We start from the raw sequence: 144,179 nt of genomic DNA on the forward strand, positions 1-144,179 counted from the left end.
CGGGAATACACTCCCTCCACCTGGCTCTCTTCGCCAATTCTCCAGGAACCCCACCAACTCAACGGGAACTCCAAAGTAGGGGTCACCCCCCCCAAGGCAGCAGGATCCGCCCTAATCCCAGAGCCGCCCTATTCCCCAGCAGGGTCACCTTTCAACCAGTCCCTATAGCAAAATGCCCGGTGTCGTTCTGACTAAACTGTGGCTCTCAATGCGGCTCCGTCTGTAGACCAGTCTTCCCCATATCACCAAATTGTCTTACTTGAGAAAAATAAAAATAGAAATCAGCAAAATCCTGGCAGGTCTCCCTCTGAAGTATGTCTAGAACTCACCACCACTTTATTTCTTTACCTCACCACTGCTACCACTCTGGGCACTCTTCTGGGTGATGGGTCTGTGAGCTAAGAGTCCCGGCTTTTCAGAGAAACAGTGAACAAAGCCACGCGTAGACCATTGGACAGTGTGAATTGCTACGGAGAAAAGCATCCCTGGGTGGGGAGGGAGACATCCCTGTCTTCTCTCTCCCTCTCCCTTTTTCCTTCTCTTTCTCCTGGTCCTAGGAATCAAAGGGGGGGGTCCTCCTGCCTGCCTGGCAGGTGCTCTACTCCTGAGCTACGCCCCCTCCCCTCCCCTCCCCCACCAGCTAGCCATCTAGATTATCTCAGTGTCCTCTAACTAGTGTCCCTGCTGAAACCCTCAGGCCTTTCAGTCTTGTCTTCACACCACAGTGACCCTTCTAAAATGTCATACCAAGTCCCTTCTCTGCTCAACACCTCCACATGGCTTCCTGTCTCCTGTAAATACCACAGTCCGCACTTGGGTCAACAGGGCCCACTCTCTCCCCCTCTCCTAACTTCCTGCCATCCCTTGGCTCAGCAGCACGTGCCCTCCTCAGGCCCTGGGTCCTCCTGCTCCTGCTCAGGGGCCTTCAGGCCCTTGCTGTCTTTATGGAGCTAGCTGCACAACAGCAGCCCCTCCTCACCCAGGGCTGTTCCTCCCCAGCAATTCACACTGTTCAATGGTCTACGTGTTGCTTTGTGTACTGTTTCTCCTCAAAGCCGGGACTCTTTAGCTCACAGACCCACCACCTAGAATAGTGCCCAGTACACATCAGGCACTCGCAAATCTTCTTTGATTACAAGTTAAAAATACAGAAACAAATACACATAAATCTTTTTTTTTTTTTTTAACTACCAGACTCTGTCATCAGTCTTTTGTAAAACAGTATCCTATTTATCGGCGTGAACCTATGGCAGGTACTACTATTATTACACTTTTGTCTTTCTTTTTCTTTCTTTCTTTTTTTTTTTTTTGTACCATGAGGAAACAGCCATTCACAGCGGCTAAGGAGGCTGAGCCACGAGGATCACAAGTTCGAGGCCAGTCTCAGAAACTTAGCGAAATCCTAAAATATAAAAAAGGGTTGGGGGCTGGGGATGTGGCTCAAGCCGTAGCGCGCTCGCCTGGCATGGGTGCGGCCCAGGTTCGATTCTCAGCACCACATACCAACAAAGATGTTGTGTCCGCCGAGAACTAAAAAATAAATAAATATTAAAAAAAAAAAAGAAAACCTCTACTTTAAAAAAAAAATAAATAAAAATAAAAATAAAAAAGGGTTGGGATGTAGTTCAGTGGTAAAACATCCTTAGGTTCGTGGTGGAACTGGGTTTAAATCCAGGCTGAATCCTACATCCTACCACTTTCTATACTGTTAGGGATGCTAAAATGAAGTCATCCGTTTCTTACAAGCAAAAAAGAAGCTGTGCACTAAGTCGGCTCCAGGCCTTTCACAGAATTAAAGCTTTAAGAGTCGAGGAAGTGTCGCTGAAGGTAGGCGTGTAGTCCTCCAGGAAGAGTGCTAAGACGCTGGGCAGGAGCTGAGCACCAGCCAGTAAGGGGCAGAAGGAAGAGGAACTCGCTCTGGGCTTCTGCTTTTTTCTGCACGCCCTCTACTCGAGTCTCGCGCGATGTGGCTGTTCTGAGTCCGCCCGATCGCCCAGGGGCGCCAGAGGCAGAAGGGGGCGTTGCGGCGCTACCCGACGTCGCGCCCTCGGCGGCTGCGCAGTGCGCACGTCAAAGCCGGGCTCTGGCCGGGAGCGGGGCGCGGAGCGCCGGGAGCGGCGCGGCCTGAGAGACTGAGCTTTCAGGAGCTGGGCGGAGGCGAAGGCAAAGGCGGCGTCGATCCCCTCAGCAGCAGCCGCATCCCGAGCGAGCGCAGCAGCGCGGCGGCCACCGCGAGAACCTCTGGGCCGCCGTCCGCCCGCGCAGTCGCCGCCGCCGCCGCGGGAGCCCGTCGCCGGGAGTAGCAGCGGGCGGAAGACAACGGAGGGGCCGAGCGCCCGAGCCGCGCCGCGGGGACCGAGCGAGCAGCCCGAGGCGGCGGCGGCGGCCGAGGACGGGGACGGCGACGACGCGGAGGCGGAGAGGGAGCCACCCGGCCCGGCCGAGCCCCGTGAGTGACCCCAGGCCAGGCCCTTCTCGGCGCTGACGCCGGGCCCGGCCGCCTCCATTTTCTCGGGTGGCGGCAGCGGCGGGAGCGGCCGGGCCCGGCCCTTCTCGGAGCCTTCCCGCTGCCCTCGCCGGCGCCGGGCACCCGGAGCCTCGGCCGGGCTCCGGGAGCCGCGGGTCCGCTGCCGTCACCTCGGCCGCCCTCCTGCGGGCTGGCGGCGTGGGGCGACCGCGGCCAGTGTCGGGAGGGCAGGGAAGTGCGGACCGGGCCAACTGTCACTCCCACTGCGCCCGGCTCCGGCCCCGCGGTCCGGCCCCGCGCAGGTTTCTGTTCCCGGGAGCAGATGGCATCTTTGTGGCCGTATTTCGGGAAAATGCCTAACTGATTGCTGGTTAGGAATCGTGCGGTGGACGCGTTCCTGAGTTCGGTTGAAGCCACCCGAGCGCTGACTGCGAGCGGGCGCCGTAGTCGGTCCCAGCCCGAGGGACTCGGAGGTGAACCGGGTCCCGCGCCGCCTCCCCCGAGGAGCTTACGCTCTGGTGTGGGAGATAAGAGCAGTCCACAAATAACCACGATACCAGGAAGGAGGCGATAAGTCCTGTGAAAGGACCAGACTCGGGGCTAGAAAGGTGCCCGGGGAAGACCGCACCGGCCGATCGCTTCCGCCTTAGCATAAATTAGGAGGGCTTCCTGGGCGAGGCGGCGCCCAACACGGTCCTGAGGGCCTGGGAGGGATTTGGAGGCGGTTGGGGAGGGTTGCCGAAGAGATGTATGTGCAGGGCCAGCAAAGCTAGAGGACAAAGGTACAAAGGCGTAGTTTTAGAAATCGTAGATAATTCGAGTTTGTTGTGTTGAGGTGGGGTGGGGTGGGGCGGGCTAAAGAGGTATTTTGGGGGCAAATCCTTGAATGCTGTGGAGTTGCTGTTAGAGCGACGTTCTAAGGGAAACTTAGAGCTCATTTCTCAGTGACTCATGAGCCCGGAAATGTAGGCTAGGGCATATTAAAGGCGCTCTTGTGAAAGAAAGGAGTGGAGGAGGCCCAGGCAGGAGTTGACATTCTGTCCATTGAATATAATGCAATTTGAGATCGATTTTTGACAGCTTCCCGGATGGATATTTAAGTAAATCCGCATCCAGGCCAAGCACAGTACCTCTTAGTCTCTTAAGAGGTAATGGAAAGATGTCTGTTAAAATAAGCTCATCTGCACAATAGGTGATTTTGTTGTCGAGTTCCCTAAAATGCATCAAAACTCCTTGCACTGTATAATAGGTGTCTACAGTGAGCTAAACCTGAATTGCTTCTTTAAGAGGGCATTTGTGAAAAGTCAGTGTTAACCAATGTTGTGGGATTGAAAGTTAAACATAGACCTTTTTCTAGAAAGGTAAAAATTTCTCTGTTTTTAGTTATGAAAAAACTTTATAGTATAGGAGAGCCAGAGTGATTTTTTTTTTTTTAGCTCTGTTTTAAGGGGTTTTTTTTTGGGGGGGGGTGGTTAATTACTGGCAAATAATTAGCTGTCTTTGAAGTCTGTAATATAGAAGTAGCTTCTAGGTTTTGTAAGCACTTATTTGTGTGTGTGACAAATAAATGCCAACTTTTTCAGTTTTAAAATTTTGCTTATCAAAGTAAAACATGATCTTTGTAAAAAGTTTGTGAAATGCAGAAATACTTAATTTAAAAAAAATCTTCTTAATTTTACCACTTAAATCTGGCTACTGTAAACTTTTTTGCTTATTTTCTTTCCAGTCTTTTTCTTTGTACAAAGGAGTATATTGTGTATTTATGCACCTATGTTTTATTAAATATTCCTTTGTCAGTAAAATTTTCATAAATATTTTTTAAAGATTTTTTTTCCAAAAAAACAAGGGAAGTGTTTTTAAATTTTCTCTTTCCTGACAAGGTTCTATCATGAAATGCAGTAGTCATGCTATGTAACTGCTACTGTGAACTGAACTTTTTCTAAAGGCTTCTTGTTTGAAGTATGTTTATTAACATCTCTTTAATTTTTGGATCCTATTGCTTACTGAATAAACTTTGGGAGGCATGTGATTATGAAGTATGGAAGAGATTGTGCAGGTCTTTGCCATATGAGCAGATGTACTTCTAGAAGGGTACTATGGAAAGATGACTCTCAAGGCTGGTACACTGTCTCCCATACACTGTGGTGCAGTGACTCTTTTCATCTCCACTCATTCCTCTGAGACAGTCTCTATAGGTTAACACTTTTTGATAATGACACCACAAAGACCGGACTAGATGCATTTTTTTTCTATTGGCATTTCTTTAATAAAATGCCAATTTTATTAAAGAATTTGTTATGAAATGAATTTCTATAGTTACACAGCTTTTTTTTTTTTTTTTTTTTAAGGCCAGCTCACTTAGGTTCTTCAGCATTTTAGACTGCAGGTCCTTGTATTAAAACAGTTTTATTATATCTTTTTTTATAGCATTACTTTGGAGTATTTACTAAAGGTTATTCTTTCAATTAACTTTTGTGAGATTATAGATTTATGTAGTTACTTCCATACTCTCCCAAGAGCCTTTTTTCCAGATTGATCTCTGACAATTAATTCACAACTTTCTATCTGCCATAAAAAGGCATACACACTTCCAACTACACTCCTCTGCCACAAAAAAATAAAATCCAATCGTAGGACAGAACTTCAATGTAGGTAGTGTCTTTTGGATACCTTTTTTTGGTGTTTCTTTTTCAACTCTATTTTTAAAATCCATTTGCCTCTTTTCCATGGCTCATGTTTATTAGGAGTTTGATTTTAAGGCTGTCCTTGGGTGTTATACACAGAGGAATGTGATCACTTGATTAATATGGGTAATGACAAAAACTTTGGTTGGTAAAACTTTGATTGGTAAAACTTTGGTTTTTACAAACAAAAAGTGAAATGTACAAAATGTGATAAAATTGAAGGGAAGTAGACAAAGTCTGTGAAACTCTGGGCTAAATTGCTTGTGACTTGCATTGTTATTTAATTATTGAGGAGTAAAGATCTTGAATCTGTATGAATGCAGATCAAGCCAAATAGCCTAAGAATTGCACAAGGATGTAGTCATCAGTCTCTTTTGGCTTTGATCGAGAGAAGACTGGTAGTGGAATCCTCTTTAAAGAAGGGATTGGACTGTGTGAGCTTTTTTATTTTGTGTGTGCTTATGGAACTGGACCCCAGCCGTTTACCTGTCTGGAATATGAGGGGAGAGGAAAAATGGATGAATATTCTCTCCACTATCATTTGTAGAGTAGATTAGTTTGGGAATAAAATGATAGATGTTTTGCTTCTGTTTCTCAGGCCCTCCAAGGATTGTGAGAGGAATTATTGAGGTACTGGGTAGCAGAACAGAGGTTGCAAGTTAACAACTTGTCACCATCAGCATTTTAGTGTGTGTGTGTGTGTGTGTGTGTGTGTGTGTGTGTGTGTGTGTGTGCAGTCCTCCATTGTGCCATTTCTGTCTCACAGAGCTTCATAGACTGATTGTGCTTTTAACTTTTCTCTTGAAATGAAAGGGATGAGGGGAGGACAGAATTGTGGTTTATAGCAGCTGTGAAGTTAAGCTGGCAGAGAAAGGGAGAATGGCATGCAGAGAATTAGAAAAGGTCAGTCAGGTGTGAAGTGGCCCCAGAGAAGGGAGGTAAAGCTTGCCCTGGCCATTTATGTTGATCATGTCTGCCACATAGCTATGTATATAATCCTGAATAGATTGTGACTGGCTTCAGATTTTGGTACAGAGATTCTACATGGTGTTTTAACTTGTAGTTTTATATTTTCTTGTTTTTGTGTATGTAAGCATTTTCACATACATGTTACAAAGGCAGAAAGCCTAGTGTATATCATGGCAGTCTCCTTGGGATCATTATCCATCAGATAAATTGTTGAGGACCAGGAAATAAGATAATGTTAAAACATCACAATACTTTGATGAATTTTGATAAAATGTTTGTTTGAGAAACAAAAAATACATTTTGAGAAACAAAAAATAGCTTGATCTTAATTAAGTTGATACTTTATAATGTTTTCTAATGAACTGTAGCTTGCTCTTTTACAGGTACTGTTAACATATTGGTCCCTATTCTCTCCCTGCACAGATTACACATCAGCTGTAATTAGGCACACAGAAGAAATAGCATGAACAGGTTTTTGTTCATTTATCTATAAGGCCCGCTCTTGGATTCATAGAATTTGGAGGTGCAGTATTAACTCTGGTGTTGAAACCATAGGTGCAGGCTGGTTCACTGGATTTGAACCCTCACCCCTCCTTCTGAGTTCTATAATGTTAGACAAATTCCTTAACATCTCTCTAATAATTTCCTTGGATGAGAAAAATAATAGACCACATCTAAAAGAGTTGTAAGAAGATTAAATGAGTTACTACATCTAATGTACTTAGAGCAGGGTCTGGCATATATCAAATGCCCAGACATCCAAAGTTTTGTGATGCTAATAATGGACTGTTCCAGGTGGAAGAAACTTTAGTACCTCAGAAACTAACTGGAATGGTTCTTTCTGCAGGTGGGAATACTGAGACCCACTGTAACTAGAAAAATGTTCAATTAATTTTGTAGAAGTTTTTACAAAGTGAAGTCACTTGCCACAGGACTGGATCTTTTTTTTTTTTTTTTTTTTTTTTTTAGAGAATTTTAATATTTATTTTTTAGTATTTGGCGGACACAACATCTTTGTTTGTATGTGGTGCTGAGGATCGAACCCGGGCCGCACGCATGCCAGGCAAGCGCGCTACCGCTTGAGCCACATCTCCAGCCCCCAGGACTGGATCTTGAGCCAGATCTACTTTTCATGCAGTTTTCATGAAAGAAATTTTTATTCTTTGTGCAATAATGTCTTCGAACGTTTCCATTCACATGTACAAAGATTGTATTCACAATATGTTAAATGCTCTTTGGCACATGATTTTTTTAATGGTTTAATACACTGATACTCACAATTGTGATGAAGTTGGCAAGTTTTAGGGGCAGCTGTATGAGGTTAAGAGTTGAAATGGACAAAGGATCAAGGAGATGAAAAAAAAAAATCCTAGGTAAATTGTATTCTGCCCAGCATCATTACAGATGGGAAACCAAAGTGTGGGACCTTCCACAAATATTGTATCGTTGAGCTAGGATTGGAACTCAGATCTCCCTCATTTCAAAATGTGTGCTCCCTGCAATAGGGCGTGACTTTCTTATCTGAAATAGTTTTATTTTCCTTCATAGGGTCTTGGTTTCTTGCTGAGCATTTTTGATTTAGCATGAGGGTTATAAATAGAGTCTATTGAAGATTTCAATAGGTTCCCAAACAGTACCCACACATTATAATCCTAAACGAGATGATGTATTTTAAATGTTTTAGAGTCATAATTTGATTAGTGGTTTATAGTTTATTTAGACCATAAGGTAGTGTTTATTTTTCATGTTAGTCTTGTAGTGAGAATAGGAGGCCTATGTTATAGTGGGAAGGGCAGAAACCTGGGAATTAACCGGGCTGGGTCCTGACTCAATGACTAATCATGTTGTCACCCTAGACAAGTAATTCTACTTCTCTGGGCTTCAGTATTCCCATTATTATACAAAGGTTCAATACCCCTCAAATCTTTCTTGCTCTTATTTTCCATGATCATGTGTGTAGGCTTAAGACCTGCCCTTTTCTCCTGTACTAGGTAATCTCTGGTTTTGCTGTGGTCTTGAAGTCTGTTTCTCTATGAGAACTTTATGTCATGTGACCACGCTTTAACATTTTTTTCTCTCCGTTGGTCAAATGCCTGGAGTTATTTCACAGCACTGAAGTTCTTTGCTTGGGGTAGATGTGAACAACGTCAAAATGTGTATTTTCCAGTTTTCTACCTTTGTATTTATGAAATACGGAGTTAAGAATTAAATGTTATATGGTTGTAAAGTGCAAATTTAGTCAGGTAATGATTAACAAATCCTCAAGCCTCACATGAGTTTCATTGTCACAATTGTATAGTGAAGTTGTATGAGCTGTTTGTTTTGGGAAAAGGAAAAACATTAACTGTGGGAATGAGAGTGGAAAAGAAAGGACTAAATATGTACAATCAAATTGGAGATGTAAAGAATAGTCCTAAGGCAGTATCTTTGACTATAATTGCTATTTGGCGGGGGTACCCTGGATTGCATTTATGTGCATTCAACCATGGAGCCACATCCCCAGCCCTATTTTGTATTTTATTTAGAGACAGGGTCTCGCTGAGTTGCTTATCGCCTCACTTTTTGCTGAGGCTGGCTTTGAACTCACAATCCTTCTGTCTCATCCTCCCTAGCTGCTGGGATTGCAGGCTTGTGCCACCATGCCTGGCTGTAATTGCTATTGATCCTTTACCTTTGTAAAGGTGGAATGCTAGCTTAGATGTCAAGTCTTTGCTAGCCTTGGGTACTATAACCTATAAGAAATGAGGGTGATACTTAGTACCATGAGTATTCATAGCTCCTGAAATAACTATTAATTAGCTTGGTCCACACACAGTTGGGGTTTTTGTTTTGCAGGTTATTATTCTAAGTGTCTGGCCTCAGGGAGTTCTTAGTCTGTCTAAACAACTCTTTCCTGCTTTGATGGCATAGTATGGACCAGTTAATTTACTTCTGGACTCTCCCAACATGGAGACAGGAACTCAGGTTACTATCATGAGCCTATATAAATCATCTTTTGGCTCCAGTTCTTTTACTTACATTTTTTCCCCTCTGTTCAGTCTTCATATGCGAGTTATAATGCTGTGTTTCAGGGTTTAATACATTGTTTCTGTAACTGTTAAGAGATATATCCATGTGATGGTATGATAAAACTTCTCTTTTAGTCAGCAGAGATGAATATTAAACAAAATCCAGTTTTGGTTTATTTATCTCTGCTCTATTTATGCTTTTTTTTGAAAGTGATCTATGCATTATAATCGATAATGACTGATGCTTAGGATTCCCCATTTCCCAGGTAAGTTCCATATAACACAGTGTTTTCCATTAATTGCTGGTAGAAGTAGTTCCAGGGTAAAATTTAGCTTGAGGAAACACTGGATTAAATACAGTTAATTACATTTTTATTTTGGTTTTTATTTTTGTCATTGAGATGAGTTCTTGCTGGGTTGCCCAGGCTGACCTTGAATTCCTGAACTCAAGTAATCCTGCCTCAGGTTCCAAAGTAGCTAGGACTACAGGACTACCAATGCACACCACCATGTCCAGCTCAGATTATTTTGTATTTATGTGTGTGGGTGTGTTACTGGAGTCTAGTTTGGGACCTCACGCATGCAAGGTAAGCACTCGACCACTGAGCTACATCCCCAGCTCCAGTTATATTTTTGATGATATTTGTGTTACTGTGTTTCTGCAGAGCTTATCAGAATTTTTAATAGTATGCTTATGAGTATTTGCAAAGGAAACAGTGCAGTGTTTCCCAGTTTGCCAAGTTTATTTAGTCAGGACACCCCTTTCACTAGGAAATACAAACATCTTGAAGAAGGATTCTAGTCTAACAGATTTTGGAAAATGCTTTTATTTGTACTCTTAGTAGTATGACATTCAGAACATTTATTTTTTCATTGGGTTGATGACTTTTATAAGAATTGTAATTCAAGTAAGGTTGGAATAATTTATTTTCAGTTAAGGAAAAGAGTAAACACTTTAGCTCGTGGCTTTTCAAGTACATTTTTCTTTTTTTAAACTTCAACCCATAGTAAGAAGTTACATTTTTTTTATCAGTGGGCCTAATACATTCACACACACTCTCAAAACTGATAGAAATTTCATGAAACAATTTTTAGGCCTTACTATGTCTATTTTATTTGATAATGTTTGTTATGAGCTCCTGAAAAAAACTATGCAATTTGAGGAACAATGCGAATTTACATGAATTTACAAACTCACAAGATGGTTCAATGAAAATATATCATAGAGACTGTTTTATAAGAGAAAAAATCTAAAGCTCAATGTTGATAAGACAAAAAGAGACTTTGACCTTAAGGATTCTGGATTTAAATCCTAACTGTGCATTGCTGGGCAGGATATTCAGTACTCATTTTTCCTTAGCTTTTTCCTCTGTACAGTAGAAAGTATAAAACAAACGTGCATAGTTTTGAGATTCAGCAAGAAAAGCTCTGCATTGTGTCTGATGTGCTCTGTACACCTAGTACACATTAGCTTTTATGAAGATTAAAGTTCTCAAAATTTCTGCTGTACTATAAGTATTTCCAAAAATATTTTTATAACTTTAAAAAGTTGCCAGCAAGTGAATCTGGACTTTTGATGTGTATTGGGCTGTTAACAGTTTGATGTGATTATCAGCCCTAAGTTTTAAAATAGCAAAAAGGGCCCACTTTAAGTTGTTTTGCCTCATAGTAACTGAACTTTATGCTGTATTATTACATACGTTTTTAAATTATTCTTTTTTTTTTTTTTTCCTTTTTTTGACAGTGCTGAGGATTGAACCCAGGGCCTTGTGCATGCAAGGCAAGCACTCTACCAACTGAGCTATATCCCCAGCCCTAAAATTATTCTTTTTTTAACAATATCTTAAATTTAAAGTAATTAAATATAAATATGTATATATTTATATCAGTGATTAATTTAGCATGTTTGTAGTTTTAATTCACTAAAAAGTGAGGTAAAAGTTGATATTTCCTGTTTTATCTCCATTTCTACAGGTTTGGTTTTTTGTTTTGTTTTGTAGTTTCCCATCCTTGATATTTTCTACTGTTACTGGGGGTTAATTTTGTGACCTGACATAGGAAAAGAGATATTTAGAGGAGAATAACAATGCTGGGGGGCAAATCTCCTCTTGTCTTAACTATAGCTGCTGCTTTATATATTTCTGTCATCTGCTGGGGTATTTGAGTTTACTAGGCCTGGATTAAATGTTTCTTGGGTTAGTTATTTGTTTGTTTTATTACCTATTTGTATTCAGTAACTGAAGGGGCTGAAATAAGAGATTCTAATCAGTATCATTGACATATGCCAATTGAGTATGAAAATAGCCTAAAGATTCTCTAGTAGTGCTAGCAGGAAAAATGAGGCAAAAAGAATAAAATAATTGCCAGCATACACATATATTTCAGCTGCTGGTATGTTGTTTAAGGCCTCTATAGATATTTACCTCATTTAAGTCTATAAGAATTCTATTTGTTTCTCTGTATTTTCAGATACAAGTAACTGAGAAAAAGAAGCTAAGTAATTGGTCTGAAGTTATGCACCTAGGAAGAGGCCCTAGATTTGAAACCCTCATTGCAGAGCTTGAATTTGTAACCTACCCAACTTTGCTGTCTCTACCACAAGCTAGTGGAATGTAGAATCATCCTGGAACAGAAAATTTCTGGTACAAAAATGACTCAAGTCTCTGGTCACCAATATGTTATATCTCAGGATACTGAGAGAACTTTCATATCACCGAGTTATTATCAGTGATCTTTTAGGAGCTGAGAAGAAAAGGAGACTTACAGGAAGATTAGAGAAGTTAAGGTATTCCTTTTTCAAACAAGGAAAAGATAGAATACATAAATCATGGAGACTGAATTCAGTATTGATTTTTTGAACAGTCCTTGGCTAAGTGTTGGTGTCCAGAAGTTCCCATCATTTATTAGCTATTTTCTTTCCTGATAGGATTCTGTTAATTGAGATTATCTAAAAATAAAAATAAAAAAAATTTAAATCATACAATTTAATTTGGAATATCTTCTAGAACTGAAAAGTTATTTTGATGTTTGTACAAGATCATTCTATTTACATTCATGTTGTCAGAATATAACTGGCTAATACACTTTTCCCAAGAGGTATGTGGCAGATTAGCCACAGTTAGGGTGACCTTCATTCTTGTACACTATCTTCACAAGTAAGCGAGAAGGAACAAGGAACTGGTAACATCTTCCTGTATGTGCACACAGCAAAGTAAATATTTCCTAGTTTTATATTGTTAAAATCATTCTTCCCTGTTCTTTGAGATTATTCATAACCCATTTGTTTACACAAGAGCTGGTCTTGGTCTTATTCACATAGAATGAGTAATTGGATGCTGAAATGATGGAAAGTGGACTTCTTCCTCACAGAAGCCTTAGAGGGATGGGGAATATTTTTCTTTTATTTATTAGAAGCTCCTCCACTCTTTAAGTTAAATGTAGTAGAAAGAAGACCAAAGAGGTATTTGTGTGCTTAGCCTGGGATATGTGTGTAGACACCCATAAGTGTTTAAAAAGGTCAAGACTATCTTTACAGAGGTTTTTGTTATGTTTGTAGAGAAGAGGAAAGAAGAAATAAAGAGGGAAAAGGAACAAGACAAGATCTTATGATGGAGGTAGAACTGGTAGCTTTTCAGAATTGTCTTAAGAAGTAGAGCACATAGATAGATTGTTAACCATGGAATGCTTATCTCAAAGATCACAGCCTCCAAACCAAAATGGGATCTCCCAACCCAGACAGTATAGATATTACATGTTCTTTTTAAAAATTGAAAATCTTAAAACTATCCTATGTATTCCAGATTCTGGAAAAACAACCCAGAATAACAAATTGGTGTTACGAAACTAGCAGTCTCCTGAACAGGGGAATGCAATTTTACAGTTTCAAAATCAGTCTTACACACTTGGGTTTTAGGAGATACCTTCCACTTTATTTTCTATTTAAAACTCATATGTGCACACAAATACTTTGTGCACTCCTGATTTTCATTTAGTGTCTCACATGGTTGAGAGCACATGAAATGTCCCATGCTCTCTAAGGTATGCATGAAAATGTAGTTACAAAATTTTCAAATAGAAGGTGCATAAGCCAGGGTAAAATTATAACTCAAAAGATTTGGGGGAGGAGGAAGAGCTCAAAGAAAGACACTGGGCTTTGGGAGAAATTTGATGTGCTAAATCAGTCTATTCTGATTCTTTAGCAGTGAGAGCAGGGTGAAATGAATCATGATAATAATGAAGTGTGTGCCTGTAGGGGAAATATCAACTAGTTGAAACCACCTGGCCATGATCAGCATGCTTAGCTGGAGATTGAAGAGTTATTTCATGACACAGCTGAATTCTTCCTTAAGATTGGTAAATTATAAGTGTTGACTGATTTGGAATATCAAATTGCTGGGAGAGACTTCTTTTCAGCATCCCTAACAAGAGTTTATGTAAAGGTGACCCTGCTAGGCCCTGCTCTAAGTGGGGAATGCTTTGTTCTTGTTAGATTGGGACATTAATATGAACATAATTGAAAAGTCGGCTTCTACTCAAGATAGTGACAGTGTAGTAAGGGTAAACAAATGTTATAATTTGCCAGGGAAAGTACACATTTATGTCTGTTGTCCTGAACATAACTATTCATTTTTCTCTCACATTGCGTAAGTTTGGAGGATATATTGTAATTTTATCATTTAGCAGTCCCAAAACTAGTTGTCATGACCCCCTTTGGCTCTTTTGTTATTGTTGTTGTTTACTACTAATATACATGGCTGTCCATCAGGTCCTCAGGTGTCTCTCCCTAGGATAGCTTGATTTTGGAGCACTAATTCTAGAACCAGAGGGTTTATAGAGGACTCTTCATTTTTCTCTGAGTGAGAGCTATGATATTATAATATGTCAAACTTTAAAATGTTTTACTTCAGGTCAGAAACTTGAGAGATTCTCAATATAAACAAATTCTTCCTCTGACACATAAAAGCTTCTGATAACTACTGAAAGCAAAGTTGGGGAGTTCAGTTTTAAATGGTGGATGCTCTTGCCATGTATCACTTGGAAGGGCTGTTAAAGGAGGGTAATGTGCCAGTATTCATATACCTGTATATTTAATTTTTTGTTGATTTTTTTTTTTTCATAAGCCTTCCAAGTTCGTGAGCCCACATATCCAAGGGAAAGAGTTTCACAAGATTATCTTGAGTTCAGTTTATCATTGTTGGGGAGGGGGGCTGCATTTAATTTGCATTTCCTTATGTAATCTTGAACTGTATTCTCACTGAATAAACAGATGTTTTCACACTTTTATTGCTTCATGTTTTTCCTTTTTTTCTGTTCTTTAATGACATATTTTAGCTATCCAGCCTCAAAAGTTAGGTATGCAGAATATGTGGAGTCAAAAACAGCGCCACTCTCCTTTTTTCCAGTGGGCCAGTTTGGCTCTCTGAAGGTTAAGAGGAAAAATACCTGAGCCTTGCTCTTAGAGCTTCCCACTCCTTCAGAGTACTGAGGAGTAAGGCCTAGGAAATGGCCCTGTGTTAATTGGAATCCTTTGTTTCTTCCAACAAAGTGGGGACTTAGAGGCAGAGATGAACCTGGATCCCACAAATGCCTGGAACCAATAACAAATATTGCAGTGATCCATTTCTTACTGTATTTCTCTGCCCATTCACCCTGTCCTCTCTGTATAGACCAGATTTCTTCACCTGTTAGAAAACCTGGCCACCTACATTTCAGTGTGTTCTGTCATGGAACTGTAGTGTCTGGATAGAGACTGACCTAGGTTAAATGTCTAGCTCCTCTTCAGTTTACTTTTCTGGGGCCAGCAGGGGATTAGCTCATAAAGACTGTAGCACCACCCACAGGAGCTATGTGAATGCTACATGATGGACTGGGGTATTGGTGGAGGGGTATTGGTAAATATAGAGTGACCCCATGATCTTTCCAGGAAAGAATTACTGGGGTTATCTTAACCTGTTATCCAGTTTGTTTAGGTGTCCAGGATAAAATTTTAATGGAATTCTTTGGTCATTTGCCCCAGGCCACATATTTGTTCCTACTCTTATTTTGTTCTTTATCTCAAATATTAGCCTCTGGTCACAGATATCCTTCTGGTCTCAGGGGCATTTTCAAAGGACTAGACCATGTGATCTTAAAGGCATTCTACTCCTGCCTAAAAAGCCACTTCATTTATATTCGTTCACACTCCACCCCAGAATATAGAAAGGACTGAAATGTTGGCTATCCCAGGGTGGGACATTGTTCAGCATTGTTGATCTTTTGGTTTAAACCACTGATATTTGTTGATTTTTGATACATTTTGACATTATACACAACTGATTTTTCATTTACTATGTGCTCTTTGCCTGTCCCTTTTCCTGTCATCTTCATCTCCATTTGTATTATTGCTTTCCTAAGTTTCCCTGGAGAGATGAGAATAGGCTATGGAATAGTGGTTTGCAAGTTCAGCCCAGCCATTATTTTAATTTATTAATGGGATTTTTTTCTTACCATAGTTGAGTAGAATATATTTTGCATACCTGGTAATAACATAATTTTCTATAAAGGGAGCATTTAAACCTTAATGTCTGTAATGCCTCATATACAGTAATGGCTTGAACAATATGTTGAATAGACTTGGAAATAATTTTAATTTTTCTTATTTATCAGAAAAGAGAATGATGGGAACTCAACAGGCATTGCACACTGCAATAGAGATTCTTTTAGTGATGGAGAAACTTGGATAACCTTGGACATCTCAAAGTACAAAGAAGCCTAGACCACTGTTACGGATAGAAATCAATGGGCTCTTAAGAAAAATTATCAAAGTCCCCTTATTTTGCTGTGGACCATACATGTTGATTGCTTTAATGTGCTTTCCCTGGATGATGAAATTAGAGCCCCTCTACACCCAGACAGGATGTTCCTTTAGCATTGTTACCAATATCCACCTCAACAAGAAAATGGAAGAATTGACAACAGATCTTTCAGTATTTAACAAAATTATCATGGTGGAAAACTATACCCTCATGCTCAAATTAGATTTTTCTTTTTTTCCCCCTTCTGTGGTTTGAATTTGATGTGTTTCCCCAAATGCCCATGGGTTGGAGGTGATGTTGAGTTGGTGAGACCTTTAAGAATGGGGTGTTTGGGGAGCTCCTTAGGTCATTGGAAGCATGTCCCTTAACAAATTATGGTAGTTCTCATGAAAGGAGACCCTATCCATTTCTCTCTGGCTTCCTGTTTAAGATAAATCACTTGTTCCTGCAATTGTTCCTACCATTGCTATTTACCATAATGTAACACAGCCAAGGGGGCCTCATCAGGTCAGAGTTGCTATAGCCATGCCCTTTGAGCCTCCCAAACTGTGAGCTAAAGAAACATTTTTTTCTTCATAGTTAGCTTGTCTCAAGTATTTTGTTATAGTGACAAAAAGCTAATACACTTAGCTACCATTTTAAGGAACTGGAGGAAATTGGGAATGTTTTTTCTTCTTTTACTCTATATCCCCCTTCTGTCTGTCCTCCTCCTCCTCACCCCAAATACTTGGATAAGGATCAATAAATAAAATGATTCCTGGGCAGAGTTAGTATCCAAACAAATGCATGTCTTTTACACTAGCTAGATGGAACCCATATATTTGGCTTTAAATTTGCGTAGCTAGAACAAAGAAGGAAACAAGATCAGTTCTGGTACTGTTAGATTAAAAGTCAAAACTGGGGGCTGGGGATGTGGCTCAAGCGGTAGCGCGCCATGCCTGGCATGCGTGCAGCCCGGGTTCGATCCTCAGCACCACATACCAACAAAGATGTTGTGTCCGCCGAGAACTAAAAAATAAATATTAAAAATTCTCTCTCTCTCTCTCTCTCTCTCCTCTCTCACTCTCTCTTTAAAAAAAAAAAAATAAAAATAAAAGTCAAAACTGACCATTTAAGAGAAGCATAATTCTTCCAGGCAGTGAGACTCTGTGGATCTTTTATTAATATGGGCTCCAGATCCTTAGTATACTTCTCTCAAATCTCTATAGTATCTGTAAAAATGAAGTACCTGAGTTAAAGTTTAAGGTATCTTAACATAAGACATAAAAGATAGTATTGATCTGGAGTGTGGCCCTGTAGGCCAGTGAACTTTTTATTAAAATTGGTTATCTAGAGAGGACCAAGGTTATAATCTGGTCACTGCTCTGGCTTCCTGTATTAGTGCTGATGGCAGCACTAATAGCTACCTTTAAAAATCAAGGAGCTTAACCTGGACTTGATTTCAAATCTAGTTATGTGTGTTGACTTGGAGGCCAGGTCGTTGTTTTCCTCCGATAATAATGTCCATGACACAGGCATATTCAGTGGATGTTGTTTCCTGTCATAAAATGGTGGTGGTTAAATATTTGTTAAATCTGTGGTATAAAAGCCTAATATATAAAACTGATAGAAGTGAGGTATTTGGGCTGGAAAAGAAGTAAACCCTTCCCTGCTCCAGACCTTAGCTAGAACAAGATTTAAAAGCTGCTGTCAGAACGACTAATGCCATTTTAGTTTGGAAAAATTTCAGAGCCTGCATCACCAGTTTCCCACTGTTATGGAACACGCTCACCCTATTCACCTCCTTCCCAGAAACCTAATTTTAATCAGTATAACTTCTGTTAAAACTTCTGTGATTCTGACAAGTTGAGGGTATGGTTAATAAATAACCCCAACATTTGAGAGAAATTTAAAAATCAAGAAGGTAGATTTTTTTGGTCTGTACAGGATGATAATTTGTTTGGGCTGTTTGGTATTTGTAGATAACAGAGCTTTCACAAATATTGAGTCATCACAATCACTTATGGTTGATAGCATTCCTTGGCTAGAATTCACTAAAGATGAAACCCTGTGTTCAAAATTTGTAGAGGGAAATAAGTTTTAATGTAAATAAATTTATCCATTCTGTTTGGGGACCTCCCACTAGAATTTAACTTTTTATGCTCCCTTGGATATAAGATGCTTTTATTGTGCATTTTAGATACAGCTTTAAGATTTAAAAGCAAACTTTCCAGTTTGACTATATTATGATGTCAACACTTACCTGCAAAGCACTACTCCATAAAGAGTGGAATGTTCTGTGAGCAATAAAAGAAGGCATGTGGTTATTCTGTAAACAGCACTTGGGCTTACAGTGAGTTTTTCACCTTCTGCCTTCCTTGTCACTTGATACTTTATTGCCCACCAGAGCTTGACAAAATTACAAAATAATTGTCATTTTCTTATCATAGTTCAGATGGTTGCAGAAAGCTCTACAGTCAATTGTAATACATTTTCTGGCTCTTATCCAAAGTTTTCAGTCTCTAAGAGGCAGTGCAGGAAGCATCTCCTCTGTTGGTGTCTGTGACCTTCAGCACACAGTGTGTGTCTACAATCTGAACTTGCTACTCATCACTTTTTTCGTGCAGTCTGGTAAATGGGGTGTGTATTAGTGTTGCATAGATTTTAAGTGCTCTGTGGGTACCTGTATCCTCACTAGGCTTGTGTCATTAAGTTCTCTTTTGGTCCATGAGCTGAGTTTTGGTTGTATGATTGAGCTTTTGGAGGAAAAAAATTCCCAAACAAGAGCTTTTGTATTTGATTCTGGTACTCAGTTGACAACTGAGGTACGGTTACTTCCTCTGAAGTTAAGTGGGGGTTTTTTGTTTTTTTTTTTTTTTTTTTGCCTCATTATTTCATTGGAAATTCTTTTCTCAACCTAGGATCAAGACTTCAGATGTCAGTTGGTGCATTGCTTGGAGGGTGGGCAGCATATATGACAGGTTACGAGAACTCTCAAAGAAATTATCCTTGGTAGAATGTTCTACATAATTCTCTAAAAAGCCCATGTAATAGTGCATTCTGTGACTCTGGATACTAATGCTGGACAGTCTATGTACACTAAATACCACTATACAGCAACCTTTGAGCAGTTCAAAAAGAAAACAAACCTTCAGATCTCCAACTATGGTGATTTAGCTCTGGCTGGTTTTGTGACATGTTTGTGCTTTTGTGGGCATTTGGCCAGAACAGAAATAGTAATGCTTGGACCTTGGAGGAGAGTGATTTTTTTCCAGGATTATATCTGATCCTATAGAAGTAAGTTTAAGGTTATAAATTTTAAAAAGAATTTTTTTTCTCAAAATACACTTTATTGGAATGACTAAAAGCAAAAAATAAAAATTGTTTTACCACTCTTTGTTGAATATAACTTTTTAGAATCATAGTATTCTTAATATACTTTAATTCTTTGACCCAAAAATAACTTTTGAAGGGCGTTATTTTTTTACCATATTTGAAGCTTGTTTCAAAGTTTTCATTTGTTTACAATTCATGTTTTGAATTAAGCATCATTTTTAAGGAATTACCTTTTTTAAAGGGCAAGATTGGCTATTTGCTTTTCTTATTTGCAAAAATATGGGTAAGACCCATGATGTTTGCCCTTGATCATATGGACTATGTTTGCACAAGTCTGTGGCAAAGCAGGTAATAAATTTAGCCAGAATTGAAATAGATTATAATTCTATCCTTGAAGATTGACTGTTTTAAAAATGTGGACATTAACCATTAAATACAGATTTGTCTAAAAGAGTTGGGAGTTCACATTTTCTGAAACTAATTCTTAAAAAATGGTAATGTAATTCTTAACTCTTTTGACTGTGAATGAATCATGAAGATAAAACAAAGATAGCAGATCTATATTGATAAAAGATCATAAAAACTAGTCAGTCATGGGTTAAAAATGATGGTGGAATGTGATGGACATTATTATCCAAAGTACATGTGTAAAGACACAAACTGGTATGAATATACTTTGTATACAACCAGAGATATGAAAAATTGTGCTCTATATGTGTAAGAAGAATTGTAATGCATTCTGTTTCATATATAAATAAAAGATTAATTTAAAAAACTAGTCAGTCATATAGTTACAGACATTTCTAAATGTTTTGTGATATGTGGCTATAACTTCAAGTCTTTAATTGTGAAAAAAAATCTTTGTTTTATGACAATTTGAGAATTTTGACATTATGAATAAAGTAGCTGTCATTAGTAAAAGAGCTACTAAGGTTTTTTTTGTTTTGTTTTGTTTTTTTTTTGGTACTAGGGATTGAAATCAGGGGCATGTGACCACTGAGTCACATCCCCAGCCCTATTTTGTCTTTTATTTAGAGACAAGGTCTTACTCAGTTGCTTAGCACCTTGCTTTTTGCTGAGGCTAACTTGGAACTCGTGATCCTCCTGCCTCAGTCTCCTGAGCTACTGGGATTACAGGCATGCGACACCGTGCCCCAGCTACCTAAGGTTGATTTTTAAACCTTTTACTAACTTAAGGTTTCATCCCATCAAAATTTCATCCTGTCAATTTTATAACCTATAATTCAATAGGTTATAAAATCAAATTAGTTGATTATGATCAGTATTTAAAAGGAGGCTAGAGAGTGGGAGACTAGGATGGAACAAAATAGGCTAGAATGAAGAATATTAGTATAGGGCTGGGGATGTGGCTCAAGCGGTAGCGCGCTCACCTGGCATGCGTGCAGCCCGGGTTCGATCCTCAGCACCACATACAAAACAAAGATGTTATGTCCGCCGATAACTAAAACAAAATAAATAATTTAAAAAATTCTCTCTCTCTCTTTAAAAAAAAAAAAAGAATGTTAGTATAATTTTACCTAGTAAAAGATAATAAAGATAAGTGCTGTCTGACAATACTTGTTTTTTATTGTGTGAATGTATATCTTGAGGTCAAAGAAATCTGTAAGTCACCATTGATAGTGATAATATAGTTAGGTGGCCTTGTGGTTGTTGAAATAATTGTACACAAAAGAAACCGATGACAGGCTTTAATTGGAAGGTTCTAGCACTCTGTCTTCCTTGATCTATTTGTACTTTTTTTAAAAAATAATGTTTATATAGTTTTTTTATATATATTTTTAAAAATTATTTATTTATTTTATGTGGGGCTGAGGATCAAACCCAAGGCCTCTCACGCGTGCTAGGCAAGCGCTCTACTGCTGAGCCACAATCCCAGCCCATCTATTTGTACTTTTTAAAGGGAGTAAAGGAAGACCTATATGACTTGCTGACTAGATTTATGATTGACAGAAGTAAGGAAAGTTAATAATACACTAGTTAACAGAATTGAGAGCCAATAAAAATTTTTAAATGTTGTATACTGAATCAAAATCAGAAGAAATTTAACAGGAATAATTGTACAAGCATGTCCCAAAATGCAGTAATAAACCATGAATGACAGTGTGGCTTCCCACAGAGCAAGTACCAGAGACCAAAATCAGTTAAATTGCTTACTGGAAAAGTTTTTAGCTGTGTAGTGTGACTGTTAAAAACTACTAATGGACCAAACTTAGTGGCATACACCAATCCCTGCAGCTTGGGAGGCCAAGGCAGGAGGATCACAAGTTCAAGGCTAGCCTTAACAAATTATCAAAACTCTAGTGAGATCCTGTCTCAAAACAAAAAATAAAAAGGATTGGGGATGTAGCTCAGGATAAAGCGCCTCTAGGTTCAATTCCCAGTCCCCGCTGCCCCCCCCCCAAAAAAAAGGAGGAGGAAGAAAAAAAATAGTGGAGAAAAAAAATAACGGTTGATGGAGTTTAGGATCATATTTGATGGAGTTTAGGATCATATGAAATAGATGGATAAGTAATATTGGCTGGTCAGATCCCATACTCCACATGGAATCTTTGGAATGTCACATTCTTTGAAAGAAACAGTGACACACTGTCACTGCCTAGAGAGTAAGTGAGGGGTTCCCTGAGTGAGTCAGCTCCCTCAAGGTTCATCATTTTCATCTGTAACAAACCTGAGCTGGATAAACTTTGTAAGAATTTGGTTGCCAACACTGCTAAATGTCATCAGATTGAATGTGACTATATGGTTCTTGCCCCCAGACACTTCACAGGCTAGTGTGCACTTGGTAATGCATTTAGTAATGTGTCTGATTTGACTGTTCAAAATGATTTTCTTTCTTTCTTCATGACACCTCTTTCAGTTTATCCCAGTCCTGGATGCCTTTATGCTTAGGATGTGAGGATATAGGCCTACCTCAAAATAGTCCTACCTAATACCCACCAAATGGCTGCTCAGGTTTAATGGTATATTTTGGCACCTTCTAATTCCAGTATTTACCCTTGGCTTGGACTGGGATGAGGTCTAGGACTAGGAATTCTGTCACATAAATAGTTGGAATTCATTTCTGAAAGGCATGTCTGTTTTTAAAATATTCTCAAATCAGACCTATAATTTTGAAAAATACAAATTTAAGTTTATTTAACATCTTTCTTATTTAACATCTATTTAAATATAGTCATCACGTATAAAGAAAATACTGTGCATCCCCAAAATAACTTAATTAGTTGTTGGTTAACCGGAGAAAACTCATGAATTATTGTGTCATAATGGATTTCTTGATTAACTTTTTGCCTACAGCTAAGCAGTATTTTAAAATATTTTTCAATATTTTTTTGTAGTTGTAGTTGGACCCAATACCTTTATTTTTTATGTATTTTTAAGTGATGCTGAGGATTGAACCCAGGGCCCCGCACATGTGAGGTGAGCACTCTACCACTGAGCCATAACCCCAGCCCCCAACTATACAGTATTTTAAAGAAAGCAACTACTCTTCAAACTATAGTGAGGTTTGATAAATGAGATTAAGCTAGAATGGCTTATTTCTGAAAAAGTTGTCATTCTTACACAGTTGGCTGTGCAAACTGGCTTCAGCTTTTGGTGTGAGTTAAAAAATGACCTGAGTCACTCTCGTATAGTCTTCCTTGGCTTCATTTTACTCTGGTATCTGGTATATAGAACTTGCACAGAACATTGGTCTTTGTGTAGCCAGAGTGGCCCTTTGTTTAGTCTTTCCTTATGAATACTTTTGTTCCAAAAATTATTTAGGACAGCTTGAAATATTTTTTGTACTTAATTATCATAACTTTAGAAATCCATAATGACTGCATTTACACTGAAATTATCACAGTAAAACTTGGCAATAGAAGTATGATTCTTTCAGAAAGTATTTGAGGTTTAACGTGAAGTTCCTATTTGTAAAGTTAACACATAGCTTTTTTGGGTTGTGGGGCGTGCCAGGAATTGAACTCGGGGGGCACTCAACCACTGAGCCACATCCCCAGCCCAATTTTTGTATTTCATTAGAGACAGGGTCTCACTGAGTTACTTAGTGCCTCACTATTGCCGAGGCAGGCTTTGAACTTGCGATCCTCCTGTCTCAGCCTCCTGAGCTGCTGGGATTATAGGCGTGCACCACCGTGCCCAGCCAACACATGGCTTTTTATGAGCACTGTTGCTTTTTAAAATTTGTTAAATGGGTCTTTCTCTAAAAATCAGGTATTACTGCAAAGACTTGTCCCACTGATAAGTAGGCAGATCCTACTTTCTAAGTAAAAAAAACATCAAGGATTAACAATTCAACCACTTGTGGGAATACTACTAAAGATAGGTTAGCATAAGAATTTAGTACTTTAGTTTACAAAACTGGAATTAAAACTGGTCCATGTGACTTTGTAATCAGAAAATGTTCAGTTCACAATGGTTTGCTCTCACCTCTAAATTCTGAAAAGGTTAGAAATATTTTAACTCTTTGAAAATCTCTTTTAAAAATGTTCTGGAAAAATGTAGGCATACTGCTAATGAAACTTTGTATTGGTTAAGATAGGATTTTCCTAAATGAGTGTATGGAGAAACTGATATCCACTCAGACCTATGCAAATGCTCCAGAGATTTGGTTGGGAACAAAAAGTAGTGTACAATATGGATTGCCTAGTTCTCTATGCAGTACAGAGGTGAGACAGATTCTCTTGAAAGATCTAAAGCTGAGATATGGGCCAAACTTTAAAAAAAAAAAAAATGTGATGTTTTTTGAAAGGCAGAGGGCTTTTCCAGGAAGGTTATCTGTTCCTGTGCTCTGCTTTTTGGAAGGGTGATGCTGAAGTATATTAAAGCAAAATCCAGATCATTCATATTTCATAATTTGATGTGTCTGACTGATGACGTTTTTCATGTATCGGTTATACTCCATTGAAATACCTAACAAAACTAACAACAATTGCTCATACCCAGTGAATAATTTTTCTGGTTACCAACATATCTTTTCTTCAGTTGGTTTATTCAAATTAGGGTCCAGAGAAGATCCGGGAATCTCTCTTACCTATGTAACAGTCTCCACTGCCTTCTTTTCCCCCTCTCATGTTGTTTGACTTATTGGAGAACCCATTATTTGTCCTGTTACATGTACCAGGTTCTGGGTTTGACTAACTGCTTTTGTGGTGGTGTTTTGGTTTATTCATCTGTTTCCCATAAGTTGGTAGGTAGATCTGGAAGCTTGATTGGATTTTGATTTGTATTTTGGGGGATAAAAAGGGTCAGATCTTTTTATAGGTGATGCTTTTACTCCCTGTTATGTGGTATCATGAGACGCTGGGTCTGGTTGTCCAGCTTTTAGTCATAAGTCAGTGTGTTCCCTGTTATTAGTGTGTGTACCACTGTGAAATTGTCTATCTACTATTCAGCTGTAGTTAGTAGTTTTAATGCCATTGATTATTGTTGCTAGATCATGATTTCATCAAGGATTGTATAACTTTATGATTTTTCTTTCAATGTGCATTGGCTATGGATCTTTAAGAACTTTCCTTTGTCATTCTTCAGTTACCCTGAGAAACAGGGTACAGAAAAAAGGTAGTCTAAAGTGTTCTATTCCTTCCTTTTATTTACCAATTTTTAGAGTGTTGAATTGTTGCTTTCACAACCTTCAGGGTGACCAATAAATATATTAGAGTTTTTAATGGATTTTTATGGTTTACTAATATTGCTTTTAAATGTATAATACTTTTTATATGCATATTGCTTAATTTGCATGACAGTACATTATAATCTTTTCCCTTTAATGCTTAAATTATACCATCAAAGGCCTATGGGTACTTTTTCAGTTTGACTCCTCTCTTTTTTGCCATGATCTCATTAATATTTGCTTTCTGGAGTAAGGTGTCCCAGGCTCATCTTGCATATTTCCTACTCTTTTCATGGAGCTCTCATTCCTTTTAGTGGAAAATAATCTTGAATTAATTTTTTAAAATAATGTTTGTATAATCAGAAAAAATGTTGCATGTATTTTGTAAATACTTACCCATAAGAAAAACATAAATATACAAGTCTCATTTTCATTACCCATTATTAACCTTTGATATTTTTTCTCTTAGCAAATACATAAAGATCACAGGTGAGACTGTAATATATATGCAACTTCATACATAAAGTGTTTTCATTTAAAAGAAATTGCAGGCTTTTATAGCAGTAGAAATATTCAGAATAATTCATTTTAAATTACTTTGCAGCCCTCAGCTATAGTTTCTGAAGTTTCAGTTTTTTCTTTTTCTGCTATTTTACAGAACTGTTTAGCCTTCTTTGTACATAAATCTTAGAGAAGCAATTATTAGGATACATTTGTAGAAGTGGGATTGAAGGTTTAAGAGAAGGACATTTTTAAGGCTATTGATACATAATGAATGTATTCATTGTTATGTGAAAGGTACTGGATAACCTGATAAACACTGTATAAAAGTTAGTTTAAACCTTGTTTTAAGTCCCTGTTCTTCTATTAAATACCTTTTTAATATTTGAATACATTACCATCATTTTGGCCTTATTTTATTCATCTACAGAGCAGAAATAATAGAACTTCTCTTAGGAATGAAGGGACAAAAGAATCCCACCTTGTTCTTTTGAAGATTAAATAGTCATTTATTATAAATATCCTTTAAGTATATGCCACACAGTTTTCAGTGAAGAAATGACATTGATAAAGTCCTTGTTTTCATGTGATTTAATAGAGAAGAGAGAAATTTATGTCAGGTTGTGGTAGTAAGTACTGGATGAAAATGAATTAGGATAAGAAGATGAAAATGGGGAAGAGATGACATTAGAGAAACAATGGTCAAGGAAGGCCTTACTGACTGGGTGTCATTTCAGCAGAAGTGTGAATGAAAGTGAGGGGAGAGCTATGGTGATTTGGGCTAAGTGCTCCCTATGAACAATATGGGGAATATACTTAGACCTGGTTCAGAAATGCCAAAGCACAAAATGTAGCCAAAACCTAGAATGAGGGAGATGAGAAAGGGAGGGATAGATCCATCAGGTTTGTTGTAGATTTGGTCAGGAGTGAAGTAGGGATGGGGATCGAAATTGAATAGAGAAGTTGGTAATGCTCACAAACTGTGAGAGATCTTACATTATTTTAAATATTGCTGGTATCATTGCCATCACTATCACTTACTGCCTAGGCTATAAAATAATTTTCTATATGGTTTCTTTTGTGTATCATTGACCCCCGAAAGTCTGGTTACAATCTTTTAATCACAAAACACATTCTAGTGCCGTGTATGTTCTTGAGCACTTGATTTTGGTTTTGACATGGTTGATTTAGACTTATGTATTTGGTAGCTTTTTAATTAACCAAAGATCCACCAGCTTCTTAAAGATGCCCTTGGTTTATTTTAATGGAGCTGAATCATCACATCTTATTTGCAGCTAAGAAGGGCAAACCTCCCATCCATCCAAAAGCTGACTCAGGACTTCTAAGTGCACACTTAAAAAGAAGGATAAGATCACTCATTTTAATGCTTTGTATGGTGCTGTATAGTCTATGTGATAAAAATTGTATCTACCCACTTTAATTCGGGAAATAATAGGAATCAGATTTTAGAGAGAAGGTAGGGAAAAAACTATCCCCTACTCCTGTTTATTTAAATTTTACTGTATGTGAATGATGTGCTAAATACTTTAAACATGTGTAATTTAATTCCAATTAATTGTGAGGTAGCTATTGTGTTTTGCATTTTCACATATGAGGTGAGAGGGCTTAGAAAAGTCTTAAATCAGTTAAGACCTTGAGAAGTCAAGATTTGAACCCAGGCTATCTTTAAAGCCCATGTAATTAATTACTGTGCTTTCTATAATTGCACTACTGGATAGGTATTCTAGCACCTAACACAGTATCTGTACATATTCAGTAATTGTGTGAATTAAGTAACATTAACCTGAAAGCAAGATTAGGTTTTAGAGCTAATTTACAACTGCCTATTAGGTTCCTTAATAGTTCCTGTATGCAAGTCTTATGGGAGGGAGGACTTTGTGTTTGTTTGCACTTTTTTGCTTTTGACCACCAAGTTTATGAGTCAAGCCTAACAAATATGTTCATGTAGAGTCTTATGAACTCAGCTGTCTAGGAATGTGTTGTCATTCAACAGCTTTTCATTATTCTCTCTAAACATGTACACCCACATCCATACACAGCAGAATGTTGTCTTGAGAACAGATACTCAATGCTTTAACTTTATGGTATATAGTGAATGCACTGTTAGTATTTGAATAAATTAATGTATCATGGTGACTGGCTTATGGGCCATTTGACTACCCTTCAGTATTCATCGGTACACTGGTGAATAAGAATGTGGAAACAGTCACATTGCCAAAGATGGGCAGTACCTAACAGTCCTAACTTTAATGGTGTGGACTTTCCCCAGTGGCTCTTCTGTATATTCTCCAGCACTTTCTTGAGGAGCTTTCTGCTAAACTTTCAGCTATTAGGAATATCGGTGGAATAGAATAGTGATTTGAAGTTTTCATTCTTTGTAAACTAGAAGTCATCATATCTAGTGTCATCAAGTCTCCATGTTGGAGACGAGAGTAGACTTCCAGTGCAAAAAGCTACACATATAAAGGAAGAAATTAAAAGGACATTATGCTAATCCATTAATAATGGCTGTCTATAGGCTTTGCAGGTGATTTTCACTTTCTTCCTTATGTAATAATCCTTTAATGTTTGAATCTTGCTGAACAAGCAGTGTAACCGTTAAAAAAAAAAAGCTATAAATTTAACTTACAAGTTTTGGATTCTAATCTAAGGGCAGAGAAAAATTATTGAAGAAGGGCCTTATTCAGTGGGTTCTTATTATTTCCTAAAATCCCTTCAGTTTCTTACTTAAGGAAATAATGATGAGGAAAAAGGATAAATGAGAAAAGCAGTCAGAAACAAAGACTGGTGCCTATGTGTTTCACATGTTTCTAGGTCTCAAAGCACTCTGAACAATACTCCTGGCATGATAGACCAGGCTTTTTGGAAGGCTTTGTCTCCACTGAATGGAGAAAGCAGTACTGATGAGAGTCCCTCTAGAGAAGTGTGCCTTTGCTATATAATTTGAGCATCTTCTGAAGGTGATGTGTTGTTCTGTGCAAGAATTGCTAAAATTTCTTGTGAGTATAGATAACAGTAAAAAGATTGAAGCAAGAATTAAAACACGGAGTCTATTTGGTTCCATATCTTCCTGTTCCTCTTTATTATCACTAAAACCAATTGGTAATTCATGAAATTGTTTAGTCACCTGTGTATTTTTTTTAATTTGTTCTAATTAGTTATATAACACCCTTGTAAGTAGAATTGAATAAAATAGAAAATGTCTGCACTTAGATTAATATAGTAACCTGAACATGTTTGTGGCTTGTTAAGTAAGTTTCAAGTACTAAGGATGGATTGTTTATCCATTTTCTGTAAGTTTAGGCTTTCTGTTTATCAGTGATAATATGTTTATCAGTAATTAAAGGAGTCTCAAATAGTTACAAAAAAGGTACCTAAAAAAAAAACCAGATTCTCACCCTTTTCTTGCCCCCCAGAGGTAACACTTTCAACTCTTTTGACTGATTGTTTTATCATCCATGATTTCACTGTGTTGCTTTTGAGACAGATATTTCTGCTTCAGTAGCTGCTTTGGCTTTCTTTTATTATACTCATTGCAAAATTAGCAACACAAAATCAATACACAGTACTGGGCATGTTAATCTAACATGCTTAAGAACTTTTTTTCTCATTTTTTCCTCTCTTTTCCCCCACTGTATCAGCACCACCACCCACCTTTTTAATTTTTTTTTTTTTTAGTTGTAGTTGGACACAATACCTTTATTTTATTTATTTATTTTTATGTGGTGCTGAGGATCAGACCCAGCGCTGTGCACATGCTAGGTGAGCGCTCTACCACTGAGCCACAACCCCAGCCCCCCTCCTGCCCCTTTTTAATTATTATTTTGAGAAAGGGTCTTGCTGTGTTGCCCAAGCTGACCTCAAACTGGAGCTCTACCTGCCTCAGCCTCCCAAGCAGTTGGGATTACAGGTGGGTGCCACTATGCCTGGCAAGATCTTTTATTTCTTAAAGCATTGCTTTTCTTACCTGCTGTTAGCAATGTTCTAGGCACATGAATTATCTGTCTACTTGATCATCCCATGTGGGTATTCTTAAATTTGAAGTTTTTTCATATTTTGACTTTTAGTAGGACTTTTTAAAACTCCTTTACCCTGGAAAATCACCTCTTCCACCATTGAACCAGGGTTCTAAATACTTCCTGCAAAATATTCCAGTAAACAGTCCTACTCTCCACCAGCATTGACATATATAAGGCATCACTGCTGTGATTTACACAATCACAAATAGGAAAGATAATATTTTCAGAGAATTTGAGTGTGAACTACTATATTTATGTAGAAGCAACCTGCATGCCCCCCTTCCCCGCCATTTTTTAAAAAAATGATTTGGGAAAGAAAAATCCAGAATTTGTCTGCCTTGTAGCCAGATAATCAGAGATAATTTAACAGCTGTTGGGGAGTGATTCTCCTGTAGTCCATCCAGACTTCTTAGAGAAAGATACTTAGAAATGGACTTAAGCTTATCTTTGAATTTTAAGAAGCATGTTAGGCTATGTCTCTTTGGTTAATGAAGATGAGTTTTTAATTTGATCAAAAAAGGATTTATAAGCTGACAGAAGCTGAGATAGGTGATATTTTGGGACAGATTGGTTAGAACACATCATATCAAAACCTTTGAGAAATAGCATACTATTTATTTAACTATAGTCTTAATATTAGCATTCATTTACATGGTTTTCCCCTAAGTCTTTGTTCTTTGTAAACAGATATGTATGTTTTCGTGTCTTAAACTTGAGGGGGGCAAATATTCAATATCCAATAAAGTTGTAGGGAGAGCTCAAAAGAAGTGTGATGCTGTGTGACAGAGATACTGAGTTTACATGTAGGCGGGGACAGAGTAGGGTTGGAGGATTTAGGACCTATGTTTTCTTACGTTGGTTCGGGGGTAGGAAGTATGGAGACACCTGGAGCAGTTAAATATAAAGTTGGAATTCACAGTTTGAAACCATGAAGTGATTCCGTAGTTTAACTTCTTTTTAGTTATTTAATAAAAAACGAAATCGTAACTTCTAATATGTTCTCAAGCACTTCCATTTTTTGTTCTGTTAACCTTTTTTCACCATGACTTCTTGGAGTAGTTGTATGTCCTCCTTTGGATAATGTAATATCCAAAATATTAAAAACTTTCATAAGTTCAATATCTCTAGGGTTTTATCAAGTGAGTTCTTTCACATCCATTCCTAAAGGGTATATGTTGAAAGTGTCACATGAGAGCTTTGAAGATCTGTTGGGAGATTTGTCCAAGGTTCTTTCATCTCTGAGACACTGCGATTGACTGAATAGAAGGGTAGCCATGTTGAGGAAGTATGCACATGTCCAGTGAAGCCTACCAGGAACATTGGGAGAGACCTAGATAAAAGACCTGTTTTGCTGGTGCCTAGTGACTAAAGCTTCCTCTGGCTTTTTGCCTCACTCATGACTTTAGAATAGAGAACTATTAATTGGAGGTATAATGTAGTGATTAAGGATACTGGTTAAGACAGACCTGAGTGCTTTTTTTAACCACTTAGTACCTTGAGCCATATTCTCAACCTTGCTAAACTTTACCTGTAAATGATAATACTGTAGGATTCTGTTAGATGATGAATTAAATGCTTAGCATTGGGTTTGACAGTAGATGTTGCCCTGTGAGTGATACCAGTAACTGTACCTACCTATATCAGTAGCATCGGCAGGTTCTTTCTTGGCTGGGTGGTTAGGAGAACTGAGGATTTGAAAAGAAAGAAAATTTTGAAAAGTACAATGTTCTATAATTCCAAGGCATCTCTGTTATCATTTTTCCAAATATTAGTGAGTCTCCCAATTTCTATTGATTATGAAAGTCATGACTTTCTTAAGCACTGATTTCCTCCCTATTTGGTTAGAATGTCTTCTGTTGACCCCATGTTTTCTCACCTGAGCTTTGTGCTTGTTGCAGGTCAAGCAGGCAGAGTGCGTCGGAGGCCTCTGTTGTTGCCGTCATGCCGTTCCCATTTGGGAAGTCTCACAAATCTCCAGCAGACATCGTGAAGAACCTGAAGGAGAGCATGGCTGTTCTGGAAAAGCAGGACATTTCTGACAAAAAAGCAGAGAAGGTATGGATATGGGTGATTTGGGGGTTTTGTTTTTGTTTTTTTAATATATTTAGTTGTCAATGCATCTTTATTTATTTATATATGGTTCTGAGAATCGAACCCTGTGCCTCACACATGCTAGGTAAGCACTCTACCCCTGATTGGGGGGTTTTAGATCTAGTCCTAATATGGCATTTGCTTGCTGCTGCTGAAACAAGTTTTCTGCTATGCATCTATCTCACAGACATTCTCACCTTTTTGTTTCTTCTTCTGTTGAAATTTCCAAGTTTATTTACAAAGTGTTTATTTCATTCTTGAAATGTTTTCTCTGATTCTTGAAAGCAGTGTTTCCACAAACAAAATCTTCCTGGGAGGATACTGCTTCTGGTTTTCTTTCCATGTTCTCAATGTCCATACTCTATGTCTCTTCCATTCGACATAGCCCAAACCTGACTCCATCCCAGTCATGTCTTGCCACCTGATTCCTGAAACAGCATTTCCACTAAATATTGTATATTCTGTTTCATAAAGGTTTATGAATAGAATCTGAGTCGTATTTCTGCTTGAAGAAGAACCTCATAATCTTTCTTTTGGATCTTAGTAGTTACCTTCTTACTGTCCTTCCTAAAATATGCTCTATGCTTTAAATGTTCAGTACAGACACACAAGACCCTTTATGATATGCTCTCTTCTGTAGGTGAATTTTAATTTCTTTCTCCCTTATTCTGTAGGCTCCAGCAACCTACACCAAGTCAGATAATTAAATGCACTGTTTTTAATGCCTTTGTCTTTCTGTGCTGCCCGAAATCATGTTCCCTATTGCTGGATTTCCACCAAAGCCCCCACTTATCATTCAAAACTACCCTTACAACTTTTTGTTGTTGTTGTTGTTGTACTGGGGATTGAACTCAGGGGCACCTTACCACTGAGCCACATCCCCAGCCCTATTTTGTATAGAGATAGGATCTTACTAAGTTATTTAACGCCTCACTTTTGCTGAGGCTGGCTTTGACTGATGATCCTCCTGCCTTTGCCTACTGAGTTGCTGGAATTACAGGCATGCACCACCATGCCCCGCCTTTTTTTTTTTTTTTCCTAGATTGCTTACCAAAATACTTCCTCTCTCCTATCTCAACCCTGCCCACTAAAACAAATCCCCACCATGTAGGCACCTATCTAGGAAATGTCAGAAGTGCCACCATTTTCAGCCTAATTATGTTTGTGTTGTATTTTTGTCTTCCTTACTTGAATGCAAACTCCTTGATCGGTATGACATTTATGGACTACTTGTGTCCTCCACAGTACCTGATTCCCCTGAACTAGGTGCTGTTATTTCTAATGCCCTTTGGACTGGGAAGCCAGGCTAATTGAAATAGTTAAAATATATAGAGAGAGAAAGAGATTCTGAGAGAACTTCTGGGTAAGGTAAGTGTATGAAACAGAATTCAAGAACTCTTCCCATCTTACTGAAGATAATCAGTTAGGATATAAAAATATGAAAAGTCTAGTTCCAGAAACTAGAAACATTGTGTCCTCAGGAAAGTAGAGGAGACATTTGGCAGAATCACAGCAATATCTCTACCTCAGGGTAAGAGTACATAACCTGGCTTTCCTTTCACTGCTGGACATCTACTGCAACACCCAGCAGTCCTAGTAGTCTACAGGTTTGCATGGGTAGAGGAAGCCACACCAGCAAGTATCAGGGGTGACACCCATATGTGGTACCTGGGATCACAGCAGAGCTAAAGAGGCAGTGTGAGGGAGAGGAAAACCCACAGAAGCAGACACACTGCCTGTCTGCTGGAACTGCCCACAATGGCTGCTCCTTCATCCTTATCCTGAAACTGCTAATTGTTGACAGAATAATGTGTCCATTCCATGAATTTAAAATGATTCATCATCTTTTGCAGTGCCTAAATGTGCTGTCCACTCTCTTAAATATATTCTGTTCACCAAACTAATATTGCATGTGCTTGTTTTTATTTTTATGATGCTGGGGATTGAACCCAGGTCTCATTCATCCTGAGCAAATACTGTACCACTAAACTACACCCCAGCTCTCATCAGACTATATTGAATACCTGTCTAATGCTGGGTGTCATTTAAAGCACTGGGGATAATAGTCCTCAATACTGCTCTTTTAGAACTCTCCACTTGAAGAAAACGATAGAACCTAATTTAGAGGCATGGAAGAATACTTGATCTGTTAACAGATAGAAATATGGAAAATAGTTAAGATGCCATTTCTTTCCAAATTAATTTTTTAAGCTGAAAGCAATTCCATTCAGATCACAGCAAGATATTTTGGAATTCGACCAATAGAAATTCACTCTATTTTGAATCAAAACATACTTCAAAATCTATTCTATTCACAGTCTCCACAATTGTGGTATACAAAATTCTATCTAGTTTTTCAAGCCAAAAAGGCATCCATGACTCCTTTCTGACTCCTCAAATTCATCTATGTTATGTGAAGAAGAAATTAAATAAAAATACAGAATTTAATCACCTCTTCTCATTTTCATTGTTACTACCCTGGCCTGAACTATCATTATCTCTGCTTTGTATTACTGTGTTGGCCTCTTAACTAGTCTCCCTTGCCTCTCTACAGCCACAATGTAGAAACATTCACTCAAAACAGAGTCAAATAATAATTTCCTTGGAATAAGAGTCAAAGTCCTTACTTACATGGGTCTAATAAGAGTCAAAGTAATTTCTTACATGGGTCTAATGTACATTCTGCAACCAAATCATGCCTAGGCCTATTTTTGTACCGCTCATGAGCTGAGAAATGGGTTTTACATTTTTTAAATGGTTTAAAAAGCAAAGAATTATGTGATAGAGACCTTATGTGGCCTACAAATACTAAAATACTTACTCTCTGCCCATTTACAGAAAAGCAAATGCTAACTACTGGCCTAGATAATCAGGCCCATGATCTTTTTTTTTTTTTTTTTTTTAATATTTATTTTTTAGTTCTCGGCGGACACAACATCTTTGTTGGTATGTGGTGCTAAGGATCAAACCCGGGCCGCACGCATGCCAGACGAGTGCGCTACTGCTTGAGCCACATCCCCAGCCCCAGGCCCATGATCTTAATGGTATCTTTTAGTACTCTTTCACACATTGGCCATCTTTCCTTGTGTGCTTCAGTCACACTCTGGTCTGTAGGCCTTTGCATTTGGCTGTTCCCTTTGCCTCAAATGTTCTTTACCAGCTGTCTCCTTTACTTACTCCCTTTTTTCAAGTCTTTGCTCAAATGCCATTTTTTAACCAGCCCCCTATTGAAAATGCAGCCCTACCCTATTGCACTCCAATTCCCTTAGACCTTTTTCTCTTTTTCTGTGTAATATACTCAGTGATGTTTGCTTGCCCCTGTTGAAAATAAGCCTTCTAAAAGACATAGCTCAATAAATATTTGTATTGGTTGAAAGTGGAATAGAAAGCAGAGTTAACATGAACCACTGTCATATTATTCTCTTCTGAACTCTTTATGACTGCTAAAGACAAAAATTAAAGAACTTGGGCTGGGGATGTGGCTCAAGCGGTAGCGCGCTCGTCTGGCATGCGTGCGGCCCGGGTTCGATCCTCAGCACCACATACCAACAAAGATGTTGTGTCCGCCGAGAACTAAAAAATAAAAATAAAAATATTAAAAATTCTCTCTGTCTCTCTCTCTCTCTCTCTCTCCTCTCTCACTCTCTCTTTAAAAAATAAATAAATAAATAAATTTCATTAAAAATGGTTTAAAAAAAATTAAAGAACTTAATATTGTAAGTGACAAAAATTGGAGGAGGATAGGAAAATCATGTGAGTGACTGAATCAGGCTCCAAAGAATAGTTAATTATCTGGTGGTGGTGTATAATCTTAACTTATAAAATGTAATATGGATAAAAGTATGGCTCCTTGCTTAATCTTAGGGAAAAAAAAAAAAAACAACAAAGACTAAATTCCAGCAAAGAAAAATAGAAGTACACAATCATTGGAAATGCATGATAAATCTAAAAGAAGACCAAAAAAAGGGAAGAGATTAAATAACAGATGGGACAAATAAGATGGTGGAGTCCAGTGTGTGTATAAATAATAACATTAAATATAAATGATCTAAACACTTGTTTAAAGACAGAGATCGTCTGGATGAAAAAAATCCCAACTATATGCTGCCTATATAAGAAATATACAGGTAACAATACAAATAGATTAAAAAGATGGGCAAATGTACACTTAACTCTTGTCAAAAGAAAACTGACATGCCTCTGTTAAAAGCAGACAAATAGATTTCAGAGCAAAGAAAATTTCCAAGGAAAAATAAGCCATTTCATGATAAAGTATAGGGATCATTTAATCCATGGATATAACAATCCTGAATGTTTACATTCCTAAAAATCAGAGCTTCAAAATAACCAAAAATATTAAAACTGAAAGAACTAACCAAATCCACAGTTATAATTAATAATATAATCTGGTACTTCACTTTCATTAATATAATGAAGGGATTTTCTTATAGACCAAAATGATGCTATCAACCAACTTGATCTGAATAAATTATAGAACACTCCACTCAATAATAGCAGAACCAACCTACACATTCATTTGAAGTACAGGTGGAACATTTACCAACATGGACCATATTTTGGGCCATAAAAATAAGTCTTAGTACATTTTGAAGGATGAAATTATATACAATATGTTCCATGATGTTCTGGAATTAAATATCAGTAATATATCCTTGGAAATCCAAAATATTTAGAAATTAACTCATGAATCAAAGAGGTATTAGAAAGTGGTTTGAAGTTGGGCATGGTGACTGAGGCAGAAGGATGTGAGTTCAAAGCCAGCCTCAGCAATTTAGAGAAGCTCTGAGGAATTTAGCAAGACCCTGTCTCAATGTAAAACATAAAAGGACTGGGGATGTGAATCGGTGGTTAAACATCCCTGGGCTCAATCCCCAGTACCCACCCCCACCCCACCCCACCCCCGCCCCCCCAAAAAAAAGTGGTTTGAATGGAGTAAAAGTGAAAACAACAGAATTAGTGGAATACTGCTAAACCATTACTTACGGAACTTATAACACTGAATGTTAGAAAGGAAGGACAGTCTGAGCTTCCACTTTAAGAAGGCAGAAAAAGAAGAGTGAATTATATATAAAATAGGCAAAAGGAAATAACTATCAAAACTGAAATCAGCTAATTTTTAGAGCAGAAAAAATGTAAGGATTCAAAAATCTATAAACTTCTGGCTAAGATTGGTCAGGAAAGAAAAAACAGACGTTACTAATATTTAGAATGAGAAAGTTAACATCACTTCAGATTCTACAGATCTTGAAAGGATAATAGTATTATAAACAATCTCATGCCATAAATTTGATAGCTTTAGATGAAATGGACAAATTCCCTGAAAGCCACAAATTGCCCAGGCTCACTCTGGAAGAAGCAGATAACCTGAATCTATGTCAAAATAGTTGAAAATTTAACTAATAATGGTACAATCAAGAAAACTCTGGGCCTAGAGGATTTCACTTGAAATTGCCAAATGTTTAAGGACAACATAATAGAATTGCTAACTTTTCCAAAAATTTAAGTAGAAAGAATTGCTCTTAACCCTTATCAGGTCAGCATTATTATCCAGATACCAAAACCAGACAAAGATGTTAAAAGAAAATTACAAATTAATATCACTCATGATGGTGGGTACAAAAAAATACTAAATTTTAGCAAATCAAATCTAAATACCAAGTAGGGTTTATTTCTAGAATGCAAGGCTAGTTCAACATTCAAAATCAATATAATTCACTATTGCCAAACAGTATATCAGTAGATGAAAAGGGGAAAAAAGCATTCATTTCTGATTTAAAACAAACAACAAAACAGGCAAGAAGAAATGAAAGTAAATCGGTTACACATCCACGTTTTTACATACTGCCATAATAGTGTCTGTTGTATTCTGCTGCCCTTCCTATCCTCTACTATCCCCCCTTCCCTCCCATCTTCTCTCTCTACCCCATCTACTGTAATTCATTTCTCTCTCTTGTTTTTTTTCTCTTTCCCCTCACTTCCTCTTATATGTAATTTTGTATAACGATGAGGGTCTCCTTCCATTTCCATGAAATTTCCCTTCTCTCTCCCATTCCCTCCCACCTCTCGTCCCTGTTTAATGGTAATCTTCCTCTCATGCTCTTCCTCCCTGCTCTATTCTTAGTTGCCCTCCTTATATCAAAGAAGACATTTGGCATTTGTTTTTTAGGGATTGGCTAGCTTCACTTAGCATAATCTGCTCTAATGCCATCCATTTCCCTGCAAATGCCATGATTTTGTCATTTTTTAGGGCTGAGTAATACTCCCTTGTGTATAAATGCCACATTTTTTTTATCCATTCATCTATTGAAGGGCATCTAGGTTTGTTCCACAGTCTAGCTATTGTGAATTGTGCTGCTATGAACATCTATGTAGCTGTATCCCTATAGTACGCTCTTTTAAGGTCTTTGGGGAATAGTCCGAGAAGGGGAATAGCTGGGTCAAATGGGAATCTCCATACTACTTTCCAAATTGGCCACACCAATTTGCATTCCCACCAGCAGTGTACAAGTGTACCCTTTTCCCCACATCCTCGCCAGCACTTGTTGTTTGACTTCATAATGGCTGCCATTCTTACTGGAGTGAGATGGTATCTTAGGGTGGTTTTAATTTGCATTTCTCTGACTGCTAGAGATGGTGAGCATTTTTTCCGTGTACTTGTTGATTAATTGTATGTCCTCCTCTGAGAAGTGTCTGTTCAGGTCCTTGGCCCATTTGTTGATTGGGTTATTTGTTTTCTTATTGTTTAATTTTTTGAGTTCTTTGTATACTCTGGATATTAGGGCTCTATCTGAAGTGTGAGGAGTAAAAATTTGTTCCCAGGATGTAGGCTCCCTATTTACCTCTCTTATTGTTTCTCTTGCTGAGAAAAAACTTTTTAGTTTGAGTAAGTCCCATTTGTTGATTCTTGTTTTTAACTCTTGTGCTATGGGTGTCCTATTAAGGAATTTGGAGCCCTACCCCACAATATGTAGATTAGAGCCAATTTTTTCTTCTATCAGACGCAGAGTCTCTGTTTTAATATCAAGCTCCTTGATTCATTTTGAGTTAACTTTTTTTGTGCATGGCGAGAGAAAGGGATTCTGATTCATTTTGTTGCATATGGATTTCCATTTTCCCAGCACCATTTGTGGAAGATGCTATTCTTTCACCATTGCATGCTTTTAGCACCTTTGTCAAATATAAGATAGTTGTAATTTTGTGGATTGGTCTCTGTGTCCTCTGTTCTGTACCATTGGTCCACCCGCCTGTTTTGGTACCAGTACCATGCTGTTTTTGTTATTAAAAGATTTGAATATACACTTCACCAAATAAGGTATACAAATGGCAGACAAACACTTGAAAAGATGTTAATCATTAAGAGAATGTAGAGTAAAACCATGATGAAATACGATTGATTGCCTAGCTTAGAATGGTTAAAATTGAAAATACTGTACGAAATGTTAACAGTGTTGGATTTGCTGGCAAGAATATGAGATAGTACAAACACTTCGGAAAACAGGCAATTTCTTTTCTTTTTTTTTTTTTTTAAAGAGAGAGTGAGAGAGGAGAGAGAGAGAGAATTTTTAATATTTATTTTTTAGTTCTCGGCGGACACAACATCTTTGTTGGTATGTGGTGCTGAGGATCGAACCCGGGCCGCACGCATGCCAGGCGAGCGCGCTACGCTTGAGCCACATCCCCAGCCCAACAGGCAATTTCTTAAAAGGCTAAATTTAAATCTACCATAAGATCTAGCTATTCAACTCTTAAGATAACTTAAAATAACTAGATGTGTAGGTCCATTGGAAAGCTGAGGCAGGAGGATCTCAAAATTAAAAAATAAAGGACTGGGGATATAGCTCAGCAATAAAGAGCTAGTTCAATCCCTAGTACCAAAAAAAGAAAAGAAAGAAAGAAATATAGGTCCACACAAAGACTTGTCTGTAAACATTCATAGCAGCTTTATTTGTAATAGCCCCAAACATGAAATAGCCAGGTATGTGAATAAGCTAGTTAGGATACACTCATAATGATACACTGCTCAGCAATAAAAAAGAATGAATTATTGCTATACATAACAATATTAATGAATCTCAAAATAATTAGGTCAAGTGAAAGAAGCCAAAATTATAAACAGTACATTATATATGTTTCTATTTGTATAAAACTCTAAAAAACAAAACTAATCCATAATTACAAAATGTAGGTCAGTGATTGCTTGGGGATTGGCTGGGACCTATGGGATAGAGTGGGTCATTGGAGGGGAAGGGACTATAAAGAGGCATAAGGGAATTTTTGGTGGTAGGCAGGTTCACCATCTTGATAATTCAAAACTCAATCAAGTATGCATTTGAATTATGTGCCCACTATAACCCAATAGATAATAAGATGGTCCATGTAACAGCTGGGACAGATGTGGCTTAGAAACCACAAATGACTGTCCTGAAAATAGATAATATAATAAAACATCCTGAAAAAGCTTTTGGAAGACTAGGTCACAATAATAAAAATGAACTATTTAAATTCTCTGTGTGGGCAGATGCTCACTCAAATATGTAAAAAAAAAAAACTGTACTGTATTGAGGGAGACATAATTAGACTGGCAATGAAACTCAAAACTTTGCCATAAGGAACAGTTGAATGAATCAGAGACTTCATGTGAAAAGAACAAGATTTGAGCAGAGGGACTTTGAAGGATGGAGAAAATCATTATAGCTCCTAGTAAAATATTGGAGGGGGGAACTATCTACTGTAAGGCAAGGGTTAGATCTGTTTCAGACCTGAGTGGAAGTATAACTGGGAGTAAATTTTGTCTTGATATTGGGGAAAATGATAAGTGGAAGGAAGGTGGCTTCCTCAAAATCTGTATTGACATAGGCTACATGACCATTTGGTTATATGAGAAATTCTATCTTTGCATCATTGGCACATCCTTACATTGATATAGCAACATCCTTTGCAAGATGCTTTGTAGTGAAATCTTCATCTTGTTTTGAGGTACAATGGTTTCCTGTTGTTATTCTCATGGTCCAGCTATAGAAAACTATTATTTCCTAGGTAACCCATTATATTAAGAGTCATACCTATGCCAAACCCATGGCAAAATTATGTTTCTGGCATTTTCCCATTTGTTTCTTATGATCCTTGGACAAAATGATGAATATATTTGAATGTTTATTCCTTTATTTGTAATATACTATTATTTTTACACGGTACACAGTTATATTAAGAATTGTATGTGATGCAAATACTGGTACCTTAGTAACTTTGCCATAGCTTCTTAAAGAATTTGTACAAAACTAATTTCCTTATGCCTTTTTTCTAAAAAGGTTGATTTCACCATCCCTATTTTTAGGTAACTGGCAAATGGGGTTGGGATGGGACTTGGTCTTTCACTGCCAAGAGCCAAAAATATGTGGTATATGTAATGACTGTTTACACACTTTGTCCACTACATGCTATGTAAAGAAGGTATGGCTGCTTTGCTTAGCTAATACTTGGTTCCCTTCCTCACCATGAATGTGTGTGTTCACTGGGTTAAATAGCTATATTCACTCATTACACAAGAGGAATGGGTTTGCTGGCAAATATAAGAGATGGGGGAGGTAGTAGCCTTTTCATAGCATGGCCATTTAACAGTGACTCATGGTTACTAAACTTGCTTAGAGTAATCCTTGACACCACAAGTTTATTAATAGGTTTTTCTAAGTCCATGATCTTTCCTTAGAATACCAGTATTTTAAGTAACACCTTAAGTAAAGAGCTTGAGGCACTGGGATTTTAAAAAGCATTTAGCATAGGAATTAATATCATAATGGACTTTTTCTCATAATCAAATATTTGGCCCCAAATATTTGTCATTTTACTTGTAGACTTCATCTAACATCTTTGTCTTCATATGAACTTTGATATAAGACTCTTCTTTTTCATTGAGGTCGTTTAATCCCTTTTTTGAGAATGAATTGTTATTTAAGGAAGTAAATATAGGTTGGTATATACTTAGAAGATTTTTATTTAAAATGATTTTTTTGTAAAGAGTGAGTTTTTAAAATCTCAAAAAAAAAATGTTAAACAAAAACACCAGAGCAGCACTGTTCAGTGTGGTTTTATAGGGATGGAGATAGAGTGGAATGGTGGGAGTTAAGTCTAGAGATATAAATTTTGGTAGATTGAAAAGGTCTTATAGCTGGGCACAGTGATGCATGCCTGTAATCCTAGCGAGTTGGGATTGCAAGTTTGAGGCTTCCTCAGCAATTTAGCAAGACCCTCAGCAACTCAGGGAGACCTGTCTCAAAAAAGCTAGGGGGTTGTTGGGGATGTCGCTCAGTGAAAAAGCACCCCTGGGCTCAATCCCCAGTATCAAAATATTGGGGGGAGGGAATTTTATATACAACATAAGGATAATACTAAGGAAGCTAAAGAGGTCTTTTGTTATTTTGCTTTAAAAGTGCTTACTTTGATTCATAATAATTAAATTACTTCATAGTAAGTTGTAAAAATGCACACAGTGAGATCCCATGTGCCCTTCCGCTACTTTCCCCCAATGGTTACATCTCACATAACTATATTAAATATTAAAACCAGGAAATTGGCATTGGTGCAGTTTACAGGCCTTATTCAGAGCTCACCATCTTTACAACCTTTATGGGTGTAGTTCTGTGCAGTTTTATCACATGTGCAGCCATGTGATTATTCTATAACCATCACTACATTTGTAATACATATCTCCATCATCATAGCCCTCTCTTGCTACACTAGAATAGCCACCTCCATTTCTCTCCCACCCCTAATTTCTACCAGCAGTCGATAATCTGTTCTGCTAATCTATAAATTGTCATTTGAAGAATGTTATATAGATTCATACAATATGTAACCTTTTTTTTTTCACTCATCATTATTCCCATTAGATCCATGTCCGTGGTTTTATCAGTAGTTCATTGCTTTTGATTACTGAGTTTTTTCCATTCTGTGGATGTGTACCATGCTGTGTTTAACCATTGGCCTGTGGAAGGACATCTGGGCTGTTTTCAGTTTCTAGCTAGTAAAACTGTTATACATATTTCAGTAGGTGAATATATGTTGTTATTCCTTTGGGATAAATGCTCAAGAGTCCAGTTCCTGAGTCGTGTGGTAATCACATATTCAATTTTATAAGAAACTGCCAAGACTTCTTCTAAAGTTACTAGGCCTGAGCAATGTTTCAGAGTCAAAGATGAGGTGAGATTGAATGTGTGTTCAGTAAGATAGATATAATTGCAGAAGACACTGTTGGTAAGGGAATTCTGGTGAAAAGGAAAAATTTGGGGTAAAGATAGGAAATGAAACCAGAGTTTCTGAGAGTTTACTGATTATCTACTCTCAACTTCAGATTCACATACCCTTTACCCATCATCTTATACTCCCCAAATATTTTCCAGAGCCCAAGTAACCAAACTACAGCCCCAGTTGCTCACTACCTGGTTTTCTAAATCAAGCCACATTGGTGCACAGCCAGGTCCATTCATCTGCATGTGGTCTTTGGATTCTGTCCTGCTCAGCAGCAGAGTTGTGACAGAAATCGCACAAACCACAAAAAATTTGCCACCTACTTACCTAGAGAAACTTGATGCTTCTGAGGAGATAGATATAGCAGGAATTCTGATTTTGGTTAGAAATTGGGGCAAAGGGAAAGGAGAGCTTGTGTTTCCTGTGTGTACTTATTTTGCTTTTAAACTTGGTGTTCCACATATGTGCCGAGGGTGCTCAGGAGAAGCAGGCTAGCTGTGGCTTCAGGTGCTTTTTCTCCCTTCATCTACTTTTACTCTATTCTAATCTGAACATTGGGAGCCTACATAAGATGATTATTTTGAAAAATGGCAGTACCCAAGAGTAGAAAATAGGGCATCAGTGGCCCCCAAAAGATCTGAAGTCTGCTAATTGAGGTGGCTTCTGATGTTTCCATCAACACTTAAGATGCTGCCATTTGCACTGCATCACTTCACACTGAACGTGTTCAACTTGAAATTCATTTTCTCCTTCCCAGAACTGGGCTTTCTTCCTGACTGCTCTAAGAAATGTATCCTGGGCCCAAAACCTTAGGGGCATCAGATTCTTTCTCCTTACTTAAGCTTCTGTTCTCCAAAGTCCTGTTCATCTTAAATCACTGGTGGAGGAGTGGGTCACAAGTTTACAATTTCTCCCTTGTTTTCTTTTCGTAAGCAATGTGTGTGTGGGAGAAATCTGTTGCCTTCATTAAGCCTAAGAGTTTTAATTCATTTCTATATTTATATTGTTTATCTATACAAAGCAATAAGTTCTTATTTTAAAAAATTAAGAAAATACCAGAGATTATGAAGAAAAACTGAAGTTCATTCATAATTCACAATTTTGAATTGATTGTCATTAACATGGGGAGGGGCGCATCCTTACAGATTCTTTTTAATAGTTCTAGTACTCTCCCCCTCTGGGGCAGATAAGATCAGGTAAGTTATGCTCTTCTGTAACCTGGTTTGTTTTTTAATTTTAACGTTAATATCTTTCATGTCAACATAGATCTCAGGTTTTTTTTAATAACTATTAAAAATTGGAAGCAAGGGGGAGGATGTATAAAATCCCAGAGCCCTATTCTTGTATCCCAATAGACACAACCTTGCCTCTTCAATTGTGAGTAGTTACCTTGTCTTCTTTCTTTCTTGCTATGAGGCCAGTTTGGGTCTATCAAGTAGCTGGTTCCAGAGGAGGGATGGTAAAGTACTTCAGGGATATGGTCTGGAAGCACTAATGGGTATCTTCTCTAGTATCTAAAAATGCATTTTTACCTCACTACTTTGTATCTGCCTGGGCCCCAAATAGGATCACACTACCACATCTGGCTCACCTTTTTTTTTTTTTTTTTTTTTTTTTTTTTTTAATGGGAAAACAGGCAATGGAAAGTCTCACAGTCTCATGCTATTTGGGGAGGTTATGATGGGCTGCTTCTGAAAAACATGGTGGGAAAGAAGTTTAGTTCTGATACTGTTAATTGTAAAGTAAGCATTGGATATGGATCCTGAGATACTGGTTAATGCTTAAGTTGATCCTGAAGATAGGTTAAGTTATTAGTTTTCCTAGTTTGGGATTAAACTGCCTAGCCCCCAAGAGACTTAGGAACTACACTTCATAACTCAGAACTTTGATTCTAAGAAGCTCTGCTAAGCCTCAGACTCTCCTCTGCAGTTCTGGCCATCATGGGTGTCTCCAGACTCAATTCCATGTAGCTGCTTTGTAGAGTGATGCAGGGTAAATCACTTCTCAAGAACCCTACTGACAAGTAAAGAACTTAAACAAATTTCTGTCCTCACCTAAAAAGGTGAGCAGATAAAAGACAAACCACATCTTTTTCCAGTCAAGTGAGTGGACTTGTCACAAGGGGTACTGTTCTTTCACATGTGTCTCTTCTTGACCATGTATTTATGAAATAGTTGGCTGCTGTTAATAAAGCAGCAGTCTGCCTGTGAAACTGAATATGAGTCTCCTTGTCCCATACAAGAGTAGCATCTGTGTCTCGGGACACCATGTCCAGCTGACAGATACTTGCAGACAGTTCAGTCAGTTAACAAAATCATGAGGTCATTCCATGTGTAAATTGTCATTTTAGACATTGGAATGAGCATGGAGTGTTATAAAGAGTGTAAATCAGCCCTTTCCAGCTCTTGCCAGTGCTAGAAATGGAAGGTCCATAGGAGAAATTAAGAGTACTATAAGGTCAGCTGTCTCAGGCCTCGGAGGTGATGGGCAGTATGAGGGGCATAGGCCAGGAGTGGAGCAGAGGAGTGTGAGCATCAGGGCTTTCAGTTAGAACAGAGAGAGATGTCCAGGGCGAGAAAGTAAAGGTGGATGACAGTGAAGAACTGAAGGCCTTTATTTGGAATTTGAGATCTTAAGAAATGGAAAATTTTTAAATGGTTGCAAAAAGAATAGTCTTCATCCAGCTTCCCCAGATGTTAATGACCATAGTACAATGATCAAAATCAGGAAAGTAACATTGATGTAGTACTATTAAATTAATACACATTTTTCAAATTTTATCAGTTGTTTTACTAATTACCTTTTTCTGGACCAGCATCCGATACAGAATCACACATTACATTTAGTTGTTTTCCTTAATCTGCTTTAATCTGGAACAGTTCCTCAATCTTTACCTTTTTTGCTCTGGACACTTGAAAATTTTGCAGAATTTTTCTTGGGTTTGGATAGCTGTTTCCTCAAGATTTGATATTGGTTATACATTTTGGGTAGGAGTACCACAGAATGATGATGTACCTTCTTCAAGCCGTCCTAGCAGGAGACACTTATCAGTAGTCTCATTACTGGTGATGTTGACTTTGATCACTTGTTTGAGGTGGTATCTCCTCTATAAAGTTACTACCTTTATTTTTTTTTGTCATTAATAAATATCTCAGGGGATTGGTCGTTTTTTTTCTGGAAGTTCTCTAAGTGATTCTAAGTGTGTTGCCAAGGTTATGCCAGAGGATGGCAGAAATACATCAAGATAGAGCTAGGAAGATGAAGAAAGAGTGTTTTAATTAAAAAGTCTTATCATAGTAGAGAAGGAGCAAAGCTAGATGTTCAGTTATGAAGTAGAGAAAGAAATTCCTTTCCCTGGAGGAAAGTGGAATATGAACTTGTACATATTTTGAAATATGTAGCAGTAGGAGTTACTGGTTGGAAATCAAGCTAATTGAAAACAGTATTTCCAAGCTGAATTGAAGGCAGTTAAACAGCATGAATTATTAGTGAACTATACCATTTCCATCAGTTTTTCTACAAATCTTGGGGAGCTGAGGTAGAGAATCATGTAAAGCATGTCCCAGACTCTAAGAGAGCCAGAGACTGAGCTCATAGCACAGGCAGAACTGAAACTAGCAGAACAGATAAGATGGTCATTAAGGAGTCACTGGAGTATGTGACACTTGGTGATTTTAGCAGCTTGTAAAGGGCACAGTGTTTGGAGGTGTTCTGAGTGTGAATAGCTTACTCAGTAGGTGTGAGGAGACGGGGAAGTGCAGACAAGGAGAATGTGGTTAGAGAGGGAGAGAACATATTGACATCTGCGGACATGCCAGAGGTGGGGGACTGAGCATGATCACTAACAAACACTGATGAAGGGAACCAAGTCATATCTAAACAAGAACAACCAAATTTGTTCTGTGTTTGGCATCTTCAGTCAGCAAATGCTTGCTGAATTGCCTTTTCTTGTGTGATAATTCTTAAGCTTTTCTGATAATCTTTTACTAATTGGTAATATTTGACATTTTTGTTGTTTTTTTGTTTAATCAGCTGATGATTGTCTGTGTAATGGGAAACAGAAACCACACAAATAGCTGAAATACACACATATACACAATTACATATACATATAATTAAAATTTATTAAATATATATTATTAAATATATTAATATTTATCTGTTAAACTATGAACAAACATTTCACCAGAATTGCTAATAAATAATAAGGTTGATTAATTTTAGATTTTCTCTGATGTCATGTTGCTGATTAGCCTGTGTAGATGGTAACTGGCCATGGAAATGCCCAATTTTGGAAGTCTTATATTCCAAAATATGCTTATCTTTTTCTGGATAGTTGAACACTTTCTCTTAAATCCAATTCTAATATTTAGGTTTATATTTGTCATTGTGACACTGTTTTTCAAAAATAGTTGGTAGACCTACTTACATATGTAAACCTACATTCATAGTTATTTTTTAGAAATAAATCTTAAAAAATTGGGAGACTATCTTATGGGGATGATGTAAAAGGAGAAGTAGAAGAAATAAGAAAATAAACCAGTTAGTACCAGCATAATGAACATTTCGACCTATTTATCTATATATCTGTCTGTCCCCTTTATCATTTTGCTCTTTAAAAAGTAAAATGTGAGCCAGTACAGTAGTGCACACCTGTAGTCCCAGTGACCCAGGAGGATAAGGCAGAAAGAACATAAATTCAAGACCAGCCTCACAATTTAGTGAGACCCTGTCTCAAAAAATAAATAAATAAAAAGAGCTGGGGGTATAGCACAATGGAGGAGAGAGCCCTTAGGTTCAATCCCCAGTGCCAGGGGAAATGTGAATTTTAAAACATTCAAACAAGTCTGAAGTAGAGCAAGTAAAAAGTAAAAGTTTTCCTCCTTCACCCTCTGCCCCCAAAAGCTGGACTTCACTCAGTTTGTATATTCTTTTTTTTTCTTTTCTTTTCTTTTTTTTTTTTTTTTTGTAGATGGACACAATGTCTTTATTTTATTTATTTTTATGTGGTGCTAAGGATCAAACCCAGTTCCTCACGCATACAAGATACAAGGCAAGCATTCCATCACTGAGCCACAAACCCAGCCCTGGTGTGTATTCTTCCAGAGTGTTTTCCGTGATATATAAGGAGTTAGCTACAAATTGAGCACAAGGCAGATTACAACTAAATTTACCTTTGAACTTACCACTTGCCCATACAGAAACTTTACAATTGTGGGTGTGCTGTGATTCAAGATTTCTAACACAGCAGGTATTTTTTCCAACATTCAAACAGACTACTCTTTCTTCAGTTGAGAACCAGATGCAGGAGTTGGCTTTCATTAAGCTCAGCTTTGGAAGATGTCCACATCTTCCAAACCTAATAATCATTTCATCTCTATACTTTCTTGCATTATCTCACAAGCATTTGGGGGACACCTCATATCTAAACTATAACAGCTCCCTTCCTCTGTACTACAGTTATTTTTTTTCACATTTAAGGAGATTTGTTTCTTTGCCCATTCCTAGAAGAAAGTCTCTTCTTGTCTACTACTAGACAGAGTTTTGATTTCTAATGCTAATATTTTTTTTCCTTTATCAATAGCTAAAAGATTAATGATTGTAATCTTGCTTTGCTTGTTCAGTGATCCAGCAGACCTGGGGAAGGTTAAGAAGTAGGAGTCTACCTTGGGTGAATTTCTTACCTACATGTTTTGTTTCTAGGAGTAAACCAGCTATGCTGTCCCATATCCCCCCACCCCCACCACCACTAGAATTAAGTGTTTTGCACAATGTCTGCTTGGTGTAACAGTGTCTTTTGGGAGGTTCTGCTAAGTACCGTGCACTGTTCCCTTTCTTGGTGAGATATTGCTAGATCATCCTTCCTACTTTATAGTGTGACAGCACCACATTTCCATACACTTAGTTTTAATTTGGCTTTATATCAGGCATTCTGATGTTCAACTATTCGTTGAGCATGTGTAGAGCACCTGTAGGCATTGAGCTCTTAATGGAGCAGAAGGAAACAGTAATTTGAAATCATAATGAAAAGTAAAATTTCATACAACCATGAGAAACAATATGAAGAAAGATGGGGGGTAGTAGGAGAGTATATGATAGAATTTACCTAGAAAGACTTGTGAGGAAGTGACCATTAAGCTGAGTAATGAAGGAAGAATGGGACTTGACCAGGAGGCAGAATGCAAAGAGCGTTTCAGGCTTAGGAAACCACACATGCAAAGACTGAACAAAGTCCAGTGTAGCCAGAGCATTGGTGAATAGGTAGTCAGGGAGAAATTGTAGTACAGGGTTAGGTTAAGTGTAAGGCCAGACCTTGCAGGGCTTTATATTTTATAGGCCATGCTGAGAAAGCATTTGAGAAAGTATTTTGTTCCAGTGGCGGGTAGCCACTGGAACATTTTAAGCAGAGGAAAATGTCTAAATTATTTGTGCTATGAAAACTCTGATTTAGGTGGCAATTAGAAGCAGGGCATAGATGGAAAAATTGGGGGAGCACTGGTAATGATTTTGCTTTGGGAGCAAGATGAAGAAGGAAGAGTTGAGAGTGGCCCTTAAGTTTTTGGCATGAAAAATAGCATCAGTAGTGTTTCTGTTAACCTGAAATAAAGGAACAAGGGGAGAGTACCAGGCACTGGGACAAGATCACGAGTTGTTTTGGATGCATTAGGTGTGAAGTACCATGAAACATACAAGTAGAGAGTAGACTGCTGAGTGTATGGGTAAGGCCTAGAGAAAAGAATTAGAGTAGGAATCTGAGGCCTTTGCATTAGGGAGTTAATTAAAGCAGTAGGTGTGGATGAGCTTAAAGAGAAACCACAGAATGAGAAAAGGAGAGCCAGTACCGTGCCTTGAGAAATGCTTACTATTAAAATGGCCTACCCAAGGAGGATGAGCCAAAAAGGAGCAACTAGAGAAATAGGAAGGAAAATTAGGGTGATGATAAGTCACAGAGGACAAGGGAGAAACTGTTTTAAAAGGAGGGTGTAATCAACAGCTCAAATGCTGTGGGAAACTCAGGCATAACGAAGAGGGAAAATTGCATATAGTAGCATATAAGTCACTGGTGACTCCCAGACCTGTAAAGTACTAGATATAGAAGCCATGTGGAGTTGGGCTGAGGAGTGAACAAGGAAAGAGGACTAGACTGTGATATATGTTTTGAGAGATTTAATTATGAGTGGGTGGGGGCTGGGAGGAGGGTTATGGAGTCCAAGGAGAGCTTATTTGATTTTGTAAACGGGAGTCTTGATCATGTTTATAAACTGATAGGGAAAAATCAGGAAAATTGGTGGTATGAGGAGATAAGAGAGGTGGGTTCCTGAACAGTCAGGAAGCGGGGGGCAGAATCTGAAAACAGGTGAGCAGTGTAATATAGGTAGGTGAATGAGTATAATTGTATTTAGCATTTCTTCCCCAGGTGTCAGTGCCATCTTCTGAAAAGGAAGGAGGCTTTATATGTGAGTCCAGGTTGCCATTTAACTCGGAAGTGTAATAAATAGTTTTCTAATTATATCCTTACCTCTTTCCTCCCTATCTTATAAACAGCTTTATTGAAATATAATTCACATACCATAGTTGCCCCATTTAAAGTTTACGATTCAGTGTCTTACCTATTAATTGTCAGATTTTTTCCTGTCAGAAAAAATCATGTGAAGAATAGAAATTAATGAAATTATTTTGAAAAAGCAGCATATGTGAGTAGATTATAAGAGAACATGTTACCAAATGATTTCCTCTTGACTCCGAAAATTCTATTTTAAGTTATTAAAAATATGCATATGGGGGCTGGGGATGTGGCTCAAGCAGTAGCGTGCTCGCCTGGCATGCGTGCGGCCCGAGTTCGATCCTCAGCACCACATACCAACAAAGATGTTGTGTCTGCCAAAAACTAAAATAAATAAATAAATAAATATTAAAATTCTCTCTGTCTCTCTCAAAAAAATGCATATGGGATGATGAACTTCTGTCAGAAATCTCCGAGGTGTTATAGAGAATATAGTAATCTCGGAGGTGTATAGAGAATATAGTAACAGTGGACTCTGCTTAAAATCAATACTGAATAAGATTTCATAATGTGATTACTGAAGGATGATTTATAAGCATTTAGAAAAGAAAATTGCAGAAATCAGTATAGCCTTAGTGAAAAGGTCAACCAATGAACTTGATTTCAATTTGTTACATTCAGGAAGCATAGAAGAAATAGCATGTTTTCGTTTTATCAAAAATTTAACAAAAAACTTAAAAAAAAAAAGTTGTAAGTGAACAGCAGTGTACCTTTGTTTTATTTGTTTGTTTTTATGTGGTGCTAAGGATTGAACCCAGTGCCTCACACATGTGAGACAAGTGCTCTGCCACTAAGCTACGGCCCCAGCCCTAACAAATACCTTATATATAATCAGGGATATGATAAATTATGGTATAATGGTGTATTAAGAATTGTAATACAAAAATAAATAAATAAATTTTAAAAGCTTTTTGAATATGATTTGGAAATAGGTACATATAGAGTGGCTGAGCAATCAAACCCAAAAATTATTAGAACATTACTGAAGAAAGCATGATGAGCCAGAGACAACATGGTGGGCTCCACTTGAGATGTTTCAGATGATAGAAAGGTGAGATGTCTTTCATAATACAGAAATCCCCACAGTCTTGAGTGATTGACTGGTACTGGGATTAAATAGTGAGAAGATTTAAATCATTCATTATGGGATCATTTGCTTCAGTTTAAGAACAACATTTGCAAAGGTCTAGCTTAAGCAGCAGTCCCTGTGAAAGCCAGAGAGGTTAGTTCACTCAGAGTTCTCTGATATAATTGCCAAAATTCTTAGATACTGGGCTGTGTTACCATTTGTGATGGGGAATTGGTGATCTGATGTCTTCTGTATCCTTCCTTTTGAGCTAGAATTAGAATACTAGTTCTCCCTTTCTTAGAAGACTATTTAGGAAAGACAGGCAGGCTCCCTTCAAATAGGAGCCTTTGTGTGGAAGAGAAATTAGAATACTGCCAGATTTGCAGGGCAGACTCAGAGCCAGCAGACAGTGTGGTGAGACAATGTTTGTCTCCTTATAAAATTGTCTAATAGCTATCTAATTCTGAGATCTGCCAATGCTGCATTACTGGACACTGGAAATATTCAAGGTGAGGCAACATAATCATTTGGTGAGAAGACCAGGACGTTGTAAAGGGAGTACCATGGGACTAGATGATTCTTTAAGGACTGTTACATGCTGATGTTCTGTGCATTTAAGTTACTTCTCTTAAGGTATATTTCTGGTCATAAATGATTCATTTTGTTTATTTGTTTGTTTGTTTGTTTGTTAGTTTGTACTGAGGATTGAACCCAGGGGCACTTTACCAAGATCCACATCCCAGGCCGTTTTGTTTTTATTTTGAGGCTGAGGCTGGTCTTTAATTTACGCAATCCTCCTGCCTCAGCCTTCAGAGCTGCTGGGATTATAGGCATGAACCAATGTGCCTGGCTAAATGCTTCATTTTAAATAGATTTTTACAGCCATTGTGCTTTTCATTTATCTTATTTTACCCAAATCTCCTTTGTTGGTTTATTACCTATAACTTTTTTCAAGTGTTTTGTGTGGGGGTTTTTAATAAGCTTTAGGGCTTATAACATACACTGCTAATTTATCACAGTCTAGTCACATAAACTGTTACACTGATTTAGTTATTATAAGACCCTTGCAACACTATATTTTCATTCCTCCCTTTTAGCTATTATCACCATACATTCTTTTTTCTGCATGTGTCATAATCCCAGAATACATTGTTATTTTTTGCTTTAAACAGCCAATTCTCTTTTGGAGACCTTGTTTTAAATAAAATCTTTTACATTTGCTCACATACCAGTGTTCTTCCTTCTTTTGTGTATACCTAGTACAAGTCTACTACTAATGAAGTCTTTCAGCTTCTATATGTCTCAAAAGCTCTTATTTCATAGCCTTTGTTTTTTAAAAGATATTTTTACTGAGTGTGAGATTCTAGGGTGGCATTTTGGTTGCATATATTTTTCAGCACTTGTTACAGTGTTCCTCCCCTATGTTTTGATTTTCATCATTTCTGTCAAGAAGTCTGTTATTCTTTGGTTCTTTATCCACATGTGTTTTGTTTTTGTTTTTTTGTTGTTTTTGTTTTGCCTCTGAGACTTTTTTTTAAAATCACTGAATTCAAGAAATTTGATTGTTCTATTCCTCATTATAATATTCTTCTTGTTTCTTGCACTTGATTTTTCAGTATTTTAAGGGTATTATAGTTCTTATCAAATTCAGAAATTTTATTTGCATTTTCCCACATATTTTGTCTGTCCTTCCCACTGCTTTGAGGACTGCAGCTACATATATATATTTAATTGCTTAAAGTCATCCCATAGCTCACAGATTTGATGTCTCCCCCAGCCCTGTATTTCATTTTGAAGAATTTTCACTGTTGTTTTTAATTTTTCTTCTGTAGTGTCTAATCTGCTTTAATCCCACCCATTGTAATTTTTATCTCAGACATTGTAGTTTCAATTCCTTGAGTGTTTTTGTGTCTTCTCTTCCTCTATTTAATGTACTCAATTTTTCTTGAACATATTGAATAAGTTGTAATAACTGCTTTAACATTCTTTTTTATTCTGCCATCTGTGTCATTTCCAGGGTTGTTTCTTTTAGTTGGACTCCTCATTGATTGTGTTTTCCAGTTATAATCCTCTCTAGGCTAGTTGTTAACTTTGCTGAATGGGACCAGAGCAGAGGTTAGGGCTAATTTTGTGCAAATACTGAGGCAAAATCATCTTGCATTCTTCTTGATACCCTGTAACTATGGGGTTTTCTATTCAGGCCAATGGGATTAAGAACTCTTTTCAACCTCAAGTGAGCTCTGTGGTTCTCTTCCCTGGCCATGGTGACTTACCTTATCAGCTCAGCTAAAGATGCCAGTAGGTTTCAGCAGACCTCTAATTCACTCTTTCTGTGCCTGCTCTCCTTCCTGGTATTCTTCCCTGCAAACTCTAAGTCTTCTTGGCCTCCTTCCCAGCTGGCCTCCTCAACTCAACGGAGATGGCTTCCCAACCCTGTGCTGTGGCCTGGCAGTAAGCTAGCGTGATTGTAAGGTGCTCTTTGCTTGTTTTCTTTCTCCAAGGATCACTGTCCCATGCTGCCTGAAGTCCAGTATTTAAAAAGCATTGTTTCAAGCCTGGTGCTCTGGAGGGTGAAACAGGAGGGTTGCAAGTTCAAAGTCAGGCTCAGCAAAAGCCAGGTGCTAAGCAACTCAGTGAGACTTTGTCTCCAAATAAAAATACAAAATAGGGCTGGGATGTGGCTCAGTGGTTGAGTGCCCCTGCATTCAATCCCCAGGACCCCCCCCCAAATAAATAAATAAATGGCATTGTTTCGTATGTCTTATTTTATTTGCTAGTCTTCATTGTGGGGGTAGACAAATCTGACCCTGTCCGTGGCCAGAAGTAGAAGCTCATAAGTGACTTTTTATTTTCCTCTAACACCTTACCTTTGCATTTAGTCTTTTTCAGCTTCATTTTTTGTCCTTTACTTTCCTCACATCTTTCCTCTCACAGGCCCTATAGTTTTCTCTCTCCCTCATCCCTGTCTCATGCTGCTTCTGTTCCCTAACACTTGTTTTTCAGAGTTTTCTCAAACTCAGGGTCAGTTCAGGTGCCTCTTCCCTGATATTTCTTCAACTTGAGGAGAAACTAAACCTTTTCTTTTATCTTTGTTCTGTTTCTACCATATATGAACTGGATTTTCATTGTTCAAGTATATATGTATTGTACACATGCTGACCTTCCTGAGGAATGTGCATTTTGGTACCTGGATAACACCTGTACATAGGGTTCAGCTCAGCTCCTAGGGGCAGGGATGGAGCTCACACTTAGAAGTCTGAGTGTCTTTGATACAGAGAGGAGGCATTTAACAAACAGCTGTGTTGCATTTTGGTAAAATGAATTGTTTTTCTCCTCTTCAACTTCTCCCCCAAAATTAGGCCACAGAAGAAGTTTCCAAAAATCTGGTTGCCATGAAAGAAATTCTGTATGGCACAAATGAAAAAGAGCCTCAGACAGAAGCAGTGGCCCAACTTGCTCAAGAACTATATAATAGCGGGCTCCTTAGCACCCTGGTGGCTGATCTGCAGCTCATTGACTTTGAGGTAAGAAATCAGTTTCTTTTATTTTCAAAATCAGTCCTTTTCCATATGTTCTGTACTTTGGAACATCATAAGATCCCCACTGGGCTCTTGGCACAGGGGTTCCTGACCTCTATAAGTAAGCCCAGGCTGCCTGCCTCATTAGAAGAGCAAGGGCAGGAACCTAAGGGCATCTCAGGCCCAGACCAGGGTTTGCCCCTCTTTTTCACCACATTTTATATAGAGTTTCGTAGGTATTCCTTATTCTCTTTCATTCAGGTTGTTTTTCACAAAGAGCTACTCTTCAGAGCACCCTAGTAGATTACATAATCCACTCATCTTGGGCTCCCAATAAAAACAATCTAAAGAAAACCATAGAATGTTAGAATTTTAGAGGTAGATAGATTCTAAAGAAGATCAGTTGCCACAGAGATCATATTATGTGTTTTGTTTGCTTGACACTGCTTTTACATTTTTAAATTATTATGTTTAAATAGCAGATTTTATTCACAATTCTGAATTTCTGGCTTCTACTGGAAATTTGATTCTGGTAGTTTGGGGCCAGTAGTCCTGCTTGGCCCTTCAGCTGGAGCAGAGTAGCAATCCAGGGTATCCATATGTGGATTTACTGTAGATAGCACAACTTACTTTTCCATCTTAGGGCCTGCTTTACCTGTGCACATCACCTGCCTGGCCTTTGTAGGCACTTGAGATTATCACCAAAGCTTATGCAGCTGGATCATTTTGTGTTAAATATTTAATGAACTTAGCAGTGAGAATAATAGTCCTTGATACCAGCCTGAAAGAACTGAGAAACATATATGATAATGAATCTCTCTGTCATGGTCGCAGGCAGTTTCTTTTTTGACTCTATCATGAATGTGCTTTGTTTTCAGCCCCAGTGTCTATCAGCCTAAGTGATGAGATGTCTCTGCAGGTACTTAAAAGAGAGCTACATGTTCCAGGGGGAAATGACAGCCAGATTAAATTTTGGAAAAAGGTGATGAGAGGGTGTAGTTCAGAGGTCACTTGAATAAAGGAAAATGAAAATTTATTTTTATCCTGTAGAACAGATAGAACTAAGACATTTTCATTTATATAGCTGATCTCATGTGCTTTTAATAGTGTACAAAGGTAGAGATATACTGGAACATATAGTTCTTCTCCTTTGCCTGCCTGCACTTATCTTATTCCCCAACCTGGGCATGAAATTGAAATTCATCTGGGATTTTAGAGACATTTATTTAAAAGAGGTATGTGCCCTTGGGACCGATTCATAGAGACTGCCATTACTGCACCTGAGCTAGTGTAGGCCCCAGGGTGATCTCTGTGTGTGCTTTAGGTAAGGTACGGGAAAGCTAGCATTTCACTCTCCTGTGGCTTTGTTAGCCTTGTGACAAGTAGCTATTTAAAAGCATTTCTTGGGATCAACTTTTCTATTTGTTAATTTCTGTGCAACTTTCTGATTGTAAAGTTCTCTGGGTAATAGTAAAGTCCTTCTATTTTGTACAGTGGTATAATAAAGTTCTGGTCTCTGAACTACTGCATTATGTGATGCTTAATGCCTTCATTATTAATCTTTGTGAAATTTTATCAAAACAGAACTAGTTTAATAGGGGGATATGCCTACTTGCTACTAAAGCTCAACTTCTTACAAAATTCTTTGAATTTACTATGCTGGCAGAGTATAATTTCCCCTCCTTCCACCACTAAAGTATGTGTTGTTCACATACGAATATCCTATTTGAAGCTGCTTGTTCCACTTGGGTGGGATTCAGATCCCTGTAGATTGTAAGCATACAGCAACATTTTGTTTTCTATATCTGAGTTAGCATGATTCTCAGAGTTAGAAATGGTTGAAATTTCACATGGAAGGTAGTGAGATTTCACTTTGTCAACACATTGTTCATGTTAAAAATAGAACACTATTAAAACTTAGAAATTGGAGTTATAAATAAAAAGATAAAAGACAATGTAATGCCTATGGATGTTTTAAAGTCAGATATTTGGTCATAACTATAAATATACAGTGGTTTTCTTTTAGTTTATTTGGGAGGGTATATGGGCATTTGATGTTTATAATTGTATTCCTAATAGGGCAAAAAAGACGTGGCTCAAATTTTCAACAATATTCTCAGAAGACAAATTGGTACAAGAACTCCTACTGTTGAATACATCTGCACCCAACAGAATATTTTGTTCATGTTATTGAAAGGGTATGTACAATGCAATAAAATTTATATTCTTAGTTGAAAATAAAAGGGAAAGACTGCCTTGGGAGAAAAAAGAAAACCAGGATGGTGAATATGGGGAACATTTTCTCTTTACTCAGCTTTTTGTCCCGTATATCTTGGACACATTTCCCTCCTTAAAATTCAACCTGTGAGCTAAATTGAATGTAAAAATACCCTGTAGATGGAGTTTAAAATTAGGCAAATTGTGAGCCTTTAAATTCACAAATTAAAGTTGACTAAAGGAAAGACATCCTTTGTTGTCTTATATCTGTTTTCTAAGATTTGAAAAGTTGAGTTGCATTGAAATTCAAGCTAAATCTTGCATTTACAGATGTCTTGTTTATACCTGGTCTGCACACTGGAAGGCCAGGAACACCTCCTCGGGTGGAACACAGAGCCACACAGATGCACTGTTTGGTTAGCAGCGTTCTTGTCATTGTGATTTGGTGCCCCTTGAGTTTCACCTCAGTGTTCACTCACTAATCCACTTAATTTGGTAATGCACAGTGCATTTTCTGGAATCACTACTGGACCAAACAGGCATTTATGATTGGGAAGTTTTTCACTTTAAAAAGCAAATTAAAAAACCCTAAAAAAAGGAAAAAGAAATCTTCTCCCCCATCACTGTGCCTCCCTGACTGGCAAGGTAACCTATTGCTCAGCACCAGAGCTATTTAACAGCCCTGGGCGTGCTGTGCCACTTCTGTCCCAGCACTGGCAGTGTTCTGTTAAACTGGAGGGCAAGCACGTTGCTGGCCTGTCTGGTGGTGTGAATCAGCTTGCCTGCCCCTAGCTTTGCAGCTTGCCTCATTCTGATTCATATCTCTGTGGTTTAACACTTCCCTCAAGTTCAAGCTTGTTTAGATGAAGCGTGAGTCAGTGCCTGTGTTGCACACCAGCATTCTGTTTCCTCCTTTCTATTTCTAACCATCTCTGTAGCTTCTTCAAATGTTGCCTTACAGAACTTTTGGCATCTAATTTCTTGTATTACCCCATGGTTGCTGTGTGAACACGTAGAAAGTAACCTGGAATTTTGGTGCTCTTAGAGCAACTTCCTGTTGGCTCTCTATATTTTTAAAGCCAGTATTTCCTTTTCCATAGAAACTAGTGGTTATTAAGATCTGTAAATTAATTATCTCTGCCTATGATTTCACTTTACAGTAGCCAGGGATAATGATATAACCATTGTTAGATATTGTATACAGTAAGACTTTGGAGATACAAGTTAAAGTCTAAAGTTCTTCACTGGGCTGACCTAAGCAGAATCCGCAGCCAGACAGAAGCATAGAGAATGGGAGCAAAAGAGTGAGATAGCCTGCTCCCCAGCCCCCCCCTTGGTAGCAGGCACTGTGCACACTGCTACAAGGAAAACACAGCAAAACCTCTCCCACCCACAGCCCTGCCTCAGCAGCCCCTTAATGTCCTGTGTTCTCACTTGCTCTAGTCTTCGCCTCTTTTCCTTACACATGAGTTCTGTGCATCCCTAGTACATAATACACAACAAAATAAAGAGTACAGAAATAGTTTAATGTAGTCACAATGTTATTTAAAAACCTAATTTCAAATTTTTTTGATTTGTTATAAAAAACGGCATATTACAGTTTCTTTTCAATTGAATTCTAAACAAGGTCCACAAACTAAATTTGATTGATATGACTCTGTTAATCTATAATAGTTAATGAATACCCTCTTTTTTCTTTTCTTTCTTCTTCTTCTTTTTTAAATATACTCATGTCCTTTGTTTGTTGGAGCAACTGGGTAATTTATTTGTAGACAAATCACATATTTTGGATTTTATTTCTGTGGTTCTGTTCAACATGTTTCACTATCCCCTGTTCCTTTAAAATTGGTGGTTAGATGTAGGGGTTTAGATTTAGGGTTAGTTTCAGATTCCCTTCGAGTAGGCATATGTTCAAGAGTGGTGCCATGTATGTTTTATTAGGTGGCTCTGGTTATTCCACTTCAGGTGATGTTTGGATTGACCTCTGGGTACAGTCTATATTCTGTCCATTGTAAAGTACTCCATTGGCCTTATACCTGAAGGTTTTAATATCCATTGAGAGTCCTTATCTAGATTAAAAATGGCCACTTCCTCTTTCATTATTTCTTCTCTATATAGCTATGCTTCTTCTAAAGGACAGCCTCTCCGGGGCTGGGGTTGTGGCTCAGTGGTAGAGCACTTGCCTAGCATATGTGAGGCACTGGGTTTGATCCTCAGCACCCTATAAAAACAAAGAAAGAAGGTATTGTGTTCATCCACAAAAAAAAAAAAAAGCCCCCAAAACAGCCTCTCCTAACCATAACTTAGTTATTACAAAATATTGTCTTTAAGGGAAAGGTTTATGTATGTCATTATTTTAGTATAATTAGCTGGTGTCTCTGGCCGCTTTTTACGTGATCATTGAGTTTATTGTTTAAACATTGTTATTAACTCAGTTTTTTTGTTTTGTTTTTAAAAATAATGGAGTCATTATTTTTTTACGGTCAAGTTGTCCCCTCTTCAGCCATTGGGAGCTTTTTCAGATTGGTTCCTATGTCCTTTTGGCAAGGCTCCCATTAGTCTGATAGCTTCCTTGCTTTCTGGCACAAGATGACCACCTTACTCATTTTGAATGGATCCTGCCACATCTGGAAACAACTGTTTAAGGAGGCCTGTGAATTGCCTTTTAAAGATTTTTGGGTTTGGTTAGACTACTTACATACAATGGGATTGTCTTCTTGGGCTGTAAGTACTTTGGTGTTGGCTATTTCAAGGTGTTATGCTGCTAATATTAGTGTGTACTTGAGGTCTTATTGCTTGTGTTAGACTGAATTTGGAGGCAATTATTTTTTTATAGGACATTTAAAAGTTATTTTACTCTCCAGCCTGGTGCTAACAGGTTGTATAGCATAACTGTTTGCCTTATACTCATTAGTTTATGATTTAATCAGGTAGACAAGCTTGACAAACTTCTTATCAAAACCCACCCAACTTGTTTTACCAAACTGTCTTACCCTGTCCTTCTAGTCTCCTACTTATTAAAGATAAGCAGAGATGGGGTTGGGGGTCTAATTCAGTGTCAAAGCACTTGCCTAGCTTGTGTGAGGTCCTGGGTTTTGGTCCCCAGCACCACAAAAAAAAAAAAAAAAAAGGCAAAAATGAATTGTGCGATCAGCCATTTTTATGAGAGGCAGGGGTTGATAAAAGAAATAGGACTTAAGATTGGAATTCCAGATGGCTTGGAATTTGCATAGGCAGAAAAAATATAGAGACAGCATCCTAATGGTGTATTGCTGGGAACAAAGGTTCAGGGACAGAAGTGAATACCATGTGATTGGCAGCAATGAAGAATAAGCAATAAGCAGTAAAATCTGAAGATGGCATTTTACCAGAGTAATAGATTGAGGGGAAGACTAGACAGTAAGTCCAGAAATTTGTCTTTATTTGATTGACAAGAAATAATTTTAAGTTCCTATACTGGAAATGCTGTTGCTTGTGGGTTGGGTAGATTGGTTATGACGGAGCTTAAACAATGCTGGTTGGGAGGCCTTTGCAATTATTCTGGCAGCATGAGTTAATGCACTAGTGGGAAGAGATACAAGAAAATGAAACTAACATGCCTCAAAGAAATGTCGAAAAGGCCTGGCAACACTGAAGCTGGGAAGATTTGAAGTGAAGAAGGGAAGGTTTAAAACCGTGCTGTGCAGTACCATAGCTACCAATCACATGTAATGCTTAATTTTCAATTATTTTAAATCAAATTTAAAATACAGTCTCTCAATCACACTGACCTAATTTCAAATGTTTATTAGCCACATGTCCTAGTAGCTACCATTATGGACAAAAGAGAGACCATTTCCAACATCACAGAAATTTTTGTTAGGCCTGATTTAGACCTGGGTATCAAAACAGAAACAATGTCAAATTACAGAAATGAGGCAGGAGAGTTGTTGGGTTATTTGGTGGAGGAAGACAAGATGGTATTTTAGACATGTTGAGTTTATGGTAGATTTCTAACTGAAGTTGTCCAGAAGCAACAGAAAATGCCTAACTTGAGGTTCGGGACTAGATTTGAGCAGGAGGAATTTAGTAGTGGTGAGAACCTTGAGATGGTATAGGTTTTGGGCCAAAGGCACAAAATAGGAATAGAGGATAGAAAGGAGAACTGAGAGAATTTCTTCTTTTATCCTTCTTCTTTTTTTAATAGAGCAATGAAAATATTGGCACTGTCAAAACACTTAAGTAGAAGGATCTTTTGTTATAAGTAAGGATTGTTGTTTTAGCCAAGAGGAAGCCTTTGCTGGCCAATTAGTTATTTCACAGGAGTGTTGGGAAATGGAATTTGACTGCAAGAAACTACAGGAGCATGTGAGTGGGAAAGAAATGAAGCCAATGCATACAGCTTGAAAGGAAGTAAAAGAAAAGAGAACAACGTGTCCGAGCAGGTGGCCGAGTCCAGGCAGAGGGCTTGGTGCACATGGGAAGAAAAGGCCCCTGCTTGGCTGAGAGGTTTTTCTTTCTATGTCAGAGATGGAAAAGGTGAGAGACCTGATCTGAGATAAAGGGAGGCTGTGTGTGCAGAGCTGGTGAGGCGGCACCAGTCTGATCGTCCACTGCTGGTGTTAGTGGTCCCTAGCTCTCCATGCAATCCTTAGGACTAAACTCTCAACTTCTCAGTGTTTCCATGTAGCCCAGAGACTTGAGTACTGTTTTGAGTGTTAAAACTTCAAAGTATAAATGCTGTATATTTGATAGACCTTATTAGATACTATGAATTTCTGAATTTGGAAAAATGTTTTGTATTGTTTTTGATCCAACCATTGGTGGTGATTCAAGGTGTTAAAAGCACCACAGGTAAGAAGCTAAGCCCAAATGGAATGACTGGTGTGACCTTAATACTGACTTCCAGATCTTGTTAAAACCTTGAACAGTGGACTTCCATTCACACAGTCATTCTTGTGGCTGCTGCTTTTTGGCTGAAGGCAAGCTAGTGCAGGTGGGCTCTACAGGAAGCTCCCAAACCCAAGCTTTCCTCAGAGAAATACCTTTTGTAACCAGTGGTCACTTGATTAGGACACATGTCTGAAACTTCCTGTTCTAAAAATTTGAAGTAGTCATTCTAAAAGTTTTGAGAGAGCAATCATGTTTGGCTTTTATTTGTTTATTTTTACAGGTATGAATCTCCAGAAATAGCTCTGAATTGTGGAATAATGTTAAGAGAATGCATCAGACACGAGCCACTTGCAAAAATCATTTTGTGGTCTGAACAATTTTACGATTTCTTCAGATATGTTGAAATGTCAACATTTGACATAGCTTCAGATGCATTTGCCACATTCAAGGTAACAAAAACTAAAATTCTAAGTACACTTGCAATTCAGATCAAAAAGCGTGCTTTTTTCCCCCTAAATTTTCTCTGCCTTCCTAGTCTACACACTGCTGCCCTCTAGTGGGAAGAGAGAAGATGAATTTTATATGTGTTGGTATGATTTTAAGTATTTGTAATAAAAGTCACAGCTTACAAAAGGTGGAAAAGTTAGATTGTAAAGTCTATCAAGAAGGCAGAAGTTCTGTATGGTCAAAATTGTACTTTCTTGTTAAATTATCCATTAAATATGAAATACAAATATACAGTTGGCCTAACAACCTGGTCTTCTGTGTCTCCCTTGTTGTGGATTTGTATGAATTAAATACACACATGATACCACATGCAGATTTTTATTTGAGTTGCAAGGTTCTGTGCTATTTAGTTTATATAAATAAAGCAATAATCTTGTATTTCCCTAATGAAAGCTTTATATATTATAATTCCCCTCTATAAAATGTCTGATCTTATATGTAAATGTTTAGAACTATTTCATATACTTACACATAGACAACCATGCTCAGAAACCATGGACTCTATTGCAGTAGAAATGTCCTCTTATCTTGTTAAGTTTCAGTTTTATGATTATAAAGAGCCTGTGACATAATGAGCACACACCTTGGGCTTTAGATAAAATTTATATCTGACAGTGAATGAACACCCTTAGGATAGGACAGAGTCCAGGGGACTGGTCATTAGGGTTTCACTGAATGAGTATAAGGTCATGGTGTAAAAGGTGCTCAGGATTTATTTCCCAAAACCATTAAAGAGGATATCAGAAGCTTTAGTTAATACTTCAGATACTTAAATGTCAATGTACAAAGCAAAACAAATTGAGTTTGAGATTATAACATAGAGTGGTCACTATGATGTCTTAGGTGTCACCGCAGTGGTGGGATAGGACTCATGATTAGAATGCATCGACGGAAGGGAATGCCCCATTCAGGAGCAGCAGCCCGGCCTGAAGGGAGGTGTGTAGTAGCACCTTGTGTCAAGGAGAGAGTCCCCTGTGTGGAAGGACAGCCAGGATCCCGAGAGTGGCAGCACTCTGGGCGCGTGAGGGTGAGGGAAGCGGATTGAGGAGCAACAGTGGTGTGGGAGAATGCAGCCAGACCCCTGACCACGTGGAGGACATACTCCTGGCACAGATGACCAAATTGGCTCAGAGGTGAGAGAGATGCGCTGGCTACATGCCAAAAATGTGATATCTGACAGTCTTGATGGGCCTTGCTGATGATTTCATTTCAGTTAGAGTTGCTTCTTTGAGTGAATTCTCTCCAAGGAGAAAATGGTGGTGATAGAATCGCCATGGGTAATATAGTCCTGTCAGGTCTTGGTGGCCACAAAGGGAAAGACTGTACAGAGCCTGGCAAGTGGCCTTGAAGAAAGGGAACTTCTATAAACAACTTAGGGTTCCAGGGGTTAGCTCTAGAAGAGAGGGTTGAGAAGCTGGCCTGGCTTCTGTATCTCAGATGCTCCCAGTTATACAAAAAAGAGAGCCCACTAGAGTCCCTGATCAGATGCCTCTCCAAGAATAGCACAACAGGGCCCCTAGCCAAGACAGAGTGCGAAAGACACAGACCTAACACTTAATCTCATGGGGCTAAATGGCAAACAGACCGAAGCTCCCTTACACACCTCCCTGAAAGAAACTGTGGTCAGGACAGAGAGAACAACCAGACCAACAGGGACAGTCTGGCATCTTCACACCACAGGTGCTGACAAGGAGGGCAGAAGAAGGACCCTGTCCCCTTTGCTGATGGCCCTTTGCATGGCACAGTTTTCTAACAAAAAAAAAGAATGGACCTGTGTTCCATGTTCTCCTTTGAGAATGTACAACAGTTCTCCCCACAAAAAAAATGTACCCCCTACACACATCAATTTTTGAACAAATGCAGCTTGTCCAAAACCCTAGGATTAGAGCCTATGGAACAGGTGCTAAGTCTTAAAAGGAAATAAAAATATCTTTTCTAAATACGTCCAAGAGTCATAGCTTGAATGAATGGATACTGAAATAGTAAGCCAGATGGTGAAATATTTGTTAGTGATTTTTGTTTTGTTTTTGAGGAATTAAGGAGATGGGGAGGAGAATTAGAAGGCCAACAAATATATTTCCAATTTTCCAGAATAAAAGAAGGTAGATTCCCCAGAGAGGCTGGTGGAGCTTGGAGCTTGATGTTTTACCTCTGTAAGGTTCTAGAAAGTATTTCTAAAGAGATGATTTCTGAGCATTTTGGAAAGGAAACCGTGTGCCCACAGCTACCATGGATTCGCTAAGAGTAAGTTCAGCCATACTAATCTCATAGATGCCAGCAGGTCAGGGGGGTTAAGGACGTGGCTGCCTGTTTCAAACCAGCTCTGCTGCTGATTTAACCTGCATCTCTCCATCTATTAAAATGTAGGTGATAATACAAGTATATAAGGGGTTTTGTACCTCTATGCGGTCTTTGCACAGTAAACGTCGCTGTTAGATGATTCCTTCATTACAGTGAGGATGTGCTAGATACTGAAACATCTACACATCTCTTCTCATGGAAACAGTAAGCAAAGATGAACTAGATGGAGTTTTATCATAGTGATTCACAACTAAACAAAGCCATATCCATACATTTGTTGTCAACTGGATGCATTTTGTAGCCAATCTCCACTGGGCTTTATCCCACCTGGCCTAGCTGAACATTTTTATCATTTATTAATGACCAAAGGGTGACAAGGCATACTTATCTAATGTGTAGGTCCTAGCCAAGAAGGGAAAAAGAGAGATTAACAGTAGATCCTAAAATTCAGGATCCAGAGGGGACAGAACAGAACGAACTAAATGCAGATATGAGATCTCCCACTTGAGGACCTCATTGTACAAAGAATGGGATAGGGGAATAAGGTGTAAATAATAATAAATAATAAATATTTTAATAAATTAAATAATTACTAAGTATAATAATTACTATGATACAATTAATGATACTCAAAAGAACCTTATGAAGTAGATACTGTTATCATCACCTTCATATGTGATGAAAAGCCTAGACATATTGAATGAAGTCAGACAGTAAGTGGGAAAACCATATTTGAACCCAAGCCAACTGACCTGACTCAAAGCCCACTCTGAGTAAATAAAATTCTGAAGATTCCACTAAAATTAAGCGGTATGTTGAATACAGTCTCCAAAGCTCCATGTGATCACAAGTATGTAACCTAAGGAATCAGTGTTCTCCCTCAGTTATGAGCTCCTCAGGTGGTGACATGTAAATGTGCTCCATTCCAGGTGCTCCACTTTAGGAGGCACTTAAACAATAGATAACTTCCAGAAGACAGTAGGTTGTGCTCAGAACCCATGATTCAAGGAGAGGTTAAAGGACCGGGCATATTTAACCTGAAGAAAAGAAGACTTGGTCAGACTTTGCCATGAGATACTACTTGTATTCAAAGTGGGAACCTCTGAAAAATGGATTGCAGCCATTCTGCCAGCCTTAGCAGTGTTTGGAAATAACTTGGAGACATAGGTATAAATCAAAAAGAGGTTTTTGACTCTAGTGCAGAAAGAACTTATTAATTATAAGAGCCCAGAGATAAACCACATGAGTGAAAGAATTGAGTTCCTTGTCCCTGAACATAGTTGAGCATCGTATGGGAAATGGGGACAAAAGACTTGCTAAGATGCTGTGAAAATAAGCCCCACCCCCCAGGTAGCAGTATTTTTTCAGGGATATCTGTCACCTGCTGTTTGGTGCCCAAATTCAAACTTTTAAGAAGGTTTCTAATTCAACCCATCCTAAAAATTGGCTGCTTAGTTTCCTGGACCTGGGACATGATCCCTGGCCTTTCTTCAAGTTATACCAGTGCTTTGGATGTACTGAAATTCAGATAGGTCATACATAAATCCTTTCCCCCGCTCTGCTGGTATGGCATCACATGTAACTTATAAACTTGTTGAGTCGCTGACCACATGCCCTTTTTGCCCTTTATTTTCTTTTCTCTCTCTCTCTCTCTCTCTCTCTCTCTCTCTCTCTCTCTCTCTCTTCCCACATACACACACACAGTTCTGAGGACTAACCCAGGGTGGCACACACTCTAAGCAAGTACTCTACCACAGAGCTGCATCCCCAGTCCATTTATTTATTTATTTGAGACATGAATCTACTAAGTTGCCCAGGCTGGGCCTCAAACTTAGGAACCTCTGCCTCAGCCTCCCATGTAGCTGAATTACAGGTGTTTGCCACGTGCTCAGCTTCATTTTCTTTTCTGTTGGTTTCTGTCCTGACCCATTATTTGAGCTCTCCAGAGCTTTTAATGATAGTCACTAAGTTAAGGTTTCTTCTTACCTCTCAGTAGATGGAGGTAACTCCAAAAGCCCTGTCTCCTTTCCTAGCCTAGTATTAGCCTTTTTCTCTGGTGCTGGCTTTATTGTTGTTGTTGTTGTTTTAAATATTTTTTTAGTTGTAGATGGACACAATACCTTTATATGTTTATTCATTTTTTTATGTGGTGCTAGGATTGAACCCAGGGCCTCACATATGCTAGGTAAATGCTCTACCACTGAGCAACAAGCCCAGCCCCTGGTGCTGGCTCTTAACAGTTGCTCCTTTTCTTCAAAAATTCTCCTCCTGGGCTGGGGATGTGGCTCAAGCTGTAGCAAGCTCGCCTAGCGTGCATGCGGCCCAGGTTCGATCCTTAGCACCACATACAAACGAAGATGTTGTGTCCGCCGAGAACTAAGAAAAAATAATAAATGTTAAAATTCTCTCTCTCTCTCTGTCCCCCTCTCTCTCTCACTCTCTCTTAAAAAAAAAAAAAATTCTCCTCCATTCCAGGCCCTTAGAATGTCCTCCTTGACCAAAGGACTTTTATCCTATTATGCACGAGGGCCCAAACTTTAGCAATCTCACAACTTCTTCAATCCTTTCTACCCTGCAGCCATTAAGATATGCTTCCCACATTGACCACAATATCCTGATTTCCCAGAGAAGAACAAATAGATGGGAGATGTTAGAAGTCCCTCTTTTTAGGTGTGGCTTAGTTGAGAGCCTCCTGCCCCTGCTTGAGTATATCCTTTAGAGGAAATAACGCACTCAAACCTTCAGTAAAATTGTGGTGCCCAACATGGTTACACCTAGAGATCTTTGCCTAGTAGAACATTTGGTGGATGCTTTCCCCTACCCATCCCTAAGGCCTTAAACTCAGTTAAGAGTCAGCATCTCTTAAGTCCCCTCTCCCCTCACATTCTATTGTATCAGATTGTGGCAGAATAGTGAACAATGGCTCTGTGGGCTGTACTTCCTCATATTGGCCTCCGGAGTGATTCAGCCACAAAACCTTAGAAGTGACAGTCTTGTATGGACCCTAACACATCCCTTAATTCACCCTCAGTTCACTTATTCATTTGTTCTTTCCCCAAGCCCCTGATTGCCTGCCCTATGCCAGCTTCAGTGCTGGGGCTTGGCAGAAATCCACACACACAAATGCTGCCCTTGTGGCACCTACTCAGGGAGGCCAGCCATAAACAAAGCACAATGACAGGCTGAAGGGTGGTGAGTGCTCCTTAGCAGGCATGAACTTGGTGCTTTCTCTGTTGATATCCTCACATTCCTTCTCTTTGCCTCTGACCCTATGGGCCAGTGCACTGAGATGGTGGAGACTCTCCTACCGTTTTCATCTTTGTTTCCATGAGGGGACACTTTGCAGCACTCTGCCAGGTCACAGTCTTCCACATGTAACCATGTTAAGCAGCAGATTTCTACTGATGATTTCAGGAAAGTGGCTATTCCTCCTGAAGAGTACTAAAAATAAACTCCAGATTTCTTAATTTTACCTCTGTAATTCTCAGAAAAAAAAAAAATGGGCAACCCTGTTAAGATCAGGAAATAACAGTACTGATGTCCTTGCCTAGAAGTTTGAACAACTAAGTCTTTGGGATGGGGTTAAAGCCTTCTGAAAAGCACACTTTTGAAGATTGTTTAATGTGATGTTTTTCTAAACATGTTTCCTGGTTTTCTTGGTTCATTTATTGATTTACTAAATATTAAGCTCTTCCTAGTATGGAGCATTACATAAGTACTGGTGACCCAAAGGTTAGTAAAAACAGACATGACCCTTTGTCTATTTTTGTGTACAGGAGAGACTGTTTTCAAATAATCCCATAAGCAGATATAAAGTTACAGTTGTGACCAGTGCTTTCATGCGGTGACCAGTCAGGAATGGTTTCTGAGGAAGGGATGCCCAATTAAGAGCTGAGGCTGGGTGGTAGGTAACTAGGTAGAGGGAAGGCCTATATGAAGGAAGACCTTTGGGGAAGGATGGTAACAGGAATAGGTGACAAAAGAGCTTCCTGCAGAATCCCTGAGAGCTGACATCTCTATCTCTACAAGAAAAGTCAAGCTGTGGCTCTTCCCACATGCTTGACCATAGAACACTGCTTAGAGCATTTCTCAGGACCAAGTACCACATCAGCAAGTTTTAGGAAATGCTAGCCCTGGGCAGCCTTCAGCTGTAAACAGGAAAGAAAACAAATTAAGGAAAGTTGAATCAGAGAAAAGGAGTTGCTGGCACTGACTTCTCTAGTAGGTGGCACTGAAGGAACTTGACTCCTTGGTTCATCAAACATTGCCTGGGCATTCCTACTATCACATGTTCCCTTCTCTTTCCCACCTGGGGAGACCAAGGCTAGTCATGGCCAGCTCACAGGTCCCTGAGACAAAGGGTCTTATTTTATTGTCTAAGGCCTAGCACCTAGAATTTTTCCTAGCTCAGGATTATTTCTGACTTGAATGATCTATGAGTGTTGCCTTTTTAGGGTAAGGCATGAGCTTTTTTTCATAGTAATACCAAATAGAACTACAGGTCAAACTAATTATTAATTCCACATTTTTTGTGATATTCTGCTTAGTTAGGAACTAATGTTTATAATATGATGGGGCTTTTTAAAAACATTCTACCTCTGAAAAAAGACCGCATTAGATTTGAAACTGGTTGAATTTAGGAGGAAGATAATAGAACCTTCTGATATGTCTAAAATAAAAGAAATTTCCTCTTTCTCCATTAGGAATACTAAGCAGCACAGCACTGTTTGACATTCTACAACTGTTAACTTGTATTTCACTTCTTTAATCCCTTTGTTATTTAGTATATTTGTTCATTGCCTTTTATGGGTTTTTTCCTTCTAAGAATTATAGATCTGTCGTAGCATAACCGTTAAAATTGCGATTTCATATTATTGATGATTTTATTCCCTGTTGAATAGAATCACTGTTTTCAGTACAATTCATGAACAGTAATACGTAATAAGTTTTTATCAGATAAAATGGCATGGAATGTTTTAGGATTCTCTTTTCTGAAAGAAATTTAATGGAGAACAACTGTAAAAATATATATTTTTTCTTTTTCTAGGATTTACTTACAAGACATAAATTGCTCAGTGCAGAATTTTTGGAACAGCATTATGATAGAGTAAGTATGTGAAATATTATTTTAAAAAATTGAAACTTCTGTTAACAGCAATGAAAGATTTAAATTGCATTTTGCCCCAGAACATTGATTTTGCATGCATAGTATATTTAATTAGTGCTATACTTGTTTCTCTACTGCAACAGTGTAGAGTATTACTAGGTCAGAATCAGAACCTAATCCTTTTGGTTGACACACTGCCCTTTGCATCTTTTCTTAGTTTAGAAAAGGAAAATAGGCATTTTGCTGCTGAATGAAAGTACATTTAAGTTAAAAGGAGAATTATTATCTGACTTTTAACTTTTCCTTCCTTTTCCATCAGTTGCAGTATATACATAGAGAGAAAGGGAGGCAGCAGCTGGTAGGATGAGAGCAGCGCTGGCCTAGGGGGCAGGACCCCGCTCTGCTCCTGCTTCACTGCTAACTACTTTGTGGCCATGGCCAAGGCACTTACTGCTTGGGGACTTAGAAGTCCTCCCTTATTTGTAAAATGAGGACATTGGACTAGCCCATCGGTAAGGTCCCTTCCAGCTCTGAGTCAATGTCAGAAGTCCCTGGTAATGGTGCCCCCCCCACCCCACCCCCAAGAATTGTAAATGCTCTGGGTGCTTTGTTGACTTGATTCCCTGTGACCCACACAGCCACCCCAGGACCACATTGCTGCTTGTTCCCTTTCACTACACCAGTTCTGCTTCCTCTGAGCACTTCCCTCCATGCCCCCAGCACTTTCTTACATCATAGTAGTTTAACTCCATGTTGTCTAAGATCTAATAGTTACTCTTAGAGAAATTAGAATATCAACAGTCCACTTAAAATTCATATCTATCCCACAAGATTTGGCTTAGGCTTAATTATTCCATTAGTCCTGTGAATCTTTGAACTCATAAGTATTATTAACACTTTATTGTTCCTTTTACTGGTCAACTACATAATAAGATTCTTGGAAGCAAATTCTATGCTTCCTCAGTCTTTGTCTTCTCATTTTCCCCTACGACTCCCAGCAGCTCAAAACACCATGCTAAGTACATACTAAATCCTTCATAGACAGCCTCACACATGGCTTAAATACTGCCAGTTCTTTACTTTTATTTCTGCCTATGGGTATTTGGATATGGGTATGGTTTTTTTGGTATGTGGTTGACTTAAATTGGCAGCACTCTGATTTCATCAGGGCCTTTTCCAGCAGTTGGAAACATGGGCTTTCGTGTCAGACTGCCCTAGGTCTGCCTTCAAGTGCCAGCCCTGTGAGTGTGCTGATAGGACCTTAGGCAGCTGCCTTCATTTGCCTCAGGATCTTCGGCCCAAAAGAAGTCCCTGTCTACTGGGGCATGTGGGCATTAGACAAGGGTACATACTGGAAGCACATAGTTTTTGGATGCTAAAGCCCCTGAGATAGTGCTAAAACACAATAAACATTTAGTAAATTTTAGCAGCTTTATAATTGCCACATGGTCTCAAATTTTATTTATTTTATTTTTGGTAGCAGGGATTGAACCTAGGGGCATTTTACCACTGAGCCACATCTGTAGCATTTTTTACTCTAGCTGAGTTACTGAGGCTGGCCTCGAATTTATGATCCTCCTGCCTCAGTCTCCAGAGTTGTTGGGATTATAGGTGTGTACTTCCATACCTAGGTCTCAAACATCTTTTAACATGCCAGAGTATCTTAATTTAAGATACAGACTAGCTAATTTCCAGGAAATTTACTAAGAGCAGAAAAAATCATTTTCTACATGTTATTAGTGAATGGCATCATTTAACATGATTTTATGTATATGAGGAAACTAACAGAAATGTGTCCAGGGTAGTAAGATCTGAGGGAGAAAAAAAATCAGAGGTGAGGTTGTTACAGAAAAATTAATGCTCTCAAATTCTAAACCCTTTGGCTCCGAGTTTTCTAATAACCAAAGCATCATAATATTTATAAAGTAAACTATGTGCTGGTTGTTCAGAAGAAATGTATCCTTCCCAAGCACTGGAATCTGAAACAGACTTCTTCCACTCACCTTCTTAAAGGGGAGTCAGATCGCAGTGTCTCACAGTGGGTAACAGTCATTGCAGGCCACGCTGCAGCATATACAGTACTCAGCTAAAGTGCAGTTCCCTGAAAGCAAGTATTTGAGGGGGCCCACAGGTGGGTGGGGGCAAGTGCCCAGGTTTGTTACCTGTCCTCTGGCTGTCCTGATCCCAGAGAAAATCGGACCTATCTGGAGGAAAGCATGGACTACAAACAACATACTCCTCAAGTTGTTCCCCGTGAAAGTGATTTCTTACAACCAAGCTTATACATGCAGCAGAAAATCTTAACTTGAATTTTCTGTGAAGAACTTAAGGTGTACGTATTTTTTGTTACTGATTAAAGGTGGACCTAGCTCTTTTAATCATCATTGCAACAGTTATTTGAAAAGAGCAGTTTTAACTTACTTGCATACAAATTAGGTGACTGCCTCAAAGCTAGCCCCAAGCCAGGAGTGCCAGAGAGTTAAATATTTGAGGTTTCATGGGCCCTGTGGCCTCTGTCCACTCTCCTTTCTGTGATACCACAAAAAGTACCATAAATAATTCATTAGTACAAAAATGAATTTATTTGTAATAAGCAAATGAGCATAGTAGCAGAGTTTCAGCAAATTCTGCAATGGGCTGGATTCAGCCTGTGGGCCTTAATTTGCCAACCCCCTCTCTAAACCCCAGATGAATGGCTAATGAGAACTCTTCCTAGGGCAAAGCACAGATGGACCAGTGACAAAGCAAGCATTATGTAGCAGCCACCACACCCAGTGAAAAGTCTCAGGAAAGCTCAATACCCAACAGAGTCATACTGATTCTTCAAACTGGCAACATTTTAAACCTATCCAAAGTAAAAAAAAAAAAAAAAAAAAAGCAGAATGTATATATAGCCTTAAAGCTACCTGACCTTCTAAAAATACTAAATGTTTCAAGGACAGCCTTGGCCTCTTTGTTCGTCCTCTCCATTTTCTACTTCCCTGCTTTAGGGAAGTGACTCACAGCCCTTGCCATTCTAGTAACACTTCTTGTTAGTGCTGCCACTTTGAAGATCTTGTGGCCTCTTGTCAGCTCTTAGATTTGTAGCATCCTGTCTTCTCCAGGTCCACCCTCAAGCTATGCCCTTATTTTTTTATCCCCCAGGAATATGTTTCCAAATGAAATCTCTCCCCTCTTCCAGGCTTGAGCCTGACTCTCGCTTCTCTGTTTAGCACAGTACTGGGTTTCTTCTCTGTTACTGGCCTCACTTGATACATAAAACATGTAATTTCTCTTTGTTGTGCTTTAGATATATTTATGAGTTCTCATTGTTTTAAAAAAGGTTTTCTGGACTAATACCAAGAAATGACCACTGACTTAATCATGGGAAGACTGTGGGGCGGAGGGAGCATTGTTTTGTGCTCATGGCATTTGGGGTCGCCCAGAGGACTTGACTAAGCAGTGTCTGGGCCTGGCTGGAGCCTTGCAGGAGCCCTCTTCACACAGGTGATAAGCGGGCTTCAGAGGAAGGTGTGAAACCAGTGGCAGCACAAGAGCTTGGGCAACCACTGACCTGTATGGTGTCAAGAGTTTGACCTTGAGCTTTATGTTTTCTGCCAGTCTTTTTCTTAAATAACCCTAATATGTGTTCTTGTCTCGTAGTTTTTCAGTGAATATGAGAAGCTACTTCATTCAGAAAATTATGTGACCAAGAGACAGTCACTGAAGGTATGACAGACTCATGACTTCGTGTCACTTGTTTCTCTTTTCTGTTTTTGAAGTTTGGATTTGGGGAAAGGGAGACATGTCTGGTGTGGGTTGTAGACTTCATGGGGACATACATTAGTCCACTGTCAGGATTTTTGCAGAAAAGAACAGGACGTGGCAGCGGTCCCTGTGGTATACCTGTCTGCACCCTCGTCAGCTAGAGACACCAAAAGGGAATGGACAAATTTTCAGAGGGCTTTGTCTCCTAGCAATGCAGTATTTAGGTTTTGAACCATATCTTTAAAACTTAGAATCATGCCAATTAGGTGAAGGATTATAGATTCCCTGTGCCCTGAGCAGCTGCCCACAAGGCTGTGAGGGGAGGGGACAGTGGTGCAAGCCTGCCACAACTTGGGCTACTTTTGATCAACACAGAATATGGGCAATTCTAGTTGAAACTAACTAAAAACTGTTAAATTTAAGATTTAAACTCTAGGGCTAGGATATAGCTCAGTGGCAAAGCGTCTGCCTTGCATTTGCAAAGCCCTGGGTTTGACCCCCAGTTCCAAAAAAAAAAATACAAAAAAAGAACTCCACCAATAATAATAAGAAGAAGATAAATAAGATTTAAACTCTAGAACAAAGGTTGGCAAAACTACAGTCCAGGGGTTGGGGTTGTGGCTCAGCTGTAGAGCGTTTGCCTAGTACATGTGAGGCACTGGGTTCAATCCTCAGCGCCACATAAAAATAAATAAAAAGCTACAGTCCATGGGCCAAATCTAGCCATAGGCAACTGCCTAGTTTTGTAAACAAAGTTTTATAGGAACACGTGTGTTCAATTGTTTACATATTAAGGCTGTTTCAGGCTACAACACAGTTTTAAAATACTTGCCCCAGAGACCATATGATATGGCCTGCAGAGGTTAAAATATTAATGTCTCGCCCTTTACAGAAAAAGTTTGCTGCCCTAAATTCTTAGGGCAGTCAATAAATGCATAACTACCACTATCATTCTGTCAGTAAATGGTCCTGGTGGGAAGAATAGATAGAATCACAAAGGATTGAGAGGGGAAATTTGTAACTGTTTACATGCTTTGCCAGGTTCATTTTAAATTAGACTCTACCCGGAGTTCCTCCCCCTCTGAGGTATCTGAATTCATATTCATCAAGACCCTGTTCCTTCTGCCCCTTCCAGCCATAGGGAGATCTCCCTTAAAGACCTTATTTTTCTGTAGAAAGACACTAATACTTTGTGTCCTTTGATAAGAATAGTCTGCCATGCAGATTTCCAATGGAGTCCTTTCCACCTGACGAGCAACATCCTTCTTTTTTCTTAAGGCCATAACTCTGTAGTCAGGGATCAATAACAGCCCCATCTTGGAAAAGTATCAGTACCAAAACAGTCCAGGCACACCTAGTGCTTTCTGTCAGTTGCCATGGGGGGAGCCTAACCTCCCAGCCATCCTCTCAGCCTGAGGTTGGGGATCTTCAACTTATCCTAGTCCCCACCTCCATGATCATCCGGTAGTCTACTGACTGATAAGAACAACTTCTTCAGGGGGTTGTGGGGAATTTTGGCAGTTGGTGGAGGCACTTCCCCTCTCTGAATGTTAGCTTGGAGAGGTTCCTTCTCTGTGATCCTAGAAGAGCCAACACATTCTGTTCTCTCCCGTGGTTACACAGTTGCACAGCTCAGAGGAGTCAGACGTCAGACAGGGTGACCTGGGACACCAGCTTCCAGGCCTGGTTCTTCTTCACTGGAAGAGGGGAGATGTATTGGCAAATCAATACACCTTTGAACAAATTTTGGGTTCTTGGACTTCTTGAATAAGAAAAAAGGCTTTAAAATCTTTCTACCACCCCAAATTACCAACATGAAAAGGAAGCTTGAGACTGGCATTTGTTTTATGGGTTTTTCTGTTTTGGGTTTGTAGGTATTTTTGTTGCCGATTTTCATTTTCTGTTTTTGCAGTATTGTAAGGAGACTGGCATTTGTAAGCCTTTATTGATGGATATGAATGAAGCAACTCATTCATTCTCACAGTTTATTTTAGTCATAGAAGACATCATGAACACATGCAACAGTTTTGAGACCAGTGGTACTTTTTTGGGGGGTCGGGGGTACCAGGGATTGAACTCAGGGGCACTCTACCACTGAGCCACATCCCCAGCCCTTATTTTGTATTAAGAGACAGGGTCTCACTGAGTTGCTTAGCACCCCGCTTCTGCTGAGGCTAGCTTAGAACTCGCAATTCTCCTGTCTTAGCCTCCCAAGCTGCTGGGATTATAGGCATGCGCCAGGCCCCAGTGGTACTTTTAAAGATGAAGTTTAATTGGTACTATCTTTTTTGCAGCCACATTGGTATTTATTTATTTCTATATTTTGCCAGCAAATTTATATTTCTTGTGCAAGACTTCACATTTTTTTTATTTAGTAATGGTGATTACAGAATGAGTTATTTTTAAAACTTTGGGTTTGGTTTAAAACTCAATAATTTAAGAATAATTGTTTTAACATCTTCTCAGCTTCTCGGTGAACTACTGTTAGATCGACACAACTTCACAATTATGACAAAATACATCAGTAAACCTGAGAACCTCAAGTTAATGATGAACCTTCTACGAGACAAAAGTCGTAACATCCAGTTTGAGGCCTTTCACGTTTTCAAGGTAGAGTAAATAATATTTGTCTCCAGAATTGTTTATCTCTTTCCATTTACAAATTACTGAAGGTATTGTTAACTTCATTTTGGTGATAATATAATTCAATTTTCATATTTGTGTGGTACAACATTTAAACAGAAAGACCTAAAATTGTTTTGGGGAACAAGAAAGTATATTTATAAAAGATTATTATTATCTTTGGCATAGTAGATTATTCATTGCAGAGTAAAAGCATTTCTTAATGCTTTTCATGAAGGTTTTGACTTAAAATCCATCTAACCTCCTAGGCCCAGAAATGATTTCTGCTCATTTTATTCTAATATCAGTCTGTATTTAGTACTAACCACTGTGTTTCAGGATAAGCAGAATGAGTTTGGAAATGCTATTTGTGCTATAACGTGTAATTATTATTCTTCCCCATGTTATGAAAAATAAACTCCTCTAAAGCAAAAACTATTCCCCTGGCTTCATTGCTTGCCCCAGGAGCACACCCAGACCTGTGTTCTTTCTCTGACATGGGCTCCTCTCTCTGCAGGTGTTTGTGGCCAATCCTAACAAGACACAGCCCATCCTGGACATCCTTCTCAAGAACCAGACCAAACTTATCGAGTTCCTCAGCAAGTTTCAAAATGACAGGACCGAGGACGAGCAGTTCAACGATGAGAAGACCTATTTAGTTAAACAGATCAGGGATTTGAAGAGACCAGCTCAGCAAGAAGCCTAATTTCCAATAAACATCTAAAATATTAAATCCAAATTCAGCATTTGCTGTTAGCTATTCAGCATCAGGCACTCTTATCGATTCATGAGGAACATTACTGCTAATCTGCTGTTAAGTGAACGGTTTTTCATTTTACCTTTTTGTTTTTCAGTCCAGGTTGGAGAACGTAGCTGCTGCTGCTTGCACACTAGAGCGCACGTGGGCTTTTTCTTGATCTTTGTGTCATTTCAGAATTCAAAGACTGCGTTTGCTTGTAGGAGTTCTGAGCGTGGCTGAGTTTGTGGAGGCAAACGTATGGATGAGAGTGGTGTAGGGGAGAGGCCCTGATAGCACCCAGGCACACCCATGTGTTTCCATTCCTCTTTGGGAAAGATCTGAGCGCAGTGTGGCATGTGCACACGTGGCATCCTTGCATCAGACTGTACACCTGCCTTCGCTGAAGAAAGAGCGTGCATGCAGAGCTTGTTGGAAATCAGGGGAACTATATCCAAGATGTGAGCTTTTGGGGCGGATTAAGTTGACGTGCGAATAAATTGATACTGAAACTTAGCAACTTCTTAAAAAGTATGAAGCTTCATAAGGTCATAAGGAAAATGTATATAGGCTTTTCACAGCTTTGTAGAACTTTTTTGACATTTGATTTTCTTGAAACTTGTAAACCTGGATATGTTGAAGGGTATTTGTTAATTTTACTTTTTGAAGATATTTTAAAACAGTAGAGCTAGCGACAACAACACCTTGCATTTCATTTCAACACTGCTTACAGGTTTCTTTTGTATATAATTCTTAGAATGCTCATTTCTTTTAAATGGTTTAATTTGTACAGCAGAGGAATGTTATTGTAGTAGTATGTAACTATTACCTAATACTGAGTTTTTTGCAAAAAAAAAAATGAATGCTCATATGTAATTGAAATACTTCAGATCACATGAAAATGCTGATTTAACATTTAAGGATCACAGCATTAAAAGAAAAAAGTAAACCAATCCTTTGTATTCAGTTACCTAATGGGGTGCCATGATTTGCGGAACCACAAACCTGGAACTCAGTCCGCTACACTTTCCTGCATAATATTGGCCTTATTCATTAAAATGAGTCATAAGTTTGCCAGATATATGAATGATACAGATTATGCTAAATAAATGCTGATTCTTTGTGGGGGGCCTCTGTAGAGCACCCTTTCTTTCTTAGAGTAAGTAATCCAGTACAATAGTTGTGAAACTGAATAATTAAAACTTTGGCTTCTCTTAGGAAAAGAAGTTCCTAGCCATAGGTGTCCTACGGGGAAATTTATTTTTTTTAATGTCCTGTTCCTTAATGCTGCAAATTATCAGTATTTATAAAGTAACTGATTTTGCACCACTTTTTGTTACTGTGACCACAGCAGAACAATGTCTCCTAGACTCTATCTGTGTAAAGTCATTAGAATGGTATCTGTTCATTTTAGTGATACGAAGATCACAACTAACAACTTATGAATCAGAGTTTGCCAGTTTGAATTCAGCATGGCTGTAGCTGATTAAGAAATTTATTATATGATTATTCTTTGCTAGCCTCTTACTAATTGAATTATTTATCAGCCAGTAAAATGAGCCTTCCAATTGATATGTCAGCAGGTTTTAAGATCTTCTCCAAAGGACACCAATTTGAAAAACCACTCCAGAAAGTAGATAAGTTTTATTCTGTTTAATTTAAATGGCAGTCTACGGTAATTGGTTTTCCCGAGGCTGCTTTTACAAGAATCTGTGTGAAATAACTCATGTTCTCTACCAGAAGGAGGTAGGGAAAGCGTTCTGACCTCCTCAAAACAAAACCCCTGCCATGGAGGAGGCAGGCCCAGCCGCAGAAGAGCATTCTGGTTCTTGTGGTCAAGTGGCGAGTGTCAGCAGCTGGTGTGAATGCAGTCACCACACCAAGTGGAAGAAGCGTCTCCTTGCCAAGCTAGTTCTTAGAAGTCCAAACACAGAACAGCTTCCACTTGGGCAGGTCCGTGATTGTCGCTCTAGAGCCTTTCATGTGGAGGACGGGGTGCAGTGTGTCAAAATTTTTGTATGTTACTAATGCATTGGATGCCGGAGGTAGTTCAGACTTTCTGGTTTTTGTTTTTAAACAAAACATTGTAAAAACGTTCAAAGTTGAAAAGTTGCATTGAAGTTTTGATCATTTAATATATTCATATTACCAAATTATTATACTGGAAGTGGTTTGTTTTTGTGTTACAAAGGTTTAATTTTACTTAAGCAGTTACTTAATGTGATTTTTAACCCTATAAGAAAAAGTGGAGATGTATACAGTTGTTAATGCCATGAAAGCATTTCCTTCCTCCTGAGGAAAAGTGAATTTCTTATCAGAATATCTGGCTGGCCCTGTAATTTAAATTAAAATAAAATTTTGGAGAAACAACTTTGTCCCTCTTCGTAATATCTTTTAGACAGCTGCACTCGTGTCTTTGTAAACAGCCCCATCGGGACACAGGCACAAATTTTGTCCCAAGCTGGAGAGCAAACAGTGAACACTCCTCTCTTTCTCTATTCAAGATTTTATATACCAAAAGGGCAGTTTCCACTTCCCTGTCACATGCCTATTGTAGCACGCAGCTCGCTGTCAACATCCTAATGCCACAGCTGAGTGTCATTATGCCATTTTTCAGACCATAACATTGGGAAAGTGATCCTCTCTGGCTCTAAACCCTTTTCTTTGTGATACTCCAAGATAGACCAGCGGCTTGGTAGGGTGTTCACAAGTTGCCGGAGGGAGGTGACAACCGGCAAAGAACTGGGAGCAAGGTGCTCAGCTGAACCCCGGCATGGACTTTCAGGAAGCCATCTAACCTTGTGCACACCCTGCCCTCTTTTAACCCTGATATTTAACAGGAAATGAGACATCCGTGCTCTGGCAGAAGGGCAAGGGATGTTCCCTTGTCCAAAGCCCCTCATCTGCCATGAAAGCCCCTTCCTGCTATCGTTTCTGCTGGGCAGTTTTATCTACTTATATGTTGTGATTCCACATATAAGTAGAATCACATATGTGATTCAGAAGTCTGCTGCTTCTGAAGGTGACCACCCTCACAGAGTTGCACTGCAGCTCAGATCTCACTTCCTCCCAGTCACCAATCGGAATACCATCCTCCTCTGCAACTAAACCCCAAACCTCCGGCCCCAGGTTGCTCAGGGGCTATAGGATTCTTAACCTGCCATCCTAACACACCAGGACCAAACAAGATCATCAGGGCAGCAGTGCACCACACCAGGTTCATTCTGGAAGGAATCTGGTGCCACTCCGTGGACATGAGAAATCCCGCAGGAGAATGTGCCAGAGAGATCCTCAAGCACTGCCTGGACCCTGTCTTCTCTGCTCCTGAACTTGCAGCATGTTCTTCCCAACCTTGCTGTGTTCCTACCACATCTTCCAGAGCCTGATGTCCACTCAGGCCATCTGGTTCCAGCAGGCCAGGACAAGATAAGATGTTCCTACGTGGTGTTCTTGAGGCCCTACTGCCTGCCAAAAAATAGACCTTGCCCAAAGACCTTAGGAGCAGTCTTGAGTACGTCCCGTTTGAGCTTCACCTCAAGTGACCATCAGCATCTGCTCACTAACATTTCACTTCCAGTCAACCTGCCTGCCTCCACCAAGCAGCTGAGGAAGTCTTGGGACTGTGAGCCTTGACCCTTCAGGGAGCCCGTCTCCCAGCATTGACCCCGACTGGTGGTTGCACAGGCTGCATCTCTTCAGTGCACGGTGTTTTCGCCTGCGTGCACCATGGTGACCTCTGAGGCCTTGCCAGTGTCTGGTTCCTCTTGCAGCCGTCCACACTGGGCCTGAAGGTTGAGCACACATTGCACCTGAGGACATGTCCCGCGGGAAGAAAATCCAAGGATGGTGATCAGCAGGTTTCTGTGCAAGAGTTGGACGCCTCTGGAATCCATTAAGTAGTCTTTCTGCAATTTGTTAATTTCTTTTTTTTTAATTTTTTTTTTTAGTTGTTGATGCACCTTTATTTTATTCACTTATTTATATGCAGTGCTGAGAATCGAACCCAGCACCTCACACACGCTGGGCAAGTGCTCTACCACTGAGCCCCAGCCCCATCCCATTAATTTCTTTTCTAGGTAGCACTTCCATAAGACAGACTCCGGTGATTTCTAGGGAAGATGCCTAATTTTCAACATTTTCCACAAGGGCGAAAGGTTTTACAGCTGTTGCAGCTCAGCAGAACCCCTGTTCCTGGGTAATAAATTGTTACCACTTTAATCTTGGTCCATGGAATTGGCACAGGCTGGCTTTAGTTGGCTGGGCCTTGTGTTTGGTTGAGAGGCCATGGTGAGCAGCGGCCTCAGGAGCAGCAGGCCAGCCTCCCCAGGCTGCACCCTAGTGGCTTCCCCTCCACGTGGGCTGGGACTGAAGGCATGTGGTCCCCTGAATTGCCCAGTCCCTGGGAACAAAGGTACCCTTCCCAGAAACACTGCTTACAGGTGTTCACCACCGGCCACTAGGCCTTTCTTACGAGGTCCTCCCTACATGGAGAAACAGGTGGGGAGAGTCAGGCCCCCACCCCCAACTCGAGTGGCTCCCCCCATATGTGGTGGAATCTATGTGGCCCTGGGCTTCCCAGTTGCCCAGGCAGGCAGGTCAGGTGCCAACCTCCATCACCCAAGCAGTGCCTTCGCTGTCCTTTGTGGCCCACTGCCGGGTGTAAACTCCCATACCCACCTGAGTGCCTCCCCTGGAGCCACAGGCAGAAGCAGTCCTCAGCCAACAGTGACAACAGTGGCTGCTGGGCACGGACAGGTGCTTGCCTCCTCCTGGTCTGAAGCAGGACTGAGCCCCAATGCCCACCTCCTTGGCCAGCAGCTCCACGGAGGGCTTCCATGGGTTCTGAGCTCTCCCTGGCTCACACCCTGCTCTGGACCAGTGTTTCCTGGGATCAAGGCCCCAGGATATGCTTGTTCCTTCTGCTGAGTCGGAGGTGTGGATGGCCCACCTGAGGTCAGGCCTGTGGGGGCCCTTCCTCCTGGGAGAGGAAGTCAGGGTGGCCAAGTGGGGTTGCCAGACCTCCTGAAGCCTCCTTCTGGTCCCTCTCGGTGCGATACTTAGGACTGTGACCACCGTGGGTACATGAAAGCCTGTCACCAGATAGTGAGTGGCAGGGTTCATCAGGCTGCCCTGCTGCCCAAGGAGCTTCCAGAGGCCCCAGACATCTTTCAAAACCAGCCGTGGGGTGGGGGATGTGCCCACAGCTCTTTGTTCATCGTCAGCCAACATGCCAGCAAAACTGAGGGATTCTCGTCTGCCCCTTCCAAAAGAAACTTTGTTGAAAGGTATGGAGGACGAACCCTAGAAAATGATGGTGCAGTTGGGACGCAGGGCCCTGGGTCTCTGTGGAGTCAGCCTCCCCCCATGGTGTCCCTGCTGCTAGGACAGCCCACAGGTCCCCCGGCTTCTGCAGTCGTTCTCTGAGAAGCCCACTGGGTGGCAGTGGAGCCCCATGTTTAGAAGCAGCTGAGCCTTCTAGGGCCAGCCCAGTGTGACAAAGAAGAAAGGACAGAAGTATCACTCACATACCAGGCTGCCCTGAGCTTCCTGGGGACTGTTTTCATCCACAAGGAGGGAGTGGCCAAGGGGGTTAGAAAGAGGGATGTGAGGCACAATGTGAAGGGTAAAATTTAGGTGATGGGTATAACTGTTTGGTTTGTTAAATTTTATGTTTTAGAAGAATTTTTGATTTCCAGGTGGGAAAAAATGTAAATGTAGTAGAATCCCCCAAAAGACACCACACCCAGCTTTCCCCATAACACCTTAGTCACCCGCCATCGCTGCAGTTCCTTACAGAGTCTCCCCCTCCCCCGGAGGTCTGCCTGCTGTTTTCCCAGGGGTTAGAATGAGGTGGTGGGGGAGGACACATCCTGTTACCCCAGCCTGTCCAGGGTACCTGTACCAACAGGACTTCCCTGCTGACATTGACTGTGACCAGGGAGGTTTTCCAGGTGTCTCCAGTGTCAGGTTGCTGTTTGTTTTTGCCCTCTGTCGACTCTGCCTTCTTAGGAAGGAAGTCACCGTGCCCAGCCCACCCTGAGGAACAAGGGGCCAGGAGGATGGAATTCCTACATCCTTTCTGTCTCTGTGGGACTTTTGTCCCTTCTCCCCATTATATGGCTTCTCCCTATAAAATTCTTTCCATTTCTGTGTGCTCAAAATGTCTCACAACAAAGTGGTGGAAATTAAAAAGTGATAAACGGCCAGGGAGCAGGACGAGCAGCCAGAACAGGATGCAGGATATGATGAAAAAGACGAGGTAGGACGCAGCATCCACCTCCCAACCAGCAACCGCAGCACAAAACAGCCCGATGGAGGCCACCCACCAGGGACCCCAAGCTCAGGGCACCAGGGTCCCCTGGTGTCTTAAGCCAGCAATGTGGGGATCATCCTTGATTCCTCTCCTGGCCTCTCGCCCGTCCCATCAACAGTGGATGTGTCCTGCCATAAAGCGTGTAGTTTCAAAAGTTGCAAGTCAAACATCCTCCAAACTATCAGACAAGCCCCCTAAACGGGTAGGAAAGTTCTTTTCCCTTCTTAAGAAACAAACTTGGAGGTTCCATCTTATGATGAAGCAGCTTTATAGCTGCTGAGTGATAGCTAGCTCTGGCTAACCTTGCCCATTTAATCTGGGAAACCCACCCATGCCTTCTACAGCAGCCACGAAAGCAGATCCCTGTTCCTTCAAGTTCTCCAACAATTTCTCATTAACACTTGCTGAGCGATTATTAGGTGCTTCATAAGGGATAACCTACTCAATCCTCATAACCCTCAGAATGAGAGGTCCTCTATTATCCTGATTGTACAGAGAGGTTAAGTCACTCAGCTAAGGCCAAACAGTAATGGGAAGCAAAGAAGTGGTCATGGCAGGCAGCATCTCTAATCCAGCATGCTGTACCTTTCCCCCAAGTGCTCGCCTTCCTTCAAAATTGTCAAGAGCAGGTAATCAAAGTCCAGTGAACAGAGGGGCCTTGGCCCGAGGCAACGAAGAAGACAGGGCTCTCCTGCTATGCAGTTCACCGGCTCCCCCAGGGATCCAGAGATGCCATGTGCATTCAGTGCCTGAGCAGGCGCCCCGACTCGGCCTCCCTAGCACTCTCACAGCCGGTGTTGCTGGCCGAGCCCCGCACCTGCAGGAGTGGTAGCAGGAGACCTGCGGCCATGGGGGCCAAGAATGGCCAGGTTGCCCAGCTCTTGGGTGGGCAGTAGACAGCTTCAAGCCCAGGACAGGCGGTACAGGTGAGTAAGGAGAGCAGCCCAGGTGGAGCTGGGCCTCTCCAGGAAGAGGGCCAGTCGAGGCCTGGGCATCACTAGGTGCCAGGACTCCGTTTGCTGAGTCCACCAAGATGACCATAGCCACCGGAGGGGCCATAGCCCAGCCTCCAGGTGAGGCAGGCCTGGACCTAGCACCCAGGGCTGGGAGTAGTCTGAACTGGGCAGCGTTTGGCCCAAACTTCACCTATGGTGTCATGGTTCATCTGTCTGTCACCCGCCCCCAAGGCCCTACGAGCGTCTCAGGGTCAGAAATCAGAGTCACCCGCCTTTCCACCCGCAGCCTTACTCCAGCTGAGCCAGAGCCCGTCCCAGCAGTGCTGACACACCTGCACCGTGGAGGGCCACAGTCCTCGCTTCCAGGACTGCCCCGGGGAGAGCTGCGGAGTGCCATGGTGGTGGTGTGGGGTCTGGCTGGCGTGGCTCTCCTGGCTCGCGTGGAGCAGTGGCCTCCGCCTCCCTTACTCACTCAGGCAGGGACAGGACATGGTTCTCTGAGGCTTGGTGGCAATTCCCGAAGGCCTGCATCTGCCTCTGAGTATTGGTCTGTTGGGTGCAGGGCACAGAGGAACGATGGCTGAGGTCCATCATTTCTGCAGGAGCCAGCTGAGGGTGGCTTCTCAGAGAAGGATGGAGACAACTCAGGTGTGCTCCTAACAAAGCTTAAGCCTGTGGTACCCGTGCCGGAGGTGAGTCTGGGCTGCCCGAGTGTCTCTCCAGGAGGAGATAAGCCTGAGCGGAGGCTCTCCCGCTGTGTCCACCCACAGAAGAGGACCTGCTGGGGGTAAACACGGGACCAGGAGCCATGGCCAGACTCTGAGCCAGAGGATAAGGATCCTAGCTCTGGGTGCCCCTAGGCAGGCTCAGGCCTCACCCAACCTGGGAATGTTTGTCCAGTGAAAAGAACACAAAGCCACTGCCAGAGGCCCTGCCCACACACCTAGGTACAACCCCTAAGGAAAGGGGACCTGTTGGGAGGGGCCAAGAGGGCCAGGTGAGCGGGACACCCGGGGACCCCACGGATGGTTCCTCCCTGACTCAAAGGGGAGCATCAGAGAGGCCAGTGTGACCAGTCCTTCTGGCCTCATCTAAGTTGGGGGACTTTGGCGGGGACCTGTAGTAGTGAAGGACGAGGTTTTAAGAACTGACTCACTGAAAGGATGATTTAAGTAAGACTGTGTTTTGGGCTGGGGTCGTGGCTCAGTGGAAGAGCACTCACGTATCGCCGGCGGGACCTGGGTTCGATCCTCAGCACCACACTAAAAAAAAAAAAAAAGGCATTGTGTTGAGTCCATCTACACCTAAAAAATAAATATTAAAATAAATAAATAAATATTAAAATAAATAAAGTCTACTGACAACTAAAAAAAATGTAATAAAAATAAGCAGCCTGGGCCACAGTGCCCCAAACAACGGGGCTGCTATGTTCATCAAGCAAACTCTTCTCAAGTTCAAGAATCTAATAGACCACCATACAATAATCATGGGAGACTTTAACACACCTCTCTCACCACTGGACAGATCTTCCAAACAAAAGCTGAATAAGGAAACTATAGAACTCAATAACATAATTAACAACCTAGACTTAATTGACACATATAGAATATACCACCCAACATCAAGCAGTTACACTTTTTTCTCAGCAGCACATGGATCCTTCTCAAAAATAGATCATATATTATGTCACAGGGAAACTCTTAGTCAATATAAAGGAGTAGAGATAATACCATGCATCTTATCTGATCACAATGGAATGAAACTGAAAATCAACGATAAAAGAAGGAAGGAAAAATCATGCATCACTTGGAGAATGAACAATAGGTTACTGAATGATCAATGGGTTTTAGAAGACATCAAGGAGGAAATTAAAAAATTCTTAGAGTTAAATGAAAACACAGACACAACGTATCGGAATCTATGGGACACATTGAAAGCAGTTCTAAGAGGAAAATTCATTGCTTGGAGTTCATTCCTCAAAAAAAGAAAAAACCAACAAATAAATGATCTCATACTTCATCTCAAAATCCTAGAAAAAGAAGAGCAAAACAACAGCAAAAGAAGTAGAAGGCAAGAAATAATTAAAATCAGAGCTGAAATTAATTAATGAAATCGAAACAAAAGAAACAATTGAAAAAATTGACAAAACTAAAAGTTGGTTCTTTGAAAAAATAAATAAAATTGACAGACCCTTAGCCATGCTAACGAAGAGAAGAAGAGAGAGAACTCAAATTACTAGCATACGGGATGAAAGAGGCAATATCACAACAGACACTTCAGAAATACAGAAGATAATCAGAAATTATTTTGAATCCTTATACTCCAATAAAATAGAAGATAGTGAAGGCATCGATAAATTTCTTAAGTCATATAATCTGCCCAGATTGAGTCAGGAGGATATAGACAACCTAAACAGACCAATATCAATTGAGGAAATAGAAGAAACCATCAAATGATTACCATCTAAGAAAAGCCCAGGACCGGACGGGTATACAGCAGAGTTTTACAAAACCTTTAAAGAGGAACTAATACCAATACTTTTCAAGCTATTTCAGGAAATAGAAAAAGAGGGAGAACTACCAAATTCATTCTACGAGGCTAACATCACCCTGATTCCGAAACCAGACAAAGACACTTCAAAGAAAGAAAACTATAGACCAATATCTCTAATGAACCTAGATGCAAAAATCCTCAATAAAATTCTGGCGAATCGGATACAAAAACACATCAAAAAAATTGTGCACCATGATCAAGTAGGATTCATCCCTGGTATGCAAGGTTGGTTCAATATACGGAAATCAATAAATGTTATTCACCACATCAATAGACTTAAAAATAAGAACCATATGATCATCTCGATAGATTCGGAAAAAGCATTCGACAAAGTACAGCATCCCTTTATGTTCAAAACTCTTGAAAAACTAGGGATAACAGGAACATACCTCAACATTGTAAAAGCAATTTATGCTAAGCCTCAGGCTAGCATCATTCTGAATGGAGAAAAATTGAAGGCATTCCCTCTAAGATCTGGAACAAGACAGGGATGCCCTCTTTCACCACTTCTGTTCAACATAGTTCTCGAAACACTGGCCAGAGCAATTAGACGAAAGAAATTAAAGGCATAAAAATAGGAAAAGAAGAACTTAAATTATCACTATTTGCAGATGACATGATTCTATACCTAGCAGACCCAAAAGGGTCTACAAAGAAACTATTAGAGATAATAAATGAATTCAGCAAAGTGGCAGGTTATAAAATCAACACGCATAAATCAAAGGCATTTCTGTATATCAGCGACAAAACTTCTGAAACGGAAATGAGGAAAAACACTCCATTCACAATATCCTCAAAAAAAATAAAATACTTGGGAACAACCTAACAAAAGAGGTGAAAGATTTATACAATGAAAACTACAGAACCCTAAAGAGAGAAGTAGAAGAAGATCTTAGAAGATGGAAAAACATACCCTGTTCATGGATAGGCAGAACTAACATCATCAAAATAGCGATATTACCAAAAGTTCTCTATAGGTTTAATGCAATGCCAATCAAAATCCCAACGGCATTTCTTGTAGAAATGGAGAAAGCAATCATGAAATTCATATGAAAGAATAAAAGACCCAGAATAGCAAAAACAATACTAAGCAGGAAGTGTGAATCAGGTGGTATAGCGATTCCAGATCTCAAACTATACTACAGAGCAATAGTAACAAAAACAGCATGGTACTGGTACCAAAACAGGCGGGTGGACCAATGGTACAGAATAGAGGACACAGAAACCAACCCACAAAACTACAACTTTCTTATATTTGATAAAGGGGCTAAAAGCATGCAATGGAGGAAGGATAGCATCTTCAACAAATGGTGCTGGGAAAACTGGAAATCCATATGCAACAAAATGAATCTGAATCCCTTTCTCTCGCCAAGCACAAAAGTTAACTCAAAATGGATCAAGGAGCTTGATATCAAATCAGAGACACGGCATCTGATAGAAGAAAAAGTTGGCTACGACTTACATGCTGTGGGGTCGGGCTCCAAATTCCTCAATAGGACACCCATAGCACAAGAGTTAACATCTAGAATCAACAAATGGGACTTACTTAAACTAAAAAGTTTTTTCTCAGCAAAAGAAACAATAAGAGAGGTAAATAGGGAGCCTACATCATGGGAACAAATCTTTACTCCTCACACTTCAGATAGAGCCCTAATATCCAGAATATATAAAGAACTCAGAAAATTAGACAATAAGATAACAAATAACCCAATCAACAAATGGGCCAAGGACCTGAACAGACACTTCTCAGAGGAGAACATACAATCAATCAACAAGTACATGAAAAAATGCTCACCATCTCTAGCAGTCAGAGAAATGCAAATCAAAACCACCCTAAGATACCATCTCACTCCAGTAAGATTGGCAGCCATTATGAAGTCAAACAACAATAAGTGCTGGCGAGGATGTGGGGAAAAGGGTACACTTGTTCATTGTTGGTGGGACTGCAAATTGGTGCAGCCAATTTGGAAAGCAGTATGGAGATTTCTTGGAAAGCTGGGAATGGAACCACCATTTGACCCAGCCATTCCCCTTCTCGGTCTATTCCCTAAAGACCTAAAAAGAGCATGCTACAGGGACACTGCTACATCGATGTTCATAGCAGCACAATTCACAATAGCAAGACTGTGGAATCAACCTAGATGCCCTTCAATAGACGAATGGATAAAAAAAATGTGGCATTTATACACAATGGAGTATTACTCTGCAGTAAAAAATGACAAAATCATAGAATTTGGTGGGAAATGGATGGCATTAGAGCAGATTATGCTAAGCGAAGCTAGCCAAGCCCTAAAAAACAAATGCCAAATGTCTCCTTTGATATAAGGAGAGTAACTAAGAACAGACTAGGGAAGAAGAGCACGAGAAGAAGACCAACATTAAACAAGGATGAGAGGTGGGAGGGAAAGGGAGAGAGAAGGGAAATTGCATGGAAATGGAAGGAGACCCTCAGGGTTATACAAAATTACATACAAGAGGAAGTGAGGGGAAAGGGAAAAACAGTACAAGGGGGAGGAATGAATTACAGTAGTGGGGGTAGAGAGAGAAGAGGGGAGGGGAGGGGAGGGGGGATAGTAGAGGATAGGAAAGGCAGCAGAATACAACAGACATGAGTTTATCAATATGTAAAGCAATGAAGTGTAACTGATGTGATTCTGCAAGCTGTATACGGGGTAAAATGGGAGTTCATAACCCGCTTGAATCAAAATGTGAAATATGATATGTCAAGAACTATGTAATGTTTTGAACAACCAACATTAAAAAAATAAATTAAAAAAAAGGCATTGTACGGGCTGGGGATGTGGCTCAAGCGGTAGCGCGCTCGCCTGGCATGCGTGCGCCCGGGTTCGATCCTCAGCACCACATACCAACAAAGATGTTGTGTCCGCCGAGAACTAAAAAATAAATATTAAAAATTCTCTCTCTCTCTCTCTCTCTCTCTCTCTCTCTCTCTCTCTCTCCTCTCTCACTCTCTCACTCTCTCTTAAAAAAAAAAAAAAGGCATTGTGTTGAGTCCATCTACACCTAAAAAATAAATATTAAAATAAATAAATAAAGTCTACTGACAACTAAAAAAAATGTAATAAAAATAAGCAGCCTGGGCCACAGTGCCTTGTCCCCTCCATCACAGTCACCAGGACACTAGCAAGGATGCGTGTCAGCTGATTGGACCTCACACCTCCCTGAGGAGGTCAGGATGGGCAGGCAGCGGGGCAGTTGAGTGGACAGCTGACCGACAGTTAGAACACCCAGGGGAGGCTCGGGCGGCCCTCGGCCCCAGCAGGAAACAGAGGCGTCACTCCTGTGGCAACAAGAAGCAAGCAACAAAATAAAAATAATGTTTCTATGAAGTTAGCAAAACATTGTGGACGCAAGGCGCCGGACGAACTGGATCTCTCCAGAGGAACTCCAGAGAGGCGCTGCTGGCCCAGGGAAACCAGCCAGGCCTGGGAGACAGCGGGTTCAGGGGACAGACAAGAGCCTGGAAGGGCCCCAAGCACAAGAACAGATCACCTGGCCCAGAAACAGCCTCGGCCTGGCTTTGCCAAAAATCAATAGGGCAAAGGAGAGGCAGAGGGAAAGTGCAGAGTCCTGATCATTCTTGAGGGGACCGGATCCTGGGGTCCTGCCAGAGTATACCCAAAGGTGACCCCACAATAGCTAAAACAGAAGCCAATCGGCTCTGGGTTCAATTGAGATCCAAAGGCCACAGCTCAGGATCAGGGCTGATCATGAGAGCGCGGCCCAGGCAAAAGCCATCCAGCCCCAGGAGGGCTCTGGGGACTTCGCACCCCATACCCCCTGCAGGAGCGGTCACAGTCACCCACTGGCCCCATGTGTGGCAATCATGTGGGTCCTCACGCCCAAGACACCCAGCAGCCCAAGGAAGATAGGTGCATTGAGTCACTCGAGGCTTCCAAGGCAGGGGAACAAGGACCCTTGGAAGAGCCAGGTGGGGACACACTGGTTCCGCCCTGCAGCACCTTGGGATGACAAAACCCAGCCACCCAGCATCCTGCACCCAGCAAAACTGTCCTTCCAAGTGAAGATGAAATTTCAGGTCAATCAAACTGGAGACCTGAGTACTGACAGAGCTGCCTCCAGAGGAACACTCAGCGAAATGGTTCAGGGCGAAGGAAAGAACATGGGAGGTCGAGTGGAATCCAGGGACAAGGCGTCCAGAAACAGTCAATGTGTCCACTCACATTACAGACAAGTGACTGTTATTATTCTTAGGTCTTCTTTTAACTTCCAAAAGGCCTGTTTGCGTAAAGCTCTAGCACTGGGAGCTACGGTGATACGCAGACTTCACTATGACACCAACTGCTCCAAAGGAGGAGGGGTGGAATGACTTGTGTTGAAGCAAAATTTCTAAATTTTACCAGAATTGAGTTAGCATCAGTTTGCAGTAAAACGTGGTAAATAAAGATACATATTGTAATGCCTAAAGCAACCAACCCTAAAGGGAAAAAACTCAAAATGGTTAACAAGAGACTTAAATGGCATACTAAAAATAGGTATTTAAGGCAGATGGCAGTGGTAATGAGAAAGGGGGAAGGATAGGAGATAAAACAGGACACAAATCACTATGGAATAGTGATTTTAATATGAATAAATATAAATCCAAACATAATTACAATGACATTAACTGTGAATAGTGACTCCATCCTGTCAAACAACCATGCCAAGTAGAAGGGTCACCCCAGGCAAAAGGCAGATGCCACTAGGCAAGTGGTCCACACCTGTAATCCCAGCAACTCCTGAGGCTGGGCAGGAGGATCGCAAGTTCAAGGACATCCTCAGCAACTTATCAAGTATGAGATTTTGTCTCAAAAGAATAAAATACGGGCTGGGGCTCAGCAGTAGAGCACTCACCCAGCACGTGGGAAGTGCTGGGTTTGATCTCAGCCCCACATAAAAATAAAGTAAATAAAATGAAGGCACTGTGTCCAACTACACCTAAAAAATAAATCTTTTTTTAAAAAAGAATGAAATACAATAAAAAAGCTGAGGATGCTCAGTGTTAAGCACACCTGGGTTCAATCCCCACTACCAAAAAAATTTTTAAACTGTTATAGTGAAAGCCTCGTCCCAGGGTTTCATAAACTGACTTCCAGACCACTCACGTATAATCGAATCAAGCCTTTATTGAAGCACACCGGTGGTGACTGACCAGAACATAAAACTGTTCCCCTGATCAGCCCCAAACAATTGCAAGGGCACTCCTTATAAGCCTGAAAACCGCAAAAGGGATGTTCGGGGGTCCAGCCAATGCAAGCCAGCCAGGTTACAGAAGCAGGAGAGTGCAGTCAAGCGGTGGGAAGCCTAACCAATCACAGTTAGCCCAGTCACCCCAGTTACAGAAACAGAGCCCCGTTACCCCAGTTACAGAAACAATGCCCCATTAGGTAGTTCCCTGTTCTTAAAGGTTTCTATAGCGAAAGGAAAAGAACATCTTGCCCCAGTCATGACTCACTACTTGGCATGGTTGTTTAACAGGATGAAGTCACAAAACAAAATGGAGTCACATTTGCTTCTACGATCACAAAACAAAGCCAGATACCATCCAACAGGCCAAAAAGCCAGATCAAGCCGTATTCTATTCACAAGATACATACTTTAGATTCAAAGACACAAACAAGGGGCCAGGGGCTGTGTAGAGTGCTTGCCTGGTATGCATGAGGCTTGGATAGAGAAAGAAAACCAGGCAAAGAATAAAACATAAACTTACCATGTGACTAGCAATTCCATTCCAAGGAATCTTCTAAGAAAAACGAATACATGGGCCACAAAATGTCAGGTACTTGAATGTCCATAACACCATTGTTCATAATTCCAAAACCTTAAAGCAGTCCAAACATCCAATAACTAATGAACATATGAACAAAATATGATTCATCCAGGCATTGGGATACTAGGCTGCAATTCAAGGGAAAGATCTACCTATACCTGCTACACCTGCGTGAACCTGAGAAACTTTATGCTACCTGAAGGAATCCAGACACGAAAGACTGTATATCTTAACGTTTCCACCTGCACCAACTGTCTCACACCAAATGAGACAGAAAACAGACCTGCGATGCTTTAATGCTGAGGAAGGAAGCACGGATTAGCTGTACATGGGCCTTGAGAAGGAACATTTCAGGGTGACTAAAATGTTGTAACACTGGCTCTAAGATGGTACTTGATTCTAAAAATTTACTAAAAAACACTGGATTGAAAATCACAATATATTTAATCCCCTCAAAATGGCATCCGACTGAATCATTTGCTTCTATCCCCCCATCTTAAAGTTTGAAAACACTTCAGTATAAAAAGGAAGTTTATATTTTTTTCTATTGACTAAAATGTAATCTATTGAGAAATAAAGTAATGATTGCTGGTGCATGTTTCAACATGGTGACAAAATAGCATTGTGATATGGAAATCAAGAAGAAGACGTTCATGTCTACAAGACTGAACAATTTCAAAGTGAGGGTACAATAAAGACATTTCTGGATAAAGGGCAGCTGAGAGAATTTGGAGCCCAGACTCACCATTAAAGAGCTGCCACAGAGCACTCAGGAACCGAGGAGAAAGATCCAGAAGGAAACAGGAAGGAACAGGGCGCCAGGAGTACAAATGCACCGGTAAATAGAAAAGGCAGTTTTATCCCTGTTCCTAATTTCTTTAGCAGGCAATTGACCATGTAAAGCAAAAATAATAAAATGTCGTGTTGTTTATAACATACACAGAAGCAAAATAAACAACAGAGCAAAGAGGAGAAATGAGTAATTGTACTATTGTAAGGTTCTTGTCCTACACAGGCGTGGTTTAATATCAATCTAGTGTGGACTGTGATACATTAAAGACACATGCTTTGCTACATCCCCAAAGCAACCATTAAAACACACACACAGATACACAGACAAGCATGTATAGTCAAAAAAGCAACAGAGGAAATAAAATAGTAGGCCACAACAAACCCAAATACCTGATTAATCCAAAAGAGGACCAAAGAACAGAGAGGATAAATAGAAACGGGCAGCAGAGGATGGACTTTCCCATAGCCACATTGATGCTACGGGACCTGGGTAAACACCTCACTTAAAAAACAAGACCCAGTACACACTGTCAACAGCCAGACTTTATAAAGATAAATCCACGTTAAAAGCGAGAGGATTTAAAAAAACACACACAAGCCCAAATTACACAAGAAGGCTGGACACCTGTGTCAGCATTAGTAAAGCCAAAGGCAGCACCAAAGTGGAATCTCATGTGGCCCTTGGTCCTGTCGGCCCCTGTCCTGAAATACGGGGCTCCACAGGCCTCAGGGACTCCTTAGGGCCTGGCAGGGTCTGCCATGGCTGTGCCGCACTGACCTGGAGACCCAGTGCCAGGCCGTGGCAGCAAGGCAGGGGCCTTCGCCAGCGTTCCCGAGGACTGTTGGGCCAGACGGTGGTGCTGATGGTCGTAGAGTTTCCTTAAAGACTGCGTCAAGCAAGTTGAGACAACCTGGCCACTGGAGTTTCTGCACTTCTAGGAAAAAAGAAATCATTTTTTTAGAAACTCGGTCTCATGGAAAATGACTAATAAGCCCTCAAACCAACTTTAATGGACCACAGAGTGAGTTATTAGAGGCTGGGGGTATAGCTCAGGGGGTAGCTCAGGGTTCGTGTCTGCTTAGCATGCGCAAGGCCTTGGCTTCAACCCCTTGTGCACACACACCTTATTGGAAATGTAAAAGCAGAAGGCCATTAACAAAGAGCTGAAAATCACCAAACTCTTTATCTGGGCTTAAAATAGAGGCTTTAAGGAGAGGACAAAAAGAGACCTACGCATTGGAGCAGGTCAAGCTGGTGGTTGGCTTTACAAAACAGTATTCAGAAGGTGCATGAAAATACATCCTCCATCCACAGCCCGCAGCCCTGATGGCCTTCGGGGTGCATCAGGAGGAGGAGGAACACCTTTAAACAGGACTAAAGGATTCTGCAGGTGAGAGCCAGGACCTCCAGGGTCCCATAAAGCAGCTCTCCTGAGAAGCCAGAGGAGGGGAACACAGTGTGAACACACCAACTCCGTGAAATGTCAGAAAGCCCCCCAGCCTCCGGGGAGCGCTCACACTCCCCTGGGTGGGAGGCTGGAACGGAAGGTGACCACCCCGTGCAAAAATGGGTGCTTCCTGGGCCAGGGTTTGGTGGGGGGGTGTTTGAGAAAACACACAACTCAGAGTCCTGTTCAGCACGTAAAAGAAACAAAATCAGCTGCAGGAGGTGCAATAATCGACGCTCCCCAGAAAGTCTACAGACCTCGAAGGCTCCACCAAGGTCAGAAGAGCCCAGAAAGGGAGTAGGGGCTGGGGTGGGCGAACAGCTCCCCAGGAACTTCAGGACCTTCTGAATTACACGAGAAAGAAACGGACGCTCCCCAAATCTTCAGTCTAGAGAGGATTTGCCCTTTACCAACAGAGGAGATCATTTCCAGAGCAGATGGCGGAGACCAGCCAGGAGGGACACTCGGAAGAACACGCCAACAGTCTGTCAGGAAAATCAAAAGCACCGTGGGCTGCCACTGAAGCTCGCCTGTTTCCCGAGAGAGGAAAACACTCGGGAGAATGGGCTGAGAGCTCTTTGGCTGCAAGAAACCTCGATAATTTAAGAAGAGTTACACCGCAGAGGAAAAATTCTTGAGGAAGAATTGAATATTTTGAGGAGTATCTTTGCATCCCTGGTGTTCCAAGTGGGCATTTGGCAGAGGCCACCAGAACTACCAGGCAGGGTCGACACAGGACGCTCAGGTGGCCCAGTCAAAAGGGGCGTGCTCACACTTAGAATTATGTGCTGTTTATCTGAAATCTGAACTAGGCATTGTGGGGGGGGGGTGCCTGTGTAAAGCCTGTGTGCGAGTGTGTATGCGAGTGTGTGTGTGTGTGTGTGTGTTAAATCTAGCAATCCTGTCACCAGATGCCCGAATCCCTGAGGCAGGAAGAACATCAGGTTGTAATAGTGGAGGCATCTGAGACCTGGTGCCTGGTGTGGACAAGATGCCCCGCACCAGGGTGAGGAAGGACCCCTCCAGCCTGCCAGCCCCATCCGCAGCAGCAGCTCTCCCCAGAGCAGGCCAGAGCTGGTCCTGTCTGGCACTGCCAGAGGCTGAGGTTGCCACCCGCAGGCCCAGGCTGGGTTCCCATGCCTTCCTCCTGTCAGAGGCTCCCCCAGGGCTGGAAAGTGAGGACCAACAAGCTCCTCCAGAATTCTCCCCCAAGGCACTTCCTCTACTGCCAGCACCAAGCACCACGAACAGGATCTGAAAGCCACGTGGTCACCTTCTGAGCCGACCCGCCTTCCATAATACTGTTCCAGAATCATAACAATACGGTTTCTCTCTCCAATACTTTCCTTTAGCTTAGTTGTTGTTGATACTAAGGAACTAGGATGCAAGCTAGGGTTGTCATTCAAAAGCTGTTTCATAATGATGACTATTTAAATGTGGAGCTTATAATTGCTTCCATCTCCTTCTACTCGCAGGTAGCCCATTTTTATCCTTGTTAATGTGTCCGTTAAAATAGTTCAGGAACACAAGAATAATTTTTGTATTTCTTCCAAAGTATTTTTTTAATTTTTTTTTCTTTTTCTTCTTCTTTTTTTTTTTTTTGCTATCTGAGATAGATGATAATACAAATGGAATTTAGAAAGAACTAGAATTCTTAGGATTGTGTTTAGTAAGTGTACATCTTATAAATGTGAATCTTATTAGTAAGTCGTTGCCATCTTATCTGATTTCTAGATATTATAAATGTAATGTTTTTGTTATTGTTAACACATTTCCTCTATTGATCCAAAAACTCAGCAAGTTTTTGTCTTTCATATCAAGCAATTTTCAATGTTCTCTTGCTTAATTTCAGTGCCATGATTAAGTGATTATACAATGGTTCAGATGAAAGCTCAGCAGAACAATAATTCTTAGGATAATGTTTTATAATGTAGTTTATTTTTAAATGAAATGAATAAGGACACTGTTTCCTTTGTATCTATTTCTGGAAAGTATAGGGTAATAATTCTGTTGTTGTTCTGAAAGAGTTTCCTGTGGCCAATGCCAGAAGAGTTTGAGCAAACCAAGTAAGTAGAGAAGCACAGGACTGTGATCCAAACAATAAAATAAATATTCATGTTCCCACGCTGGCACAAATAAAGGGTTAAATAAACAAATAAACGGGGACAGACAAATCTCCCACGCAGAATTCCAAATGATTCCCGTGAATAGTCTGTCCTCCAGGAGGTGGAGCACTCCCTCAGCAGGGGCTGTGCACAGCAGCTTCCTCCCAAAGAACACGGCAGGGAACAAAGAGTGACTTCACAGTGGAGGAAGCTCCACAGACCACCTTGACTGGGTGTCAGGAATAACATCAACAGGGATGTCACGCCGATGACATGTGTCCCTTATGTGTTAGGATAAAAATGGCACTTTACCTCCGTGGTCTTTGTCCCTGTAACCCCAGTCTAGTCATGGAAGAACATCAGACAAACCTCAAAGCACGGAGAGTCTACAAAGTACCTTACAACCATCCAGGTCCTCAGAACCAGGAGAGGCTGATGGACTTTCAGAGCCCAGGGAGCCCAGGGATTCATGACGACCAAATGGCAGGGGATATCCGGGATGAGATCTTGGAACAGAAAAAGCACACTAAGCAAAAACTAAGAAAATCTGAATACAGCATGAACTTTAGTTAATAAAGATATCAAACTAGGCACACTGATGCATGCCTGTGATCCCAGCGGCTCTGAAGGCTGAGACAGGAGGATTGATTTCAAAGCCAGCCTCAGCAATTTAGCAAGGGCCTAAGCAACTTAGCGAGACCCTGTCTCTAAATAAAATACAAAAAAGTGCTGGGGATGTGGCTCAGTAGTCAAGTGCCTCTGAGTTCAATCCCCAGTACCAAAAAAAAATTAAAATAATGATATCAATATTGATCCATTAATGGTAATAAAAGTACTTACCAACATAAAACTAATAATAGCGGAAAATGGGTATGGATATATGGGAACTCTCTGTATCATATTTGCAATTGTCCTGTAAATATAAAACTTCTCTAAAAAATACTGTTGAAAAAAAAAGTTAGTGAGAATATAGGAGATTTCAACATTACCAACCAACTTGTCCTGACATTTGTAGAGAAGAAGAAGGAGGAGGAGGAAGAGGAGGAGGAGGAGGAGGAGGGGATGGAAGAGGGAGGAGCATTACTACAGATCTTACAGATATAACATGGATAAGGAAATCACAGCACAGTTCTGTGCAAACAAATTTGACGACCCAGATACAAGAGATAAATCCTTAAAATACACAATTTACAAAAATAGAAATAAGATAAAACAGATAACTGAAATAGCCTTCTCTGTAAATAAAAACTACATTTGTAACTATAAGACCTCCTCACAAAGAAAATCCCAGATCCAAATGGCTTCAGTGGTGAATTAAAAATTAAAAGAAGAAATAATACCAAGTTTACATATTTTGTGGCTTAATTATTGGGAATCAGGACAAAGGGTCTCATCACAGGTATTTTAAAATGAGCATTAGTTATAAAGACATTTGGTTCAGGAATGTAAGATAATTATAAAAGAATAAAGAGTTTTCAAGTTTTTTGTGTTTTTGTTTTGTTTTGTCTTATTTTGTTTCTTTCAGCCCAGGGCCTCATGCCTGCTAGACTAATTCTCTACCACTGAGCTCCATCCCAGCCCTCAAGTTTTCTCTGAAGACTAGTTACTAAAAAAGACTGTTCCTAATTTTAAGTCATCTCTGCCCAACTTGGCACTTCCCCTTGGTTCTTATTCTCCTCCGTTACCCTTTTCCCACAGCCTTCCCGCCTCGTTCTCTGTAGCTAGCAGGTAAGAGCACTAGGTTATGCAGCTAGGTAGCCTAGATACAAACTCTGGCTCTAGCATCTACTAAATGTGTGACCTTGAGGAAGTGCCTTCACCCTTTTGTACCTTGGTTTTCCTGTCTGTAAGACCCAAATAAAAGTGGTCTCTTTGCAAACCGTTTTGTGCAAATGAAGAGAAATATGCATGCCAAACACCTTGAAGTGTGCCTGTAGTAAGCACTGAAAACTCTTCACCCCTGTTAGCTGTACTGAATGACTTTCTTGAATTACACATTGTAACAACTTGGGACTAGCAAGACAAGGAGGAAGAAGCTCTGCTCCTTGGGGGTCTCTCTGCAGAAAGGAAGAAGGATGAGAAAACAAGTGCCCGCCTGTGTCTCACGCGGGCCTCCCTCTGCGAGTGTCTGTGTCCTGATCTCTTCTTATAAGGACCCCAGTTGCGGTAGATTGGAACTTACTCTGATGACTTCACTTTAACTTAATTACCTTATTATTTTATTATACTGTAATTCCAAATACAGCCACATTCTGAACTACTGGGGATTAAGACTTCACAGGTGAACTGTGGAATGGATCCCCTCCATTCCAATACTCCACCGATTTCTTCAAAGCACTGGACACTGCTGAAAACAACCACTGTTATCTACTTATTTATTCCTGACTCCTTTCACAATAACATAAATGCAAGGGAGGAGGGGGGCCCTCTTATGTCTGAATCCGCACAGCCTTGTCCTTGAGATGCCCTCAACCAATCGGGGTTGAATGAATGAATAAAGGGTGGATTTGGCTTTAAGGTGACTTTGTTCACGTCCATCTTCCAAATTGTCTTTGCTTTCTTTTTTGTAACTAAAATATTTAGAATCCTTAGCCTTCCTTCACAGGAGGTGACAAATGTCTAGCTGGGAAGGAAACCCCAGGGAGGTGAGGTCAAAACCCGTGGCCAGGAGCCAAGACCCAAAAGCTTCCAGAGGCTGGACCAGGGCAGTGCTGCTGCTGGCCACCTCCTCAAAGTTCATGGCTCTGGAACGGGCCTCCTCTGGCCAGGTACCTGCACTGCAGGAAGAGGAACCGGCCTTAGATGGTGTCCAGTGAAGGCTGGCCTCCATAATAGTAACTTCAAATAGGGAATTCCAGGAATCAGTTTATGACCTATGTAAACCAAGGCGTGAAGATCAACTGATCAAATGAAGCTTAAAGTAAACACACAGACCACATTCTTTGGCTGGGAAGATTTTGAAAATGTGGATTCTCCCCAAATTAAATCAAACCCAATTAAAATCCCAATAAGTTTTTGCCAGCAAATAGCAAAACCATCTACATACTTGTCTTGTCAAGACAATGCATTTTTACAACTGTCAAGAACGTTTTTAAAAATTAAATGTAATGGTGACCCATAATTTACATTTGAAGAAGTGTGTGTGTGTGTGTGTGTGTGTGTGTGTGTGTGTGTGAGTGTGTAGGGCTGGAAGAATATATCAGTGACTATAGAAGTTTTAAAAGACAGAAACTTTAGGAAGAAATCATAACGGAAATAAAATCATAATGTAAATATTCACATATCAAAAGAACCCAAGTAGGCAATAAAGAAGCAGATGTCAAAATGAAAAAATCTCAGTGACTCCTGACGACGGAGCTAATATTCTTAACCCATAAAGGGGTCTTTTCTGCTTTTTATGAACGTAGCGCACAAACAGAAAAGCTGGGACCGGGCAGGCTCTTCAGAGGAAATGCACCTGCAAGACGACAACCGCTGAGAGCCACCCGACTCGACGCCAGGAGAAGTGCCAGGCGCAATACGGTCCCTTCTGCCCCCAAATAGGCACGTGCTAAAGGGAAATGGTGGCCCAGCCCCTGCCGGGTCCCCTCCCGGCCAGTTCTGTGGCGCCCCGCGGTGGCCCGGGCTCGCTCCGGGCACCAGGCGCTGCCGACGCTGGGGGAAGCCACCTTTGTCCTGGGGCCACGCACCCGGGCCGCAGCGGGGGCGGGAGAAGGGCGGTCCCACCCCGTGAGCCACGGAGAGAAGTCACAGCGGTGGGGCAGAGGGAGGAGGGACACCCAGAGCCAGGGCTGGCTGTCACGATGAGGGGACACCTGGGCGCACACCTGGGGGAGCACCACGCGACCCGGCGGGGACGTTCCTGCAGCGGTGCGGAGGCCCCGCAGGCGCCGGGCGTCGCGTGCCGGGAACGTGAGGTGCGGACGGGAGGCCCCGAGGCGAGGCCCGGGGGGGGGGGGGGGCGAGGCCCGGCCGGGCTCCGGTCTCCGGGGCTGGAATCGGGGGGCGGAAGGTTTCTGCCCGGCGGGGCCCCCTCGGATTCGCGACTTCACGTGCGCCCTCTGGCGGCCGCAGGAACAGAGGGGTCAGGGTCCGAAGACGACCCAGGGGAGCCGTCCAGGTGACAGAGGGAGGGACCACGGCGGAGGCGCGGGCGGCTCGGACAGGCTTGGGAGGCGGACCCCGGGGACCAGCAGAGAGACTCAGTGGGGGATGTGAGACGAAGAGGGGACCAGGAGCACCTCAAGGTTTGTCCTCAGCGGTGGGACCGGGCTGCCCGGGCTGCATGGGGACGGTCGGGAGAGGACAAGAGGAAGCGGGGGGGTGAAGAGCCACCGCGTGGCTGAAGGGCCCTCAGGTGTGTCGCGAGGTGCAGGCTGTGAGCCACAGGCCGCCCTGACCCCTGCTCTGGGTTTGGGGTTTAGAGGGTCAGGCTTTCAGGGCTCTGCCTCAACCCCCACCCCCAGCCCCGGGCCAGCGGGGTCCTACAGCCCGGCTCCTTGCAGGAAGGGGTTCTGAAGCCAGATTTAAAGTTAGGGAGTCAGTGTAGTTAGGTAACTCGGGTCTAATGTGGAGTGAAATCTAAAACGGAGGCCATGCTGAGAATGAATTCCTGAAAAGCTGAGCAACTCTCAATGTTAATGGGGCCCAGGAAACAGCCCCAACAGATTTGGAGACAGCCCATCCCAAAGAGATGGTAATGAACAGCAAACCTGACTCCAAGTGCCCAGATGACTTCTTTGGCCCACCTGTGCCCAACCCTTCCCACCTACATTCTATCACCAAAAACTATTAAAAGGGGGACACATTCGCCCTTCCACGGATTCCACCTCTTGGGTCCTCATCCCCAGTACTTCAGGAACAGGAAATGGGGAGATGCCTTTAGCTAGATGAGGTCATTAGGATGGGCCCTAATCCAATGACTGGTGTCCTTATGAAAAAGGGAAATTGGGCTACAGACACACAGAAAAGAAGAATGTCATGTGAGGACAGAGATGAGGTCAGGTGACGTGTCTATATGCCACGAGTGTTAATGGGTCAGCTTTCTGTCACTGTGCCAAAATACCTGAGAAAATCAACTTAAAGAAGGAAAGAATTACTTTGGCTCAAGGTTTCAAAGTTCAGTCTCTGGTCACTCAGCCTCTGCCTCAGGCCTTTGGCGAGACAGAACATCAAGGCAAGGAGAACGCAGTGGAGCAGGGCTACTCACCTCATGGTAGCCAAGAAGCAGAGAAAGACGTGAGGCAGGGAGAGGACGGGGTGGGTGACAAGATGGCCTTCAAGGCCCTAGGTAGGGCCCAGTTCTTAGACCAACTAGGCCCCACCTCCTCAAGTTTCCTCCACCTCCCAATAGTGCTAAGGCAGGGGACGCTGGCCTTCAACACAGGTGAGCCCCGGGGGATTTTCAGATCTAAACTGCACGACCCAGGAACACAGAGATTGCCAGTCAAGCTGCAGAGGCTGGGGGTGAGGCTGTAGGGGACTCTGCCTCACAGCCCAGAAGGAACCTGCCTGCTGCAGGGCTCTGGAACCCAGAGACAATACACCCCTGCTGTTTGTGGAGCTCGGTGGTAAAGGCTCTGGCTCTGGGAAACCACCACAGCGGACTTTCTGTATTGTCTGAAATTTCTGTGTTACCCATACAGCTGGTCTCTGCAGAAAAACAAAGTATTTCATTTTAATTAAGAAGTTAAATTTTCTGGCATCACTTCATTGGTCCAAAACAACTCACCTCAAGATGTAGTTCCAATTTATAACCCTAATTGTGGCCTTTTGATTTTCTGAATGGTATTCTGAAAAACTCAGATAAAATAATATTATTCTTTTTTAAGAAATGTTGAAGTTGAAAAAAAATTTTTTTTTCATACTCCTGCTGGGGAGGCTGCAGAAGGAATTACCCCTAGTAGAAAAGGATGTCCCCTGTGAAGAAGAGCCAGGATGTCCCCTGCAGTGTGTTGACAACAGTGGGAACCGGTTAGTCCAATGGCCCAGCTGTAGACAGGATCTGGGTGATAGTATTTCCAAGTTCTGAGCTGTTTATTATCTCATATTATTAATCATTATTGCCTATAGGTGATATTTCCTCCAATTTGTAGACTGAGACATAATGAACATGATTTTTTTAAAAAAGTTCATCTTCACTAGCAATTTTTTAAAGTTAGGAAAAGAACAACATAAAAAAAAGAGAAGGAAATTAATATTAAAGTTAGGAGTGAAGTAATTAGAAAATAGAAAAATTTTAGAACTGATGAATCCCAAAGGTTGGTTTTTGAAAAAAAAAATTTATATAGCAAATATCTGCCCTTTTAATTTTCTGAATAAAAAATCAACAAAACATTATGGTATGGGGTATATGCTTTTACTTATCAAATTAAAGGATGTGTTTCAAATGACTTCACTAATTGTGGATGAGGGCAGGTTGTAGCCAGTTCTCTTAAATATGATGATAAACTGAAAAAAGACTTTCTTCTTTTTGAAATTTATTTTTAGTTATGACAATACCTTTATTTCATTTTTATGTGGTGCTGAGGATGGAACCCAGTATTTTATGCATGCCAGGAGAGTGCTCTACCTCTGAGCCACAACCCCAGCCCTGAAAAAAGATTCTCTAGAGAGTAGCTTGGGGATGCTTTTAAAAGGGACTTTGAGTTGGAACAAAGATTCACACCAAGATGTTCACGAGTACAAAAGAAGTTTTAATCCTGCCAGAAGAATCAGATTCTTGTTGTTGCTTTAACATATCACCACAAATTTCGTGGTTTAAAACAACCCACAGGGCTGGGGATGTGGCTCAGTGGCAGAGTGCTTGCCTTGCACGTGTGAGGCACTGGGTTCCGTCCTCAGCACCCCACAAAAATAAACAAGTAAAATGAAGACATGCGGTCTACCTACAACTACAAAAAATGATAATAATAATTAAAAAAATAAAACCCACACTTACTATTTCACAGTTCAGCAGGTCAGCAGCACAGGCGGGCTCTGCTCCTTGGCCTCCAATGTCAAACTCAAAGTGTCGGCCAGCATGGGCTCCTAAGTCACCCCCAGCTGTAAAAACTGAAAATGTCGCCCACCATTGCTGAAGCTCCTGTTTGGGGGAGGTCAAAACTGCCCCCAGCTGGGGTTCATGCACAGGAGCCCGGGCACACACACACACACACACACACACACACACACTCATAAACGTTCCTTTCTGCTTCTCTGTGCGTTTCAAGTTGAATAGCAATTACTTCTTAAGCATTGTTTTTTTTTTTTTCCACAAAGCCGTTTCTCCCCAAATAGATTTTCGAAAGCGATGTATGTCCTTTTTCCCCTGAGACCCTCTACCCAGCGGTACTTCACTGTTCTTCTGATGTGCTATTGAATTTCTGGGTCTCTATTCATAGCTAAAGTGATGTTTTTCTCTTTTATTTGTCAGATTTTTGTGTCAGAATATGCAATCTATGCCTAAAATTAATTGATGCATCAATAGAATTAGCTGTTCCTTTCATATGAAAGAACCACTCAGTTAAATGGTTCAGAACTTTTTTTTTTTTGACACAATTGCCTGAGAACTTTTTTTTTCAATAGTTTCCTTGATTATAGACCATTATGATTTCTACTCCTCAAATCCATTTTGGCCATTTGTACTGTTCTGTAAAACCATCCAATTTAGAATATTTGTATTTCTTAGACAGGATTGTGTGAAAAAAAGATTTTACAATTTGTACTCTCCACTGCACTTATATTGCCTTTCTCATTCTGCTAGTATTTTCTTCCTTTTTTTATAAATTATGTTTTCCAGAGATCTGTCTCTTGTCAAAAGAATTACCTCTTTAATATAGTTGTCAGTTTTCCACTTTCACCTGTGTTAATCCAATTTTCATTACTATAATGAAATACCCGAGGCAAGCTCACTTTATAAGTAGAAGAGGTTTATTTGACTCACAGGTTTGGAGGTTCAAGGAGCTGGTGCTGACATTGGCTCAGCTCTGGTGAGGGCTTACTTGGCGGTATGCCATCATGGTGGGAGTACGTGTACCAAGAGAGATCTTGGGCAAAAGGGAAGCCCCAGAGGCTGGATGGGGCCAGACTGGGGCCCTGTTGGTAATAGCCCCAAAGTGGAAGCCACCCAAATATCCCCCCGAAAGCAGGACTGATAAGGAATCATGGTATATGAGGAGTACTATGCAACCAGGACTTTGAACCCACTGCCAATACGCACCCTGGGCCGCTCACAATCATAGTGTTCGGGATGCCAATCAGAAAAGAGCATGCACCATGAGATTCATGTGTACGGTTTTGAAAAATTAAGCAAAGGTCTTCATTATCCAGGAAATGAGCATAGTGGTGACTCTTGGATCAGAAGTGGCGACAGGAAGAGGAACAAGAGATCATCAGTGGACCTTGGTACTTGGTGACATCAACCCCAGGACCCTCACATCGTCCTTCATTCTGAGACACGCAGCATTATAAGATTTCATCTTTGAGTGAGCACCACAGCATGCACTAAACGAAGATGAGGACAGCATCACCGGGCAGTACGAGTTGGTTTGTCATTGACTAAAACATCGTTAACATGGCACACGACTCTAGGAAGGGCATCCGTGAAAAATCTACCACTCAATTACACTCATGGTGAAATGGTGAACCTTCTCAGATCAGAAATGGGGGACGGGTGTCCACACTCACCGCTGGTCGACATCCTGAAGAATGAAATAAGTTATGAAGATGAGGAAGAGCTGTCTCTGTTCTCAGGTGATGTGATCAAGTGTGTATAGAACCAAGGGAGTCTAATAGAACAAAAATGACGAGTCCGTGGATTATTAGGATTTCAGAATACAAGAAGGAGCTATGATTTGGAAATGGTTTGTCCCCGAGAGTCACACACTGAAAGCTGTGTGTTCAGGTGGTTTGAGGTACTGAGTTCCATCCCCAGTACCACAAGAAAGAAAGAAAGAAAGAAAAGGGATGGAGCCTAGTAGAAGCTGATGAGCTCATCAGAGCACCGCCCTGGGAAGGGGTCAGTGCTGGTCCTGTGGAGCGGATTAGTTCTTGTACAGAGAGTGAAAGCCAGTTAGCAGAGTAGGCCTGCCCCTCGGCCCTCTTGTCTCCACCAGGGGATCTCTCTCCTATGCATTCCTGCCATTGCAATGCCATCCACAATGAGGGCCTCACCAGAGCTGAGCAGGCACCAGCACCATGCTCTTGAATATCCAGAACTATGAGCTAACTAAACCTCTTTTCTTTATATAGTACCCAGCCTTAAGTATTATGTTATGGCCACATGGAAAGGACTAATACGCCAGTCAATCTTCCCCAAATCTGTGTATGTCTATGAATTATCAGTAAAGACTTGGAAAATGAAATAAATATACAAATACCATCAAAAACATAAAACAGGCACAAATTTAACAAAAGACATACAAGGTGAATATGTAACGACAAATCCCATCATTATGCACCATAATGCACATGTTGAAAATGTGGGATAAAAAAGATGTTCAAGACCTCTACTGAAAATTACAAAACATTCGTGAGAGGAACCAATGATCTAATCAAATAGAAAAATATACCACATTCATGGATTTGAACATCAGTCTTGTCTTTTCCCCTTAAATTGATGTACAGATTTAACACAAGCCCAATTTATACCCAACAGGCCCTTTTGTAGAGACTGGCAAGTCAATTCTAAAAGTTATTTGGATATCCTAAGGATCTAGAAAAACTAAAGCAATCTTGAAAAAGAAGTAAAAAGCCACAGGATTCGCACAATCTGATGATAATAATTACAAGAAATCTTACAGTTGAAAGAAAAATAAAAAGAAATCTTACAGTAATCAATACAGTGTGGAAATGGTATAGGATGGAGAAAATAGATCAATATAATACAACAAAGAATCCAGAAATAAACCCGTATTTAAATTATCAACTGACTTTTGACCAAAATGCCAAAGCATTCAGTGAGAAGTTTCCAAAACGGTGCTAGAAGACACAAGGTAAAGAATAAACTCAATCACTCAGCCTCTGGAGCCGCTGGGATTACAGGTGTGCACCACTCAGCCAGGCAGAGTGGATCACGCCTCTAATCCCAGCGGCTCCGGAGGCTGAGGCAGGAGGACCATGAGTTCAAAGCCAGCCTCAGCAAAACATGAGGCGCTAAGCAACTCAGTGAGGCCCTGTCCCTAAATAAAATACAAAGTAGGGCTGGGATGTGACTCAGTGGTTGAGTGCCCCGTACCAAAAAGAGAGAGAGAGAGAGAGAGAGAGAGAGAGAGAATAAACTTCAACCTCTACTTCACATCACACATAAAAATCAATTACAAATGGTTCCAAGGGGCTGGTGGGTGTCTCAGTGGTAGAGCTCTTGCTAGCAGGTGCAAGACCTTGTGTTTGATCTCCAGCAACGACGACAAAGCTCCCCGGGCACTTTCCCCTGCTGCCATTGAATTGCTTAGCAGTAATGGGGGCTCCAAAGAGGAGGGAGAAAGATGGCCCTAAAGAAATTCCATTCCTAGCCAGTGATGGGGCAAAACAGTCATCCTTGCATGGTTATAATGAAATACCTGAGATAATTCATTTATTGAGAAAAAAAAAAAGGTTTATTTTGAACGACAGTTTTGGAGGTTCCAGTCCATGATCCACTGGCCCCACTGCTTTGGTCCTGTGCTGAGGTGGCACCTCATGGTGGGAGTACACAGTGGAGCAGAACAGCTCACCTTAGGGACACAAAAAGGAGAGAAAGAGAGGAGGGCTGGGTGGCCACAATCCCTTTTAATGGCATGCTCCTAGTGACCTAAGGACCTGCACTAGGCCTTGCCACGTTCTACCACCTCCCAACAGCATCACCCTGGGGACCAAGCCTTTGACACATGCACCCTTCCCAGATGGTCATTCATACCATGGTAAACATGGTGGTGTCTTTTTCTGCAACAGAACTTAGCAGCCCTTGAGCAGGCCTGGCACCAGAGGTGGGCAGCCAAAGCTCTGCCCATTGGGTGAGATGAAAGGGCCGTGCTGGTGAGAAGGCAGCTCTCAAGCTGAGCTGAGGGCTCTGAGCTCAAGTTCACTCTTCCCTGCCTAGTTGACCTTCTCCCTTCCCTGTCCCCTAGCCACACTCTGTCGGTATCTGTTCCCACCCAGATCTGCCTTCCACGGAGCTGCAGCTGTGCCACACCCGGCTCACCCTGACCCTGTCCCACAAAGCTCAGTCTATCATGACAAGCCTCAAGCTGCCCCCTGGAGCCCTGGGAGATCGACTAGTTACGCTGCATTCCATCAGATCTAAAATACTGTCACTTCAAAGACACAACATTACTTTAGGGACATTAAAGAAGAACAAACACTGCCAGTTATAATTGTAAAAGATACAATAATTTCCGTTAAAATATGAAGAAAAGGGTAGCTTAGAATCCATGACATATGAATTCTTAAGTATCTAGCAGAAAACATCAGTTCTGTGATCTGAACACCCTAGTGGTCCCCAAGTCCCACTCAGGAGGTCTGCAAGGTCACAACTATTTTTGCAACCATCCTAAGATGTCATTTGCCCTTTCCATTCTCCTTCTCTTATTAGGCTTCCTGTGGGATGCTCTGCAGGTCAATGGAATATGTATATTCTCATGTTGTAAAATTTTGGAATTTTAATTTCTTATGTAAATGTTGACCGACATAACCCACATAAGCAAAAGCTCTTTGGGGTAATGAGACCAAAACGTTTAGAAATCACTGCACTTGGACTATGCCCAGCCCTTGGCTGGCAGGGGCCCATGGTCAGGGTAAGGAAGGGTATGAGGAAAAGCACGTGGTGCTGAGGGTGCTCAGGCAAAGGGACTTAGCCCCAGCCAGTCAGTGAAGGCCTTCCAGAAGAAGGGAAGCATATACCTGCCAGTTTCGGGCCACAGAGGACGGAGTCAGATGGCCCTGACTTGCCTCCCAGAGGTCTACCTTGTACTAGCTCAGCAACCCTAAGTCTTAGTCACGTTAGTTTCTATCACAGGAGGTTTGCAGGCAAGTCAGAAAATAACCTAAGACGTGAGAGAATTCAGCAGACAGGAGGTTTAACATGATCAGATCCTTGGTTTCTGGGTTGTGTCCCGGGCATTTCTGTTTTCTGCCACAGAGTTTAACACAACGTTGGACACACCAGGGTGCCTGGAGGCATGAATGTTGAGGCCTGCTACTGACATGCCAAGCAAGGCCTGGGAGGTTGGCTGCTCCAAACAAGAAAGTGCACATTGGAGTCTGAGTTGCTGGTTAATGAGTCCCACCACCTTGCCCTAAGGCTCTGGTCCAAATCAAATTCCTCCTCATCTCTTCCAACACATCTTCTCTGCCTCCCCCATTCATTTCTCTCACAGTTCCCTAAGTTGGTGGCTTTAGCATCAGTTAGATAGAGTTCTTGCTTGACCTGCCCGTCCTCAAGGCTGCTGGGTCCATCCCAGGTCTGAACCAGGACGTCCAAGTCTGGGATGTGGGCAACAAGGGTTCCAGGCAGCCACCCAGGACCTGACAGGTGGAAGGGAGATAGCAGAGGAGGTGGCCTGTCCTCACAATCTGGGAGACACCCCTGACTTCAAGAAACAACGCTGTCCCTGGCCCAGCCTGGAAACACGGAACAAGGAAAGAAAGGTCCAGGGCTCTCGGTGCCAAGAGATGCCCCTGCAGCAGGAGTCCTGGCTCCTCCCAATGCCAATGATGCTTTGTAGGGGCAGAATCTTGACGGGAACCCAAGCCTTGGACACCCCCTCAGCTCCCCTGCCCTGGGGATCTCCCCACTACACTCACCGCCATCCTCCCTGATGGAGAGAAAAGGGCGGGACAGGCCAAAGCTAACGCGGGGAGCCCAAACGCAGGGGGATCCTTCACTTCTCTACCCCCCTACTCCCCGACTCCCCGCGGCTTCAGCGTGCACCCCAGGGGCGCTCAGGAAGGCTTTGCGGGAATGAAGGATTCAGAAGGAAGCATGATGGAAAGTGGAGGTGGCGATGTATTCAGAGCCCAGAACAGAAGCAGGCAGCTTTGTGCCTGGCCTTGAGGTCCCCTTCCCCGCCGAGCACAGTCTGCGAGGGGGCCGTGAGAGCAGGTACGACGGGGCTCGGCGTCTCCAGGGGAGGAAACCCAGTGGGATGGGAGCTGAGGCACTGAGCGAGAAGCCGCTTTGCCAGGCGTCACCGTGGTAACAAAGACTGGCGCTGCCGGGCTGCAGATGGGGGAGAGGGTGGGAAGGGACACGGCTTCGAGGGGACTGAGTCCGCGAGTGACGGCCTAATGATTGCAGGCGAGAGCGCGAGGGAGCGTGGTGCGCAGAGAGTCCCACGTTTTCACCGGCCCCCGGCTGCCCGGGGCTGGCGGGGGGCGCAGGCGCGACGCGGCCCTCGGGCGGGGGGCGGGGGCGGGGGCGGGCAGGGCTGGGGGTGGGGTTAGAGACACCGACGCGAACGGGATCCAAACTTCCGGTGCCTGCAGCGCACCGAGCGGCGGTGGCACAGAGAGAGGCTGCACAGGCGGAGGCTGCAGGCGGACGCGGGCCGGCGCAGCCATGGTGAAGATCAGCTTCCAGCCCGCCGTGGCCGGCATCAAGGGCGACAAGGCCGATAAGGCTTCGGCATCGGTGTCGGCGTCGGCCCCGGCCCCTGCGCCGGCGCCGGCTCCGGCCGCTGAGATCCTGCTGACGCCGGCTAGGGTGAGAGGGGCCGGGGGCTCCGGCGAGGGCGTGGGAATCCGGACGCGTCCTGCTGGCCCCCGAGACTGCCCGAGGCGCGTCGGGACTCGGGAGCTGCGAGCCGAGCGGGAATGGGGTCTCCATCCCAAATTGGGCAAGGGGCTTGGGTCTTGCACTAAAGTGACAGCAGAAAGCAGAAGCGGTGGACCTTAAGTGAGGAAGCGCTCAAGGTCTCTTCCAAAGTGGAGGGGACCCTTGGGCCTTACTCCAAAATAGGGGAAGGGGTCTGGTCCTTGAAAGTTCGAGGAATGTTGGTGGGGGCTTGGCGTCTGTTTCCAATCAAAGGGGAGGGGCCGCGAATCAAGTCCCCAGGTGGGGGATGGGAGGAGGGCTGGACCTAGTTTCCCCCAAGTAGGGCGGTGGGACCCGATTGGTTGGGAAATCGGTGGAGGGGGAGAGTCGGGTGCCAACGCCGGAGGAGGGGCCATTGATTTCGTCCCAAAATGAGGGCCTGCTGGGGATGGAGAATGTGCTGCTGGTCCGCACTGGAACTGGCGGACCAGAAGGTGATGAAATGGAAATAAACCAGAGCCGACCCCGCCGCGCCTCCGAGGATACCGAGTCCGAGCGCAGCGTCCTCGTTCCACCCCGTCCTTGGGGTCCGGGTCTCGCTGTCCCCTCTCCGCCCTCCTGCTGGGCTGCTCCCGACCCCGCCACGGCGGGAGGGCTCCCCCACTGCCCCAGTGCCCTCGCCATCCCCGGGTCTCCGGCCGGCTTTGTGGGGGCGGGCCTCCGTGCGTCCCGCCTTCCCGCTGGCCTAGGGGGAAGAAGGCATTTCCGCCGTGGAAAACGGTCTGAGCTGCGTGGAGTGTGTCCGGGGAAGGGTCCAGAGGGCAGGGCGTGTGGCGGGAAGGGAGGGGAAGAGGGGAAGCTGGCCCAGTCTGGCTTCATTGTGACCCTGCAAAGGTATCTTGGTGGCCTCTGGCATCAGCGATCTTGGGGCGCACTAAGCCCCGGCTCCGCCATCTAAGGACCAAGGTCCCAGTCTACTCCTTTCTCCTCTCCAAGTTCTCTGTGGCTCTCTTTCAGTCTCCCCCTTGGTATTTGGGGGCCTGCAAAGGATGATCTTGGAGAGAAGCCTCAGAGGTGGGGTTAGCCTGAGCAGAGACCCTCAGTGAGGAATGCTAGGGGCCTGGCTGGCACCCTACTTTTGTGTGTTGTTCGCTGCAACAGGTAGAGGTCCAGAGCGACAAGAAATCAGCGACCACCCTGGCACCCCAACGGGAGCAGTGCCATCTTCATCCGAAGCTTAGTTGGAGAGTGGGTGTCCCACTCCATTTGAAGACAGTTGTCTGCTGTCTGCGGGTTTAAGTTTGCCAAGGGCTCTGCAAGCCTCCTTTTTACCACAGGGAGCCAGCCTCTCCCCCTCCTCTCAGCAGGGGGAGGGGCAGCTTATCTGTTCCCAGCTGCTTCTCTCAGGGCCAGACCCCCAGCCAAGACCAGGAACCGGGACTCTGCTGCTAAGAGCCACTGGATTTGGGAATTCAGGAGGGAGGACCGAGCCTAGCAGTGGAAGGATATAACACCAGCTCCATCCCTTTAACTCCAATTCCATGGCAAAATCCACCAAATTCTGTAGGAGTGATACATTCTCCCATGGAAGCTGGTGTTGGGCAGGATGGTAGAGTCCAGTGTGGTGAAGTTTCAAGTTTCAATTTTCCCATTAACTTCTGAAGGCAAAGTAATTTTAGTCTAGCTGGGAGCTGTGGCCACAAACGCCTGTAATCCCAGCGGCTGGGGAGGCTGAGGCAGGATTTGAGTTCAAAGCCAGCCTTAACAACTTATCGAGGCACTAAGCAACTCAGCAAGACCTTGTCTCTAAGTAAAATATTAAAAAGGGCTGGAGATATCGCTCAGTGGTTGAGCATCCCTGGGATCAATCCTCAGTATCAGAATAATAATTTTAGTCTGTAAAATAAACTGACAGTGTGCAGATTATCAGGAAAAAGCATAAAATTGTTGGCATTTAAGCAGGGAGCCAAACACAAAGGATGAGTCTCAAAGGAGAGGCCCTCAGGCTGAAGTTTATGCAGTGTGTCACAGGCTATGGAAGGGTGAGATGAAGAAAGGTCACTACAAACAAAGGTGGTCGGACATGGGTGAGGCCTCCCAGCTAACAGCCCTCCAAAAGCCACCTGTGGTCATCTCTGGGTCTGGGGTAAGACGCCTAGATCACTTAGTCCTGTGAAAAGCTCTTTCCAAGGGTGGGCAGGGGCACTTCAAGATGCATCCACTATGAATTTGACTTACTTTCTCTAGAGATGCAAATCTGTCCCCACAAAAGGACAGTTTTTAAGAGCTAGTCCCATTTCTGCACTCCCGCTGAAGAGCCGTCTCAGCATTTTACAAAAGAAGCCTATTTGGTGGTGGGCTGTTTTGACCTCCCTTGCCAGCATGGCCTGAGCAGTAATGGACATCCAGCTTCTGGCTTTTATTGGGCTCTGAAGCTGACAGCCTCTTGCCCTCTCTCAGCATGAAATGGAAATATCAACAATCTCCTGCTTGCTGTTAGTGATGGCCTGGAGCCTGCTGAGTGGCCTCCCCTCCCTCTAATTGGCAATCAGGGAGCTTGGGAGGCCAGGGCAGTCAGAAGAAGGAATGGAAACCCAGCACCTTTAGGACAGAAACCGGGTATTAGGGAACTTGCCTGCTTGCTGAGGCCCTGAGCCGGTGCAAGGGGCTTTGGTTGTTGCATGCTGGCTCTGGCCTTCACTGCTGGACCTGGAGCCTTGGAAGGATTCACTGCTGCAGGCTTCTTCTTGCCCCACCTAGCTACAGGGCACATTCCCCCCTTGCCCCGGGCCTGGGAGAGCCCGGCCTCCCCCACCCCAGCCATGAGAGCGGGCAGGAGGCCCATGTAGCAGCTGTCGCTTAAGACAGAATATCAGCCTTTTTGGGGTTCTGAGACCCCAGCAGTCTTGGAGGCCCCCAGGGCTGCTTTTTCAAGACGGGACATTTGGATCTGACGGCTAATATTAGAAGGTCTCTTCCGACTGGTTGTGACCAGCCCTCTGTGGTGTCTGAACTGTTCTCAAAACCAAGGTTTCCCGGCCCTGGCAGTCCCTGAGAGGGCCACTCTCAACAGATGAGCAGCCCAGGGTTTGGGGCGGTAGGCAACCTGTGTCCTAAAAGGAGGGGGACGCAGCACTCTCTCAGGAGAGACTGCCCCTGTCTCTGAACAAACACTGAAACCAGAGGATCTGTCTCCAGACCTGATGGGGGAAGGAAGTCCCTCCGTGGGCTGGGGAAGGGGCGGGTGGGGCCAGCTGGGCCTCCGCTGCTAGCCTCTCCACGTGGTGTTTAGACTGAGATAATGAGGAACCTGTGCCGTGGGCCGCTGGTGGGGAGCCAGCTTCACCCGTGGCTGGACAGAGGGGAGTACCCCACACCCGCCACTGCCGCCTGCTAGTGGGCCTGCCCCCTCAGCGGCTTCCCTCTCCCCACACTCCTCGTGTGGGTGTGGACGTGCACAGGCTCCAGGCTGGGGGCTGCTGGGGGGACGTGTTAAACACAGTCATCTCAGCCTGTTAATTTTCTCCTTGACATTTGCCTTTGATTAATGGCCCCTGTGTGCCCCATCCCCCAGCCCACATACCTGCGGATCAGATTTCACTTTCTGTGAGCATCAGGGCCTCTGGCCCTTGGCAAGCAGAGCAGTGGGGGAGGGTCCCCTGCCAGAGAGGAGGGCAGGGCTGGCCAGCTTGGAATCCTACCCTAGGCCCCCATGCCCGCTGGCTGGGAGGGCTGGGCCAAAAGGACCTTCAAGAAAGGGCTGCCCAGCCCCACATCCTTTTCCATGGCAGAATGAGGACTTCAGGGACAATGTCCCTTCCTAGCCTGCCCAGGGGGCTTTGGCATTTGGGCAGGCACCACTGCCCTGGCGTTTCTGCTGCCCTCCCGGGTCCCTCTTTTCTGTTTCCTTTGCCAGTCTTTGCATGGTTCAAGACTGTCCTCACACTGCCACCGAGGGTTTCTCCTAGTGACAAAGGTGTTTGTGATAACATCGCTGCAGCCCAGCTCTGCAGCCGTCCACCCCCCACCCCCAGTCCTTCCAGCCTGGAGCTTTGCTTAGCTTGCATCCTTCCTTAGCCGCCTTCACTGTCAGGGGTGGAGTGGGAGAGAGCGTTCCTGCCCCCAGCCAAGCCCTGCCGCCAGGCACTTCCCACAGGGTCCTCAGACTGGAGAGTAGAACAGGGGTGGGATTCCACTCTCCGGGAATCCTTGAACCCTGTCAGTGCGTGGCGTGTACTCAGGGCTCTGTGTGCTCAGGGGGACAGTGGACATTCACCTCTCCTGCCACCCACGGCTAGCTGTCTCATCTGCCATTGGCACCCTTACCTCTGGCCTGGAGCCTGCAGCCTGGGAAGGGAGAGATGCTAAGGATGGGAAGGGTGGGGGAAGAGAGTGCGAGTAGAGCCGGACCCAGCCACTGACCCGTGCAGACAGGCTGTCCTTTCCAGCCCCCCCAAGTAGGCTGCGAATAGTTTAATCTGCTCAGGGCTAATTTGGACACTGTGGAGGAGGAACAGCTGCAGAGCTCGCCCCACCAGCCACGGGGTCTGCGTTGCTGCTTCATTTGGTAGTTCCCTGTCCTCTTTGCCTCTGGCTTGCCTGAACAGCACCCTTGTGATCCATGAAGCCTCAGGCTGTGGCTGGAGCTCCTCACAAGTCCCTGGATGTCTGGCTCGCCTGCTGGGAGAGCGTGTTGCCTTGGAAACAGTAGCGATGTTCTCCTGCTTTCTAAATGGAAGCCCCCGTGCCTCGCTGTCAGTTACTGCCCCTCGTGGGGAGCAGCATTTCTCTGGGCCACTGGCATGACAGGTGGAGGAGCTGAGGGGTTCCCAGGAAGGCTGGACGCTGGCCAGACCACTGCTGCCACACCATCCTCAGACAGGGTCTGATAACCCAAAGGTCATGGCCTCCAGTGAGGGCCTAGGGAGACTGGGAGGGTTCCAGGGCTTTGGAATTTGAGCCTTGACCTTGATTGTGTAGTTTGGGATCCTGCTGGCAGGGGCAGTGCTGAGCCTTTTGTTCCCCAGCAGGGATGTCCTGAGCTCTGTGGTCCCCACTTCACTTCCAACAACAGGGCTCTGAGGGTCCTGAGGCTTCTGAGGGTTGGGCTCTGAGGGCGGGAGGGTGTCCGGTGGGTCAAGGGGTGGCCGAGACCCAGGTGGTGCTTGAAGGTGTCCCTTGCAGGGACCAAAAGAGCCGTTTATTCATGTAAGGGAATTTCATGTTTTCTCTTTTTCCCTCGGAAGCGTTGGATCGTTTTTAGCCTATGAGATGAACGGCCAGTAGACAGAGTAACAGGAAAAACAAACAAAATTTATTATAGGCATGGGAGGCATAGACTCAAACACAGGGCCAGAAGCCCAAAGAATACCATGAGCTATCGATGCGAAATTGAGTCCTGAGGCCGCTGGGGAAGTAGCCAGGGAAGTTACGGAAGGGTCTGAGTCACCAGCTGGAAATAGGCCAAAGAAATGTGTCCGGGATGGGGTGTTTTGATTTCCCTTACTGCCCCTGGCTGGGAGAGGGGTAACTTAGAGGGGTTCACCCGCAGCATCCAGGTAAGGTAGGGGATCCCCATAATCAGTGAGGGTCCAGGCTGGACCTTGCCAGCCGGGACCTGTTCAGCAGGGGCCACTCAACTTGGCCTCCTACATGGAGATGCCAGATGCGGTGAGGCCTGCAGGCCTCCCCTGGTCCCGGGTGGAGCAGGTCCCCAGGCTCTTGCTTGAAGCCCTTTTCTTTTTTTTCTTTTTTTCAGTTTTCCCAAGCTAACTTCTCTAGTTTTCCAGAAAGAAAGAACAAAAGCCCAGGCACTGTGCAGCCTCTGCTGCTGTCTGCAGCGAAGCCCTGAAAAGGAAACACTCGGCAGAGATCTGCTATTTTTATCTGGTGCTCTGCTCCTCCGAGGGCTCTCAGGTTCTTTGTCTCTTAATCCCAGTAAAACCCCTGTCCGGAAGCCTGTCCACACGTAGGGCTGCTCTGCCCTGTGACGGGGCCCCTGGGCCCACCCAAGGCTGGGCCCCCTTATGCCACATGAACCCCTAAAACAACCAGGGCCTTGGAATGCAGGATTCACAGCAGGTGCAGGTGGCCTGGCCTGACCCTGGGTCAGCCACCTTTCCTTGACCAGTGGTGACCACTGGAAAAGCAGAATGGCTGCCACTTCCCCTGGCTGCTTGTTTGCAGGACCTCGTGGCTTGTTCCTGTGAGGCTACTGGTGTTGACCAGGAGAGCCTGTTGGAAAGTCCACCTCACAGCTGTCCCAGGCTAGCTCTCTGCAGTGCAGAACTAGGTGTGGGGTGCAGAATGGGCTGGGGTCCCATCCCATAGCATGAAAACTGGGGGCCAACTGGCCTGCTGATGGATAGTCTGGTATGGGGAGTCTTCCAGGCGATTTCTGTTCTTTTCCTGGGGCCTGGGGCAGGGAGAGTACTCTGCAGGGAAGGATGAGGCCCTCTGTGGGGCTCATCCCAGCTCCCTGAAGCCCAAGCCCCTCAACCCACCTGTACCCCACTAGTCCAGGACCTCTGTGAGGTGCTGAGATGAGGAACCATCTTGAGTAACTTAGACACAAACCACGTCCCCACCTCCCAAACCCTCCCCCAGAGTAACAGGAGAAAGGACATGCACACATTCCCAGAGTCTGGCAAGAAAGGACCTGAGAGGTGGGTCTCACCTGCTCATTGTGCAGGTGGTCTAGGCAGGCAGCCAGAATAAGGGGATCTAGGCTCCTGGACTTGAGCCTTCCCGGTCCACCATTCTGCCTCAGCCATACCTGGACTCAGAAGGAAAGGTGGAGTGGTGGACGCGGGAATCAGGCCCAGGGTTTTGCAGCATTTCCAAGGGTGACTGAGGGCCAACCTGGGTGAGGGCACAGGGACCAGGGCAGTGGGAGACAAACAGAAAGACCCTGGTCACTCTCCGCCCGGTGCCCCACACAACGAAGTGTGGAGTTTCACACTCACCCCACCCCAGACTCCTGAGGCCTGGAATTGGGTCCCGCTGGTGCCTGGGCAGCCCTGCACCTCTGATCCCGAGCCCAGGTCTGGCTCACAGAGCGAGTTATTTCCTGGAGCCTCCTGGGCTGGCCTTCCTGACGTGTCCCTCCTGGTGGGAGTTCCCCTTGCTTCTAGATGCTTCCAAACTTCACCCTGTAGACTGCACTACTCACAGCCTTCCCCTGCTGAGCCCTAGAGGAGGGCTGGGCGTAGTGGATTGCAGGCCCAGGGCTGCCTGGCCAAGGACCAGCTCCATGCCCAGACACTCCGCCTCCCGGAGCCCCTGTCCCAACAGGCAGTGAACACGTCTGTAGAGCCCAGCAGCCTCCATCCCGTCTCCCACCTCCCCTGCCCTCCTCCCAGTCTGTCCTGTGCACTCCAACTTTAGGACTGGTCTCACCACTCTTCGGCGCAGTGCCCTTCCCAGCTCCCCACTGCCCAGGGCAGCATCTCCCAGGCTGCCAGAAGCAACCGATTCCTACTGACTCCCTGGTCTAGTCCTGTCACTAAGCCCACGTGGGCACGTCCCCCATTTTGTGATTGAAAGACTAGACGGGTCAAGCTGGTGTAATGAGAGGGCTAAGAGCAAAGGTAGCTCAAAATGTGTCTGCCTGTCCCCCAGCCGATCATTTCAGGTGGCTTCCAGGTGGGTCTCCGTCTCCCTCTGCTGCGACACCCTGGCCAGGCTCTGTCCTTCACTTGACATGTGCTGTCCTGTGCCTTCCTCCAAGGTACTCTCGGCCCAGCCAGAGGGGCCATGGCACTCGGGGAAAGCGGGTATCCTCTGAAGTGCCTGGCTGACCCCCACTGTTGTCCACAGGAGGAGCGACCCCCCTACCACCGCTCCAAGAAGGGGGGCTCGTTGGGCGTGTGCTACCTGTCCATGGGCACAGTCGTGCTGCTCATGGGCCTGGTCTTCGCCTCTGTCTACATCTACAGATACTTCTTCCTTGCTCAGGTGAGGGGCAGCAGGCCGGGGCTTATCCTGGGAGAAGGGCGGCCTGGGGGCAGGAGCGGAGGGAGGGTCGCAGCAGGCGTGGGAGTAGTGGACGGATGGTCAGGTGGGAGCCAGTGCCCGGGCAGGCCCAGGCAGGCCCCCATCTCGGCCTCTTTCCCTGGGGAACCAAGCTCTGATCCAGGTGGAGCACTGGGGTCCCTTCTCCGCGTCACCCTGAGGCATTGTTACCAGAAACTTGAACAACAATTGGAGCTATAATCTCCGATCACAGCCCCTGAGGCTCCTGGCAGGGCCTCTCCAAGGTGGTCCTGGAAGGGTGAATCCTTCCAGGCCCTGCGTGCACATGGGGCTTATGGGTCAGGAGAGGTGGAGGTGGGCACAGATTCGCTGCGGCCTCCTTGAAGGAAAGGAGGGCGACTCAGAGGAGCTCGCTTTGCCTATCCCCTGGGGATCTGAGCTCCAGGCTGAGCCACCCGGTCTGGGGAGGGAGGGAGGGAGGTCACCCCATCTCAGCACTGAAGATAAGGTAAATTAAAAATAGAATAACAGGGTAGACACAGCTGCACCTCATGGGGAGTCTCAAGGTGACCCAAGCCTGGGGCTTGCCAGTCATTTTTCCCCTCCCACCCTAAGTGCGTAACTTTGTTGTCACCCAGTTTTCCACTGTGAGCATTACTGAAGGGTTTATGTTCCCTGGTTCCCGCCCCAGGCCTCAACTCCCACGGTCCGCACACCTTCCAGGCCTGTGCTTGAAGGTGCGGCTTCCCATGCCTGTCGGTGGCCTGGATGTCCGGCCTTCCCATCGTCCACCTGTCCTGCTGCCCTGCGGCCCACTTGAGGCAGGTGCCCCTCTCCTTGCAGGGCCTCTCTGGTCCCCTTCTTGTTGTGGCCCAAACCCAGGACCTGCTCGGGCTCCACCTGTCCCCACGCAGGCCCTTCTGGGGTTCCTCACCCCACTCAGGTTCCCAGGCCATGCCAACGTCTCAGAGCAGCCCCTGGGATGGCATGCGAGGCATCCAGCCCGGGCCTGGCAGCCACCGTGGGGCCCAGCCCTGTCACCTCGCCTCCCTGGGCTGCTGGTGATTCAGCCTCCTTAGAGCACTGATTGGCAAGGGATTCTGACAGTTATGGGTCGGGCAGTCCCTTGGAGATCCCCAAGCCCTGGAGAAGCCAGGGGCACTGGTCACCCATCGCTCCACTGACACCACTCACACTGCCTCACTTCCCTTGTTCATGGGGCCATTGGTCCAGTCCACCTGGGGGGGGGGGGGCAGCCAGCATGGTGTTTAAGGCTCCTCGGGGACCAGGCCCGGTGCTGGGACTTGTCTGAGTTGGGCATGGTGGAGAATCTCCCTGTGCTGCCTCGAAGCTCCTCACCGCCCTCCTAATGTCACCAAGGTGGCTCCCGAGCCTGTCCAGCTCTCCTGTCTCCCCTGCAGACCCTCCTGCCCCACCCAGCTTTTCTCTGGTGTCTCCTCTGTGAAGGGGCTGGTGGGTGCTCTTTCTGCTGGTCCATTTCTCAGAATCATGGCCTTTGAGATCAGAGGGGACCTTAGGGATTAGCACACTTTGCAGATGGGGAGCTTGGAGCGGTCTTCCTCCTAGGACCTAGCGCCCCTGCTCAGTCTCTCCTCCATCTGTGAAGCGATGAAGTGCCTTCTCCAGGCTCCAACCTGACTCCACTTTCTGTTTCCCCGTCTGTGAAATGACCTCGCAGGCCCCACCCATCCTGCTTCCCCAGGCCTTTGGGACATGAGGTGCACAGGTAAGCGGCCGTCGGCGGAGCGCTGTGTGACAGTCTGTCTCTCCCCCGCCCTGCTCAGCTGGCCCGAGACAACTTCTTCCACTGTGGCGTGCTCTACGAGGACTCGCTGTCCTCCCAGGTCCGGACTCGGATGGAGCTGGAGGAGGATGTGAAAATCTACCTCGAAGAGAACTACGAGCGCATCAATGTTCCTGTGCCCCAGTTTGGTGGTGGGGACCCTGCAGACATCATCCACGACTTCCAGCGGGTAAGGCCAGCTTGTGGTCAGCCAGCAACTGGCCAGGAACTGGGACTGGGGTGGTGGGAGGGCATCCTGGGCACCTGGAGCAAGGAGTAAACTGTAGTGGATGTCTATATTTGAACACCAGACTTTTAAAGACGTTGCTTTCCTTGTATAGGTAATGCCATTATCCCTGAGTGTGGATTAGCAGTGGGGGATTTTTCATAGTTGCTGCTTGTCACGGCCAGTCCAGGGTCTTTGTGTCTGCCCACATTTGGTCAAGGGGGAGGGCATCCCATTGCCAAAACACTGAGTGTGTTTCTGCAGAGGTGTGCATTTGACCCGCATCAAGCTGTGTCACATTGCCAGCACCGTGGGAGCCCCTGATGCCCTTCCCAGCCAGTCCCCTCCCCCTTGAAGTAACCTCCCCGTCTGCGACTGTTTGGGAGCCAGTGAAGCACAGGCCCAGCCCTCTTGCCCAGGTGCTTGCTTCCCAAAGCCTTGCAGGGGTTTCAGCACCAACCCTGCTGTGCCCTGGTGGCCTGCAGCAGAGTCCCACAGGGGACCTGGGACAGAGCATCTCTCCCTGAGGTCCAGACTGTCCCCAAGGATGGTGTGACCGCACAGGTTTGAGGAAATGCACAGTTGGGAGATAATCATGTGTCTCAAACCTTGCTCGGCTCTGCAAGCCCACGGTCAGAGTCTGTGCAGTAACCAAGGCGCTGGGCCAGCAGGAGCCCAGCTAGCAAGTGGCACAGGCTGGAAGACCCAGGAGTCTGGGAATCTGGGAGGCACCACTCCCGAGGGATTCGGGTCAGACTGGCACCTCCTCCTGCGCAGGGTCTCACCGCCTACCACGACATCTCCCTGGACAAGTGCTACGTCATCGAGCTCAACACCACCATCGTGCTGCCCCCTCGCAACTTCTGGGAGCTCCTCATGAATGTGAAGGTGAGCAGCGTCGTGCCCCTCCTTGCCCTCCTCCCCGTTGGAGACCAGGCCTGGGGACCCAGGGACATTGCTCTTGCACCCCAGATTGGTCATGCGTCCATCGCCCCTTGGTCCATATCCCCAGAGTCACTTCTGTGCTTTTCTTCTCTCTCCACTCATTAAGAACCCCAAGACCTTCGCATTCGAGTTTATGAGGAGCACTTCCCCTGGGGTGGGAGACCAGACCACACACATGCCAGAGGTCTTGACAGTATAGGCACAGACCCTGGCCTGGGGACATCAGAAAGGCCAGCAAGGGGCCTCTGGGTGAGAGCTGGGCACCTCGGGTGTGGGAGCAGGGGGCACATGTGAGCCACAATGGAGGTGGACAAGCAGAAATCATGGGAGGGAGCCCCTAGTCCTGACCCTGTGCTGTGACCTCTCCCTTGGCAGAGAGGGACCTACCTCCCGCAGACGTACATCATGCAGGAGGAGATGGTGGTGACCGAGCACGTCAGTGACAAGGAGGCCCTGGGCTCCTTCATCTACCACCTGTGCAGTGGGAAGGACACATACCGGCTGCGGCGCCGGGCTACCCGGAGGAGTGAGTGGCTGGCCCCTGTCCCTGGCCCCAAACCCCAGCTGTCCAAGAGCTCAAACAGCAGCAGGACAGCAGCTAAGGTTCCCTGAGCACTTAACATGTCAGGCGCTGCTGTACACGTCACCAGTGTCATCTTAATGATGAGGAAACGGAGGCATGGACAGGTGAAGTGACACTCCCGAGGTCCCCCAGAGAGGAAGTGGCAGGTGTGGGCAGGCTGCTCCAGCCTCTGGGTTCAGACCACTGTGTAGCTTGGTGTGAATCAGGGTGTCACTTCCTAGGCCTTCCCTGCCCCCGCCACCTTGGGTCCTGAGGTCCTTTCTGGTTCGGGACACAGACCTCACTGGGATTTCTGTTTCCTCCCAGGGATCAACAAGCGCGGGGTCAAGAACTGCCACGCCATCCGCCACTTCGAGAACACCTTCGTGGTGGAGACCCTCATCTGCGGGGTGGTGTGAGGCCCTCCTCCTCCAGGCCCGCCCCTGCCCTCCTCTTTCTCCTTCCGGCCACTCTCTGGCCCTTCTCTCTCTCCCTTGCTTAGCTTGTTCTTTGGACACCTTTCCATAGATGTGACACGTCCACCCTTCCTTTCTAGCCCTGCCGGTCACCGGTACCAGGGCCGTGACCTCTCGAGGCCCCCGCCTCTGCTGACCTCCCAGGGGTGGGGGAGGAGGGGACACCCAAGATGGTTTCTGTGACCCATCGTCTTGAAGTTGGGTCCCCAGTGGCTGGGCCAAGGGGAAGGACCTGAGGGAGGGGCCGGGCAGGGTGGGGGTTCTGAAACACCGGCCCAGTGGGAAAGTCCTCAAAGGCTTTTTCCCAGGGCACAACTTCCTCTGCTGATTCCCAGCGCTGGGGTGTAGGCTGAGGAGGGGGCATGTGCCCAGGGACGGACCCCACCAGAGCACAAGGGAAGGTGGCTGTCCTGGGGACTCCCCAGGACTCCTGTCAGTGCCTTTGCCCACCAGCAGGAGCCTGGAGCGTGGGGGTGGGATGAGTCTGTCAAGCACAACTGTTCTCTGAGTGGAACCAAAGAAGTGAGGAGCCAGGGCCCCCAGCCTGGCACCTGCGAGCACAAGCCAGTCCCACGGCCAGGCCGGAACAGCGGGGCATAGCGCAGGGGTCCCTTGTCCGTGAGCTGCCGGCTCCGGGAGTGGGGGGAACTCTTGCTTTCTCCAAGCCCAGCCTGGTAGAGATGAGGGGGAGGGAGAGCCACCTGGTACTTGTGCACCCTGCCCCTGTTCCGAATCCACCCCTCTGCTGGAGGGCATGCAGTGTTTCCTTATCCTTCTCACTTTTGCATGTTTTTACTGACGTTCTATATGCTACCGTCCCCAGCCCTGAGCCTTGGAGAGGCTTCGGCGCCTCAGTCAGACTCAGTGCTCTGGAGATGAAACTCTTAAATGCTTTGTATATTTTCTCTATTAGATCTCTTTTCAGAAGTGTCTGTAGAAAATAAAAATCTTTTACTTCTGACTGATCTCTGCGTGATGGTGGGGCGCCATGGGCTGGGAAACTCTCTGGGGCAGTCCTGTGTGGCATTGGTGGCACAGCAGGCAGGGTCGAGCTGGCAGGCCTGGCATCTGGCCCCTAAAGAGGTGGGCATGCTCCCTGGTTCAGCCAGGGAGCACAGGATCTCCCCTCCATTGTCTCTCTTGATCCTCTGGACCGATGTTTGGGACCTGGGAGCTCGTCTTGCAGGTGAGCAGGGTGGAGGGTGAGCTGAGAGCTTCTGCATCTCGGCCAAGGTCAGGCTGCTTTTAAGTGCTGTAAACCCCCCTGTTGTATTCTGCGTGGCAGGTGACATCATCATTGCATGTCCTTAAGCACAAGGACGGTGTCGTGTTCTCCACAGTGTCTGGACAATTGGTAACTGTTCTTGGTGGATCTGATCTGAGGTTTGGCGTGAGGAGGAGCAGTGAGTGAGCCGGCCAGAGTCTTGGTTAAGTGGATCCTGGAGGTGAGACCTGCATGCTGCCCTGGGACAAGTGTGGGAGGGCACCTGCAGCCACAGTGCTGTTTACAGTCTGGCTGTCCTTCAAGGGTCATAAGAAACTCAAAGTCAGTGTCGCTGTACTCTGTACTTGGGCACAAAGGCTCTTGCAGAAATGTAGTTTGCTTACCTTAAAATGCCAACCTGATTTGTTTTTTAACTTGACACGATCAGTACTTTGGGGAGAGTAAACATGAAGAATAGCTAATTAAATCCAGAGCAAGGTCAAGAACTGCCCCTGAGATATTCACCATCCTAAACCACAAGAATTAAAAGAGTTTAGTGTAGCAAAGGGAGAGGTCAGCAGGACAAGGTGGGGTGGGGGCGGAAATTGACTTAAATTACAGAGGAATTTCATTCCCCATTAGAGTGGCATTTCGAGTTAGCATGGAATCATGTGGGTTATTTTTAATGGCTAGTCATTTTGCAAAATTAACCTGGATCCTACTTCTCTGTACAAAATAAAATCTGGATGAATCGAAGTTTTCATTATGAAGTGAAACCATAAAATTGCCTGAAGAGATGATTGAAAATAACCTTGGAGGCAAAAAGATTTTTCTAAGCATGATACCCACCAAGTTGGAATTTATAAAAGGGAAAAGTTGAAATGTATACATAGCCAAATATACCACAAGGCCAAGAGTTTGTAAGTAGCAAACTGGAAAAGGTGACTTTCAACACAGGATGTATCAAGGGCTATTTTCCATAACATGCCAAGTTTTTATTTGTATAAATCATGAAACTTGAACAACCCAGTAGATAAAAGGGCAAAGAATATGAACAGGCAGTTCGTGGAATGAGAAATAGAAGTGGATCAAAGCTTGCACACAAAAAGATGTTTGATTACAGTTTTAAAGAAAATGCAAATCAAAGCTAGGGACATAAAATTTTTACACCTCAAGTTAGGGTTGGCGTTTTTGTTTTTAACACTTTATATTGTGATGCATCTATTGTACACAAAATACTGTAAGTGGTTGTGATGTTGTGAAGCGTCGTGACTAGGTGGATCTGGAAACCCACCAGCTAGCTTATGGAGCAGTTGATCAGCTGAGCTCTGAGAGAGGAAGCAGAAGCTTCCAGTCCCTTAAGGCTGGACTCAGAAGTCCCAGATGGGCTTTGCATTACATTGAGCAAATTCGCAAAACCAGCCCAGACTGCAAAGAAGGGGAAGTGGGCCACCTCTAGAGGCGGGGAGGGCCTCATGTCAGGGAGGCAAGAAACTGCTGGCAGCCCATATTTAGAGACTCCCACGTCACCCCAGCACCCGTCCTTCCCTCCACCTCACATTTCTGAGAGGGACATGCAAGACCTGAATTAGTGCAGACATCCTTACTCTTAGGTCTAAAAACAATCTTGAAAATATTTCAATTTCTCAAGTATTCATCAGGTGATTCCTATCCTTAGTGTACCACATATCTAAGAATCCTTAATGTAGTCACTTGGGTTTAAGTAGTACAACATGGTGACAAAAATACCACACGTTTTACTCTCTGACATGCTTTTCCCCTCAGTCAAGATCTGTCCATGTCCATGCCTGTAGTATTTAATTCATGTTTACTCTTGTATCAGTGTATTATGTGAACATACAATTTAATTAAAGTATGACTATTTGGGTTATTTCTGATTTTTACAATTGCAGTGCCTTCGTGAACATTTTTATGGGGCATTTGGACAAGAGTTTCCTCTTTTGTACGCCTAGAAGTGGAGTCATTGGGTCACACAGGTTGCAAGTGTTCAACTCACGAAATTCCATTAGATGATTTTTTTATAGGAAGTCGGACCAATTTATACCCCCACCTGCCCTACATCGTCCTCCTCCCTGTCCCACATCCTTGCCAACACTTAATGCTGACAGTCCTTAAGATTTTTTTGCCATTGGATTGGTTCATTATGACTTTAATTTTATCTCTTTAATTACTAGAAAAGGGGCAAGTTTCGGATGATCATTGGACTCTCGAATTTCCTTTTCCATAATAAGCCTACTTATGGTTTTGGGACTATTTTTCTATAGGAAGCTTTATTTTCTCTGTTTAATTTGTAGGAGTTCTTTATATATCATATAATTCTTTATTTTGTCATTAATGGACAGCAAATCATTTCACTCCAGTTAGTAATTTATTTTCTTACTTTCTTTGTGGTCTCTGATAAATAGAAATTATTGATTTTAATGTAGTCAGATTTGTCCATCTTTTTCTTTACAACTTGTTGCATCTTGTTTCAGAAATCCTGTTCCAAGATTGAAGGCATTTTCCCATTCCTATAGTTTCTTCAGTGCATTTAAAAATTTTGGATTTTATGTTTTAAAATCCCCCGGAATTTATTTTTTGGTAGGGTGTGAGGCGGGGTAACCATTTATTCTGGGGATTTTGTTAGTTTTGTTTTCTCTCCCCATTGAGCTATGGTATATGTCTGCATAGATCCGGTTTTCGTGTGTGTAAGGTCATTGCCGGGCTGTCTATTTTGTCCTGTTGGGTCTATCACTGGGGCCATAACCATACTAAAAATATGATTTTCTCTGTCAGAGCCATGACGATCTATGGCCTTTTGTTCTCCAGGTGCATCTCGGAGATAATTATCAAGTTTTGTGAAAACCTCTGTTAAGATTCTTATTGAGGGCTGGGGATGTGGCTCAACCGGTAGCGCGCTCACCTGGCATGCGTGCGGCCCGGGTTCGATCCTCAGCACCACATACCAACAAAGATGTTGTGTCCGCCGAGAACTAAAATAAATAAATAAATTCTCTCTCTCTCTCTCTCTCCCCGTCTCCTCTCTCTTAAAAAAAAAAAAAAAATTCTTATTGAACTTGTGTTAAATCTATAGGTCCATGTGGAGAGGCTGAAATAATCATGATACCAAGAATTCCAATCCATGGGCATGCTATTTAAGTTTTTATTTAAACCTTTAATATCTTCTAATACTGTTTATGTTTTTCTGAATAGCAGTCTTTCATTAGGTTAGTTCCTGAATTTCTTATATTTATTATTTTTATACTTAATACTTACAACTCTTTATTGTTAGTGTATAGAAACATAATTTGAGTATTGACCCAGCAAACTGACCAAACTATCTTCCTTATTCTAAGAAGTGATCTAAGGATACATTTGTGCTTTCTATATAAGTAATGTTATTGGTTATGAATAAATTATTTCTATTTAGTTGTTTTGTTTTGCTTTGTTTGCAATGGGGAACCAAACCTAGATCCATATGCAAGTTAGACAGGTGTTCTACCACGGAACTACATCCCAGCCCAAAATTTCATTGCTTTTACTTGTCCTACCTCACTGACTAGGATTCTAGGTACCACGGTGATATCTACAAATCTTGTTTTGTTCTTGATTTTAAGAGGAATTCACCTTGAATATAGTTTACCTATAGATGTTAGGAGAATATTCCTTTGAGATTAAAGAATTCTCCTCTCGTCTTATTTTTCAAAGTGTTTTTAATTTTTAATAAGGGATCGATGAATTATTTTATCAAATGTTTTTCTGTTCATATAATTTAATCTGTTACTGTGGTGAATAGCATTAGTAACTGATTTGGTCATATGTATTTTCTTGTTTCTATACCATTGGATTCCAGTTACTAATATTTTATTTAGGAGTTTTAGATATGTGTAATGCTGGCCTATGATTTTCTAACCTCAAATTGCCCCTGTTGGGATTTTTGTGTTGAAGTTTTTCTGGTCTCACAGATTGAGTTGGGGAAATTGTTTTTGTAGTCTTTTGATTTTCAAATAAGTTCAATAATACCCAGTCTTCTCACATGTGTACAAGCCCTGCTGTACCAGCAACATCATTAAGTTGGTTTGACAATATAGAATTTTAAAATACAATATCTCTGACCCAGAAATTTCACTGCTAGGAATTTATCCTATGGATGTAGCATAAATAAACAAGCATACAAAAATATATTCACAAGAAGAATATATATTGTTATAATAGCAGGAAATTAGAAACAAAATTCCCATTGGACACATCTTATTTCTTATTTTTTTAAGTAAAATGTTTATTACCATGACAAGGAGTGAGGTAGATCTATTTGTGCTGATGTGTAACGTTCTCCAAATTCTATAATTAGGGTAAAGCAGGTGGCAGAGCAATCCTGTGGATTTTTAAAGAGAGTTTTATGGATGTGCATGTCCTATTTCTGGGAGGATGGCAGGGTGCTGAAGGACCTCGTGTCTTTCCATGCCTCTTTGTAATCTTGTGCGTAGGTGTGTCTCAGGACACCTGTACCTGGCTGGAGGAGGCCTGTGGGTGAGATGCCCTCCCTTTCAGCTAACTAACTGCACAGAGTCTCAGCTGTTTCCTTGCTGACCCTTGTGGTCTGTCACCATCCCAGAACGGAAACCTGCATTAGGCCTGGGTTTAGCCAGAAGAAATGTGAAGTTGACATAAATAGGAAGCTCTATAACCTCCTGCAAGTGTTGCCTTGGAAACCAGAGCCTGGGCGGTCTCCATGGAAACGGTTCTCAGCCTTCCGCCTGAAGGAGTTACCGCCCACCTTTGCTGGAGCCTTACTTATGAGGGACCTCGGAGCTTCAATAAATAATTAAGCCATGGCGGTGGAGTGGATCCTGTCCACTCTGACAATGGCTGCTGTTGGACTCTGGGTGACGACAGCTGCCTTCACCTGGGAAAGAGAAGGAGCTTCTTCATGGGGATGTGCCTCACGGGAAGGCATAGGGAGCACAGGAGACCACTCAAGGCAGTGTACACAGTGTCCCTGGGGTGAGGAAGGAGATCTGTGTCCAAAGGCCCAAGGGTTCTGGACTCTGCCATTGCGGAGTGTCACTGGACAACTGTGCTGAGCTAACACCATCTCTGGGCTCTAACTCACCCTTCTATAAAATGGGGATTTTGGACTAAGTTGTTCAGGCGTTTTTCCCAGCTTTGTTTGTTTGTTTGTTTGTTTGTTACCAGGGATTAACTCAGGGGCACTCGGCCACTGAGCCACCTGAGCCACATCCCAGCCCTATTTTTTTGTATTTTATTAGAGACAAGGTCTCACTTAGTGCTTCGCAGTTGCTGAGGCTGGCTTTGAACTCACAATTCTCCTGTCTCAACCTCCCGAGCCACTGGGATCACAGACTTGGGCTTTTCCAGCTTTAATGATGTGGTTTGCATGTAACCTGGTCACATGGGGTTCAGAGGAGGGACCCTGACCGGAGCAGGCTTCCTGGGGTCCACCTGAGCTTTGGAGGTGGGGAGGAGTAGCAGGGAGTGGGCAGTGCCTCAGGGTAGAGGAGCTGGTCCAAGGACACGGGGCAGTGTGGTGGGGCCTAAGACCCTCCAAGACCGAGCCCCCTGGTTAGGCTTGGGTAAGTTAGGCAAGGAGTCCAGGGCTGAGAGGGGTGGGCAGTGCTGTGCTAGGAGGGTCCACTGTGACAACTCCTTCTTGCTGCGTGCTGCGGGCTGCATCCACTCAAGCTGCCAGAGCACCGAGGGAGAGGTGCCAGGGCAGGTGACGGCTGCTGCACCCACCTCCCCTAAGAGACTGTCACTGGACGCTAACGTCTAGCTCCCCGGAGCCAGGGCTGTGCCTAAGAGCTGATGAGGAGGGGAAGCTGGGTGGCAGTGAGACAAAGGGGACTGGCGTGGGGAGGGAGGGCGATGACTTGGACCAACATCTGGCCCACACAAAGTGTCATGTCCCCGCAGTGTGCCCGTGGCTTTCCTTGCTCTATCCCGTCACTTCTTACATTAGGTCTTGAGGTGAGTATGAATGTCATAGCCACCAACTCGGATGAGCAGAAATGTACGTTTATTTGTCTGTGATAATCTATTCTGTGTAACTCTCTGGGTTCCAGGTCCCCATTTCGTGTGGTGGTAACAATGTTATCACAGTCATTTCTGGCCACACTTCAGTTTTAAACTCAAACAGTTAAAGAATGGCTCTTCCAAAGATATGAATTTTTGCCTCCTCTCCCCTGCCACCTCTGGCACCTCGATGATGTCATTAAGTTCGGGGTCTCCCCACTGGAGGAGCTGTGGTAGGAGGCAACGGCCACCTGCTACCATCACGTGGAACAGATGCGCCTGGTTGTTCACTCCGTGCAGCTGGAGCCAGCCACATGACCATGCTCAGCCAATCACCCAGACCCTGCACCACTGGGCAAGAGTTTCAGGAAGCTGGTAGTCAAGAATGTATGCTGGTGGATGGGGTGACAGCAGCACCCGTGGGCCGCAAGGAGGTGGTGGCATCCTCTCTGTGGTTCTGCAGCCTGCAGGCTCCCTTGGATGCCTCCTCATTGCTGAAGCTGTATTTGCACTCAGCCAGCAACTCTCTAAGCTACCCAGTGTCCTGTCAATGAATTCATTTTTGCCTACGTTGGCTAAACGTGTTCCTATTGCTTGTGTAGCCATTTTATGGAGCAATATGATTTTCTGATTGTTGGGTTTAATTCAAAATAGCTTAATTCTTTCTTTCCTACCTTCTTATTCCTCTTTAACCTGCTCACTAGAGTTGGTATCCCCTCATCCAGCCTTGGAGGAAATCAAATGTAGGTTGTTTTTTCTGGCTAATCCAAGATAGTAAAAATTTCTTAGGTCACTTTTAATCACAAAAATCTGATTTCAGTCATTGCGATTTCCAGCTATAATTACAGTTGAAATCCAGCTAAAGCTGCTCCCTTCCCCCCATTGCAGGCTTGGGACCTTGCAGACCTGGGAAGCCCCCAAGGGCTTAGGGGAGCATGGTCCATTTCTCTGCTCCCTGCCTTATTGTGCATGCTTCTCCCCTTCACTGGGTTTCTCCAAAGCTGGGCCAATAGGTTGGGAGCTGGGACAGGGCAGGGAGGAGGGGAGGAGTTGGGCAGGCCCCTGAGGCTAGCTGAGCCAGTTTCCTTTCCCTGGGGCAGATGCTCCATGGGAGGCTTTGGTTTCCTGCCTGGCCCCTAGCTGTACTTCAACACAGGTGAACATTCCCCAAGCCACTTCTTCTTAGACTGGATCTAAGTCACTCAAACCAGCTTCTGAGAGAGTTGCACATCTTCATGCTACAGCCTCCAGCAGCCCAGGCCATTCCTGACACATGCTTCTCCTCCAAGGAGACAGCCCCAGTCTCAGCCCTTCACATTAGCTTCCTCAGGATCTTGGGGCCCACACCTGTACACAGGGTCTCCCTCCCCACAGCAAAGCCACGAATCAAGCTCCGGGGCACTCTCAGGCAGGGGATGCTACGTGGAACTCTCCTTAGAAATGTTCTCTCCAGTCAGGAATGGAGGGTGGTCATGAGTGGCAGAGTGAGTTAGGACTCTGCAAGTCCTCTATTTTGAAATGTGTGACCAAATGGGCACAATCCTCCCTCTTTTTCTCAAATCCCCAAGGAATAGTTGGACGGTTTGAATGCCCCCACCAAAATTCATATTGGAATTAGTCCCCATTGTGAGATCCTAAGAGGTAGGACAATGTGGGACGAGATAGGGTCTTCAAGAAGTAACTAACCCATTTATGGATTAATGGCTTCTGGGGGAATGGCTTTGTTATAAAAGTGAGCTCTCTGGCTAGCTTGCTCTGCCTTGCCTTATGGTGCCTTTCACCATGTCATGATCCAGCAGAAAGGCCCTCCCCAGAAACCTTGTAGGCGCTGGGGCCATGTTCCTGGACTTCCAGAACAGAGCTGAATAAACCCCTTTTCTATTATCCACCGCCCAGTCCATGGACTTCAGTTACAGCAATAGAAAATCAGACTGAGACAGGTGCACGCAGTCTCTCAGGAGCCAATCTCAGGAGGACCTAGAGTCACTTCTGTGACCTGTCTAGTCTCTAATTCAATTTTCCTTTGACTTTTGGAGTCTAGTTTAGACCTGGAGAAGATGTGGGGAAAAGGTAAGGCTATGAAGTCTCACTAGGACTACTTATTTTTTTGTTTTTTCCTGATGTAAAAAGCAATTTATTATAACATTCAAATACTAAAACACATGAGTAGAGAATACTGCACACAAGAAACTTCAGTTTACTATAAGTGATATAGATAGATAAGCAAGTTCTGTTTCCATGTCAGAATCACAAATGACACTTCAACTGAACAAAAAAGGCTCATGATTCAAGTGAAGGGATAAGAGGAAAGTGAGAAATGGATTTTGACAGTAGAGGACTACTTATTGTTCAAGTCTCAGGCAGCTGGTTCTACAGCTGAGGAGTTGAGTCCAACCTGGGGGTTCACTCTTTGCATCGCTACTCTGCTGAACTGGGCTTTCAGGGACTCTTATGCTACAGGGCTCCTGGAGACAGACAGTGGTCAACCTGCATTTTGGATATGAAAGGAAGGTTCTGTAGCCTCACCTTAGAGTGAAGGGGACACCTGACCCATCAGTGGTGACAGTTCAACCCCAAGGAATTGTGATAAGACAGTGGACTCTGGGTGACCAGACCTGGATTTGAATCCCATTTCTGCCATTTGTTGGCTGAGTAATTATTTGTCTGTTTTTGCACAACAAACAGCCTAAAACCTGGTAGCTTACAAAAGCATTCAAGTGCTCAAGACTTGACAATTTGGACAGGAGTGAATGGGTATGGCTTGTCTTTGCCCTACTTGTCCTCACTTCAGTCATCTTTGTGGAAGCAAAAAGACATGCGTCTAAGAACTTCTCATCCATTTGGAGCTCAGCTGAGCCTATCAGCCGAGAGCCTCAGTTCTCCAAATGGGCCCCTCCACTTGACTACTTGGGCTTCCCCCCAGCATAGAGGCTGGGTTCCAAAAAGGAGGAAGCAGAAGCTACAAAGCCTGCTTATTTCCTGAGCTCTGAGACCCCAGAACATCATTTCCTCTACATTCTAGTGGTTAGAGGGGTTATAGGCCCAACTTAGATTCTAGACAGAGGAACATAGGTCTACCTCTTAGGGAAGAAGTGACAGGTATGCTCAAGGATATGCAAAGTTGTCTGGGACCATCTTGGATACTAGTGACTGCAGTGAACTTGGGCAAGATTGCTCCAAGTTTCGGTTTCCCCTTCTAAAAACTGGAGATAATAATAATACAGTTGGCCTTCCATATCCATGTGTTCAATAAACCTCAGGTCACAAATATTAAGAAAAAAGTTCCAGATGTTGAAAGCACTCATGGTAGAAAACATTTCCACCATCCTCCGAATGTTGTGTGTGTCAATACTGAATTATCTTGAGCCACAGGCTGGGCTTACTTCTTCTAATCCTGTCAACAACCTAAGGGAGATAGGTTGCCCCTTGATGCTCATGGTAGATTGGTTCCAGGAAACTCCTCTCCCCCAGGATAACAACATCCTCCCTTTCTCCCTGTGGTTCACCCTGGGGACACAGCAAATCATTCAGGGGTCTGGGCTCAGCTCTTGGAGGGGCTTTTGAGCCATCAATTTCCCCATTGGGATATACTCCCCCATCCTGTGGAACAATGCTAAAGTCACCCCTCCACCAGCTCCCGCCAACTGGTTCCAAAAAGCAAAACTTGAACTTGCTGCACATGAAGCACTGTACTGACTTAATGCACATGCAGCAGCCCCTGCCATCTCACGGCTCTTGAGTGTCTCCAGCACCTGACTAGGGCTGGCCCTGGATTTCATTCCTGGACTCTGTAGTCAGGCTGTGAGGGTGGCGCCTGTCCACTTAGAGTGTCCAGGCTCGTTTCTTTTTTCCTTCCCCAAACAACAGTATGACGACCATTTACACAGCACTTACGTTTATTAGGTGTTTTAGATGATCTAGAGATTATTTAGAGTATACAGGAAGGTGTGCACAGGTTATAGGCTTTTGTGGTTCAGATCCTCAATGTCCCCCCAAGACCATGTGTTAAAGCCTTGGTCGACAGCCTGTGCCACAACCTTTATGAGATGAGGCCTAGTGGAAGGAAGTTAGATCATTGTGGGTGTGTTCTTGAAGTGGGTATTGGGACCTTGGCCCCTTCCTCTTTCTTTTTTTAGAGCCTTGCTGGGGGTCCTGCCCATGAAGTGGGCAGCTCCTTCACTAGGCATGGCCACCATGATGATAACAGGCCTAAAAGCAATGACAGGCCAACCAACCATAGACTGAAACCTCTGAAATCTTGAGCCAAAATAAACCTCTCCTGTCTATAAGTTGATGATTTCAGGTATTTTATCACAGTAATAGAAACCTGACTATCACACAGGCAAATACAACAGCATTTGATAGAAGGGACTTGAACATCCATAGATTCCGGTAGGAGGAGGGGTTTCCTGGAACCGATCTACCATGAGCATCAAGGGGCAACCTATCTCCCTTAGGTTGTTGACAGGATTCAGTTGAGTTCACAATTAGAAGAAAGTAAGCACAGCCTGTGGCTCAAGAGAATTCAGTGTTGACACACACAACATTCGGAGGATGGTGGAAATGTGTCCTACCATGAGCGCTTTCAACGTCCACCTCTGCCATTTCCTGTCCCTCTCCCTGCATCTAGTGTCATCAGCCAATATCCTCTGAGCTGTTACCCCCTTTCTCCCTGTGGTTCACCCTGGGGACACAGCAAAGCACTCAGGGGTCTGAGCTCAGGTCCTAGAGGGGCTTTTGAGCCATCCACTTCCCCAGGTTGGGGTACGTGCCCCCATCCCAACCTGGGGAAATGGGGAACAATGCTAAGGTCACCCCCTCCACCAGCTCCCAGTAACGGGTAGCCACTTGAAAACCTGTAGCTGACTTCCCAGGGCCTCTTCCAGCTTGCCCTTGTGGTCAAGTTACCTGGGTGAGGGAAGCAGGAGAAAAGAGAAGTTTTGAGTCCTAGGCTTCTAAGAGGAAAGACCACCCACACCACGCCCCCCAGCCTCAGCCTGGGCAGCAGCAGTTAGATGTCACTGGTGACCTTAGCGGGCTGCAGCAGCAGGCCTGGGACCCATTCTGCAGGAGGCTCAGCTCAGGCCCCAGCTCAGCAGCTTCTGCAAGAAGCAGTGGGTGGAGCTGACTGGTCCTGGGGGCATCTCCAGGCCTCTCGGGATTGAAGCATTTAGCAGCAGGAGCTGCAGCGACCTGATGGAGCCTGTGCCATTTGGGAAATGAGGTGGCTCTAACTGATTTGGAGAGCAAAACCCTGTTATTTGTATTTCAAAAAAGATGGAAAACCTGGTTTCTTTATGTTTAGAAATGCCCCTTGTTGGGGACGGGGCAGTCCTGGCCTGCCTTACGAGCTGTAGCGACTGGGTCCTTCAGTAGTGGGGTGGGAGGGGGCAAGGTGCATCCTTTATGAGGATCCCCCTTCTCCCAGGCATCCCAGAGGGCATGCTGGTCCCTGACCTCCCAAGCCACCACCCACCTGGGTAGCCCACCCAGGCCGTTTCCCTTACATGACCCCTTACAAGCCAAGCTGTCCCCCACAGCTTGCCCAGCTGGCACCGGGACCCCCAGCAGGGCTCTAGCTCCCGAATCTGGTCCAGTGTTACCAAGGAAACCACTGTCCTCAGGGGTTCCCGCCAGACTGTGCTGAGCAGAGACTGTGCCCCGGAGGCCAGGAAGCTTCCAGCTGGATCTCCTCCGACTCCTTCTTTTTGTTGCTGTGGTTTCTGGTAATAAAACTCGCATTTACCAGAATTGGGCCAAACAGGGTGGAAAGAACAGCATTTTGGTGACCTGTGCCAGGTCCTGGCACTTTGGTGGCCCCACTTGGGCAGCCAGAGCCTGGGGAATTTGATGTCCTGGCTCAGGAGGGCTGTATTCCACCAATTTCCCATGGCAGCCATGTCACCACCCCTTCCTGAGGAACTGGGTGGACAGCAGGTGAAAACACCCCCCACCATGTGCCCCCAGAGGCCGGGAGCGACGAGGACACCCCCGCCACCTCCATTCCCAGCTCTGCATGCAGAGGGTGTCTTCAGTTTCCAACTATTCAGAGAACTCCCTTTCAAACTGTTCAGCTCCCCCTGGCTGCTGACCCCGATGGAACTGAAAAGGCAGTGAGTGAGAAGGGAGCCCGGCCTTCACAGACCACCAGCCCTGTCCTCTAGGAGGTCACCGACCTGGGGACCCTGTGGCAAGCTGCACTGTCCAGGATCTTTGCTGGTAGAACTGATGTCCAGAGCAGGGTATAAACCGGGCCTTGGGAGCCTTGCTGAGCACCTGCAGTGCAGAGGGCCCTGGGCGTGTCCTGGGCACCGAATGGTGAGTAAGTAACGACTCTGCCCTCCCACAGCCCAGCTCCAGAGGAGTAGAGGAAGACACCAGCTCAGAAGGGTGGTGTGCCGAGTGCTGTGATGGGGAAGTCTGGGACACTTTGGGGGAGGGGGTGTTCAGACCAATCAAGAGGGAAAAAAAAAGGCAGGGGACTTACATGTAGATTCATTTTAAACATCCTCCTCTGTCAAGGCCAATGTTTTCAGTTTTATGATGACCTAGTGTGTGTGCGTCTTTGCATTTTCCTAGTTGACCTTGACAGTGTCCCCATCTGTCTGCTAAAGACTTGACCACAGCTGGGGCTGGGGCTCAGTGGCAGAGCACTAGCCCAGCATGTGTGAGGCACCGGGTTCGATTCTCAGCACCACATATAAATAAATAAATAAAATAAAGGTCCATTGACAACTAAAAAAGTATTAAAAAACAAAAAAAAAAAGACTTGACCACAGCCCTCAAGGCCAAGAGACGGGTTGGCGCTCCTTGGACTGGAACCTCAAGGTTCCTGATGAGAGAGGAGGGCTGGGGACTCACCATGCCCAGCAAGCCCAGCAGCCACCTGCACAGAGCAGGCTCAAGATCAAACGCTTTCTCCCTCAGGCTGGGGCTGGGGCTGGGGGGCCCCTGGCTGGTTCCTTTGGGTTGTTCTGCCCCCCATCTGTTTGCCAACCTCCAAGTGCTTTGATAAAATTTCCATCCTAGTTGTTAGCCTTTGAGCCCCACCCCTGCCACACCCAGATCTGCTGTTCCAGAACTTCTCTGCTACAGGCAAGAAAACCTGGTCCTGGAGTTTACTACTCCTGTTCAGCTTAATTAAATATTTGCTGAGCAACTTTTATAAGGCCTTTCCAGATTCCACAGGGCAGGGGCTAAGGATGATCCCTTGGTTCTCCCTAGAGACAGCCGACCCAATGACGGCTTCCCCCGGTTACACCTGGCCACCTGACAGTCTGTGCAGAGGCCAGTCAGCCTGGGTCCCAGTTGCAGTTACAAGCAGAGGCCAGGTGTCCGGAGGAGGACAGTGACCTGTGCTCTCAAGTTCCCTCTATCAGACACTTATTATGAATTACTTTGGACCCTTATTCTTGGGCCTTTGGGGGCACCTCTTACCATCGAGAGAGGACCCTGCTGAGGCCACCATCTCTGGGTGGACTCAGACCAGCCTCCCCTAGGCACACCCAGCAGTAGCACCTGGCCCTGGGTGCAGGCAGACACCGCTGCCTTGGGGCTTCCCTGGACGTTTGCACATGAGATGCTGCACCCAACACGCCCGGCCAGCAAGTCTGGGGAGCGGGCCCCCTAGGGGGGAACCGAAGCAAGATCGGAGACATGGGCAGATTTTTCTCCCTGTCTCCCCTGAAGAACTGTGCCAAGAAACATTTATACACCTTCTCAGAGGATGGTCCTGAGACTGAGCAACCAGTAATATTTGATTCCAAGCTGTGGCCAGCTCCAAAACACACTCCCGTCCCCTCGCCCCTGCTTTGTCACCTCTCCTAACAAAGGAAGAGCAGGGGGCCTTTGCTTCACACTCTACTTCCTGAGGAACACAAACTCAGCCACCTTGAGTTCCTTCTGGAGCTCCTCTCCCAAAGCATAGGACCCTCTGGGTGCCACAGTCAGCACCCCTTGGCCTCTCTGAGACGGACACAGGACCCAGGTTGCCCCAGCCTTATCTCCTGGCCACAGAACTTAGTTCAGAAATGACCTGTGACCAATCTGAATGTCCCCTGGGGATAGCCTGTGGACACCGGGGCCTTGTGTACCAACAGTGTCACTGCCTGCCTCTCTGCCTGCCATGGATATGTCCTCATCCAGCCAAGACCCCGCTGGACCCCAGCTCCCAAGGACACCTTTCTTTGTCATCCTGGTCCAGCAAGATCTCAGCTGCTTCACTCATGACATCCAGATCCCCAGCTGGACCCCTGCTGCTGCCAGCGCTGCCTCGCTCTCCTACAACGTCTCCGTCACACAGCCTGTTGTGTGTGTGTGTTTCCACTGGGCATACAGTTGTGCCTGGTAACTGTGTGGGTTAATTGGCCAGATGGGGCAGGCAGGTGCTTCTGTATACAGAGGCCAGGGTCCAACATAAGGCAGCCACATGTTCCTTGTTTTCCTGGGGCTCTCCTGAGAAACCTCACAGTCCTGGACGGAGCGGGACAGTCGGTCACCTTGTTCAACAGGCAGAGCACGAGGAGGGTGCTGTGTGGGGAAGCTCCCTTCCATTGTGAGGGGCACGGACTCATCACAATGATGATGAGGTTCAGTCCAGACCCCATCTACTCCTCCACTTAACACTGTTTAATGAGCTCCTACTATGTGTCAGCTCTGCAAAGTGTCTGGACCCTGGGGATGAATATGACCTAGTCTCATGCTCTAGAGCTTGCAGTTCAGAGCAGTGATCGATCAGGGAATATCTTGAAAAGGGCCAGATCATAAATAGTTGAGGCTTTGCAAACCATAGACGATTATCACTACCCAACTCCACTGCGGCCTCCCAAAAGGAGCCATGACAGCATGAATGGGTGTGACTATGAGCCAGTAAGGCCTCCGGAGCAGCAGGCCCAAAGTAGAGGTGGAGACAGACACACTAAGCTTCAGATCATACATCAGGCTCCCGCTGATGGCAGTGGCTCTCCGACTGGGTGTTTCACAAGGACCCGTTTCCCCTACATATGGCTGGCAGTTGACTGGACCCACAGTGAGCACCTGGCCCACAGGCAGTCCATGCTCAGGCTGCCGGCCACCAACATAGGTGGACAGGCCGCCAGAGATGGTGGCAGTTAGGTGGAACAGGAGTGGCAGGAGGTAGAAACTGAAAGGTCAAAGGGTAGAGCAGAGCCAAGAGTCTTCCGGGGCCCTCCAACCCTGCACACCCTGAGTATGCTCCAGGCCCCGTGAGGCCCAGCCTGGCTCTGAGTCTGGCGGTGGGCTCATCCTGGGGTCGCGGGCAGCCTTGCCATGTCGCTGCATGTCTTCTTTATTTCTGTGTAAGTTCTGCCCTCTGTATCCACGAGTTCCAGATCTGAGGATTCATCTGACGAGGGGCAGAAAACATTGAAGAAAAAAAAAATATCCACTGAGCATAGGTGGGCATTTTCTCATCATTATGCTCTAAATAATACAGCATACAGCTGTTCACCTAGCATTGACATGGCATCGTGGATTATAAGTGATCTAGAGATGATTTAAAATCCACAGGGGGGATGGGGGTCCCGAAAATGATTCCGAGGGGCGACTTACATCCTGACACTACTAAAACGGCATTTCCCTCCTTTCTTGTTCAATTCAGTGATTTTTTGTAAACTTGAAAGTTTTGCAATCATCTTCATCTCCAGTCTCTGTCATAAACCTGCTTTTCCTCAAGGGCCCTTGGTAAGTTTTCTGCCACCAAAAGACCCTCAGTCACTCCCGTACCCTGTGAGAAGCCAGATGCTATGGGAACACAAAGGAGGGACCCTAAATGGGGCTTGGGGAAGGCTTCCCGTGGGACCAGAGAATAAGACAAATGGGAACACCTTGAAGATGTGGGAGAGGGGGATTCCTTGACCTTTAAGTGGCTGCTGCCAGATGTCACCTGGGGCCAGTGTCCCCTGTAGCAGACACAGTGTGGCAGTTCCACTATATCCCACTCTGCCCATCAGCCCCAGCAACACAGGTCTTCCCTCCAGAGCCTTGGGGGGCCGTCTTGGCAGCACCCCAGTGTCTGTGGCCAGGGCCTGCGAGGCCAGCCACAAGGACTCCCAAGTCCCCCCAACAGGAAGGGGGAGAATCTGCACTTGTCCCCTGGGGCAGTCAGTGGCTGGCTTCGCGGCCTGCGCCACTCCAGTGTTCAGTCAAGAAAAGTCCTAAGACAGGGATTCTAAGGAATTGAGTGAGATTGTCACCGAGGGCCGACAAGTCTCCTTGTGGGAGAGGTCTGGCCATACAACTGCCCTCTCCCTCTGGCCTTGATTTCCTGCTAAGAGAGAATCTCTAAGTCTCCACACCACACCCCAGAGCCCCTGTGCTCCCTCTCCCCCTAGCTGGCCCTTCTCCTTCTGGCACAGGAAACCTCCTTTCAGCAACAGTAGGCTTCTTTGTTGCCTGCAAGAGAAACCAGCCCGAGCTGATCCAAGTAAATAAGGGGCTCCTTGCAGGGACCTGAGCGGCTTGCAAAGGAGTTGCTGGGCAACCGCTGCCTGGAGGTGACTCCACCAGCCGCGGGCCTCTCCTCTTCCATCCTGGCAGCCAGAACCTCACAGCCGAGTTTGGTGCCAGGGTCCCTAGACTTGGGCCTTGGAGCATTCAGTGTCAGGGATCAGGGACATGGGCCTCGACCCTGCCTCCAGAGATGCCACCCCTATCTACCTCCATATCCCATTAAAAGAATCTGGATTCACTCCACTGGTCCAGACCTGAGTATTTCCAGGAACCAGGGCACACGCAAATATGCCCAATTATAGGGTGTCCTCACTTGGCCATTAAGAGGGTGCACAATTCTTTTTTTTCCCCAAATGAGATGATCCAGCTTGAATGTACACATGATTAGGAGTGTGTGTGCAATTGCTGAAATGTCTCATGGGGGAGTTAATATATTGCATTTTAAAGGCCTATTTTAGCACAGTCTGGGCAGCGGCGGCCGGGGGAGCGCTACTACCACGAACTGCCTGGTCCTCCTCCCCAGAGCTGCTCATCCGGGTCGGGCTGGAGACGCAGTCAGGGGACCCCGCCGCCGCCGCCGCGCCCCCTCTTCTTTCGGATCCATCTCCTCCACCTTTTCCTCCTCTTCCTCCACCTTCTCTTCCTGCTTCCCCCCCTCCCCCGCCGCGGATCCTGGCCGCCGCTCTCCAGACCCAGGATGCTGGGGGGCAAGAGAGGGCTGGTGGCACCGCAGAACACATTTTTGGAGAACATCGTCAGGCCCTCCAGTGAATCAAGTTTCTTACTGGGAAATGCCCAGATTGTGGATTGGCCTGTAGTTTACAGTAATGACGGTTTTTGTAAACTCTCTGGGTATCATCGAGCTGACGTCATGCAGAAAAGCAGCACTTGCAGTTTTATGTATGGGGAATTGACCGACAAGAAGACCATTGAGAAAGTCAGGCAGACTTTTGACAACTACGAGTCAAACTGCTTTGAAGTTCTTTTGTACAAAAAAAACAGGACCCCTGTTTGGTTTTACATGCAAATTGCACCAATAAGAAATGAACATGAGAAGGTAGTCCTGTTCCTGTGCACGTTCAAGGATATTACGTTGTTCAAGCAGCCGATAGAGGATGATTCAACAAAAGGTTGGACAAAATTTGCCCGATTGACAAGGGCTTTGACAAATAGCCGAAGTGTTTTGCAGCAGCTTACGCCAATGAATAAAACAGAGGTGGTCCACAAGCATTCAAGATTAGCTGAAGTCCTTCAGCTGGGATCAGATATCCTTCCTCAGTACAAACAAGAAGCGCCAAAGACGCCACCACACATTATTTTACACTATTGTGCTTTTAAAACTACTTGGGACTGGGTGATTTTAATTCTTACCTTCTACACCGCCATTATGGTTCCTTACAACGTTTCTTTCAAAACGAAGCAGAACAACATAGCCTGGCTGGTACTGGACAGTGTGGTGGACGTTATTTTTCTGGTTGATATTGTATTAAATTTCCACACAACTTTTGTGGGGCCCAGTGGCGAGGTCATTTCTGACCCTAAACTCATAAGGATGAACTATCTGAAAACTTGGTTTGTGATCGATCTGCTGTCTTGTTTACCTTATGACATCATCAATGCCTTTGAAAACGTGGATGAGGGAATCAGCAGCCTCTTCAGTTCTTTGAAAGTGGTGTGTCTTTTACGCCTGGGCCGTGTTGCCAGAAAACTAGACCATTACCTAGAGTACGGGGCGGCAGTCCTTGTGCTCCTGGTGTGTGTGTTCGGACTCGTTGCCCACTGGTTGGCCTGCATATGGTACAGCATTGGAGACTACGAGGTCATCGACGAGGTCACCAACACCATCCAGATAGACAGTTGGCTCTACCAGCTGGCCTTGAGCATTGGGACTCCCTACAGGTACAACACCAGCGCAGGGATATGGGAAGGAGGACCCAGCAAGGACTCACTGTACGTGTCATCTCTCTACTTTACCATGACAAGCCTTACAACCATAGGATTTGGAAACATAGCTCCTACCACGGATGTGGAGAAGATGTTTTCAGTGGCCATGATGATGGTTGGCTCTCTTCTTTATGCAACTATTTTTGGAAATGTCACCACAATTTTTCAGCAAATGTATGCCAACACCAACCGATACTACGAGATGCTGAATAATGTTCGGGACTTTCTGAAGCTCTATCAGGTCCCAAAAGGCCTTAGTGAACGAGTCATGGATTATATTGTTTCAACATGGTCCATGTCAAAAGGAATTGACACAGAAAAGGTCCTCTCCATCTGTCCCAAGGACATGAGAGCTGATATCTGTGTTCATCTAAACCGGAAGGTTTTTAATGAACATCCTGCTTTTCGATTGGCCAGCGATGGGTGTCTGCGAGCCTTGGCAGTAGAGTTCCAAACCATTCACTGTGCTCCTGGGGACCTCATTTACCACGCTGGAGAAAGTGTAGATGCCCTCTGCTTTGTGGTGTCGGGATCCTTGGAAGTCATCCAGGATGACGAGGTGGTGGCTATTTTAGGGAAAGGTGATGTGTTTGGGGACATCTTCTGGAAGGAAACCACCCTTGCTCATGCATATGCCAACGTCCGAGCCTTGACGTACTGTGACCTGCACATCATCAAGCGAGAAGCCTTGCTCAAAGTCCTTGACTTTTATACAGCTTTCGCAAACTCCTTCTCGAGGAACCTCACTCTTACTTGCAATCTAAGGAAGCGGAACATCTTCCGAAAAATCAGCGATGTGAAGAAGGAGGAGGAGGAACGCCTCAGGCAGAAGAACGAGGTGACTCTCAGCATCCCCGTGGACCACCCAGTCAGGAAGCTCTTCCAGAAGTTCAAGCAGCAGAAGGAGCTGCGGAATCAGGGCTCCACGCAGAGTGACCCCGAGAGGAGCCAGCTCCAGGTGGAGAGCCGCTCCTTACAGAACGGAGCCTCCATCACGGGCACCAGTGTGGTGACCGTGTCGCAGATTACTCCCATCCAGACATCTCTGGCCTATGTGAAGACCAGTGAATCCCTCAAGCAGAACAACCGCGATGCCATGGAACTCAAGCCCAATGGTGGTGCTGACCCCAAATGTCTCAAAGTCAACAGCCCCATACGAATGAAAAATGGAAACGGGAAAGGGTGGCTGCGGCTCAAGAACAATATGGGGGCCCATGAGGAGAAGAAGGAAGACTGGAATAATGTCACCAAAGCTGAGTCCCTGGGGCTCCTGTCCGAGGACCCCAAGGGCAGTGACTGAGAGAATAGTGTGACCAAAAACCCATTACGGAAAACGGATTCTTGTGACAGTGGAATTACAAAAAGTGACCTTCGTTTGGACAAGGCTGGTGAGGCCCGAAGTCCCCTGGAGCACAGTCCCATTCAGGCGGATGCCAAGCACCCCTTTTATCCTATCCCTGAGCAGGCCTTACAGACCACGCTGCAGGAAGTCAAACATGAACTCAAGGAGGACATCCAGCAGCTAAGCTGCAGAATGACTGCCCTGGAAAAGCAGCTGGCAGAAATCTTAAAAATACTGTCAGAAAAAAGCGTACCCCAGACTTCTTCTCCCAAATCCCAAATGCCACTCCAAGTACCTCCCCAAATACCCTGTCAGGATATTTTTAGTGTTTCAAGGCCTGAATCACCTGAATCTGACAAAGATGAAATCCACTTTTAATATATACATATACATATATATTTGTTAATATATGAAAACAGTATATACATCTATATACATATGTGTGTATATACAGTATATACATATATATATATATATTTTCACTTGCTTTCAATATGATGAACA

General features: G+C 43.5%; 2 protein-coding genes and 1 pseudogene across 2 annotated transcripts; all 3 read left to right on the forward strand.

Moving 5' to 3' along the window:
- Positions 1 to 1,642: 1,642 nt before the first annotated feature.
- Cab39 (calcium binding protein 39) lies at positions 1,643 to 79,396 on the forward strand. The gene is made up of 9 exons (XM_026396238.2): positions 1,643 to 2,449; positions 31,309 to 31,465; positions 54,759 to 54,923; positions 56,997 to 57,115; positions 62,287 to 62,455; positions 69,862 to 69,921; positions 73,564 to 73,629; positions 76,135 to 76,278; positions 76,808 to 79,396. The coding sequence occupies exons 2-9, from the start codon at positions 31,352 to 31,354 to the stop codon at positions 76,994 to 76,996; spliced, it is 1,026 nt and encodes a 341-aa protein (XP_026252023.1). The 5' UTR covers positions 1,643 to 2,449; positions 31,309 to 31,351; the 3' UTR covers positions 76,997 to 79,396.
- Positions 79,397 to 110,427: 31,031 nt separating this feature from the next.
- On the forward strand, positions 110,428 to 123,568 carry Itm2c (integral membrane protein 2C). The gene is made up of 6 exons (XM_026396248.2): positions 110,428 to 110,644; positions 118,514 to 118,651; positions 120,475 to 120,663; positions 121,477 to 121,587; positions 122,020 to 122,170; positions 122,534 to 123,568. Exons 1-6 carry the CDS (start codon positions 110,501 to 110,503, stop codon positions 122,623 to 122,625), a joined length of 825 nt encoding a protein of 274 aa, XP_026252033.2. The 5' UTR covers positions 110,428 to 110,500; the 3' UTR covers positions 122,626 to 123,568.
- A 17,518-nt stretch (positions 123,569 to 141,086) lies between these two features.
- On the forward strand, positions 141,087 to 144,053 carry LOC144255288 (voltage-gated delayed rectifier potassium channel KCNH5 pseudogene; annotated as a pseudogene).
- Positions 144,054 to 144,179: the final 126 nt, after the last annotated feature.

Source organism: Urocitellus parryii, chromosome 1, assembly GCF_045843805.1.
Source record: "Urocitellus parryii isolate mUroPar1 chromosome 1, mUroPar1.hap1, whole genome shotgun sequence".
Classification (NCBI taxonomy): Eukaryota; Metazoa; Chordata; class Mammalia; order Rodentia; family Sciuridae; genus Urocitellus; species Urocitellus parryii.

Bases quoted from the DNA above. Each gene is read 5' to 3' on its own strand.
- Cab39 (XM_026396238.2), top strand. From the start codon at position 31,352: ATGCCGTTCCCATTTGGGAAGTCTCACAAATCTCCAGCAGACATCGTG. The intron at 69,922-73,563 runs GTAAGTATGTGA...CTTGTCTCGTAG, and splicing joins TGGAACAGCATTATGATAGA to TTTTTCAGTGAATATGAGAA. The intron at 76,279-76,807 runs GTAGAGTAAATA...CTCTCTCTGCAG, and splicing joins AGGCCTTTCACGTTTTCAAG to GTGTTTGTGGCCAATCCTAA.
- Itm2c (XM_026396248.2), top strand. From the start codon at position 110,501: ATGGTGAAGATCAGCTTCCAGCCCGCCGTGGCCGGCATCAAGGGCGAC. The intron at 110,645-118,513 runs GTGAGAGGGGCC...TGTTGTCCACAG, and splicing joins TCCTGCTGACGCCGGCTAGG to GAGGAGCGACCCCCCTACCA. The intron at 122,171-122,533 runs GTGAGTGGCTGG...GTTTCCTCCCAG, and splicing joins GCGCCGGGCTACCCGGAGGA to GGATCAACAAGCGCGGGGTC.